Source organism: Lepidochelys kempii, chromosome 8, assembly GCF_965140285.1.
Source record: "Lepidochelys kempii isolate rLepKem1 chromosome 8, rLepKem1.hap1, whole genome shotgun sequence".
Lineage (NCBI taxonomy): Eukaryota > Metazoa > Chordata > Testudines > Cheloniidae > Lepidochelys > Lepidochelys kempii.
In genome coordinates, this window is record NC_136387.1 from 81,503,213 (window position 1) to 81,647,391 (window position 144,179).

Here is a 144,179-nt window from a genome sequence, read left to right on the forward strand (position 1 = left end):
AGATTCTTAGTGTAATGCTATAAAAAGTAAGTTCTTTCTGTTAGATTGCTTAATTTTATTATTGTGTGTTTTTTTTAAAAAAAGCATCACAATAAACCTCTGAAGGCTTTCGTATGTGGAGTATGCCAAATATTTGATACACATTTATTAATTTTATGAGGCATGATAATCTCCAATGGCACAGGAAACCTAAAATTTGCAATATGACTGTGGAGCCAAAGAAATTTCCACTTGTGACAGCAGTCTTAAAGATCCATTTTGGCAATAATTGAGTTTCTATGCTTTTCTTTTAATTTCACTACCTGATGATACCTGAGAGCAGTAGACTTTATTTCAGAATCCCATTAGGTACCATTATGAGATCCTATTTCCTAGGTTTTTAAAATTTAATTGTCAGTCAATGTGTTACAGTAAGCCCAGCTTTCTTTTGACCCTCATGGCTATACACTGTGGGGAAGAAAACAAAAGAAGTATGCTTCATCATCCTGTCAAGGAGGTTTCTTAACAAATTACCTTTACCCTCAAAAGAAAACACAGAGAGACTTGTTTGTAGCTTTAACAATTCTCATACTTCATATCTTCTTTTCTCAGTTATTCAAGGGAACAAAAATACAATCCCATAGAGCACACAGATAGTGAAATCAATATCTTTAAAGATTTATGGAGAAATCTGGGTGTTTAATAAAAGCAAGTCATATTTCTTACAGTTCCTTATTTAAACTCTGTTTAAATGTTTATCTTTTACATCTGTGTATTGAAAACACGTCACTTCAATTCAGATAATTTCTTTGCAGGAAAATGCATGATAAGTGTATCTTCCTTTTATTGTATGAAGGACTCTGTGTCCAGATTCTAAGGCCATGTCTACACTACCACTTTTCTCTGTATAACTTATGTCACTCAGGGGTGAGGTTCTCCTGCTGGCATAGAGCGGGTACACGAGCGATCTTACGGCAGAGCAGCAGCATCACTACAGTTGTGCCGTTGTAAGCTCGCTAGTGTAGACTTGATCTAAAGCTTGGATTATTCCAAGTAGGGGTAACTATTAAAAAGGATAGTCTTCTGCAGTGGGTGATTTCTATCATAAAGCCTATGTCCTACTTAAACCCTCTTTTGAGAGGCTTGAATGGGGCATAGGCCTTATGCTGGCTTTCTACCCAAGGGTGAATTTCAGCCTAGGAGCCTGATCTAACTCCCACTAAAGTCAATGGGAGTCTTTGCACTGAATTCAGGCAGAGTTGGAACTGGTCCTTTGGACCAAACTTTTGTCTGAGGTCTGCATGTAGAGTGGATGCACTGGAGTCCTGGGAATAGGAATCTTTCTTCACAGGCTATGGACTGTCTGTACTTGCAGCCCCTCTTCCTTCATATCAGGAGAATGAATAGGTCGAGAGATCCCAATATCAAATGCACTGGTGTATAGGGAGCCCCCTTGAAGCTGTTCTCTGGAGTGTACAGGGGGTGCAAGCTCCCCCACACTCTCTGCATCCCTTCCTCCCTATATTAGTTCTGCTGTATTCAGGACCCTCTATCTCTATGTGGGGAACTATCAAAGCCTGCCAGATGTGAAGCACCTTGGCTCACACACACCCCTTGCTAGTCCAGTAACAGGTAATTGATATTTAGCTAGAAAATGTCCACCTGGGCTTTTAAACTCCACAACAAAAATAAACAGTTCACCCCATGGTATAACTGAAGGTGCAGACCCTTACCCTATCCTGGGCATTTTGGATTAAGACCAGGGATTTCCTCTCCTGTCTTAGCTTCACCCAGCACAGCACTCCCCCTTGGGGGAAGCAGACAAGCCTTCTTATCTCACCTGTTGGGTCCTGATAGGTTATTGACTCCTCCTGGACCTTCTAGCCACTGGAGGTCCAAGTCTTATTGATTTTGCTGTTACTAGAACCTGAGTGTCTTCTCGAGGCACTGCCGAGAGGTCTCAACTAATTGCCCGTTTCTCAGGTGACACTTTTCTTTCGGGAGGACATGTCAGGGTGACAATACAGCCATCAATGGGGCAGAGCAGGCCTGGTACGCTCCATCACAGAAACAAAGGGTTTGCGTTTGGTAGAATTAAGCTTGTGATAAAATACATGAGATACAAAAAGGAGCAAATCAATTAAAATTACTATAAGGTTTCTATAAATCACTGAGACAACAACCATGTGATTTGTCCATACCTAAGAATGAATTAAATTAAAAAGAGAAAGTTGCCTGGGATTTTTTCTGGTAACAGACGTGGACGTACTTAAAATAGAACTAAATAACTTCAGAATAGCTATTGTTTTAATAGCACTTTTTCTGTATCTAAAGCACAGCAGAAATGGGAGATTTAATATTGCTTCTTTTCTTCATGTAAGAATAATTTAGGAATTATTAACTATATGGATTTCATAAATCAAACACTATCCATTCAATTAAAAAAATAAAGTGTTACCTCTTCTAGCACATCACCACATATTGTTAGGTGACACATTGTTATGTATTTCCTCCAAAACTTTGTAACTTAGATAAATTAAATATTAGGCACACAGACATACACATTCTATCTTTCAGTGAGGTGTAATGTGGAAGTGTCCATTTCCTCATTCCTACACAGCTCTGTTTAAGCACCTCAGAGCTAATTTACAGTCAGATACTCATCAAAGCATGTCTCTTTCCTTCTGCTACAACCTTAGCTAGCTGCCAATGACTTCTTAGGTGTTTAGGAGCCCAGAAGGTCAGGTGATCATGAGCTCAGCTCAGCTCACCTCGCCCAGTCATTCACAACATATGCACCACATCAGCAGGAATGATTGATAACTTAATGAATAACAACTCACAGGCTTGTTCCCTCCTCCAAATCTCAGAGATACACTCAGCATACAGTATATATTTGCTCCTGAAACAACAGGCAATGCTTTGGTTTTAGGAAACGTCCTTGCCTATCTTTTCTTTGATTCTCAGGATCATATCCACTATCCAATGCATGTGTACAACTAGTTCCTGTTCAGTTTTTAATTGTCATTCTCTTGTAATAATTCAGCCAAATTTTCAAATACATCCTCTAACAATTTGCAAGCATTTTTGCAAGTACGGATGTTTACACCTGCAATTTTTCATGCCCAGTCATTTGAACATGCAATACCTTGGATTTTTGTGTGAATTTGTGCAGGCAAATCTGGTTAACCTACCCAGTGTACAACCCCAGTTGGAAAAAAACTGAATGCACATTTTTAGAAGCCTGTTTAAGATCCCATTGATAATGTGGCCTATAATGGGCCAGATACAAAGCCCATTGAATTTAGAGGAGGGTGTTTCCATTGACTCCAGTGGGCTTTGGCTCAGTTCACAGCAGTATTCTGTGCTTGTAAAAATAGCTCTTCAGCAAAGCTGGCCTTCATAATGGTGGAATGGCATGTGTCTCTGGAGGAGCTTTCAAGGTTTCCAAGAGTCCCAGGCGAACAAAGACTTTTGTGCCTTGTTTCTTAAAATTTACTGTTGTGAAATTAAAACCAAACAAAACAAAAACAAAACCCTAGTTCCGTTTAGCTACTCTTTTTTTCAACTGCAAACTACGGATTCCTTTAAAATATTTATTTTTGCCACCTGATGTTCCTGCATCTGAAAAATGTGGCCAATAGAATTTACCTAAATAAGTTCCCTTCGCATCTGGGTGAGAGTGGCAGAGTCTCACCTGTTCTCTCTTAGCTAGGATTTAACAAATATAGAGTGAAGATCTTGTTCACTTCCCTTTCTCAACAGAGCTAAAGAACCATATCCTGATCCCTGTTTTGAGCCATAGAATCATAGGACTGGAAGAGACCTTGAGAGGTCATCTAGTCCAGTGCCCTGCACGCAAGGCAGGACTAAGTATTATCTATGCTTAATTCTAAGGTTAAAAATTCAGAAGTCTTACTTCATCATCTTTCTTTCAACTTTAGATTTTCAACCCTATAAAATAAGAACTTTTTTTCTGGCCTTGTGGCTTAGGATCAGGCTATGGATCCGCAACAATTTCTGCCTGTGAAGAATCTCCTTACTCACTTACTGTGGCTCTTTAAGGGCAAAATCATTCTGTTAGATTTGTGCACTGATCTAAACAGATGGGCAGAGCCAATGGCACTGAGGCAGACTGCATCTCAGTGGAATCCCCAAGGTCATCAAGAGCTGAGCCAAGATCAGACCAATAGACTGAAACTGCGTCAGGGTCAGGTTTAAAGGTATTCCCACCGCAGGCAGCTCTTCTGTAAGCTTGAGAAGTGGACAGAGCCAGTAGGGGATGATGCCTGGGGAGTCGGGAAAAAGAAGGCACATCAGGAGGAGAGGAAGGACACCTTCATCGAGCTGCAGGTTGGAGAACTATGTAACTTTTCTGTTTGTGTTAAAAAACATGAGGAAGAATGCTCATTAGATAATGGAATTTTTCCCCTGTGATTGTATTATGATTTTTGAAGATATGTTATAATATTTTAAAGTTTCTTTTTGCATGTGAAAATAGCGTGATTATATTTTAGATGATATTGTTTAGCTCATTGGCTATATTTTACATCTGTACATCTATATTGTATTTTATTAAGTTTAGATTTTCTCTCTCCCTGTCTGTATCCCTCTCGATACATACATGCACACACACACACAATTTTAGGGTCCCATTCTGCTCCCATTGGAGTGACTGGGATTTGGGGGTTGGACTAGATGACCTTCTGGGGTCCCTTCCAACCCTGATATTCTATGATTCTATGATTCTATGAATGGGAAATGTCCCATTAACTTTAATGGGCACAGGATGAGGACTTATATTGTAGTAATGATATGGCTACAATGTTTCTGGAAAGGGAGGGTAATTCTTTTCTCTGCTTCCATACATATGTACTGAAACATAACAGTAAATAAAAATGAAGCACCAGAACCTCAGCTGGGGTCTATTGGCATAGCTGTTTTGACTTAATTGGTGGTTTGCCAATTTATACCAATTGAAAATCTGGCCCACAAGTCTTAAACAGTGCATAACATTGAATAAAATATAAAATGCAGGCAAAATAAATTGATTTAGTCTGCAAGTAGTTTTGTAAACTTTAAGAACTGTAATCAGACACAAGAGACAATGTCTTCCTTCATTTCTAATGTGTTGCTCCTCATGTTTTGTGATAGGTTAGCTTGCAAATTACAATTTTGTTAATGAAAAACAGTTTAACTTAAACCAATGGAAATTAAAATGGCTTAACTTTGAATACATTCAAACCTTTTTTAAAAATTAAAAGTACCCTACTTCACCAATTTCTTTACCTCCCTATGCCTAAAGCTTAGAAACGGCTCTCTACTATAATTTCATTGTGGTTACAAAGCGTGGAGCAAATAGGGACCACCTTTTAAATGTGACATACAAGGCCCCTGTGTGCTAGTTGTTTCATGCAACCTGTGCATTGGGGCAACTCACAGGCCCAGGGATCCACCCTTGCAGAGCAGCTTTCAGGGTCAGGGTATGAAATTGCAATCACAGTAGTGAATTTCCATTGCTATATTTTTGTGTATGCAAAACTTTGGATTTGAGCATATAAACTAAGTTGTTCACAGACTAAAAATGTGGCGACAATAAAATATGCCCATAATAGTACAGGTGGGATTGTGGTCTCTTTGAAAATTCTGAGTTCACTTACAGTTGTTTAATCCCCATACAAACCCGATTCTCATTTAGAATAAGGACTCATTTCCACTCTGATAGTATAAAAAGGTTTTAAAGGGATGTAAATGTAACATGCCAGTGAGGTATGAAGAAACCTTTGACTACATGAGTAGTAGGTTTGCACAGACGTAACTAAAAGCAGAAGTGGGGCCACTGTGCCTTTGGTGTACATGATAATTTATCTGCTATCCTTTCAGGCTGCTCAGCAAATCTCTGCATGGTTCTGTAATCCACATGTAACCTTTTGGCAGGTGGTTAATGGAAGCAAAAAGGGTTCGATATATCTAGGCTCCCTCTTGACAAGTAACTAAATTGGCTCAAGCTCCTTCCCAGAAATCTAGGAAAACTAAACACACCCTCCCTGAGTACCTTTAATGGCCAGAATTTCCCACACTGAGACTGTGTCCAAACAGAGGGATACTTATCAGGGGAAAGGGAATGTAGTCACAAACGTTGGAAACCAGCGCTGGAGTCCTAAGAAAAGAAGTGCCCTGAGGCAGGGTGTGGGAGGCTCAGGTAGGAAGCAGGTGGAGTTAGGAGGAAAATAGGGGCAGTGTGAGAGCTAGGGGTGGCCCAGGATAGCAGGGGAAACTCCCAGCGGAACCCAGCCTGTCCCTGCCTCTCTCTTATCCATGCCCAGCTCCTGCTCCCCACATGGAGCTCTTCTGTTTGGGTGCCCCTGTTACCCAGCTCCTAACATTTCTTGGCTCTCGCTCCATCCCAGGATCCCAGTGTCTTTCCTGCCCTGCTGGGTCCCAGCTGCAGGGTCTCCAACTCCCTCCACATTAACTCCCTCCTCCCTCCTGAGCACCTGCCTGATTGGGCCCAGAAATGGCATGTAGTGGCTCTGAGGAGACTGTGCAGGCGGGGGGGAGGGGGAAGGAGCTACCTGGCTTAAGACAAGTAGAAGTACCGGAATGTCATTCTGTCTCCTAAAAAAAGTGCCAGAGCAATATTTCAGAGCATTTCAGCATGACTTAAGTACTATGGGAAACCCAGCAACAGTACAGATATAGAAACACAAAGTAAAATACCCATCTCCTTCCAGTAACTTTGACACTATCCCATCTAACTCCCTTCCCACCGCTGGTGAGAATGTCCAACATATAGTGGAACTAGAAAAGGTTCAGAAAAGGGCAACAAAAATCATTAGGGGTATGGAACGGCTTCCGTATAAAGAAAGATTAATAAGACTGGGACTTTTCAGCTTGGAAAAGACAAGGTTAAGGGGAGATATGATTGAGGTCTATAAAATCATGACTAGTATAGAGAAAGTAGAAAAGGAAGTGTTCTTTACTACTTCTCATAAAACAAGAACTAAGGGTCACCTAATGAAATTAATAGGCAGCAGGTTTAAAACAAATAAAAGGAAGTATTTCTTCACACAATGCACAGTCAAACTGTGGAACTCCTTGTCAGAGGATGTTGTGAAGGCCAAGACTATAACAGGATTAAAAAAAGAACTAGATAAATTCATGGAGGATTGATCCATCAATGGCTATTAGCCAGGATGGGCAGGAATGGAGTCCCTAGCCTCTGTTTGCTAGAAGCTGGGAATGGGTGGCCAGGGATGGATCACTTGATGATTACCTGTTCTGTTCATTCCTTCTGGGGCACCTGGCCCTGGCCACTGTTGGAAGACAGGATACTGGGCTAGATGGACCTTTGGTCTGACCCAGTAGGGCCATTCTTATGTAACAGTCTCTTGACCATACCCCCTCACCCATCCACCAAACCCCACTCACAGTTGAGTTGCCATAGTTCAAGTGTCTCTTTACAGATTTGTCTCCAATCTAGCTGGTTGCCTGGTCCTGCTTGAAGGCTCTACTACCCAACCGAGCTAAGTGTTTCAGCTTTATTAAGGTGTCTGTAGGTGGAGCTCACCAGACCTGTCTCTGCAAACATTAGCTTTTCCAGAGAAGTCTTTAGTCTGTATCATCTACCATAGCAAAGTACCCACAGAGGAAGAGACAGGAGTTCCTCAGGACTACTGAGCAGATCTTAGTTGCTTGAAAAATGAGACATATACATTCTCTCTCCTCCTTTTCCCCTAAGCCCTACCCTCAAAGTCCATGTATGTATGGTTATGGTGACTTCCCAAGTGTCACTATAGGAATTGTGGGTAGCAGCCTATGCAAATGAAGTTTTCTATGGAAATAATTTCCCCTTTTTACCAATAGAGATAGAATGATTTTTCTCCTCTGGAGCTTCTGGCCATAGGGCTTACATACATGTGTATTTCTTTAATACTCGAGTACTGAATTCACGTCTTGATTGTACAGGCTGAGTTTTTGAATCTTGACCTTTCACATTATTTCTCATCAGGGCAGAGTAAATCCTGCAAAGGGTATAAAGGGGGAAGCAGCTGCTGAACTTATCAGTGGCTTGCTGTATGAATTTAGCAGCAGTGAAAGCTGTATTTGATCAGCTTCACTGTCATCAGTGGAAGTCATTGTAGCCATTACTAACTAATGAATTGTTTAAGGGGACATAATGGCTAGTTTGTCTAGTCAAAATGCTATAAACACAACCTTTGAAAACAGTGTTCTATTAACTCACAAGAAAATGGACTCCATTGTTCTTTAATTTTTTAAATGGGATGTATTCCAAATCAATTAAGGAGCTAAGACAAATTTCCTGGTGTATTTGTGGTATCTAACTGTTCTTTTGAGTTGCTGATGAAAAAAGATAGCTGCAGTGTAACAGTCAATGGACCAATGAATCAGGTAAAGGAACCAGAAAGGAGATTTATGTAATCTTAATATGAATAAATTGGCTCCCAAAGGGCCATTAAATAAGACATGTTTGCCTTCTTCCTAAGACTCCCAGTGGTTTTTAATAATGAACACTTATATTTAAAGGCTTCTGATGTTTCTATATTCCTTTGAGTGGCCAGAAAATATTCATGCCTCTTTATTGTTAGTGTGTTTTCATTAAGGGCATTTCCTCCTGCCTATTTTGGTGTTCACAAAAGATCAGATAATAGATCTGAATATAAGAGATCCCCTCCTTATGCATAATAAAACTAAGTGCATTTCTCTTTTGATATATTGAATTAGTCCAACCTTTCTGCCTGGATCAATTGACTTGTATTCTGATTTATCCACATATATTGTGGCCCAATAAATCAAACAAAGAGGTTTATAGTTTTAATATCAGAGTTTAATGTACTTTTTCCAGAGTGCAGAGGCCCCTACCTAAATACCAGCAGGCCTGCAGTTAACTCCCTGCTCAAATCTCCTGGTAGCATAAAGGATGTGGTAATGGAGCAGGGATATTTGGCAGATGGATTAGGAGGTAGGCCGGAGAAAGCTATAAAAACACGGGGTGGGATCCCTGGAGGTACTTAGGCCCTAGAGCCCCTTGGCACCTAAGTATTCAGGGTACAAGTTCCCTCTGTGCCTATGTTTCAACCTTTGGGCCTGCACACAGCTGCCTCCGTCTAGACATCCAGATGCCGTCTGCTGCCTAAGCCCCAGAGTGATTCATGAGTCAGGGAAAGACAGGGGTTTGGCCACCTAAGTCACATGTGGGGCCTGATCTGGGGGGCATGCTCAGAGGTTACCTACTGGCTTGGGATCCATTCAAAATCCAGCTAGAGGAGCAGGTGGTGGTGCTGCCCACCTTATAACTTTAAGCCCAGGTTCAATTCCCCCCCCTCTGTCAGAAGGGGAGAAGAGGGGGTTTCCCACCTCTCAGGAGAGTGCTCTAATCACTGAGCTATGGGATATTAACATTGAGTGCCCTCAGTCTCTTCTCGTGAAGCTGTTGCACTCTGGATAAATAATGAAGAGTGGTTGGATCAGGGGGACTGGACACTGGGATCTCCCAACTCCCAGGTGGGTGCCATAACCACTGGACTACACAACCTCACTCTCTGTCTGGTCCAATAACTATTTAAATATTTATCTACAGTGGAACAGTTTGATCCATGATTGGTTATGCATCTAACCATTAGGCTAAATGTTATAAAGTGGGCACCTCCTCCTCCTCCTGCCATTTTTGGGTGGAACAAAGCAGGCACCTAACTCAAACCCTCAAGAGATTCCTTGAGTACCTAAGCCATCTGACTCTAGGCAGCAGGTTCCTGTTTGTGGCTCCCTGCAGCTTGGAGTTAGGTCCTTATCTCCAAGAGAGGAGCGGGGCTCGGACACAGCAGCATTTCCCACTGAAGCAACTCCCCACCTTATCTGCTGGCTATTGTGGATCACATTCTTAGGGGCCTCTCTCTCACCCTTCATTGTGTAGGGTGTTAAGAACCTAACTTGGCTTTGTGAATCGCTGTCGTTCCTTTGGTTTTCTAGGTGCCTAACTTTTGCTTAGGATTGCAATGCCTAAGGGTATATCTACACAGCCATGGCAGTGCTTTAACATGGCTGTGTAGTCACGGCTCCAGTGCTGGGAGAGAGCTTTCCCAACGCTGTCATAAAACTACCTCCGCAAGAGGAATAGCTACCAGCGCTGTAGCACTGTCTACACTGTTTTTTCACACCCCTGAGTGAAGAAAGTTTCAGTGCTGTAAGTGGCAGTGTAGACAAGGCCAAGTCCCTTCCTAGATCCTATCTTTGCTCCCTGCTAAGTCCAAGGGAAGAACTTGGGAAGTGGAAGACCTCCACCCCTGCTCCTGGGCTGCAGTGTGAGCAGGGACTGTTTAATTTGCTTTTCAGTTTGTGGAAACTTCTGCTCTCTCTTGTGGTGGTACTGTTTTTGAATGCTAAATCTCGCAAACACAATCTTGGTGAGACCTTTTTTCTGGGTGAGAGACCCTGTGTACTCCTGTTACATTAGATAGCCAATACGGAAAAAACGGCATCATATTCATCAGGCACTAATCATTATACTGCCATTGAACCAGGGGCTGGTGTTTTTAGACTGAACATCTGCCTTGGGATCCCCTTTTCTAAATACTCTATCAACATAAGAAGATAGCCAGAAAAGGACATTCAACTATTTTGTTTCCCAGGGTTCTGAAATGGATGCAACTTGACCAACCATTTTATTAAAAACGCATTCCTTTGAATGTTTCTCAAGTAGTGAACCTGACACAAGTAATTCTCACTTTTCTAGCTAGTCAGTCAGGCTGCAGACAGAAGGGCTGGAAGTCGGGGTGCTGCTCCACCCCCTGGCTTGACGTGGATTTCATTATAGACAGGGTTTACAGTTTGGTTCAATGGCTCTCAGCACCCCTACTATACAAATTGTTCCAGCACCCCTGGCTGCAGAGGGAGGTCCAAAAAGCAACAAGGAGAGGAAAAATATTCAGGCAAGCAGCAAGGAAAAAGACTTAGGATCCGAGGACCACATCATCAGCTGGTGTTAATCAGCCTGCTGCCCATGGAGCTATGCCACTTTACTGCAGCCGAGAATATAGCTCTCAGAGCATGTGTGTAGATCAGGAAGGGGAGTGTACTGACAGAAAGGGGCGGCGGAGGACATAGAGAGGGCTGTAAAAGTAGGGATGTTAAAAAAGAAAAAAATTGAGTCTGCACTGAAGAAAGTGGAAGGACGAGTGTACATGTCTGTTTTCTGAAAGGAGGCATGACCTGAACCCACATGCACTGGGCTGCACTTCTACCCCTGTATGTTTAAGGTTAATAATTTATTTACAAATCAAAGAAGGGCAGAATTTTTTTTATACAATTCAGCACACAGTTTACTGCAATAAACAAAAGAAAGACTAAATATAGCACAGTATGAAAATCTTCTAAATAGTCATAATGTTGTAGATGCTGCACTTATTTTTGACAGTCAATGGGTCACCTACTTCTCAAGTGAGCTATATTTCACTTCTCAATTATAGACTGTTGTGTCAGTTTCAGAAATTCAATGAAAAATGCCAAATGAATGAATAAGTCAAAATATTTGAAAAACTAGATTTTCTTAGTGAGAGTTTGCAGTGCATTCTTTTTACATTGCGTTAGACATTCTAGGTAAATTAATAACCTTTTTGTACATGAAAATGTAATGTTATTCAAGATACTTATGTTGCAAAGCAACCATGGCCCAAGCTTTGGTTGTGTCACATGTGGTAAGCATTCCTAGTCGGACTGATTTTGCATCGGTGGTGTTTTAATAATAATAATGGAAAGAAAAAAAAAAGTCAGGCTGAGCCTTCTGGTTTTTATTTTAGCAATGGAAATATCAGAAAGGAAATAGCATGTAGTCCCCCACATGTTGTATAACATGAGTTATGCACAATGGGGCACATAGTGGAATGGAATTTTTTTCCCCATTACTGCATAGCAGCCCCCACATTTTTTAAAGAGCGGGGGAGCGTGATGGTGATGCACATTGGGCCTTTTAATACAGATAGGAAAAATGTTCCCCAACCGAGGAAATTCTATTAAATGAAGAACCTCTCTGGAGTTAGAAAGGCCCTTCTGGCCTGGTTTGGAAAGTTGTGATAAATTACATGCTATTGTAGTTGTTGAGCTGTTTTTTTGTTTAAATACCTCAGTATTTAGCAATATTGTTTATAAGCTAAATACATATTTTATTTATCAGGGGACAACTTTTTAGTTAGGGTGTGAGATGTGAGAAAAAGAAAGGTTTAAAAAAGGTTTGCCAAGACAATCTCGTATATTAGAGTGGGGTGGGTTCCTCTTGGGCCTGGGGCTTGTGCACGTTAGGGAGGAGGGAAGAAGTGTGCTAGGATCTTTCCTTCCTTCCCCTTGTGCTCTCTGCACTCAAGGGAGCATGGGGCCTGATCCAGCACTCCTCCATACAGTTTTATAGGGCTCAGAAGAAAGTAGGATCTTAGCTTGGTTCTCCTCAGTGCTAGCCCATGGAGTGGAACCCATACAATATGGGGAGTAGGTCGTCTACCATACAGCAATATCTGCGCTGTTTCTGAATAATGGAGATCTCCAGGAAGCATCCTTGAGTTTCATTCTACCACTTACCAGATGCTGAAACTAAAGGGATAGGTAAATTTTTCAAAAGTGCCCAGGTCCCATATACAAAAGAGACATAGGAGCCACAGTCTCATTTTGTGCTTCTAAGTTTCCAAGTCACTTTTGAAAATACAACTTAAGCTCTTAAGTCACTTGGGTGCTTTTGAAAATTATACTTTGTCTTATTGATAATTGTCAAGGTTCCTCCCCCACTCTGAACTCTAGGGTACAGAGGTGGGGACCTGCATGAAAAACCTCCTAAGCTTATCTTTACCAGCTTAGGTCAAAACTTCCCCAAGGTACAAAATATTCCACCTGTTGTCCTTGGATTGGCCGCTACCACCACCAAACTAATACTGGTTACTGGGGAAGAGCTGTTTGGACACGTCTTTCCCCCAAAAATACTTCCCAAAACCTTGCACCCCACTTCCTGGACAAGGTTTGGTAAAAAGCCTCACCAATTTGCCTAGGTGACTACAGACCCAGACCCTTGGATCTTAAGAACAATGAACAATCCTCCCAACACTTGCACCCCCCCTTTCTTGGGAAATGTTGGATAAAAAGCCTCACCAATTTGCATAGGTGACCACAGACCCAAACCCTTGGATCTGAGAACAATGAAAAAGCATTCAGTTTTCTTACAAGAAGACTTTTAATAAAAATAGAAGTAAACAGAAATAAAGAAATCCCCCCTGTAAAATCAGGATGGTAGATATCTTACAGGGTAATTAGATTCAAAAACATAGAGAACCCCTCTAGGCAAAACCTTAAGTTACAAAAAAGATACACAGACAGAAATAGTTATTCTATTCAGCACAGTTCTTTTCTCAGCCATTTAAAGAAATCATAATCTAACACGTACCTAGCTAGATTACTTACTAAAAGTTCTAAGACTCCATTCCTGGTCTATCCCCAGCCAAGACAGAATATAGACAGACACACAGACCCTTTGTTTCTCTCCCTCCTCCCAGCTTTTGAAAGTATCTTGTCTCCTCATTGGTCATTTTGGTCAGGTGCCAGCGAGGTTACCTTTAGCTTCTTAACCCTTTACAGGTGAGAGGAGCTTTCCCCTGGCCAGGAGGGATTTCAAAGGGGTTTACCCTTCCCTTTATATTTATGACAATAATCAATAAGGCTCTAAAAGTCACATTTGAAAATGGGATTTAGGCTTCTAAATCTTAGACATATTTTTATTCTTAAAGTGTTGATGAAGCACACCAGATCTTCTAAGAGAACTTTACATTTAACTATTAAATGCTATGTTTTAATCAAAATATAATGAAAAAAATCATTTTTAGAACTTAGAATATATGAATTCTTACACCATACTACCATTATATGCTGTAGCAATATCATATGCATTAAGATTTTCATATTGATCTCCATGGATCTATTTAAAACAACTAACATGCTAATGCTAATTTGATGAGAACACATCATGATAATGATCATCATGTCACCTGTATTAACCTCCCACAAGTGGACATTATTCATTTCAATCCACTGTGGTCCTAGTCAGTATGCAGACAGGGATAACAGTAGATAGATATATTGCCACTTTGAAGTAGCTAGCTTGGTGGGCTAATATCCATTACCCTCTAATGTGCCTTCTCATGGAGTTTGTGGTAGCCCAGGAACAAAAGAATTGCTGTGGAGGCAATGCAACAGTGTGTAGAATACAGTAACAAGGTGGGCACATGATATTGTAAAGTGTAAATCTCCAAAATTAAATTACAGTTAATTTTCACTGCAGAAGACATCTTTAGGCCTGCCCTCTATCTCCCATTATATAGCACCAGACATTCATTTCCCTGTAGCTGTCCATACTAACACAACTGTGCATTTACGTAAGTAACTGTGCACACTTCAATATGGCTTTGCCCAATCTGCAGATTTCAAGAAAGATCAGATTATTAACACTCTCCATTGCCTTTTCATTTTTTCCTGCTCGGCAAGCAGTTATGGAGCAGCATCGACTTTATTACTCTATCATTGAAAAAAGATCTTAAGTTAATACAGTATTACTGTTACTCATGACATCCTCAGAGCAAAATGGGTTTTAGTATTCAGAGTTATTCTCACAGTCTACTTCTTTGATCTTAATAGAAATCTGTTCTCACTTGTTTTTCCTCAATAACGCTACCTATGCCTACATAAATGTAATCATGCACATATTATTACTGCACTCAAAATATGCTAGACTCTTTACTCTAAGCACCTTACATTGGCAATAATAAGTCTGCCAACATTCATTTTATTTTTTGACATGACACAAGAGGATGACAAACAATGGGGAGTAGAGATGGACAAGAATTACAATAATGTTTCCTAGCTTTGGCTCACGTGCTTCTTAGTGGTTCTATTAAATTAATTCTTGATATTAAAAATTGGTGAATTAACTCACTTTTCAACAATTCACATATTTGGTCTGCCTATGGATAGAGCTGGAAAAACAATGGAAAATTATTTTCATAGCATCATAGGATTGGAGGGGACCTTGTGACTGGGTGTGCATACCCAGCACTAGCCAAGACGGGGTTAAACCCACATTATGGACAGCGGAAGTCCCACCCCGAAGGCTTGACTGACATGCTCCAGATGCTGCAGCAGTATAAAGGGAGGAAGCTGGATGCTGGAGAGGAAGGACCTGTGCTGGGAGTTCCCGGTGAGGACTGGCTTAGCCTCTGCCTGCAGAGATCGGAGGCCCCAAGGGTCATCTTGGACTCCTGCAACCAACGGAGCCCCAGGAAGTGACTGGTGCTGCAGAGCCTGGAGATCCCGAAGCCTCATGGGCAGTAGGAAGTAAGCCAGGGAAGGTGACGGAGTGGTATATCCCACCCAGGTAAGCTCATCGTCTTTCAGTGGGATTCCCTGCTGAGCCAGTGACAGGACCGCTCCGCCATTGCCAGGGCCCTGGGTTGGGACCTGGGAGAGTTGGGTAGGGCTGGACCCCCCCCTACCTGGGCCACCAGCCATCCTTGCTGGTGGCCCCGCAAGTGCTGGCTACTAGCCTGTACTATTGACTCTGGCTACTAGGCCTTGCTGCCCTGCAGCAAAGGGCCACACTATTGACTCTGGCTACTAGGCCACACTGCCCTGCACCACAGGGCCACACTATTGACTCTGGCTACTAGGTCACGCTGCCCTGTATCAAAGGGTAGCTCTATTGCCTCTAGCCATTAAGCCATGCTACCCCGGCCCCAGGGCTATTAACTTTTTGCTGGTCCTTAGACCCCAGGGTGGTAAGGTCAGAAACGGACAAGTGGACTTAACAGCTGTGTCCGTGTACCCCCTGGCACCCGCCTTTCTGGCCAGGGTGTGCATACACCATCACACATGGTGGAGAATGTGGGCAATGAGCAGGAGTTGCTGAGAAGTCCAGAAGAAGGGAACTAGACAGCGAGACCCCCCCACACCAGTCAGAAATGGATACCGAGAAACTCCTGAAGTGGATGTTAGAAAGTCAGCAGCAGCAGGCAGCCCAGCAGCAGCAACAGCAGGCCCAGCTGATGCAGCAGATGGCAAGTCAACACCAGCTCCAGATGACCCAGCCTCAGGAGCAACAACAGCAGCTGCTTTGTGAGTTGGCTGCCCAGCACCAGACTCAACAGGAGTGTCTGATCCAGCAGGTGGCAATGCTATTATACCTGGTCGGACCATCATGGCCCATCCCTGAGTTGTTTCTAGTCACCTTTGAATGGGTCGCTACAGCTGACCGTTGGCCCCCAGAGCACTGGGCCACATTATTGGCCCCCCTATTTAACTAGCCAGGCATAGCCCACCTACCACAGCCTCAATCCTTGTGAAGCCTTGTAGTATCCCCGAGTGAAATCCGCCATATTGGATCACACTGGAAGTAGCCCGGAGACCTACCACCAGCAGCTCTGCAAAGAATGAAACCCCCCTGGAGCTCGACCACAGCCTGTGGCCTAGCACATGTGGGACTATTGGTGGAGATGATTGAACCTGCAGAACTTAACTGGGCCCCAGGTGGCAGAGACAGTGGCCCTAGAACAATTCATGCAGATACTGCCAGCAGGTGGGAAGGAATGGGTAAAATGCCGGTGATGCTGGCGGAAGCCATGGACCTAATGGAGGGCTGCCTGGTGGCTGATGGGATCGAGGCCTGACCCCGGAGGTCTGGGAGCCCAAAAAGGAGAGAGAGGCCGGCGGGGGGAACCCACAGAGGATGGAGCAGGGAGAATCCCAATGCCTATCCTGACTACCATTCACCAAACCCCCCAGTCCCAAACTCCAATGACATGCCAGCCAAACCCAGGCTAGAAGTGAAGGGCACCCACACAAGGGATGAGGCCCACCACAGGAAGACACTGGGCCCACGGAGACCCGAGACCACTGCTGGGAGTACACCCAAGAAGGGCACTTTCAGCGGGAGTGCCCATATATGGATTGTAACTACGGCCAAGTTTGGGTTGCTGGCCAAAGAGCACAGAAACGGGACTCAGAGAAGCTCCTGGTCCCTATATGAGTAAAAAAGATCCACACAACCGCACTAGTTGACTCCGGATGTACCCAGACTCTCATCTGGGAGGGGTTAGTCCCCGGCCTTAAACTCTCTGCGATGCAGATGCATCTGCAATGTATCCATGGTGACATTCGCCCTTATCCCACTGCCAGGGTGAGGATCAAGATCTGCCACCAGGAGGAAGTCCTCCATGTAGGTGTGACCCCCCAGGCTAGCCTACCCAGTACTGCTGGGGCAGGACTGGCCTGAATTCAGGGAGATCCTCCAGAAATACAAACAGCCAGCCCTGCAAGCTGTACACCATATAATCTTAAAGACAAGACAAGGCTTTTGCAGACATTGTCATAATTAGTTTGCAAAGACATGAAACCAATCTTGTTTGCAATGAAAATATGTTTCCCACCTTCCCAAGAACATCATCCTCTATTCTAAATATTGCTAACCAAAGTGTTAGCAAACATTCATATTCTAAATACATTCTAATCAAGGGTGTCAGCATGAGAATATCTGCATCACCTCATGACATGACAATGTTTTAGGACCAAATTCTGTGTGCCTTATTCTTGATAGTGCTGCTGAGATCAGTAGTGGAAGCAATCATGTTTTAGCCTTTAATCTGGTTTTCCAACGAGTTTTTAAGAAGAGCTTTAATTACATTGTGCTGGATTATTTGTAGTGCTGAGAAATATAAATACAATTATTCTACTGTTAAAGATCCTCATTCATGTAAATGTCTACCAGTTTTTGCTCTATGCAATCCTATTCGAGCCCCCAAATATCACTTTAGTGAGAGGAGATCAGGTTCGGGTATTAACTACAAAGTCTGGTGAACTGCAACATATTACAACAACATTTATGCACAACATCATCATGTTATGACTTGATCTCTGCAAATACTGGATTTTTCAGGTTGCTAGCAATTCTGAAAAAAGTAGTTTGCAGTCAAACCAAAATCTTTATTTAATTTTTTCAAAGAAAAACAAAATGTGTTCCAGGTTGAATGAAATGTTGATTTCAATATATTTTTAATTTAAAAATAAATATATTAAAATATTGAAATAAACTTCAAAGGAAAAGGTGTTGCAAACTGAAGAATTGAAACATTATTTTGAATATGTTGAAATGAATTATTCCAAATTTTTTGGAATTTTCTGGGATTTTTTGCCTGACACAAACAATTTGGAAAAACCAACATGGATTCATAACATGTTGCATTTTGTAAAAATATGCATTTTTCACAAAAAAAGTAGCTTGAAAAATGTTGCCCCGCTCTAATCATGCCTATGTCAGCTGAAATTCTGAGACCTTAATTTGGCAGGCTTGAGAACGGCCGTTTTGGATGGGTTTGGATTTCAACATGATCTGGTCCCTATAGTCACATGATGGAAAGAAGAGGGTTGAGAGAGAAGCTTGATGGAATTTGGATCAGCTCTGCAATACAGGAAACTCAGCTGGCATAACTCCAAACTGTAATTTGCCCTTTCTCCTCATCGTCGTACACAGTTGACACAAGGGCCCATCACAGTTTCAGTACTGGTACTCAAGGGAGTATAAGGATGCTTTGGTGCACACAGGATCCACCAGAGGGTAGAGAAGAGGAGGAGTCATGCCCCTGCTGTCCTACTTTGACCCTGCTTATAGAATAGACTGGATCACAGGCAGAGACTCTTTTTTTTCTTTTTTTTGCTGGTGGGTGCTGCCTCCCCCACTCTGCCCCAAGACCCCACCCCCACGCTGCCTCTTTCCACCCCATCTCTGCCCCCTCCCCCGAGGCCTCCCTGCCTGTCATTCACTCTTCTTCACCACCACCCCTGAGAGCCTCCCTCTTGCTCCTTTCTGCCCCCTCCTACTTTAAGGGCAAACGACGGGGAGAGGGGGCAGAGAGAAGTGAGCGACAGAGGTTTTGGGGAAGAGGTAGAGCGTGGATGCGATTATCAAGGGCCTTAGGGCACAGCACGGGTAAGGCCACAGGCTGTGGGTACTGAGCATCCCCCTATTTTTTTCTTTGGATGCTTGAGCCCTGGGGCCTATGGGCTGGGCGCACCAAAGGAAGCGGACGGCACTGGCCTAAAGGCACAATCCCTCCCCATTTTCCCATGGGCAAGCAGCTGTGCACTAATCCTTGCTTGGGCCAGTGGGTAAATGCCACAGTATGGCATAACAGAGCAGCAATCTGCAAAAGTAAGAGAGAAAAGGATTTAAGATAGTTAGCAATAAATCATAGCAGATCAATTAACATTTGTAGAAAAAAATCACATTCAATGAGATCTGACCCATGCCCTTTATTTACAAATTTCATGGTGTTATCTCCTTATAATAATTATTGTGGTATCTTCATATTGTTGTACTTGATTGTGCTCAGTTATGCATGGCTGTATTTTACTTGATATTTGCATGGGCTTCCTTTAAACATCTTGACTTGTACACTTCAGTAAATAAAGCAAGCATAACACACCTGGAATGATAATTAACCAATATATCATAATGTTGCTTTAGCACGCCTAGAGTTAAAGCAGAATTGGTCTATCTCGTAAGCCCTGATTTGGGAGGCTTAAATATCTCCGATCTTTCTCTCTAGGCATAGTCAGCACCTATTTCATTTTATTACATCTCCAACAAGCTACTTCTTTAACCAAAGCACTATTGCTCAACAACAGCAAACTATCAACATAACCTTGTCATTTCAATTTTTCACACATTTTCTCAGCCCATGTGTTCTATATCTTAGTGAATTCTTATCTCCCCGCTCCACTGCCAAAGGCATGTATGTAACAAAGCTTCATCTCTGAAATGTCAAAAATAATGGGGAAAAAAACCAAACCCTCACAAGAGAAATTGGCCACAGCCACTCCTGTGGATCCAAAACTCTTAGACTTCAGTTCATTAGCAGACCCTAAGTTGGATGGCTGTGCTATCACCTGCATGCTGCTGTGCTGTCTGTTTGCCAAAGGGCAGCAACAAATACCTCTTGAAGAATTGCTTAGTGTCAGAACTGGCTGCCAACTAGAATGGGAAACAAAATCCCATTGCACTACAAGTGAGCTTCCTTCCTTTTCTTCTTCCACTACCAGATGGTCTTTTCAAATGCCCAGACACACGTTACAGAGAGAAGAACTAAAGACACATAGTGGCTGCAAAATAGATGTTACAAACAACACTGAGACTAAGGATATTTTACTCAATTTCAAGATTTTCTGAAAAACATTTTGTGTTATTGAATTGTCTGAATGTGACATTGATTAATGCACTTTGCATCATTTGGCTGAAATCACAACATTTTTTGCAAATGGTTGGCTTGCAGCATGGTGGCGGGGCATACAACTCTACTCTGGGACGTACCGAAGAGCAACATTGCAGCTGATAGTAGGCAGGAAATCTTCAGTACCTCTTGAAATAAATCCAAATCAGTGCTAGTAGAATAAACCGGTAGCAGAGAAACCGAAGGCTTCCATCTTGCTCTTATGGATCAAGCTGGTTTAATTTTTAAAAGCCAGAGAGAGAAGGGTAGTGACAAGTAGGGGCCAAGACAAATAGCACAGCCTGTCCCCTGATGAAAATGGACAACAATTACCGCTGAATATCAACATTTATCCAGACAATGGTGATAGAGATACCACAGCTATTGTAACCACAAGACAGAACTACAGATACAAATGGGGGTAAGTGCTGACTTTATAAGCGACCTCTCCGCATTGTTGCGCCACCATTGATGCAACAGTTTTACAACTGTTCAACTTGTTCAAAAAGAATTAGTAACATTCGGAATAGGACCTGACATTTACATGAGCAACAAGAATATCCAGAGTGACAATAGTAAATATTAAAAATCAAACGAGTTTAGGAAGGGCTATAAACACTCACGTTTCAGGACATAAGATGACCACTATCTATGGGAGCACGTTATCCCATAATTACCTTTCTTGAACCTTGAGAGCAGCTGGTACTGGCCACTGTTGAACACAGGTTACTGGATGAGATAAACCACTGGTCTGATCTGAAATGACAATTGCTAAGTTCCTGTGTAACTCAGAAAATGTTAATTATAGCTCACAACTGAGATTGGATTATCAAGGTTCCTCTTCTGAGTAAGTTCTGTCAGGAGCCATTGGCAAAATTACGAAATATACTAGAACAATAATATACACAGTTAAAGAACAGGGAGTCACCACTCCATCATCTAAGAATTTACTTCTAAGTGGTTGAAGCCAGGTCTTGCCGTTTAATGCACATCCAGAAAGTCTTTTTTAAAAAATTGAATTTCTATGTTGTTCATGTTGTTTCCAAAGGAGGCTAATAAGAAACATTTCAGTCATTGCCATAAGAGTAATGGGTGATCTAATGCAAACACAGTGGGTCATTGTAACATTATCACAGCTTTGTGGACCAGTACCCAAATGTTATAGCATGTCAGTCACAAAAAATTTGGCAATGTTTCACTCTGGCTGCTCTGTGCCTTTCCCAGTTCCACGTCACATGTCATCAGCATTCATTACTGGGTTTGAAATAGATCACACACACAAAGTGGGCAACATGAGACTTGAGCTACTGCACCATGTGGTATGTGGATTACCCCCAAGTCTCTGAACCAAGGATTTGCTACATCAGACATTACTTTAGGACAGTATGAAAAGTCAGGTTTTCAGTCCACAATATTTTGTGCCAGAACTGAGCAATGCAATGGATTTTTTATCTTCCTTTTTAGTGCCATAGGAAAGCAATGAAGCTGAAGAACATAGCCATTGACACCACCTCTAAAAACAACAACATCATTGAACCGTAGTACTCAGAATCTGGGCACAGAGGGTATCAACCTTCTGATAAAGCCAGGAGACACATGACAAAAAGGGAAAAGTTACTCTTTGAAAAGCAAATTGTATAACGATCAAGTGAATGACACCAAATCAGACTGCCATCTGGCACTGAAATTGGTCTAAACTCTGCAATTTTGCTGCATGACATTTCATGGAAGAATAGATGGGAAAATATCTGTGCTTTAGTCAAACACAAAGTGTCCATTTGCTCGGGTTTATCTTGCCTTTTTTTTTTTTTATGTCCCACAGTAGGTGTTCCATGGCATTCTTCAGTCACTGGTTTGTCCTTGGTGGAGAAACAAATATATTTTAAGAAAAGATTTAACACTGGTGGCTTATGATAGGGCCTCTAACAAGCAGTTGTTTTTCTCATTGCTCTTATGCAATGTACGGTTACTTCTCTTCATGCAATGGCAGCAGTACTGAATACAATTCTTCAGGTAAAAATACACCTGAACTGATCTTTCTGTGGAGGTGGAAGTTCACTTGGTACTTGAAAACCATGTGTCTGGTGTCATCTGTAGGTAGCAGGTTGGGCATTACAATCTTGGATCATACCTACCGTGCTAAGAAATACTTGTTAGATGTTTGGTACACAATCCCATCTGCACTTCTTTTTACAGTCTCCGTTTTGCTCTTATGTCCAAGCATTTGATTAAAAAAAACACTCACAGACACAACCAAAGACCTCAAATTCCAATTAGAACAAATTCTGGACATGACTCCTGAGCTTGGAACAATCAGTTAGCAATATTTGTTACTCATTTGCATTGGAAACCTAAGGGACAAACTACATGCTAGCTGCCAGCATGGATTGCTTTGCTTGCCAAATTTGGACTCTCTGGCGAACAACTCATTGCTTTTCTAATTAACTCACTATAGCCACCATTTGCATAAATAAATTTCCTAATTGAAGCTTCCTGCATGGCATAACTTTGCACAAATACTGGGAGGACACATCCTGTGAGTAAATTGTAACCTACACATAAACATGTTCTTCTATTCATGGATTCCATACTGAAACTATTCACAAGAGCTGTATCTCCAGTATGTGAGATGGGTTGCTTTGGGTTGTGTTAACTGATCTTTTGCTTATGAATTTTATAAATGGGATAAAGGAGTCACAACCTTCCGGATCAGACTTTGTAATTAACAGGTCACTGTTCTAGGGGTTCAGCTAAGAAATCATAGGATCTGAGGGTTGGAAGGGACCGCAGGAGGTCATCTAGTCTAACCCCTTGCTCAAAGCAATCCCCAATTTTTGGCTCAGATCCCTAAATGACCCCCTCAAGGATTGAACTGACAACCCTGGGTTTAGTAGGCCAATGCTCAAACCACTGAGCTATCCCTCCCAGCCCTGGCAAGCATAGGTCATTAGTGAATATCTTACTAAGAATTTATAGGAACCTTTAAAAAACTTAAAGGACTATAAATAGAGCCATCTGAATTTTTGCATGAGAAAAAAAGACATGGTAGTTGTCAAGGGTACAGAAACATTAGGAGTTTATTTTTGGTTGATAAAATAAAATTTGAGAAGAACATAACTTGGAAAGGAAAGTCTCAGTTGTGAAAAATATTGCAAGCAGCTTGTTAAAATCACTAGTAAAAGAACATGCAGCATGAGAAGAGCATAAAGATATTGAGACGGAGTTTGCTTTTGGAAATGTACTGGGCATGGCCTGCCTCTTTAATGTTTGTTGTTGTTGTAGGGTATTTGGGTAGCATTCCCTGAAATAATTAGAATTAATGGAAAAGAAGCAGTTGGTGGGAGGGATTCTCTGGTCAGAGTAGGAAACAAGATGAATAAATAAAATAAAAGATTCCCACATCTGAAAATTGGAGACTATAAATGCTGGAGCAATGTGGAGCTGAAGCTGACCTTCCATGCTAACCAGTTCATAGGCAAGTTAGCTGCATAAAAACTATATCTGCAAGATCAGACCAGAATGTTTTTCCCCCCAGGAATCAGATAAACAGATCATAATAACTTATAGGGTTCCATTAAGGTAGAAATGTGCCCTGGACTGTAATGCCTGTAGATGGATTTGAACTGAAGTAAGCTGTGCTAGATTTCTCCAAAGCTAAATGTCGTCAAACTTTTGAGTGGCAGAATTGCTGAGACTGCCACTGCTTGCTGAGTGGAGTGAAACAGTACAACTTTATGAAGTTTCTTCTGCTGGGGCCATATCCTACTGAGCAGAACACTTTGCCATGCCACTTGATCTTGCTACAAAAATTCTTCCGAGTGCGTTCCTCATGGGGAAGTGGAGAATTGTAGATTTAAAGCAAGTAATGAATCGACTTCAGCATCCCATGTAAACCTTCATCAACTAGCTTCCATTTTAGGGACTGCTCTCTCCTACCTTTAACGTGATGCTCCTTCACATACTAATCACAATGTACTTTTTAGGAACTATTTCATGTGCTGGAAGTCTTAAAACAAAAAGTAAGACTTAAATCAAGAAGACTGACTCAGCAGACTTGCCAATATCTCCTGAGGCAGTTTAAAATGGGGCAAAGATCATACACAATTGCTGTGACAAACTCCACACAGAGCAGCAGTTGGTTACAGTCTATGTATCAGTATGCTGGAGAGACCAGCCCCAGGCAGAACCCCAGCATGCAGTTCTTAAGAGTAATAATCTGCATGGGAACTGTGCATAGAGGCTATTATCAGTCTGAAAATAAACACACACAAATAAAAGGACTGTACACTGAAAGTAGAATTGCAATATTTACAGTTAATCACTGCTTCCCAGTAAACTAAAGAAGGTTGTTTCTTGCATGAAAAGGGCTTAAAATATTTGAACATTTCACATACATTACATGTTACAAACTGTAACTATAGGAGAAGCAATATGTCACAAGTGTGAAAAGAATCTTGTTACAAGCAACAAACACAGAAAGCTCTGTAACACTGAAGACTTAACTGCCCAAAAGTTTAGTTAAACTAGTGTCAAACTTTAGTTAACCTAGTCTCCAAGGACACTAATAAATCAGTTCAGAAAAGGCGTACGCTGATTTAGTTTAAGTTGATATTCTGCTGACTTAAGCTATATCAATATCACCCTTTTCTAAACTGATTTAAGAGCATCCACACAGCGGCTTGCACTGGCTAGCTGAACTAAAGTGGTGCAAGTTAGGGCTTGGCTACACGTGCGAGTTACAGCGCAATAAAGGAGCCCCGGGCGCACTAGCTCACTACCCGTCCACACTGGCAAGACATGTAGAGCGCTCTGACTCCGCGGCTACAGTGCTCCTGGTGCTCCACTTCAGCGAGTGGAATAAACGTTTGCTGCACCCCTGCTGGAGCGCTGCGGTGCCGGTGTGGACGCCCTAGTCTGAAGTGTCCCACAATGTCTGTTCTAGCCACTCTGGTCATCACTTTGAACTCTCCTGCCCTGCCCTCAACTTTCCCCAACATCCGGGTTCTTACCGCCACCAGCTGCCTCCAACACCTGTAGCTTCACCACCCAGCCCTGAAAACTACAACCCTTACCCACTGCACTCAACCCCCATCACCATGCAGTATAGCCATCCTGAAGTGCAGCACTCACTGCACAGCACTCCAAACAGGAAGGCTAAGTATGATAACAGGAAGAAAAGGAGTACTTGTGGCACCTTAAAGACTAACAAATTTATTTGAGCATAAGCTTTCGTGAGCTACAGCTCACTTCATCGGATGCATCCAGTGAAAAATACAGTGAGGAGATTTATATACATAGAGAATAAATTAATTTTCTTTTCAATAAATAGATTTTTTGGCTTTGAACCCTATTCTTTATTATTGCATAAAATAAAAGATACTTTAGCCCAGGAAAGAAACAGGCACTGCAAGTCAGCATAGCAAACACAGATTCCTTCTGACATTGGAACCACTGCACTTCACTCCCATGCAGGGCACCAGACATTACTGGTGGCTTTCAGCCTCAAATTTCTCCCTCAAGGCATTCCTAATCCTTGCAGCCCCGCACTGGACCCCTCTAATAGCCCTGCTCTCTAGCTGTTCAAATTCAACCTCCAGGTGTTGAACCTCCAAGTTCCATGCCTAAAAGTGAATCTTTCACTCTTCCCTTCACAAATGTTATGGAGGGTACAGCATGCAGATATAACCGTGGGGATGCTGTTATTGGCCAGGTCCAGCTTCCCATACAGAAAGTGCCAGCAGCCCTTTAAATGGCCAAAAGCACACTCCACAGTCATTCTACACCAGCTGAGCCAGTTGTTGAACCGCTCCTTGCTGCTGTCAAGGCTCCCTGTGTAGGGTTTCATGAGCCACGGCATTAAAGGGTAAGTGGGGTCTTGAAGGATCACAATGGGCATTTCAACTTCCCCTACAGTGCTCTTCTGGTCTGGGAAAAAAGTCCTGGCTTGCAACTTCCTGAACAGGCCAGTGTTCCGAAAGATGCGTGGATCATGCACCTTTCCGGGCCAGCCTGTGTTAATGTCAATGAAATGCCCAGGGTGATCCACAAGCACCTGGAGAACCATAGAGAAATATCCCTTCTGATTAATGTACTTGGAGGCTAGGGAGGCTGGTGCTAGAATTGGCATGTGTGTGCCATCTATCGCCCCTCCGCAGTTAGGGAAACCCATTTGTGCAAAGCCATTCACAATGTCATGCATGTTACCCAGAGTCATGGTTCTTCTGAGCAGGATGGGATTAATGGCCCTGAAAACTTGCATCAACACGATTCCAACGGTCGACTTTCCCACTCCAAACTGGTTAGCGACCGATCGGTAGTGGGCTGGAGTTGCCAGCTTCCAGATTGCAATAGCCACCTGCTTCTCCACCATCAGGGCAGCTCTCAATCTTGTGTTCTTGCACTGCAGGGTGGGGCTCATCACACAGTCCCATGAAAGTGGCTTTTCTCATCCGAAAGTTCTGCAGTCACTACTCATCATCCCAGACTTGCATGACTATGTGATCCCACCACTCAGTGCTTGCGTTCCACAGCGGTGAGCATGTCCGTGAATGCCACAAGCAAACTCATGTCATAGGCATTACTCGAGTCGATATCGTCGGAGCCCTCACTGCCACTTTGGATCATAAGGGTAATTCGACTGCCAAATGTGACGTGCTGGCGAGACTCATCAGCGTACTTCTCAGCAGTTTGGGCTCCATTCCCGCAGACCGAAAGGGAAGACAGAGCGCACAGTTCAGAAAACGTTGAAAGATGGCGCCAAATGTGGATGGAAGCGCAGGGATTGCTGGGACGCGAACTGATGCATCATAGGGCATTGGGACAGGACCCAGAATGCCCTGCCCCCCCCTGCCCTCTTCCCACAAGCCACAGGACTAGAATCTGAAGGGGTGCTCTGTGGGATAGCTGCCCATAATGCACCGCTCCCAATGCCGCTGCAAGTGCCGCAAATGTGGCCAAACCAGTGTGCTTGCAGCTGTCAGTGTGGACAGACTGTAGCACTTTCCCTACTGCGCTCTCCAAAGGCGGGTTTAACTCAAAGCGCTCTATATCTGTAAGTGTGGCCATGCCCTTAGTGTGTTGACAGAGCCCAGCATTTGAACAAGGAGGCTGCGATTGGTATTGGTTTTTAGTTTGTTCAGTTTTCACAAAGCAGATGCTTTGTAAGTGGGTTAGATTGGACAAATAACCACAAAAGAGAAAAGAAATTTAAGCCCCGATCTTCATGTCTGGTTTAATATGCTTGGTAGGTAGCCAATGGGGAGGCAAAAGGTGGTTGTATTCCAACTTACTGCTCCTTCAAGTCCAAGGGTTGCCAGGGGCCAGATCAGTCCTTAGCATGAGTTAAAGTAGCCTTGAGGCCGCTCTAATTTGTAATGGTTCCTGTTATATTTTGCATTCTGTAGCAGCATCCCTCTGAAGATATCAAAGCTTTTTACCTACATTAGGCAATTTAGCTTTGCAACACTTTTGTGAATTCTGTACTATTTCAACAATTTCCATTTTAGGTGGCCATCAACAACAGGGGTTTAAGATTTGCAACTTTATATTTATAGTCTATGGGGTAAATAATGTATTTTTAAAGTTTACACATAATATATTTATGTATTTTTAAAATGTGTTTTGCCACTCAGAGTAGATGCTTTTCCCCCACATCAAAACATTTTGTAAAAGAAGCATTTAACACAATATTTTTGCATTTCTAAAATAATGTTTTTGGTTATGCTAATAGTCTAAAGCAAAATAGAAAGTGCTTTAAGGCTAAAGCTCCATAGGGAAAATGGCTGGTTAGAAATGTTAAAAATGGAAATATCTTGAGGAATAGTCGTATCTGGATTTGAACTGTGAAGAGAGCACAAAGTATCATCTGAAAAAAAATTCAGGAGTTGTGGTTGTGGAGAAGCCTCTTCATAGACCATATACATAACTGGGTTTTTATTCTTCATGAAACATTATACAGAAAAATAATCAGTGATGCCTCTAGATAGTGTGCTTGCCTACCTGGCAAATGAGAAAATGTGCATTCCTCCCATTTCATGGTCACCAAATAAGATTGCTAAATATATTGTTGTCCCAATATTGTACTGTCCCTGGGAACACCTGTTCTGAAGTGTGATAGCATTGATTCTGGCAATTGCTGCTTACTCTACCAGAAAAGGCAATATTTCTTGTCAAGCACTAATTAATAGAAATGACTGAAAGTCCATGATTGTTAGTTTGCACTGTGGAAGTAGAGAAGAGCGTTTTCAGATGTCTATTATGAACTATTTAAAAATGGGAGCAGGAAGTCAGGTAGGAGGCAGCTGGGGCAGGTATTATGCAGGAGTACTCTTTAGGGGTTGGTGTGTACTAAGAAATACTCTCTCAGCCACTATAACTGTTACATAAATAATAATTCTTGTTTAAAGATAATCTATCCAGAACAAGAGGAGGGGAGATGTAAATAACTGCCTTTTATTTCTTTAACTAAGCAGCAGAAAGCCAGGCAAGAGGGGCTGTGACTGTTTTAAGTAGAAATGACAATGGAGAGAGAGACCAAAGCTTTAGGGATGATACTGTTTTCCTTAAATCATGAGATTGGCTTAAAAGCATGAGATTTTAAAAAAGAATAAATACTGGGTTCTTTTCATTTACCTTCTGGTTTCTGAATTTTTAGAATGCATTTGGGTAAAATCTGAAAGCTTTTCTTCGCAACCATGAAACATAGTTTTTCATTTAGTTTCAATAAACGTAAACCGAGACTAATATAATTGCAAGACTCCAGGAGCTGGGGCTTTGAGAAAAAAACACCAGTTTTACAAGACTCGTGATAAAAACATGAAAGTTGGCAAAACTACTTCCTGCAATGTTTCATCATCATCATCATGTGACATATTCTAAGGGGGAATTGTCTTGGAGTGATTAGATGACGGGGCACAGAACAGGGATCCTGCTTTCTATTCCCAGGTCTGTGCCTTAGATGACTCATCTATAAAATAGGTGTAATACCACCTGCTTACTTCAGAGCCTTAATGGATTAATTGTTTGCAAGCCACTTTGAGACTAATGGATGAAAGATTTTGTAGAAGTGCAAAGAAAATCTTTATTAGAACCCAGGAAAAAAATACCATTGGATGCTCATGCTGACAACTTGACTCCACAACTTCATGCATTCTGGATGGCTTGGCCATTATGGTACATTACAAACAAATATTAAAATATATTAGTTGGTGAGGGAATGCAAACATAAATGCCAGCGGGCTAAGAATGTTTCCTGTGCTGGGAACCGTTCTTCAGATGAATTTGCATGAATTAATTGCTTCTCAATCGGAATAGGCAAATCTATGCCCCTTCTTTGTTGTGGTTGAAGACCCCTAATAACAGAGCCAGTGTTGTTCTGCCATATGGAGTGGGTAAGGATTTAAGTACTGTAAACCCCAAACATTCAAAAATCATGGTTTTCTCTTAAATAATAATTTGCAGAGGGGCGGGGTGTCTTTTTCTTTGCTTATAGGTTTTGTAGCCTTTGTGGTGCACTCTGTTCACAGTTTCAAGCTTTTCTCTGCAAGCATAAGTGCTAAAATCTTACTTGTTTAATGGAAAACCGCAATCTGTTTTTCACAGAGTCTGGGGCTTTAAAACAACAAAGTTAATAAGGCTCATGCTGACTTTGTGAACGTTGGCAAAACTGGGATTCGAGGGGAGCACACCAAGTGGAGATCTGTGGGGCTCCATGTGGAACAACATGAAAGATAGGACAGTAGTGAGGCCAGAAGGTTTTCCATTCTATAGATCCTCTAGTACTCACACCACAATAGGGCACATTGATGTTATGGAGGTCTACCGGGAATGAGTCTGCAGAGAGGTTCCTCATATGTTCTGGAGGCTGCCTTCTCTCATCCTCCCACATATCACCCAGTGCCTGGTGCTTGTGAGAGGTGTTCCCAATTATAAAAGCACATTATGTGACTAGTTAGTAAAGCCATAAGCCCAAATTCATTGAAATCAGTGGAAAGATTCCCATTGATCCAAAGCCCATTTAAGACAGGTCTTAAATGAAGATATTAATTACATTTGTTAAATCTATTTGTTGAAGTTCAGATTAAGTTACCAGAGCTGCAAAATTCGCTCAGTTTAATGTGCATAGCTGTCCCAGGAATCTCCCCCAGCTACTCTGATCTCACCCACTATAGACAGTTGATGACTCTCTGCTCTCTCTTCTTTTTTTTATAATGGGTTTAATAAAGGAAGTGCTGACACCACTTTAGCTAGAGCAAAATAAATAATTCCCTGCAATAAGGGGCAAAGTACAAATATAAAAATGGCTCTTTGTTCAACATGGAACAAACCAGATGGTATCACAGACTATAGTACCTAAAAACTCTTTCACTGATTCCAGTGTGTACAGTATAATAAAAGTGCTCAGGGACCTCTAACTTCTTATAGGATATTTTATTGTCCTTATTCACCAGTCTGGATATTTGCCATGACAATAATTGAACCATGAAAAGCACAAATTTCTTTAAAGTATGTTAAAAGGTACTTTAAGGAAACACCAGTAAAGGCTAATGGGAACTATTTTCATTACTTTATGTATAGGGCAATTAGTGCATTTGAATGAAAATATTTGATACATTCATAATGCATGTGCATAGTATTCGGCCCAATCACTTTGCACATGAATATCACATTTAACAAACAAGGTCTAAGATAAGGGTACATTACAGCTATCTACTGTCAGTATTTACTTGTTTGTACTATAAAAAATGTACATGAGTGTCCAAAAACACACACTAGCAGCTGGGAAAACAATTGTTTACACTTATAATACATATGAATGTAGACTAACTCAAAATATTTTGAGAGCCCCAGTACCAGCAAGATGCTGATAAGTCAAAGGATATTGAGAGGAGCACAATAACTAAAGAGCAAGAAAACCTTAATTTTGAGGAAAGTTTAAAGGAACTAGGGGTAAGTCTGCAAATTCTTACTCATGTGGGTAGTCCCACTGAAATTGCTCAAGAAAGAAAGTTTCTTTTGCAAACATTTGCTGAATTGGGCCCCAAATATGGATTTTGTCTCCAAACAATGATTGGGAAGGACATGATAACCACCTATGAACATCTGAATGGGAGGGAGAGGAAATTTTTAAAGTGGCCCTAAGTGTGCATACATCGGTAGACTGTATGAGTAATAGGAGGATATTGAGAAAAAGAAAATTTTGAATGACTATGAGGAAAAATCTCTCAACACCGAAGTCTATTATAGTGCAGATAGTCTCCTAAAGAAAGTGATGGGAGCCCCATCTCCTGGGTCTGTTTACACTAGACTAGTCAAAGCATAAGAATACTTTAGGGGTTAGGAACAGTCTTGCATGGGCTGAGGGATTTACAAAATAACCTCTGTGGGTTTTTGTTTTATTTTTGCATTTCTAATTTCTATGAGGTGGGAAAGTACAAAAAGGCAGTGTTATATAATTTAGCAACTGGATTAAATATTTCCTCACTTGTCTTGTGGCCATCTTATCCCCAGTGACCCCGCTTCAAGAAGATCAGATACTGAAATCCAGGTAAAGACAGGGATTGTAGTATGTACTAATGTGCCTCAAGAAGTTCTGTCATGACAATGTCAGATCTTAGTTTCTCCAGTGGAAACAAAGAAAAATTCAGCTTTAAAGCCAACATAGCAAGATAGCCCACTGTGGAATTGTGTTTGAAGATCTAAACAGGAAAGTGAACATATATTTCATACTGGACAGGATATTTCAAGCATGAATGTCTTTATGACATTTATGTTAGAGCTTGAGTAAACAAAACTCTGGTAAACAAGCCCCCTCCTCCACAACCTTTCCCCTAACTCACAGCTTTTCATCCATTGTGCTCATGTACAATATGGAGCCAGATAAGTTACCAAGTGGGACTATGTTAAGGCACTGTGGGGGATCAGAGTCTTGCCTCATAGAATGTTAAATTTATTAATTGCTTATTTTCCCAGCTTTATTCTGTTATTCCCCCCTCCACCCCCTTAATGAAGTTCTTGATTTTGACCCTTGTACTCAGTGTTTGTAAGTGGGGATATATTGTCCCTCAGGAATGCCCCTAGGTGGTAGATGATTTCCCAGGTTTCTGGGTGGGGGCTCAAGCTAGTGATAGTTAAAACTTTAAGGAACCCGCTAGAAGATTGACCTGGCCCTTTTTTGCTGCACTTCACACCTGGCAGAAGGGATACATAACAATTAGTTAATCAGTTGGGATTCTGCAGCTGAATCTAAAAGGAAGAGAAGGGGGACAACTTTAGGCTCTTAGAAATAGGCTACAGTGTAAAATAAAGTCACAGAAACTCACAGAAAGTCAGTCTTGAACTAACTCATTGACTCACACAGGTGTTACAAGTCTTAATAATGAATGCAAGTATGTTTCAAATTCTTTTTAAAAAGTCCTCCAGAATTCACTAAAATAACTTTTCTATAGGTGTTTTAACTATCTTATAGATTTAAAGGAATATTGTAACAATTTTGGCGTTCTTAAAGTCGGGTGGAATTTCTTTGCAGGTCCAGATTTTGTTGAGCAGTTGGCAAAGTTTGTATTGGAATACTGTTCCACCAGCTTTAAAAATCTCAGCTGGGATGCCGCCTGGGCCTGGTGTCTTCTGATTTTTTTTGTCAAGAAAGGGGACAAATCTTTGTGCAAGAACTACAGAGGTATTGCCCTCCTCTCCATTGCAGGGAAGATCCTTGCCTGGATCCTACTAAACCGCCTTCTCTCCCTTGCCAAAGAAATCTCCCCGAATCACAGTGTGGCTTCAGGTCATCACGAAGCACAACTGACATGATCTTCATGGCAAGACAGATTCAGGAGAAGTGCAGAGAGCAACACCAGGAACTTTTCATGGCATTCATTGACTTAACCGAGGCCTTTGACTCTATCAATCATGATACCCTATGGAAGGTGCTGTGTAGGTTTGGCTGTCCACAGAAATTCATTTCCATCAAACTACTCCATGATGGGATGACTGTCAAGGAACTATGATGTGACTGGAATAATAGAGACTTGGTGAGGAAATTCACATGACCGGAGCACTGTCATGGATGGGTATAAACTGTTCAGGAAGGACAGGCAGGGGAGAAAAGGTGGAGGAGTTGTACTGTATGTAAGAGAGCAGTAGGATTGCTCAGAGCTCCAGTATGAAACTGGAGAAAAGCCTGTTGAGAGTCTTTGGGTTAATTTTAAAGATGAAAACAAGGGTGAGCGTCTGCTGTAGACCACTAGACCAGGAGGATGATGTAGATGAAACTTTCTTCGGACAACTAACAGAAGTTTCCAGATGACAGACCCTGGTTCACACTGACATCAGCTGGGAGAGCAATACAACAGTGCACAGACAATCCAGGAAGAGATGTTGGAGGCAACTTGCTGGTGCAAGTGCTGGAGGAACCAACTAGGCGCTATTCTCCTCTTGACCTGCTGTTCACAAACAGGGAAGAATTGGTAGGGGAAGTAGAAGTGGGTGACAACCTGGGCAGCAGTGATCATGAGATGGTTGAGTTCTGGATTCTGACAAAAGGAAAAAAGGAGAATAGCAGAATACAGACCTGGACTTCAGAAAAGTAGATTTGACTCCCTCAGGGAACTGGTGGGCAGGATCTCCTGAGAGACAAATATGAGTGGGAAGGGAGTCTAGGAAAGCTGGCTGTATTTTAAAGAAGCCTTATTGAGGGCACAAGAACAAACCATCCCAGTGTGCAGAAAGAATAGCAAATACGGCAGGCGACCAACTTGGGTTAACAGGGAAAACTTTGGTGAGCTTAAACACAAAAAGGAAGCTTACAAGAAGCGCAAACTTGGACAGAAGACTAGGGAGGAGTATAAAAATATTGCTCGAGCATGCCAATATTGAGTAATGAGGAAGGCCAAAGCACAATTGGCGTTGCAGCTAGCAAGGGATGTGAAGGGTAACAAGAAGGGTTTCAGAGATTCGTTAGCAACAAGAAGGTGGTCAGGGAAAGTGTGAGCCCCTTACTGAATGGGGAGGCAACCTAGTGACAGATGATGTGGAAAAATTTGATGTACTCAATGCTTTTATTGCCTCGGTCTTCACGGACAAGGTCAGCTCCCAGACTGCTGCACAGGGCACCACAGTATGAGGGCTGCTCACATCCTCCCCAGTGGTGAAAAAACAGGTTAAGGACTATTTAGAAAAGCTGGACTTGCACAAGTAAATGGGGCTGGATGCAATGGATCCGAGGGTGCTGAGGGACTTGGCTGATGTAATTGCAGAGCCATTGGCCATTATCTTTGAAAACTTGTGGCGATTGGGGGAGGTCCCGGACAATTGGAAAAAGGCAAATATAGTGCCCATCTTTAAAAAAAGGGAAGAAGGGTAATCCAGAGAACTGCATACCTGTTAGCCTCACCTCAGTCCCTGGAAAAATCATGGAGCAGGTCCTCAAGGAATCCATTTTGAAGCATTTGGAAGAGAGGAAGGTGATCAGGACAGTCAACATGGATTCACCAAGGGCAAGCCATGCCTAACCAACCAGATTGCCTTCTATGATGAGATAATTGGCTCTGTGGATATGGGGAAAGCAGTGGACATGACATACCTTGACTTTAGCAAAGCTTTTGATACAATCTCCCACAGTATTCTTGCCTGCAAGTTAAAGTAGTATGGATTGGATGAATAGACTATCAGGTGGATAGAAAGCTGGGATCGTTGGGCTCAACGGGTAGTGATCAATGACTCAATGTCTAGTTGGCAGCCAGTATCAAGCGGAGTGCCCCGGGGTCTGTCCTGGGGCCAGTTTTGTTCAAAAACTTCATTAATGATCTAGACGATGGGATGGATTGCACCCTCAACAAGTTTCAGATGACACTAAGTTGGGAGGAGAGGTAGATACACTGGGGGGTAGGGATAGTGTCCAGAGTGACCTAGACAAGTTGGAGGATTGGGCCAAAAGAAATCTGATGAGGTTCAACAAGGACAAGTGCAGAGTCCTGCACTTAGGATGGAAGAATTCCATGCACCGCTACAGGCTGACTAAGGGGACTGACTGACTAAGCGGCAGTTTTGAAGAAAAGGACCTGGGGATTACAGTGGATGAGAAGCTGGATATAAGTCAGCAGTGTGCCCTTGTTGCCAAGAAGACCAACGGCATATTGGGCTGCATTAGTAGGAGCATTGCCAGCAGATCGAGGGAAGTGATTATTCCCCTCTATTCAGCACTGGTGAGGCCACATCTGGAGTATTTTGTCCAGTTTTGGTCCCCCCCAGTACAGAAAGGATGTGGACGAATTGGAGAGAATCCAGCAGAGGGCAACAAAAATGATTAGGGGGCACATGACTTATGAACAGAGGCTGAGGAAACTGGGATTATTTAGTCTGCAGAAGAGAAGATTGAGGGGGGATTTGATAGCAGCCTTCAACTACCTGAAGCGGGGTTCCAAAGAGGATGGAGCTCAGCTGTTCTCAGAGGTGGCAGATGACAGAACAAGGAGCAATGGTCTCAAGTTGCAGTGCGGGAGGTCTACTTTGGATGTTAGCAAAAACTATTTCACTAGGAGGGTGGTGAATCACTGTTTAAAAAAAGCAACAAATTACTGTTATGAATGAAGACAGGAAAGACTTTAAGAACAGGCAATATCTCAAGGTACCGCTCTAAGGTCTGTCTCAGGTGGATTTATTCTTGGGAGTTTTTATGGACTGTAGGCAGCACAGATCTATAATACTGGTGAGATTTTCCCATGAGGTGCTTCCATATCGCTCTGGAGTATACAGACCACTGTAATGGGTTACCTAGGGAGGTGGTGGAATCTCCATCCATAGAGGTTTTTAACGTTAGGCTTGTCAAAGCCCTGGCTAGGATGATTTAGTTGGTGTTGGTCCTGCTTTGAGTGGGGGGTTGGACTTTGTTGCACACTATTAAAAATAAGCTTTCACTTGCTACTACCATTCATCTTTGTAGCAAAAGGTCATAGTTTGTTTGAATGAAGAGGAAAATGTAGTTATTTATATAGTACAAATGAGAGCACAGCTAGCAGGGGGCATGAGTGACAATAAGCAAGTAGGCGTTGATCACTTGTAAAAACTGTGTTAAAAGCCTGATACTAGATGGCAGACACAATCCGGGCCACCCAGTTAAGTGGGTGATCGCATCAAAACATTCTTTGTTTTTGTTTGCATGATGTGATCCTATTACATTTTTTTCTGTATGGGAGAGTCTGGGTGTCTTTATACCTAGTTGCATTTTTTTAAATGTACTTTTTAGCCCAACATGTTTCTTTAAACCGCATGTACAGCTGGTGTAAATAGTTTCTGTAAATGAGTGTAGTCTCAGTTATCTTGAGTTTAAAGACTATCTGTGGAAACTGGTGTGACGTTATTGACATAAGCTGGGACCGTATAGAACATTGTTGCAACCAAAGTCCTGTAGTGGCACCAAATCTTGTATAAAGGGGGTCAAATGAGATGTCTAAGATAAGGTTATGGTTTGCTGGTTATGATTATGCTGTCTATATATGTGTATCATTTTATAGTTAAAGTTATGAATATTGGCTTTTTGGTTATACTGTTTGTATTTCAAACTTGTGCTATGCTTCTGGCGAACTCTCCAGACAAGTTGGTGTCAGCTCTGCCTAGCCTGCTTGATGGCCCATTAAGGACCATCAGCTATACAACTGACCCACTGAGAGAAGGCAGACTCGCCTTATGACTCAGCAAGGTGTGCAGGGACATGCCTATGGACAGAACTCTGAGGTTTTTCCAGGCTATGTGATGGACAGCTTGTCTTTGGAACAAGCCTGAACCAAGAACTTTGCCATTACTGTATGTAATTGATTCCATTTAACCAATTCTAGCTCTCATCTATATTTCTTTCCTTTTATGAATAAACCTTTAGATTTTAGATTCTAAAGGATTGGCAACAGCATGATTTGTGGGTAAGATCTGATTTGTATATTGACCTGGGTCTGGGGCTTGATCCTTTGGGATCGAGAGAACCTTTTTTCTTTTACTGGGGTATTGGCTTTCATAACCATTTATCCCCATAATGAGTGGCACTGGTGGAGATACTGGGAAACTGGAGTGTCTAAAGGAATTGCTTGTGTGACTTGTGGTTAGCCAGTGGGGTGTGACCAAAGTCTGCTCTGTTTGGCTGGTTTGGTTTTCCTTAGAGGTGGAAAAACACCAGCCTTCGGCTGTAACTGCCCTGCTTGAAGCAATTGTCCTGAATTGGCACTCTCAGTTGGGTCCCACCAGAACCAGCATCATTACAACTGGTTTGCACTGAAATGAGCTGAATGAAACCACCTTCTGCAATTGCATATGATTCTTGGCTTGAAAGGAAACCCTGCACAGTGAGGGCCAGATGCTCTGAGGTGCTGGACTTCAGTAGGGTTTCAAGGCACTCAGCACTGTGTAGGGTTAGACACGAAAGGCTGGATTTACAAATGTATTTAAGTACCTAAAAATGCGGACAGGCATTTACTGGCATTAACAAAAGTGCCTGAGTGGATGGTTAGATGCTTAATTCTGATTGAAGTCAATGGGACTTTGTGAATCATAGTTGGTACCCATCTGTATCTCATGGCACCTAAATACCTTTGTAAATTTGGCCCCAAGTCTCTATTTCTCACCCTCATCATGTGTCAACCGGTATTAACAATTAAATGGCATCTTCTTTGCATATAAATGTTTAGCATTATGGTCAGTATAATTCATATTATGAGGTCTTACATTCTAAAAATGGCATTTTTCCAAAGAGGTGTTTTGGACCACAACACAGAGTACTGAGACACAAGATGGAAAAAATCACCACAATAAATATTCAAGTTAGTAAATGTAACCATTTAAGTAGAAAACAGCACTTGTCTTAAATATCAGAATTTTAGCATCAATATCAGAATACAAGGTACTTCAGTAACCACATATTTTTATTTTATAACAAACTTTTCTGACTCAAAGCATTCACCTAGAAGGCCTGAAACTCCATGGAATTATATGAAGTAGGATACTAGTCATCCTATTGTCAGTTTTAACTGACATATTAATCCATCTCTCCCTTGGCTACACTATAGTAAGGCAACTGAACTGTATTAATCAGGTGGATAGAATTGGATATCATTTTTTTTAAAGAACAGAGTGTGGGAAAATGCTCTTTCAAATTTAGGATGAAGAAATAGTGATGTTTTAATTCAGGCAGCGTGATTTAAGGTTTGTTTACCTTCCGCGTCTGCAGGTTCAGCCGATCGCAGTTCCCAGTGGCCACGGTTCGCTGCTCCAGGCCAATGGGAGCTGCTGGAAGCTGGCGACCACTTGATAATATGATAATACTTGGATTAGAACTGAGTGTATCTAAAACCTTATCTAGACAGCAGGTTCTCATTCTTTAACCCTTTAAAACCTTGAAATATTTTCTGCTACATTTTAGGCATATGACTGAATACTTAGATTTCAGAGGAACAGCCGTGTTAGTCTGTATTCGCAAAAAGAAAAGGAGTACTTGTGGCACCTTAGAGACTAACCAATTTATTTGAGCATGAGCTTTCGTGAGCTACAGCTCACTTCATCAGATGTTTACCGTGGAAACTGCAGCAGACTTTATATACACACAGAAATCATGAAACAATACCTCCTCCCACCCCACTGTCCTGCTGGTAATAGCTTATCTAAAGTGATCAACAGGTGGGCCATTTCCAGCACAAATCCAGGTTTTCTCACCCTCCACCCCCCCACACAAATTCACTCTCCTGCTGGTGCTAGCCCATCCAAAGTGACAACTCTTTACATAATCAAGTCGGGCTATTTCCTGCCCGACTTGATTATGTAAAGAGTTGTCACTTTGGATGGGCTAGCACCAGCAGGAGAGTGAATTTGTGTGGGGGGGTGGAGGGTGAGAAAACCTGGATTTGTGCTGGAAATGGCCCACCTGTTGATCACTTTAGATAAGCTATTACCAGCAGGACAGTGGGGTGGGAGGAGGTATTGTTTCATGATTTCTGTGTGTATATAAAGTCTGCTGCAGTTTCCACGGTAAACATCTGATGAAGTGAGCTGTAGCTCACGAAAGCTCATGCTCAAATAAATTGGTTAGTCTCTAAGGTGCCACAAGTACTCCTTTTCTGAATACTTAGAGTTACTCACTTTTCCCTCCACCGATGCTGATGGCCCTTTCTCTCTGTTGACCCTCCTAAAGAACACAATGCATCCATAAGACAAAAATTGTCCAGATATGTGATTATGAATTTTTTAGAATGCGATTTGGACACACTAGGGCTGGACTAACCCATCACCAACTCATGTCATGTAGGGCACCTCTATTCATTAACTACTGAGCTCAGCAAATGTCCTGGAGTTGAACGTGTCCTATTATGGGCCATAGGTCCTCAAGTTGAAATGGTCCATACTTGGTTAACAATCCCCTCGATTTCCCTACAATTTGTTTTTCATTCTTCATTGCTGCTTTTACCGTTCTCACCATTCGTTCAATCACTGCCATTTTCAGAATAATTTCAAACCTCATAGTTTCTAACAGCCTCAAACTCACAGTTCTCTAATCCCTATATGTAGGACTGGGATCTCACCAGTGATAATCAATAAAATCTCTAAATTTTTGTTTTATTTTATTTTTTATCTGGAAGTCTAAGTCAAACATTGCTCTCAGAGTCAAACATTGCTCTTCACTGACACCATCAAAAGAAAATGGAGAGGCCCCTTCCTCAGAGTTCTTTGTGGACTATGCATAGAGGAATGAATTGGGAATAGTGACTCAATGAGTGACCTTAGAAAAGTCACTTCAGTCAGTCCACTTTGATATTTCAGTCAGTCCTGTTGCAAATTAGATTCTTGATAAATAGATACTGACTCCAAACTAAACTTCCCTATATTAAAAAAATAAATGCATAAAAGAGAATGTGTGTCTTTGGCCAGCATCTTGCTATGCTAGAGTTCAGTTTAACCCTTTGAAATAAACAAATACTTGTTTTTTTCATGTTTGCAAATGACTAACATTATGTTTACCAAATACAATTTACTTTTGCTGGTATAAGCAGACATTAGAATATTCCATTTCCTCAGTGACCTGTAAGCCCCTTTATTGTAAAAAACAATTTGTTCATCTCTGCTTCATTCTCAGATGGCATTTTCAATTTCTAAAGTTTGTAAGTTGTTAATAACCACATGGCAGGATTTAAGGAAATACTTAAAGAAAAGTTTTAATACTGTTATTAAAATCTGCATACTCACTGAAATGTATATCACACAACATTCTCAGAGTGACGATCTAAACTCTACCATATTCTGTGGTCCACTAAGTTTAGAGATCTGGAATAAAATACCACTAAAATAAACCTGTAACATCTGATGAGCTCTAGGCTGCAGATGTAGGTTCATACTACACAGTACCAACAGCAATAGGATCAGGTGATAATGAAGAATGCATGAAAGGGGGGAAAGTATTTATGTACTATATAGCTAGTTTCTAGTTCTACATTGGTTTCTTTGCAACCAAACATTAGTTTGGGGGTTCAAGTCCCATACGAGGACTTGGGCTCATATACAATGCAGATACAACAGTGCCAACAGAAGGGTGCCATACTTCATTTGAAATGTCTTGTCTATCTCTGCCTTAGGGACTTATATGGTCCCCATGTCCATAACCTTTAATGTATTTAACCTCACAACACCTCTCTGAGGTAGGGTAGTAATTTATGCTCATTTTACAGATAGGAAATGAAGTCATATAGACTCCTCTTAGTGACTTGCAAACAGGAAGTCAATGGCAGAGTTAGGAATTGAACTTGGGTTTCCCAAGGGTCAGGTGAACATTCTAATCACTGGATCATCTTTATTCTCATGCTCCCAACTACACCTGGGCAAATATGGCAGAAACAGTGTTCAGAAATTCCAAATAGTTCTTTAGTTCAACTATGTTTGTACTTACTATGCTTATCATCCATTTTTGATAAACATTCACCATAACGGATTTTTGTTCACACAAATACTCAGGGAATTACTGTTCCTTGTACAAAGATCCATATTCAATTGTAAAATAAATTCCTTGTTCACTGACACCATCCATTTTTAATTGATTCTTGGTTATTTGCTTTTTTTTATTTAAAAACCATTGGTTGATTAATACTTTCAAGTGTCATGAACTATGGGCTTGAGTTCCCTGAGCTGAGCCTGGAGCTAGCCAGCTCAGCTCAGTTAATGATTCCAGCTGAGCTGTGGCAAAATCACCTGATTGGCTGGCCTGCCTGATTGGTTGCAAGGAGCCAACAGGTCTGCATTTAATTTCAGCAGCAGTGCCAGGTTGCTAATTGCTCAAAGCTTATGCCTGCAGCTGTGATCTCTCTTGTACCTGCCTTGTTCCCACCCTTGTTCCCTTGCCTGGTTTCTGACTCCAGCTCTGACTCTTGGCTTGCCTCCTGGTTTCTGTTCCTAGCTCTAACCACTAGGAAAGATTTCCCACATCCTGTTCCCTCACACCAAGGAACAACTATGTTCACAGAAATCCAGACTGGCTTGTGAGAAATCAAACAGAGAAAAGGGTAAAATTCACTAAATAATGCATTCACAATCAATCATTTGATCAATTCTAGAACACTTTTCAAAAAGCGATGGGGAATACCCTAATAGTAGTAACCAATAGCCGTTAATAAAGTAGCTTTCAATGTCTAATCTAATGTTCTACATGAGCTATCACTAATCAGACAATGATCGTTGATTTTCCCACATAATTTTTGCATTACCAGTTTCTTGTTCACTATTATAAAGCACTTTTGGGGATGTTAAGTATGAGAAAAGAAATATAAACTATAAAGCCAAATTTTCATTCAGTCTCTATTCCCTTAAATACACATTCTAGACTATTCCCTGGAACATACTTACAGAAAATGCTTTGAAGGTTAATTTCAAACTTGGCAGATTTCAGAAGCAAATTGAATTGCTGAACCACGTTTGCCATACATACTGCTGGAACATGCATGTGTTCTGAAAACAGTCTTCAATAGTATATTCATTGCTATAAATAGAATGTCAGGACATCCTCTGTGTACTCAATAGCATTCCAACTCCAATTTTGCAAAGACATGTTACATTATTCCTTCTACAAATGGTTAACCAAAATTAAGCAAGTCAGTAAGTGAGGGATATTAGGAAGACAAAATGCTAAGGACTAATATGAAATGCTTTTATTTTGATAAATGAATACATTTTACTGACTGAAGATTCCATAGATTCTCAAGTATTATTTCCGATGTAGCAAAGCACTTAAATATGTGCTTAACTTTAAACATGTAAATATTCCCACTGACTTAATCTTAAAGTTAAACATATGATTAAGTGCTTCACTGGATTGAAGCCTAAGACCCTAACTAGAATAGAATTGAATTTGTTAACCAAAAAGGCTTGAAAAGAGTGTTCCAGTGGTGGAAAAAACTCAGGGGCATAGAGGCCACTGAGTACTTTGAGCACTGCAAGTTTTCCAGTGGACCATCTTGTTGGAAAAATAAATAGGCAAACACCAATCCCTATTCTTTGCTGGGATTTCCCCCAATTCTAAGGCCCTCTGATATTTGTTGGGATTTTCCTGGCAGCTTTTTCCTTTGTTACTTCTCAGGATGTGAGCTGTATCAGCAGCAAACCTGATTTATAAGTGAACTCAGTAGGTGCTAAAGTATTAAATAAAGGACTTTTAATGATTCCTCAAAAGCTTAATCCAAACCAGGTAATTCAGGGTTTACAAAACCTGAGCTTAAATCTAATTTATATTAGTGCACAAAAGAGGTTTTAAGGAGTTTATGTTTCAGGTATCTTAACACAGCAATTAAAATACCTAGTTTGAAAAAAAGACAAAAAACAAAACAAAACAACGCACCAATAATCATGCTTTAAAAATAGCTTCTTTTATGTTGAATCAAACTAGATTCTATTAATTTTCCTTCTCTTTATATATACTGTAGGCATATAGTCAAATCTAGGCTTCTGAATCCATTACTTATTTATAAATATATATTGTACAGGTAACCTTTCTGCAAAGTATAACTAAAATAACCTAAAAAAATAATGTATACTGTGACTAAATTGACTAACTAAGGGATGGAATAGGTATGGCTGATTCAGCTAAATAAAGCCTAAAGCATAGCAAGCATTTAAAATTACACAAGAACTGTGTTTTTCTTGAAAGATGTCAGTTTTTTGTTTTTGTAAGTGATTTGGTGTGTCAGCTAATCTAGGCTGGACAAAGGAACTGTGTACAGTGCAAAATAACTTGTACACACTAGTTTTTATATTTTAAAATCATATATAGATTTTTGAGTAGGAACAAAGCTGCAGGAACAGAGTTAAAGCAAACAGTACCCTTGATTTTTAATGGATTGCACAGAGACCAAGGACCACTAGTATTTCGCAGAATGAGCTAATACTAAAGTTCTCTCATACAAACTATTCCGGGACATAAACTAAGAAACAGAGCTTTAAAATGTTGTCAAATATTGTAAAACACAGAAGGATTTTACATCAGACCTACCATTTGAACCCATTTTATTGCTAAATCATATTGCAAAATCATGTGTTTAGGAAATTCTATAGTGATGTTTTGTTCAACGTCCTGTCCCACTAACCCCTCCAACTAAAAAAAAAAAAAAAAAAAAATCCATGAAATCATGAGCAAAAGACCTGGGAAAGTATTCACACCCAGTGGTAAGGAAACATCAGCTAGGGGGTCCACTGAAATCCATATTTGCCTCCTTTGGTACCACTGAAATTAGACAAAATTACTGCAGGACGCTCTAATACCTACAAAAATAGCGCTGCAGCAATCTAATGTGTGATCCTGTAATATTCAGAGCCTTATAAACAAAACAGGGGTAGATAAGTTTGAAGCAGCACCAGATCAATGTAAAATAATTAGGCATGGAGCAAGGAACCAGTAATTCAGCACAGTGAACAGGAAAGGGAAAATCATCCAAACCACCAGCCAAGTGCATACCAGCAATATAAAAGGCAAATAGGGCATAGGACTGCTAGCTGAGGGACAGAATACAAAACAAGAGGTTTTTACTCTGCATGGGTGTTTGGAATACAGCATATATTTACTTTGACTTAGACTGGAGGCATCATAAAGCAGCACAGGTGTTATCAGGTGTGAGAAATATAGATTTTATGAGGGAAGGCCGAAAGAAATTGTGTTATTTGAAGCAGGGACCAACTTTTTATTCTGTGTTTGTACAGCACCTAGCACAATGGACCATGACTGGGGCTTCTATGCTTTGCCACAATGGAAATAATAAAATTATAAAATTCAGTGGCAAAAAGGACATTGGGAGATGACAAAAAAGGGAGTTTTTAAAATTATGTAAGCTCCATAGTTTTGTTTGGGAAATATTTATTTATTTATTTAGCATAAATAACATAACATTGAAAAGATAGGGGCAATCTGCAAATTAGGGGGAAATCCTGGCCCCACTGAAGTTATTGGGAGTTTTGCCTTTCAATTCAATGGATTTAGGATTTCGCCTTATGAAACTGGCACTGCTCCAACAGAACAAAAAGGTCACCACCAAAACCCCCTCTAAATCCCTCAGTGAGATGACAACCCAAAGAATGATGGATGTTCCATTTATTTCCCATCTTCAATGCAGTTAGGAGAAAAGGACCAATGATTTTCGATAGCAAAAAGAGTGGTGATGGCAGAGAAAAAGGATACAAGGATAGGATTTTACCACAAAGATGGGCGAGAGTACAAGGCACTTGACTGGACAGCAAGCATAATAAGGAGGAAGGTGAGTTGGTGAGATTTCATGAGTTGGAGAATATATTTTAATCAGCCACTCACATTACTATCGTCTAAGTTGTACTGAATCCCCTGCACGTGTTTTCAACAGATGTGGTGTATGTAGTTTTTTCCATCCCTAGGAGGAGTCCACATGTAAATTTTACACAGGTAGGGGCCTTTTACTATTTATATCTAGTTTTGTTAACATACAGTTGAAAATGTTGAGTTTGGGTCTTACGCCATCACATTTTAAAGGTCTTGGAGGTGCAACGCTTACATTGGTGAGCACTAACCTCGTGTGAGGAATTAAAGTTAAGGGACCTCTCACTTAAGTGCTCACGAATATGCAAAATTGGGCTCACACTATATAACTTAATGGTACAGTTTTATTTTACCTCTGACATTTCATTTTGCTCCACTCAATTTTAAATCCTCCATTGACTCTTATCATTTTTAACATACTGTAGTTACAACTGACCTCAGCATTACTTTGGGCCTTTCGGTCCCAGCTTTAGTGAGTCATGAAGGAATAGGTGTTCTATTAGCTTGCTTTTCATCTGTTATTTTAGGCTTCATGCCAATTTATTAACCCAGGGTATCTTTGCCAGTCTATCTTCTGGAGACCATCTCTCTTTCCAGCAGTCAATTATCCTTTTTTTGATTGCCAATCCAAATGGGCCCTTGGTAACAATGTAGCAAGTAATGACTGGGTAATGACTTAAAGACCTAAATTCTAATATAACTGATTAGTTTGCATTTACCCACAACTCTTCATAAATAAAAACAGCATCAGCAGTTGAATCTTATGTGCTGTTGTGAATTTTTAACATTGCAGCTTCAGTATTGTTCTAGTAAAAATGAAGTGCAGTACCTCTATCCAAATGACAAAAGATAATGGCTATAGAATCAGTGCAAACAAGTGGGTATTTTGCAGTTTTTGGTTACTGTAGCTCTCCATAAGTTGAATTTGATATAGTGTGCCAATGAAAACTGAGGTTCCATGTTTTCTGCAGGAAATTTGGTTTGAAATTGAGCTGCTAACAGCAGGACATACTGCTGTATTTTCCCCACCTTTGAAATACAGAACTCTCAGGTATTTAATATGAACTGTGCAGTTATCTAAATTAAATACAAAAGATTTAAAAAAACCCTAACACCACTCTATTTGTCTCCCAGATTGTCTTGTCCAATACTACAAGTAGAGCCAATTAGTGCAGACATTCATTTACTCACTGAGAGCCATGGGGAAATGTGGGTGCTCACGCTTTTCGGATTTTGGCTATAAGCAGTCAGAGTATCAACCAAGGAGTTTGATTAAAATAAATTAAACTGTTCATCTCTTCTTATGGGGAGTGAAAGGTGATTTGACATTTTATGTAATGTTTCAAATCAGTATATTACCCAAATTAGAAGCTGTTATTACTGGAAGAAACAGGATTGGAAGAAAAATATCTCATTAGTATTAACAAAGACTTTTGGAATCTTTGTTGATCTGTAGTTGGACAGGTTGGATATCTAGGTTAGTCTTCAAGAAACACCAAAACAAGATCACTTCCTTAACCAAGAGATGCTTATGGCCTTCTTTTCTTGGGAAATTCTTTAGCCATTTAGTATGTATACAGTGTGAGGTACGGTTTTCAATATTTTTGAACAATTTCTGGGTGTAAGCTCTCGCTATACTCAAATACTGTAAAATCATTGAATATGCAGTCTAATAGTAATGTTGTTGGTCTTAGATACGGAAGGAGAACAGTCCTAAGTTCAAATGAGAGGGTGCATTGGAAAATTCTCCAAAACCTGTCTCATACGTTACCATAGGAAAGCGTTTAAGACTCTATGGGGAAAATAATAGAGTATGTTAGATGCACTCTGTTCAGATCTAATATCACAGGAAAAAAATACCTCCAAAATGTTTGTCAAGCCTCTCAAAAAACAACAACAGTGACAACAAAAATAAAATTTCATTGATCTGAGATAAGAAAAAAAATCATATCATAGGGGAAAGAAAATTTGACCAAAAATGCACTCTTAATGAGTGTTTTTTTTAAAAAGATTTTCTGTCATGCAAATTCAAATAGAAACAGCCTAGAATATCATTTGAGGATTTTAAGAACAGAGATGCACATTGAAGGGTGAATAATGTTTCTGGCCTAAAAATGAAAAGTCATTCACAGTTCACTATGGATAAGAAACACCACAAAATGGTTATTTGAATACATTAAACAGGCTAGTAAATTGATATAACTGCCTTATGAATTATTGTTATTTTACATCAGCCATAAGTATGCTAGGTGCTTCTCAGAAGACAGTTCCATATTTAATATCTATGGCCAGATTGTTCTTAGCTCTTACACTGTTTCAGTGTTGGTGGAAGGAAAGGTTATAAGGAGCCTTTCTCCATTTGTCTGGCCTGTGTAAGGGCCAGGCAAAACCGCAGTCTCTGAGCACAGGATCTACTCTGTATCTGCAACCCTGGGGTCTCCTACTATCCTAAAGACGGTGAGGAGGGTCAAGGAGAAGACTGGGCCACATCTTTATGTACTGGGCAGTGAAGCTGATCCCATGAAGGGGTTTAGTAGCAGTTAATCTCTTTTCTGTCCTTTGTTATCAAGGGCCAGCTATTTCATTGCTCTGTTCCACCCTAAGTTCATTCATGGCTCTTACTTCCAAGTCAGTATTTCTTCTACTCTGGTTCTTTGTGGAATGTTGTGGTGCAGGGCATGACCTGTGAAAATGGTGAGGGTATGACCCCCTTTGACCTCTGATGATGATTGGAGCTAGTTCTGGCCATTTGAAAGAACTGGTGTCCATAGTGGAGCAGAGCTCATGTTTCACCGAGTCAAGAGAGCTTGGTTCAAATCCATTACCCTGAGAGGAAGGGACAAGCATTTTTTGGACACCAACTCAAACTAGTGAGGAGGTCTTAAAAGTAGGTTTAAAGGGCTGGGTGACAAAAGCCCACAAGTAGGTATAGAAGATTACAATAGGGTCATGGGAGGAACAAGAGGGAAAACAGGAGAAGGGAGAATTTGCTCAGCAACTTAGATCTCTCTACACAAACGTAAGGAGTATGGGAAATAAAAAGGAAGTGCTGAAAGTATTAGTACCTCAGCTAAATTTAGACCCAATTGACATCTGTTGGAAAAGTAGTGCAGCAAAACAAAAAATATCCAATTAGTTCTTGGAACGTAATGGGGACAACTTCTTGTTTCACAAGGTGGAGGAAGCAACCATGGGCACAACCATTTTAGACTTGATTAACAAGGAGGATTTGAATCTAAATTTGAATGTGGAAAACAATTTGGGTGAAAGTGATTGTGAGCTAAGAGTTCATCATTCTAAGGAGAGGAAGGAATGAGACCAGCAGAACAAGAACAAAAACAGATTTTAACAAACTCAGAGAACTGGTAGGTAAGGACCTATGGGAAGATAATCTAAGGGAAAAGGAGTTCAGGACAGGTAGCATTTCTCAAAGAGATGATATTTCATGCACAACAGCGATCTATCCCAAAGAAAAGATAGGAAAAATAGTAAAGTCTAATATGGCTGTATTAGGAGCTCTTTAATCATCTGAAAAATCAAAAATGAACTCTTCAAAAAGGGGGAATATGGACAAATTTCTAAAGAGGAGTACAAAACAAGGATGAGCACATACACATAGGTTCTATAAATACATTATGGCAAGAGAAAGGCAAAAGAAAGCATGGGGGGAAGAAAAGCTAATAGTGCTTGACATCAAGAAAGCAAAGGTATTTAATGGCTATTTTGTTTCAGTCTTCACTAAAAAGGTTATTTACCAGCTACTTAACACAATTAATATTAACAGCAATGGAAAGGAACACAAGCCAGAATAGGAAAAGAACAGGTTAAAGAATATTTAGAGAAGTTAGAAATATTCAAGTCAGCAGAACCTGATGAAATTAACCCTAGAATACTTAAGGAACTAGCTAAAGCAATCTCGGAACCACTAGTGAGACTCATGGAGTACAGGTCAGGTCCCAAAGAACTGGACAATGGCAAACATAGTACCTGTCTTTAAAAATTGGAAGGAGACCCAGGGAATTATAGACCAGACAGCTTAACTTTGATATCTGGAAAAATACTGAAAAAAATATTTAACAGTCATTAGTAAGCACCCAGAGGATAACAAGATTCTAAGGAATAGCCAGAATGGAATTATCAAGAACAAATCTTGCCAAACGAACTCTATCCCCTTGTTTACAGCATTACTGGCCTAGTGGATGGGGGAAGCTGTAGATGTGATATATTTTCATTTTAATAAGGCTTTCAACATAGTCCCATGTGAGATTAACATAAGCAAACTAGGGAAATGTAGTCGAGATTAAATTACTAGAAGGTGGGTGCATAAATGGTTGAAATACCATCCTCAAAGAGTAGTTATCAGTGTTTTGCTGTCAAGCTAAGAGGACATATGCAGGGGGTCCCATGGGGTCTGGTACTAGTCAATATTTTCATTAATGACCTGGATAAATGTTATACAATTTTCAGATGATAAAAAGATCAGAGGGGTTTCTGGCACTTTGGAGAACAGATTAGAATTCAAAACAAACTTGAGAGTTGGTCTGAATTCAGTAAAATGCAAGACAAAAAAGACAAGTGCAAAGTACTTGTGACAGGGATCCACTCACCGTGCTGGCATCTCCTGCTGGTCACCTTGGGGATTAGCTCCACAGGTGGGTATGCCCACTCCCAATGGGGCCTTTCCTGCCATCACTTCTGCTCCCATACCCATGTTACTCCAAGGAAGACAGCATGTCCTTCATGATAGCCCTACCATGATCTGTGCTTCCCTTTCTGGGGGGAAAGTGTTGTAGTCCAAATGTCCCACCACTTCCCCAGTGGCAACTGCAGTCAATTGTCTGGTCACTTCCCCATTGCCCCCCAGCACCCTCTTTGCCCTTACCTCAAGGCCTCAGCCTGCAGATCCAGCAGCCAACCAGGACCTCTTCTCTAGCTTCCCTGGTCCCTGCTAGCAGCACTACTCTGACCAAGATGCTAGTTTCCTTCTGCCTGCCAGGCACCCTCCTTGAGCTCCAGGGAGCAACTGACACTGCTCTGCCCTGCAGCTCTTCCTATATAGGCCGGCTGAGCCCTGATTGGCTGTTCCTTGCAGACCCTCTCCTATTGGCTGCTTTCTGCACAGCCTCCTTAGTGCCCTATTAACCCCTTGCATGCCAGTGTGGGGCAAACACCCCATCACAGTACTATGCTTAGGATGGAAAAATCAAATGCATAAGTATAAAATGGTGAATAACTGGAAAGGTGGTAGTACTACTGAAAAAGATCTGATGGTGATAGTGGATCATAAATTGAATATGAGTAACCAGTGTGATGTAATTGCAAAAAGGGCCAGTGGTACAAGTAGGGCGGTCTGGTCAGGTCTGCTGTATGAGTGAGCTCTTTAAAGCCAGTACGGCATACTGGAAAGACACAGGAGGAGCAGAATGTGGGGCTGCCCGTTGGCCCCATGCAGGCAGCTCCTCTGGCATGGCTGTACCGCCCCCAGCCCTTCCATGCAGCTGTGTGCCTGTATCTCCTGTCTGGGGTCTGTACAGCAGCCGCACCAGAGGATAGGGCTGAAAATAGTGCAGCCACGCTGGAGGAGCTGCCGTTGGCCCCACGTTCTGCTCCTTTCGCCACTGTGGCTCCCGGGAGAGCTCTGAAATGCCTGGCTCTTCTGGGAACAACAGTGACAAAAGGAGCAGGACCCCACGTCAGCAGCTCCTCCTGCTCAGCTGTACCACCCCCAGCCTCGCCCCACCAGCCCTGTCCTCTGTACATACCCCAGACAGGACTCAGGAGATGCAGCTGCGTGGAAGGGCTGGGGGCCATACAGCCATGCCAGAGGAGCTACCAGTGTGGGGCTCAGTTGCCAGAGTGTCTGAAAAAATATTCTCTGTTCTCAGAGAGAGCTGGTTTGAAGCTCTTCTGCTGGCAATTCCCAAAGCAGGTGTGACTCTGAGCTGGCTATTGTTCCAGAGAGAAAGCCCTCCTCTCCTCTTAGCATCCCACACAGCAGCTGTGCCAGGTCCACCCACTGGGAGTGCTCCCTGCAGGTAATGTGGGATGGATAATGGATAGGGGAAGAAGAGAGCATGGGGCCCTGGACTGGGTCATGTGAAGAGTCACATGGGGAGGTCATATGTCCCCCCACCTTTTTAGCTGGTGCAGCGTACTGGTAAGAAATGAATTCTACTTGCACCACTGAAAAAGGCTAATATTATTCAGGGGTGGATTAAAAGATGCGTTATATGCAGGACAGCGGACGTAACTGCCCCACTCTACTTGGCATTGGTGAAGCCTTAGCTGGAATACTTTGTCCAGTTCTGGGCACCACACTTCAGGAAAAATGTGGACAAATTGGAGAACAACAACAACAACAACAAAAGATTTAGGAAACCAGACCAATGAGGAAAGATTAAAAAAATCTGGCGAGTTTAGTCTTGAGAAAAAAATGACTCGGGGGGATCTAATAACTGTCTTTAAATACATTAAGAACTTTAAATACATTAAATACATTTAAATACATAAAAAGGGCAGTGATCAATTGTTCTCCATGTCCAGTGAAGGTAGGGCAAAAAGTAATTGACTTAACTGCAGCAAGGGAGTTTTAGGTTTGATATAAGGAACACTTTATAACTATGGGGCTAGTTAAGCTCTGGAATAGGCTTCCAAGGGAAGTTGTGGAATCCCTATAACTGGAAATTTTTAAGAACAGGTTAGGCAAGCATCTGTTTGATGTTCTACATATACTTGATCCTCCCTCATCCTAGGGGGTTGAATTAAATGATCTTTGAGGCCCCTTCTAGCTATACATTTCTGTGATTCTTGAGTAACCCTCAGCAGCACTTTTGCAATTTAATCCCTACTCTACTCAAAACTACCTATTCACAGTGAGGACATTCCGGTATATTGAGTAAACTACAAGCTTCCAGTGTACACATTAATTCTAATGAATACTCAATACATTTTGAAGGCAATCTAATGGCATTACATCTCTGATTATGTTAATATAACCCCCGGAGATTGAGGACAAGACAGAAACTTTTAAACAAGTAGATTTTTTAAAAAACCCACTTCTTTATGACAACCACAATGCAACCTAAATTTATGTTGTACAAATTGTAGGGATGGAAAATTTTCTGTTTTTAAATATACATTAATAATTTGCAACATTTTGGACTATAAAAATAACATGACAAGGAAGTATCCTGAAATATATTCAGTTTTATTTTATTAAATTAGTAAAATCCTTAGAAAGAAAAGGAGTACTTGTGGCACCTTAGAGACTAACCAATTTATTTGAGCATGAGCTTTCGTGAGCCACAGCTCACTTCATCGGATGCATGAAGTGAGCTGTGGCTCACGAAAGCTCATGCTCAAATAAATTGGTTAGTCTCTAAGGTGCCACAAGTACTCCTTTTCTTTTTGCGAATACAGACTAACACGGCTGTTACTCTAAAATCCTTAGGTGCATATTACTCTGTAAATAGAGGACATAAGCAGTTACGGCAAAGATCAGAACACATTTTATCTCGGCAATCAGTAAAACTCACAGCACTCAGAACTGTAAAATGCTTAGTTTCCATGAAATGTGTTTGACAATAAGGTTTAAAAAAGATCTGAGTGTTTGACTTTTTAAAATTAGTAGAGTATATCAAATGAGCACATCTGGTTTATGTTCCTAAACCTCTGGTCTTTAAGCAGTTCTGTTCTCAATTCACACAAAATACCATTCAGGATTGCGTGACACAGTGACCCTTCCCTGTAGGTGGTAGGCTGAATAAACCGATTAAATAGATTCCGGAATTTAGCATACATACAGCGAGTTAACACTTGCATCCTGAAGCCATTAGTAAACATTTTCGTTTCTCTACATTTTATAATATATGGATGACCTAGAACTCAGCCATTCAAAAACAAAACAAAAACCCCTGTGCATCTACCTGTCTGATGGTACAAAAATACAGAGACAGTTTATTAATCCTTTTCATCAGAGGTTTCATCATATTGTCAGATATTTAGATGCAAAAGGTGATAAATCAGAAAAAAAACCACTAGCATATTGAGTTTGTATTTAAGTTCAAGTAATTACAACATGAAGTTTTGTTATGGTTTCCAGCAATTTATTATTCTGTCACTCGTTAAAAAGCATTGAAGAGGTGGGCAGGTTAGGTACATAAATTCAAAAGACCAGTAAATATTTAAGAAACTCTTTTGTACTCAATTGAGTTAAAAATTAAATAGTGCTTTGGCTAGGAAGATTTCATTTTTACCATAACCATGAATAGAACATTCACTGTTATTTGTGTAGAGTGTAATTCTTTTTGACTTTGCCTTCCATTTGCCTTGAGGACAAGCCAGTTTAAAACTGTTCAGCACACTACACCATGCATAACAGGTAATCTGTCTAATTAAGGCCTGTAAGGATGTTCAAAGTAAAATATTGAAGAGCTTCCATAACCTCACTTTCACCCTCCCTATGTACCACAGCTTCTGAGACTCAGAGATACCCAAGCCATTAACTCAAGTATTTACTCTCTAAGCTCAAATTCTACTTTGCCAGAATGGTTCATTTCACATTTTACAAGTCTGTTTTCTCATTTACAGGCAGAAAGTAATTTATCAACTTTTTATATTACATTTCTCAGCTTGTTCCGATATTGGATGATATAATATATGCCTGGAAATTCAAAATGCAAAAGCACACTGACTTTACCCAGGGACCTAATAAGATTTATATCCACATTCTTTGTGTGTGTGTTCATTTGGTGCATTTCAATGAATTATTAATTATGACCAACAATAAAATATTATTTTGCTCTGATGCACAGCAAGAGGGAAGATGCCCAAGAGAAATCCATCTGACAGCTCAAAGCAGAGATGGCCAAACTACACTCACAAGTTTCTCATCAAGTATTGCATGACATGCATCTGCCCATCAAATGAACCAAACTGACTGAGTTATTCTGAAGATACAGATGTAATCTCTGGGGAGGGAAAGTCAAGATTTATTACACATTGGGAAGCATTGATTTGATTTATTTACAAACAGCAAAAGCTATGACAGTGTAACATCAAAAGAACTCATTCTATTTTTCAGCCTTATTTTTAAAGGTTGACATATGGAGTGGAAATGTATGGCAGGATGCATGTTTTGAACTTGTAAGTAGTCAGACACAAAGTGGCATATGATAGTATTTTGCTCAACTGCTTTAAATCATAGTTAAACTCACCATTATATAACTACCATGAATAGGTTAATTGAAAATAAATTTATTTTCTTTTTACCTTTACTGTAGTTTCCTAATTTAGTTTGCCTCTTTCTAACACAATCTTTAAGAATACTGTGAACACATATTAATGCATCCTTATACCATTTACATTACAACAATCTAGTTTTTTCAACGTCATGTAGAAAGTATCATTCATGTTTTATGTGCATAGAATTACATTCTTGAGGCATAACTTACTAATGAATCTTCTGTCAAAAACATACTTTACTTTCAAAGCCTGTTGTAAGAAGTGTTTTTGAAACTACAATCTACAAATATTAAAAAAAAACCCTTAAATTTGTTTTTCTTTACAGCTATCCAGAGACACAGAGTACACAGTGCAAAGTATTAAGGCAAAATGTCAAGCAAAAGCACTTTGCGTCTAAGCAGAGGCAAAATGGGACGAACTATATTTCTGTTTTTCTTTTAAATATCAACTTTCACTTTACTAAAACAGAGAATTTTGATTTATTTTGGTCTTTGTCATGATATAAATAAACAATTGATAAAACCATGTGCCAAGTATTTGATAGCACCGTGTACCAAACATAAAAATGTATTTTTAAAAACACTACTTATTATCTCTAAGGTCTTCAGTTAAACTTGAAAGCTATCAGAAATATATGGAGAGTATTAAATAGTCTTAATTGAAGTGACTATATCATAGATTTTATAAATTAATGAAAAATCACTTTTTGTCATAAGTAATGAAACATTTTTCATACTTATAAAGGATTACTAGGGATGATAGGAAATCTGTTTAAAAAAATCATACCAAAAGCTAGTTTAATGTTGATTTGAGTGCTAATGGATTTTGACAGACAGATCATGTCTATAATAGTATCGAGCATGCCAAATTCTTTTTCGCACCACACAGTCCCCAAGGGAATCATCAACCTATAGGCTAAAAGCCCAACCTTTGACCTCCATACAGTCAACTATCTGTCGACTGATGACTGGCCAGGCCAATGGATATGAATCCCCAATCTGTTATTCTATATTCACTCTAATTCTCGTTTTCAAGGATATTTCAGGATATTGAGTCTCAAAGGATTGAAGCTACCTTTATAAGCTTATCATCAATTGCTAAGGTCCATTAGAAATTGATTGGTTGATTTGAAATACAATCTAATGTCTCAGATGACATATCTTCCCACGTTCTTCATTACAGATTAGGCTCCTTAACAAAGCCATGTCACACCATCCTGTTTCTTCCTAGACCTTTGATCAGTACACAGGGAAGTAGCTGGTTTTCTGTGAAATATACCAGTCACTCCAATTTTCCAAACTATAATTTTTATTTTAAAAGAATGTTGTCACAATGATATATTGAAGTGCTGGTTTGAGTTGATTTAGTGCTCATCACTAACCTTCTTGTTCTTCTCTGCACAATCTAAATTCCAAAGTTAATAAACACTTACAAACATTGTCTTCTTTTTCCTTTATATCACTTTTCCTGGTGCAGTTCACAGTGGAAGCATGGAGAATAGGAAGAACTAGACTTCCCTTTCCTTCGCAACAGGTTCCAGGTCCTGCTGGGGGATTCCCCAGTGTTCCCAGGCCAGCCGGGAGATATAATCCCTCCAGCATGTCCTGGGTCAGCCTCGGGACCTCCTCCCATTGGGATGTGACCAGTAGAATTCCAAAGGAAGCCTCCCGGGGGCATCCTTATCAGGTGCCCGAATCATCTCAGCTGGCTCCTCTCGATCTGGAGGAGTAACAGCTACTTACAAATTCATGGATTTGAAATATTATGATTTATGAGCATTTGTAATGGATTTCATTATTTTAAATTTATAACTTTTTTTGAGGGGAGGTGGTAACAAAAAACCTTGCAATTTAATCTAGACATCTCAGCAATTGGAACCTTACAAATACCTAGATAGACAGGGCTCAGTGCTGTTGGGTATGGTGTTGAACCACAATTGCTCCAAGGGAAGTGCCAGAAGGCATTCTGCATTAGGAGACAGAATGTCACCCAGAGCTTCCCAGTATGTAAGGAAGTGTTCACCTCTACATGCAATGTACTCCCTGTCCCTCTCCCCAAGGCTAGCCAACACTAGTGCACTGAGGGAAACAGAGCCATGACTACACTATACCTCATATATTGGTAGTGGGGAGCCAGCAGTCCCTGTGGTCTACAGTCTGTAGGGACTACAACCCTGCCTGGTCCTCAGGCAGGCTACACAAGGCTATAGGAGGGCATGGGAAGGTCCTTATGCCGACATAAGACCTGTGAAAGGAACAATCTGTTAGCTATCTAGATTAGATATATTTTTAGTTGACTGTATTGAGATTTAAAAAACCAAAAAACTTTGAATATATTAAGCATTACATATCATTCCCAAACCATGGTAAGGTAATAAGCTTTAATAAAAATTGTAAGCATTCTCCATATTGGATATTCAGAAGCCAAGCTCCACTTTTCTATCCACTGACTATCAAAGGCTCAATAGTTTCCACTTTCCTGTGTTTCTTCCCTCTCCCAAGGGACAAAAGACACAGCTGAAATGACCTTCTATTATGGTAAATTGAGATCTAGCGACTATTGGCTAATTGTTATTGCAATTCGTCACCTAATCTGTAGTGCTGGAAATCAAATCTAAGTCTCTTGAGTGTAACCAGATCTTACAGGCAGCCCCAGAGTTTATGCAGGGAGTGTATTAACAATTGAGCAACTTCAAAATTGTTAACTTAATTAACAGTATCTGATCTAATAAATTTGGATGCTAAAATTAGATGAACACACAACCCTTTTCATTTGCACTGACAGAACTGAAAATTAGACATTTCTCTTCTATTAGTATGTTCTGAGTGAAGAAAAATATTAGGAAAATAGAAGAAACCTCCCCCTTACTTTATTTTTTTCAACAGCTTCAAGCTGTTAACAGTTACATTGTCCCTAGGTATGGGGTGGTGCATGTTATGGTTAAATGATTAGTTTAGAGCCTCTTGACATACAGACTTTTTCTGTTCGCCAGTATCAGCTGTGAAAATGTATTTCCAAGCAATTAAACCTCAACTCCTGCTGGTTTGGGAGCCATGAACCTTCAAATTCCAATTCAAATTTTTCAACACTTACCAAGGGTGGAAAAAATACAGCTATGTTCGTGAAAAATCACAAAGAAAGCTATTGATACATGTTCAAGTGTCTTTTATGTAGGACCAGAGGGGTTGGGGGGAGCGTTCATATGGTAAATAAGGCTCAGGGCAAAAAAGGTCCTATTTTAGTTTTGGTGTTTTCAGAGCCTGCAGCACAGACTGTATTTGCTCTCAGACTTACCAACATGCAGGTTTTAAGAGTGAGTAGTACAGAACAATAAGGAAGGGCGAATAAAAACCTCCCCTGTCAAAAAAAGGGAGCTGCTTCTATTTCTAATATGACTTTGGGCCTGATCTTACATGTTTCAAAGTAGGAAAGAGCCGGTAGGGAATTCAATCTACACTGCAATCTATGAATCTGTAATGCTCTGTCTGAGGTAAGCACATGTGGTACAGTGCCCTGGAAGCGTTCTGTGTGGATGCACAGATCACCTATATGGCAGTGTGCTTTTTACACAAAGAACAACCGCCCACTCTGAAGACTTCCATAGCCTCTTCCCAAAGGTTCCAGCTGCCAGCAGAGGGAAGGGAGAGCACAGAACCCTCTTCCTAAAGACTGCCAGCTACTAAGCCAACAACTTGACTACATTGTCTATGCAGTTGCTAGCTGTTGTTATATTTTGAAGTTAATCTCTTAATTACATTCCATTAAGGTTGCTGGCCCATTGTTGGGAGCCACGGTATAGGAATGTCAGAGGATAGGATTATGCCAGTAATATGCATTTATATAATTTTCCCTGTTTCTTAATGGATATTTTCAATGTGTGCTTTGCTGTGGGTGTTTTTATTCTACTATGTGTTTCAGAGTGTATTATATTGGATAAATGGGAAAGAAAGAGGAACTATGATTATGTACTTGAGAAGCAATGGGCAGAAGCTCTGAGTTGGACACTGTTATAGCGAGCATAAAGTGTTTGGTTTGGGCAGAGGCAGCCACTGCCTGCAGTATTCCCTTTATTGTTGTTGGCAACATGTCACCATGGTCTTAAACCTGCATGAAGTGTATTCAGAATGACACTGACCAAAATTCAACTTTAGCATGATATAATTGAGGACAGTTTGATGTGAAGCAAGTTAATAATTTATATGCTAAAGTACAGTCTACTTGAATGAGGCACATAAAAATCAGCAATGCAGTTTCACTGGAAGGGCTGATGCATATTATATTTACCAAGAGATGGATTGTGTCCAGCCCATAGACTGGTGTGCTCTGTGTGTGGGAGAGGGTAAAAGGAGTCTCCCACATTCCCTCTTAAATGGCCTACATAAAGGTCCAAGTGAAATTTCAGACTGTTCTCTTGCGGGTACGTGGTGCCCTGATGAGGAGGAGGTAAGATCATGACTCTACTCCCATAGCTCTAACCAAGTGGAGACTATTCTTCATCTTGAGACAAGAATATTAACCATATTAATCTTCAATGTGATCAGGTGAGTGAAGCCATCAGATACTGATTGTGGATCACACAGTCCCCTTTTAACACTGGCTAACAGAGGAATCAAGCTATGCCCGAGGAAGGGGTGCATTTGTGGGAGTTCAGCATCAGTATACCCAGGTGCTCTGGGAACTATTCTACTTCATGAAAGCAGAATGGCTCTCTTGGGGGAGATGCAGTCCCACCACTGCCCTTACCTCTTACTAGGGCTGACTCTAACTAGCACAAACGAACCCCAAGAGATCTCAGTTATGGAGATGCAAGGTGAGCAATCTATCTTAACACAACCAGCAAATTACCATAAACTATCAGACAGACTAAGGTTGTTTTGTACCACTCTGGCATAAAGGTGCCTTAAAGTGAGCAGAAAAGGACCCCTGAGAATATCCTTGCACAGAGGACCTCTCCAGCTGGTGTAGAACTGGAATAAGAACTCTACACTGCTCCCAGGGGTGCCTTGCCAAAGGGGTCAACTACTGCTATACACAGGGCTTATAGGGGGCCTTTGGAAATAAAACATGAATTAGGGCGGCCTAAGGGCTGTTCTAACTTATGCTGTGGTTAGACATGAGCATGAACAACCCAAGAATGCAGAGAACACAAAGTGGCTTAAAGCTACCTTTACCACTACACCACTTACATCATGCCCTGTGTCCTTGCCCAGGGATGAAGTATCAAACTCAGCATTTAGCTTTTCAATGATTTTAATAGCTCTATATTCCCATCTTTTACATTGTCTGTTTTCTATCAAGTACTCTTACCTGTATAAATTAATGACTTTTAAAGAGTGATGGGGTAGGATGAATGCAGAAAAATATAAATATTTTCCCTCTGTTCTTTTTAGGTTCTCATATTTCGCTCATCATCATATCTGAACTTTTTATAGTAGTGCATTAAGCAACATGACTAACAATTATTTTATTCCATTTAAAGCATTTCCCATACTTTTTCTCTATGACAAAAATGTTAGGAATCTGTCCTTTCCAAAACCAATCCATTACACACCTGGCTATTAGTAATAATTGAGTTATCATAGAATCATAGAATATCAGGGTTGGAAGGGAACTCAGGAGGTCATCTAGTCCAATCCCTGCTCAAAGCAGGACCAATCCCCAACTAAATCATCCCAGCCAGGGCTTTGTTATGGGTACTTTCCTGAGTCAATAACCTCCTTTGGAATGTAACCTTAATAGAACTCCTAGGGGTCTGTGCATAGTCCAACTTCAGTTATCTTGAAAATTCTATTTGTTAATTTCCTCCAAAATCCTACAGTCTTAGGGCATTTACACCATATATGCAAAAAGTTCCCTATTTTTTCACATCCTCTTCAGCATTTATGACTACCTTTTTAATATATTCTCCTTAGCTCAAAGGAGTGACATACCTGATAAAATATTTTGTCATTTTCCTTAATGGTTACACAAATAGGTAAGATTTTGGACTTCCTCCAGATATTTTCCCATTGTTCCAAGGTGATATCTGTAAGGTCCATTTCCTGTTTTTCCCTAAAGGTAAATCCATTAGTATCTTTTAGATTCATCAGTAACAATTGGTTATATCATGTGGCGATCAAGACTTTGAGGTGGCCTTTCTTATAATTACTGTTTCTATCCTCATTAACGGTCCCCTGAAACTTGGGCTTCCTACATGGGATTTTGTATAATAGTTTAATCACAAAGAAGCCCAAACTAGTATACTTAATACCATAAAAAAAACCTCATGGGGAATATTAAGTTCCATTATTTTATCATTACAGAAGAGCTTGCCAATGGTTATGGTACCCTCTTTCCTCCCATACATTATGTACTGGATTAGAGAACACTGGCTGAAATTTTGGTTTGGTTCTGATGGGTGTAATCCAATAAAATTCTACTCTCAAATTAATGGAAGAATGTTAATCATATTCCGTCGGACTCACTTTTACTACTTCATCTGATTTCCATATATGCCCAAAGTAAGTAATCATTAGAGGATGGTGAATCCTACAAGCAAATTTCCATGATTATGACTTGGATTTTTAAAGGAATTCACTTCACCTGTGTTTGTATCACTTTTGTTTTTTCTTTTCACAAACATTCTAGTTAATGAGTTTATGGGAAAGAATATTCAAGAAACCAGTGGATAATGCAGAAAGCAAACTTTCAATCTGAAAGTGTATTTACCCTAAGAAATCTGATTCTAAACATTATATGCATACAGAACAGGAACATATTATAAGACCTAAAGAACAATCATAACGTCAACATCAATTGAATAATTACAATGAACTGCCAGCATACACTCCACAGGCCAAGAATTCTTCTCTGAAATATTTGCTAAATAATTGTAAATAATATATATGTGAGAAAATTGTAATCTGTTTGTTGATAATTCAAGAACAGACAGGGAAATATTGTTAAGATGCACTAAAAAAATAGTGTACCCAGCTTTGGGTAACAAAGGTCAGAGTTTGCATCTTTGTTTAAGCTGCCACGATTATGGGCTCAGCCACTCTGGTCTGATATTAGTAAAGGGGCGATTCTTTGAAACTCGGGGGAAGAGGAATGCAGAAAAGACAGGGACGGAGAGAAGATTTCAGAGAGCAAGTATGAAAAAATTATATTTTTAATTCACATGAATATTTTTTGATAGACGCTGGGATGTGGCACATTGATCTAGATGGTGAAGAGGCTTTGTAGGCTCAATATTTGTGCTTATTGGAAGATAACCAAATGGGTTGAAAGCTTCTTCAGCAATAGGTCATTGCTTTCAGTCAAGCCATATTGTAAGAGAAAATTCATCTCTTATTTGTCTGACCCAAACTGGTGTTTAATGCCTACTTGCTTGTATATGCATCATTCAGCGTGAAGTGACCCATACACCAGACAGCTGAACTAAAGTAGACGTTCAGATTTATGTTGTCAGCATGAATCTGAATAGCTACTATACTTAGGATTTGCTCATATACCTTTATGTGGGTCACCCCAACACTGAATAAGGACCAGCACATTATGATACTCTGGCTAGCATACACACACTGCCTTTTCCAAAAGGAATGTCAGCTCCATTCAAGCCCTATTATTGCTGCAACTAAGGAAAATTTAGCTCAAGAGGTAGTACCCTTTCTTCTTGAAGCAAAAGTACCTCATTCTCAAGAAAATAAAATGGCATCTTTCACAGAGAGGGCTGACCACCCTCCAGAGTTATAGAGATAGCAGAGAGGTATTTCTACGAAATATTTTGATTTTTTAAAACTATATTTGTACTACAATTAAATATAGCTACCCAGGGGCTCAGTTGTTGTGCCCCGACTCACATGGATTACTACATTACTCTGTGAGGTTTCACTGGAATCAGTGGGTTTGTTTCTGCTGACATTGCACATGCTAAGCATGTGCAACTTACTCTAAGTTGAAATAAGGGTAAAGTACTACTCAATATGAATTAGGGTAGCAGAATCAGCCTCAGGTATTATTACTGCATGCAAACTGGGCGGTTAGCAAATCCCTGGCGCTCCTTTAAGGCTCAGCCCCTTTTTCTTTTTTCCCCCATCTAACATTTTACAATAATGGCCTAATCATTCTTAACTCCTTTGATATTTATTGCAAGAACATTAATTCTGATGGACTTGCTCAGTATTAATGTGGATGTGATAAGTACTTCAGTAGGATTTCAGCTGGAATTCAATATTAATTAGCTGGGCCATTACATTGAAGCATTATTCATTTAGAGCTGCTCTCTCTTTACCTTCTCCTCCCTTGGGGCCTGATCCTTCAGCTCTTGCCTGTCTCAGACTTCCCTGACTTCACTGAAGTCAATGGGCCAGATTCTGCCACTGTTGCTCATGCTGAACACAAAGATGCAGGTAGGTACTAGAATGGTAAAAACTGGCCCTCTGAGAGTTTTGCGCACATGAGAGCTGCAGGATTAAACTTCTGGCAAGTAGTGCTCTTGTGTGTGAGGATTGAGACCAGATACTGATTCATTTGTTACTAAGCTCAAGAAGTGGGATAAAGTATGGTCCAGATGGAGTAATTCATCTCATAGAGAGACATTTTTAATTGAGCTGCTGTAGTCCTCTTTTCTACACAAAGGAAACTCGATTGAACTTCAAATTCCACAGCAGCAAAAAGATGCACTGTTATTTAATAAACAGTTAAAATAAGTTCTTCAAGTCTGCATGGGAAGAAAAAAATAACCTACAAATCATTGCACGTGATCTACTTATTCAGGGCCTGTCTGCTGACCTTCTTAACAGACTAGAAATGCACATATTGATTACTGGACGGTTTTTTTAATATTACCTTAGAAATCCTTTTTTGTTTTGGAGTTTTTATTGTCCTGGTCTGGAAGAAAATATTATGAATAGATAAAAGAAAAGGAGGACTTGTGGCACCTTAGAGACTAACCAATTTATTAGAGCATAAGCTTTCGTGAGCTACAGCTCACTTCCTCAGATGCATATCGTGGAAACTGCAGCAGGCTTTATATATACACAGAGAATATGAAACAATACCTATTCCCACCCCACTGTCCTGCTGGTAATAGCTTATCTAAAGTGATCATCAGGTGGGCCATTTCCAGCACAAATCCAGGTTTTCTCACCCTCCACCCCCCGACACAAATTCACTCTCCTGCTGGTGATAGCCCATCCAAAGTGACAACTCTTTACACAATGTGCATGACAATCTTACAATCAAGCTGGGATTGTCATGCACATTGTGTAAAGAGTTGTCACTTTGGATGGGCTATCACCAGCAGGAGAGTGAATTTGTGTCGGGGGGTGGAGGGTGAGAAAACCTGGATTTGTGCTGGAAATGGCCCACCTGATGATCACTTTAGATAAGCTATTACCAGCAGGACAGTGGGGTGGGAATAGGTATTGTTTCATATTCTCTGTGTATATATAAAGCCTGCTGCAGTTTCCACGATATGCATCTGAGGAAGTGAGCTGTAGCTCACGAAAGCTTATGCTCTAATAAATTGGTTAGTCTCTAAGGTGCCACAAGTCCTCCTTTTCTTTTTGCGAATACAGACTAACACGGCTGTTACTCTGAAACCTATGAATAGATAGTATTCCATGCAGGAATGCGACTTTTCATTGCATTATACTGACATAGCTTTTAGCTTCTTAACAGTTATTTTAACTTGCATATATAGTGCCAAGGTCAGGCCATTACTCAGTAAAATAGGCAGGGATTAAAAGTGACTTAGTCATATTACCAGGATCTGTACTACACCATAGATCTTTATAAAGAGGTTTGACCCAATAAAATGTTAAATTATTTTTGGGTTCACATCTAATGGAGGGTGAACTTTTTTTCGTTTTTTTCTCCAACAACCTCTTAGCATTCAGTAACTCATCCTCTAGAGATGTACACTGGAGCAAGCAAAAGACTTTTTTATTTCAAATAAGGCCTGACATTAAGGCCCTATTTTACTTCCCACTGACATGGACATTTTAGATGTCATTGTAAGACTTGGCCTGAAGAAGAAAAAATGCTGAGGTTTTCTGAATGTAATCTGAAATGCACAGATATAGAATTTCCCCATCCCCTGAAGACAGTAGAACTATTCTAATCATTTCTAACATGCACACGTCTGCCTTCAAGTACAGACAAGTTTTCAGTGCCAGTGCAGCTGCCCCAGCCAAACAGACCTTTGCTCCTAGAAAATCAATAGGACTCTGCCCAGAGAGGCAGGTAGGGATCTGCCAGCATAATTGGGGCCTATAAAACCAATCAAGAACGGCCCACATCTCATAGAGATGTAGTCCAGCTGAGCAGCCTGGTCAATAGAGGAGAAATATGAGGCAACCAAATTATAGCACCACAGAAACATTGCCAAATCAAAATATTTCAGTGTTTGGCTGAAATGTTTCGAGTTTTACAAAAACTTCGGAGATTTTTTTGCAGAAAAAGCCAGACACTTTTTTTTTTTTGGACAGAAAACCTAATTTTCTGTCAAAAAACAGTCTTGATGGAAAATTTTCAACCAGCCCTGGCAGAAATACCTTTATATTATGAAGAAATAATATGCTGTCAACTATATCTCATATTCTCCATCCCTGATTATGCTCAATGGGCATTTACACTGTAAACTCTGAAGGGTAGAAGAAGTATCTTACCTCTCTTCCACAAAGCACTGACACATTACCTGGCCAGGTACATTTATTGTTATAAAGTAATGCTTTGTTATGGAAAATGTTTTCCAGCGAACAGCAGAAACTCTGGGCCCCATACTACACTTTCTTACTTAAGTATCAAATCAGGAGTAACCCACTAAAGTTAATGGAGTTATACTAGAGTAAAACAAATATGAGATCAGAATCTGGGTATTTGGCTTTGCGGTTTCTTGTTGCCAAGATTGTATCTGAAACCACTGTGTAAATTAATAATGTAAATTGATTCTGCATAGATTAATCTAGTTTCTCATGTCAGATTTTCATGTAAACTATTTATTAGCAAGAGATCTATTGTGTCCTTAACTGCATCACATGGCAGTGCTGAATTTCTAAAATATGGAGCTTCCTCTTTGAAGAAATATTCCACCCCATGTCCAAATCCTGCTTAAGTTACTCAAGTGAACAGTGCCACTGAAGGAAGTGGAACTACACCTTCTGTAGAGGTAAAAAGAGCAAGTTTTGGCTCACATGTGATGGTATGCTCACAGGTAAGTAGGTTATGTAGAAGATGCTTGCTGGTAGAAGAGTGTGTATATATGTCAGCATAAGGTGCAACAAAAAGTCCAGTAGGTAGCACGTGGGACTTGAACGAAGGGAAGACTATTTTATTGCTGCTTCATTGACTATGCTTGAGCAAGGCACTGATCCACTGTCAGTTTCCCTATCTGTAAAATAGGTATAATAATACTGAAAAGTTTTATTAAGTACTTTGAAACCTATGGATGAAAAGCACTTTTTGAGCGCTGGGTATTATTAAGTGCTAAGTCAGTCCCAGCCCTGGCTGCATTTTTTAATGTAAGTTTATAAGTTTGCAAAATCTTAGTGTTGAAATAAATGTTTGTTTTACCAGAAGAAATTCATCATATTATATTAATAAATCAAGTAGTATGTTTAGCTTTACTAAAAGCACCGGTTAATTGAGGACAGAATTTGTGTGTTCTGCAGATGTATACGATCATAATATTTACTGGTGATATAAGCTTGGCTTTAATTCTCTGCATTAACTTTATCAATGTAAGATAACAAATGATTAAATGTACCTAACTCAAAACATTGCTGGAGAGTCAACATTTTTGTATGCATTTTGATTGACCTCATAAACAAATCAGCATTTCTCCCTGGCTAGAGCATGAGCACATTTCCCTTCATTTGGAGGCTGTTGATCACCACCAAAATATTATACTTTCATTGTTTACTCAATCAGTGAATTAAAATGCAACTGATTCCCAGATGAACAGTACATGCTGTAGAAGTTTGAGGGACAACATTCATTTAAAAATGTTCCTAATGGGTGACAGATCACCCTGAGGGGCACATATCATGTCCCCACCATCCCAAGGGAAATCTACTCAGAAGTTAATACAGATTATAATCATAGAACCATAGGGTTAGAAGGGACCCCAAGGATCATCTAGTCTAACCCCCATTACTTTCTGAGAGGAACTGTGAAATCCCCTATCCCCTTCCCTTTCCCTTTTAACAGGGAGTTCCAGGGGCAAGTCTGGGAGGAGATACTGTCAGCCCAGCTGCCATTGGAGCATTGGTGGAGTAGCAAGGAGGCCTGGAGGTAGTATGGAGGCCCTATGCTTTCAGTGGGGTTGTCAGATAAATGCAGCTTGGATGATGGACTCACTTTGGAGTATGTAGATGGCTACAGCCTCTTCTCCTATGTCCCTGCCTGAGGGGATGATCTGGGAAAAACTCCCCAAGAAAGGAGAACCTCCTGGGATTTTCCTCTCTCTGATGCCACCTCTGGACATAACTCCATCCCATAGGTTCTCTCTGGATCAGAGCAGAGAGATCTGCTGTATAGATTATATTTACTGTACAGCATATCCATTCTTATATGCAAAAAAACAACAGTACATTGATGTTGCACAGATTTTAAATATACCTCACCCTTTCAATAATCAATCAGGGTAAATTTAAACAAGAAGTAACGTATAAAGGAGTTAATCAAAGAAGAAGCATTGCCAAGATTTTTACTTCTATTCATATGTAATTAAAATCAAACAATAGTTCAAGAATAATTTTACAATATCATACAGTGTTACTCTGGAAAATCCCTGGGGGAAGTTATAAATATTTCCAGCAAAACAGAATAAAGAGAAACATTAGTCAGTTTCAAGCCTCATTTACTCAATGATGGGAGGTAACAATGCCATAAATCACTAGTTACCTTAAGTCATATGATCTTTTATGCCATGGGCTTTTCAATAATCTTTACATTTACCATCATGGGCATATTTGATGAATAAATATTTAGCAGCCCAAACACACTTTTTGTAGGATAGGCCATTTTTGCAAACAGCCTTGAAAAATTACCTGAGCACATAAGAGACCCTCAGTGAAATAACTTTATTATGGGAATATTTATCCAATAATTGTTACATATACTTGATGTATGAGTTGACGTGTTTATCTTATAAGTGTACAAGATGTTTACTACAATGACTTACAGCTCATGTCAATATTTTGAAAGTGAAGTGCACCTGTTGTTTGGATAAGGAATGTTTTCTAATGCAATTGATTAAGACCATACACCCAGTTTACTCTTTAGGAATGACATCTTCTGACCCTGTACAAAGCCCAAGTGTTGTGGATGGAGGACTCTAGAGGGACTGGAGCATGGAATTTATCCTGCCCAGCTGTGGGCAAGCAGCTGGGTTCAAGCAAAAGTCTGTCTTAGTGGCCTAAGACTCCACCCTAAACAATTCACAAAGAGAAACAGGAAATCTTTTCTTAATATTCCCAAATATTTGCATAGCAGGATGTGTCATTGTAATTCTCAGGTCATTTTGGTGCACAGCACAGTTCAGGAGATCCGATTATAAGCTCTTTACTCAGGCAAAAGTGCCACTAAAGTGCTCTCAGGTTTTTGCCTTAATAAGGAATGGTAGATCAGACTCTCAGTAATAATTACCAGCATTTTAAAATATTTCTCTTATGCCAGATATTGCAAGTTGTGCTGTATATCCAGGTGCTAGTGCAAAAAGAAATGGGACATTCCTTAGATGGAAAGACTGTTCATCCTATGAAAAATGGCTGTCATAGCCATGTGAAAAGCTAAAACAGATAGTCAAATATTTTGTTATTCTTGTCTTTCTGTGAAGCTGGCCCTTAAAATGGGATTAGGAGTTTTGCTGGTCATTGGAATTTTTCACCATTTAGCTCGGCAGTTAGCACATTAACTACAATTGCTGTTGCCAGTTAGATTCTGAGAAACCAGAACAAGAAGGCTGCTAGTCTCTTGGGCAGTGAAGAATGCAAAGATCTAGACACCATATAGACACCTTGCATAACAGGGCAAATGATGCTCTCTTCCCAGCAGGTGTGCAGGGCCCTCTGGTGGCAGGAGCAGTGTTAGTGCACCACACAAGGGGACAGGATTTGTGTGGCTCCCTGCCTAGCAATATTCAGGGACAGTTGGTAGCCTCTTAGTATGGGCTCTGCAGCTCCTCTTGTCCTTCCACACACAATTAGGCCCACAGCTGAGTGTGTAACACACTTGGTTAGCATGGTTGGTTGTTATCGAAGAGGCTTGTGGTCATGGATGGTAAGTATCAAAGGCAGGGGAAGGCTAAACTGACCCAAACTGCTTGCGTGGCTGCACCCACACTCCCGCCTCAGGCCACTTCCTACTTCCCACCATGGTCTGCTGTGGCTTTTCCTTCCCATGTGGCCCTTCCTCTTCCCCCGTGGCCCCACCTCCCACCAGGCCAGCATGGACCCTGGCTGGGGAGCCCAGTCAGCTGTGAGTTGCCACAGCAGACCCTCCACCTGCCCGGGGTGCATGAGGGGCTTAGAGCAGCCCCTTGCCTGTGTCCTGCCCTGGCCGCCCGTGGTGGTGGAGGGTCTGCAACTCCATGCTGGCTCCCCACAGCTGCCCAGGCTGGGGCTACTGGGGGCCGGCCTGCAGCCCGGGACTCTGGTCAGCTGGAGCTGGTGCTCATGCTGCCTGCCCACCCAGCGCTCCGGGCCATTCTGCCTGCCTCCTGTGCTGGGGGACACGCTCAACTGCCTGCCTGCCCACCGCTCTCGGGCTTGGGGCCGCACTACCTGCCTGCCTGCCTGCCCACCTACCTGACACTCTGGTGCTGGGGGGGGAGGGGAGCCTCCGGGCTCTGGCAGGGAAATGGAGCGGGGCCCCAGTTAGATGGGGCAGGTTGGCCAGGGGCTAGCCTCCCCCAGCCCATGGTTCACCTGCCACCTATGCTTGTGGTTGAAAATTACCCAAGGACATGCCAATTTATACATACTGTAGTGAGGCGGGTGTTTAAATGCTTTAATAGGTAGGGGATCAGCTGCAGCCATGTCCTCCAAGTGGCTCTGTTAGCTAGATAGGAGGTTTCTTTACCCAGGCCATGTATGGAGATGTCTAATGCACAGCCCAGAGTTTGTTATTTGATGGATAGAAAGATTTGGGTCTCAGTGCTTAATTTGGTTTAGTTGGATGAGAGGACATTGTCTAGACTCCATGTTTCAGACATTCGGTGTATATTTGGTTCTGACTTGGAAATGTCATCCTATGTGGGAGAAGTTATGACATTTTGTAGCTCTATAGGGTTTACAGGTGCATTACAAATGACATCAGCAACAGTATAGCAACTGGGTTTCAGGAATTGTAAACCAGTTTCTATTTTTCTGTGATGCTGGTTTGCAATCAGGACAGAAAAACTGATGTTTAACAAAGAAATATTCTATTTATACATATGTGCTAGTAAACTCCAGGTGAAACTTATGGACTGCAAAGCAGCAAGGACTAAAACCAAATCAACCATTTGCCAAACCACCTGAGAACTGAAATAGCTCAAGTTTTTCCTACTCTAGTTATCAGCAAAAGGTAAGTGCATGATATTCATGTAATTGAAGAATATCTGAAGATGGTACTAGGACTAAAAGACAACAGAAACCTGAGCCCAGTGAAACTGGGGATGAGCATCAATGGAAAAAGTTAACAATCTGCTAGTTAACAATCTGACAGGGACTAGATAAAATCTGAGATTAAAACAGACACAAAGATGAAATACCAGATTGCCCATGGCATATTCATGGAACAGACTTGTTCATATGGAAGGGGAATACAGCATGATGACATGGCAGGCTGTGTTTTACTGGCCCATTAATACATGCCTCGGGTGCATTCTGAGGCATAAGACAACAGGCTATTACTGGAGATACTTGAAATAAAACAGCTCTGGAACACCAAAAGCAATTCTGTGATCAGTCACCAAAAAAAATAAATAAAATAAAATAAAAATTCATCCTAGCATGTGAAAGAGGATCTCAATTTTAAATGGGGAATTCCAAAGGTTTGTACAAGGTGTACAATTATGCTCCATAATTCTCCAGAGCTGATATACTAGTAAGCAATCCTCTCCTTCCAAGGTACAACTTCTGTGTGTTTTGTGATGAATGACCTGAACTACCCAACACACATAGATATATTCATTTATAGTAAATACTAGTTCCCTTTAAAAATATTGTGAAATATTCTTTCCACCTTCTGTTTGTTATTTGTACAGAAGGGACAAATATAAGAAAAGCAGTCACTTCTGGACAAAAGCATTGTGTGATTAACTAAAGGACCCATTAGCCATAATTCACCCCCTCAAATAGTCCTTTTGCTTAGCACAGAGAAGATGAAACCATGGACTAGTTCTCAGTCCTAGATCATGCAGTCTAATTTATGTGTGGGACCTGTGGGAAATTTCTGCAGATTTTTTAAAACAGAGTTACAGTATATTTTAAGCAAATTCACTCAAAACTGATTAAAAAATGAAAATACACTATGCTCACAGACACTTACACACATACTTAACTGGGACTACTTTTAGGATTTAAGCATGCGTTCTGAAAAGTAGGATAAGTTAAAGTAGCTTGTCTAGAGGTGGGGTGAAGAGTAGCATAGGAGCTGCTATACCAGTTCTGTCCATCCATGGATAACCCTAACACAAGCAGAATTGTCCTGGGGCCAAATCGTGCAGCTTTGCAGCTATTTGTGTCACTGGAACATGCTAAAAAACATAGGGAAGTGCTGTCCTACATATACAGTGTTTTATTTAAATCTCCAGTTCCTGGAAACAAGCAATTAAGTGAGAACCTCCTCAACTTTCATTAAAGGTGGGAGGAGAGGAAATATGTTTCCGGCCCCCCATAGTTGCAGAGAAAAGGTTGAGAACTAGTATGATTTAAGCATTACATCATATGAAAGATGGTCTTGCCTGTAATGGTTTCATTTTTATCAGACTTCTGCTGTAGTCTTCCAAGTTCCCCCCTGGATCTTTGGATTCTTCAAAGGCTCCCTGCTGTCCTAGTTCTCAGAAGACCCTCATGAGTGATATGCTGGGCACATGAGGGTGGCCTAAATCTCTCTGCTGCATGTTTTCTGTCTATAAAACAATGAATATAGGTTACACCAAGATTTTTTTCCCTCCAAAAAATAACCAGCAGATACCCTCTGTCAGATGATTAATACAAGGCTAAAACCTTTGCTAAAATGCTTTTACAGGAGTTTAATTTATAGGATTGGGTGCATGGGCCTCCCCCAGAGGTTTGAAAGAAGTTGAAATTCTCCTCCTACCTGAGGAAAGGACCACAGCTGCATACCCTACAGGCAAGGATTGTCCATGAGGAAAGGCTGGCTAGGCCCAGGTGTTGTGAATTAAGTAATTCTTCCAGCATGCTCTTAGAAGGTTGTGTATTTGCAGAGTAAAGACTAGTCAGTCGTAGATATTGAAACTTCCTTCTGAGATGAAGGAAATGCTAGCTGAAAAGGCTCATTTTATGGGATCTATAGAGTTACCCTTATAATTAGGACAGATTAGGAAAACAGGCTTTAAAGAACCCTTTAGGACTCTCCATTCAGACTCTGATATAGTTTTGACCAGGCAATAAAAGGCCCATTTATGAAAGTTGCTGAACTTCATAATGTGGTATAGGTCCCAGAACAACAGAGCCTGGTTAACCTGAGCTGTCCCAACTTTTCCCCCTAGTTTTGCTGAGATTCACTGAAAGCAAACAATCTCTGTTACAGCGTAGAACAAATAGCTTGATTTATAACAAAGCTCTACAGCCAGTGATGTTTTTTCCAAAATTCTGCCTCTGACAAGAAAAAAACAAACACATTTCACTCATGCTCATGGACTCAAGCTTTCTCCTGAAAGCAGAAAAAAATCATCTTCTGTATGCAGCTGGATATGGAACTAAAAGCCTCATTTGATGAGTTTTATATCTTATCACATTAGGCTTAGTCCATCAACAAAGAAAATCAGACCAGGATTAACAAATCTCAGCACATTTCTTCATGGATATGTTACAAATCTTAAGGACACTATCAGCTCTTGACTCAATCTGTGCTTTTAGACCTAAAAGACAGGACCAGAGAGTCACTCTTTTAACCTTCTCTATTTCTGTTTTAGTAACTATGGCCAATTTGACGAATGCTGTCCCCATAATTTATGCAAAAGTTAATCATGATATAATTTGAACAACAAGGAGACAAAGTAGAACCCCATGTGTGCTTTGCTTGAATGTTTAATTGGAAAAGTAACAGTCAGAGATCAAGACTTTGTGCACAAGTCCTACCTCACAAAGTCCGGGCTGCGTCAACATATCATTTACCACAGGTATTGTTCTGCTGCTGATGCTCACTCAGATTTGGGTCACTGTGTGTGTAAGTGATAGGAGATGACCTGGTGGTGGTTTCTCACTTTGTTTTCCCTGTTCTGTGGAAATCTCCCAGCCTGAAACATTCCATTTTAACCATTTAGATTAGTTTGGGTTCAGAGATATGGTTTTCCTCCCAATGAGTGGGAAGTTAATGTATTTCCTCCTCACAGATGGTCACTGTTAACTTCAAATGACATTGTTTCCTTTGTGCTCAGACTTCATGCCTTAGGAACTATCCAAAGAACCCACATAGGAATCATCTATACAATGTGAAACCCTTTCAAGTTGGCTTTTGGGGAGGGAAGGAAGTATGAGGAGAGGGGCTTATGAGTTCAAGTTGAAGGGACTGGGCAGGAGGGGGAAGTGTAACTGGCAGAGGCAAACTAAATTAGGGAACAAAGTTAGAGGGATAGGTAGTGAGCAGGGATTGATTTTAAGAAAAGGCAAGGAACAGTGGATGGGAGAACCTTGGATGAATGAAGTATATGAATAGACAAAAGTGAAGGGAAAATGGGATGAGATCTTCAGGAAGATAAAATAACTAAAACTCAACACTATGGCTTCTAGGAATAGACAGTTCCATGGAGGTGACCCAGAGCCCTGTGTCCAGACAGCTTACCTTTGGACATTTCAAAGTCCTAGGCCTGATGTGGTGGGGCTGCGAAGGATGGGAACAAAAGAAACATTTGAAAAAAAAAGCTATGGAAACCATGACCATTACCTTTACCCAGACATAATCTCAGGGTATGTCTACACTACAAAATTAGTTCAATTTTATAGAAGTTGGTTTTTAGAAATCGATTTTATACAGTTGATTGTGTATGTCCCCACTAAGCGCATTAAGTCAGTGGAGTGCGCCCTCACTACCGTGGCTAGCATCTACTCATGGAGCAGTGCACTGTGGGAAGATATCCCACAGTTCCCGTAGTCTCCACTGCCCATTGGAATTCTGGGTTAAGCTCCCAATGCCTGATGGGGCAAAAACATTGTCGCAGGTGGTTTTGGGTACATGTTGTCAGTCTCCCTCCATGAAAGCAACTTCAGACAATCATTTCGCACCTTTGTTCCTGGGTTACCCGTGCAGACGCCATAGCACGGCAAGCATGGAGCCCACTCAGCTCACCACTGCTGTTGCGAGCATTGTAAACACCTTGCATATATACTGCAGTATGTGCAGAACCTGGCTAAGAGACGGCAGCACAAGGACTATTGTGAGATGGACATGGACACATACGTTCCTGAAAGCATAGGATGTGGCAATTGGGACATCATGGCGGCAGTGGGGCTGGTTGATACAGTGGAATGCCAATTCTGGGCCAGGCAAACAAGCACAGACTGGTGGGGCTGCAGAGTCTTGCAGGTATGGGATGATTCCCAGTGGTTGCAAAACTTTCGCATGTGTAAGGCCACTTTTCTGGAACTCTACGAGGTCCTTTCCCCCACCCTGAAGTGCAGGAATACCAAGCTGAGAGCTGCCCTGACAGTTGAGAAGCGAGTGGCGATAGCCCTGTGGAAGTTTGCAACGCCTGACTGCTACCAGTCAGGGAATCAATTTGGAGTGAGCAAATCCACTGTGGGGACTGCTGTGATTCAAGTAGCCCATGCAATCACTGACATTCTGCTATCAAGGGTAGTGACTCTGGGAAATGTGCAGGTCACAGTGAATGGTTTGCTGCAATGAATATCCCTATCTTGACACAGGACCACCTTGCCAACCAGCACGTAAACCGCAAGGGGTATTCTCAATGGTACTGCAAGCACTGGTGGATCACAAGGGACGTTTCACCAACATCAACATGGGATGGCCGGGAAAGATGCATGTGCCGCTCACATCTTTAGGAACTCTGGGCTGTTTGACCAGCTGCAAGAAGGGACTTACTTCCCAGACCAGAAAATTACTGTTGGGGATGTTGAAATGCCAATAGTTATCCTTGGAGACCCAGCCTACCCCTTGCTCCCATGGCTCATGCAGCCATACATAGGCAGCCTGGACAGTAGTAAGGAGCAGTTCAACTATAAGCTGAGCAAGTGCAGAATGGTGGTAGAATGTGCCTTTGGATGTTTAAAAGCTTGCTGGCGCTGTTTGCTGACTAGGTTAGACCTCAGTGCAGCCAAAGTTCCCATTGTTATTACTGCTTGCTGTGTGCTCCATAGTATCTGTGAGAGTAAGGGGGAGATGTTTATGGCAGGGTGGAAGGTTGAGGCAAATCGTCTGGCTGCCAATTTTGAACAGCCAGACACCAAGGCAATTAGAAGAGCACAGGTAGGCGTGCTGCACATCAGAGAGGCTTTGAAAACCAGTTTCATGACTGGCCAGGCTACAGTGTGACAGTTGTGTGTGTTTCTCCTTGAAGCAAACCCACCCCCTTTGTTGATTTTAATGTAAGCCAACCACCCTCCCCCCTTTGATCACAGCTGGCAAAGGAAATAAAGTCATTATTATTTTGAAACCATGCATTCTTTCTTTATCAATTAAAAAAAAGGGAGATAATTGATAAGATAACCTGAGTGGGGTAGGATGGAGTGGGGGAGGAGGGAAGTACAAGGGCACATTGCTTATTGTAGCCACACTACAAATCAAAACTGTTTGAATGACAGCCTTCTGTTGCGTGGGCCAACCTCTGGAGTGGAGTGGGTGGGTGCCCGGAGCCTCCCCGCACATTCTTAGGCATTTGGGTGAGGAGGATATGGAACTTGGGGAGGAGGGCAGGCAGTTGTACAGTGGATGCAGCAGTAGTCTTTGCTCTTGTTGGCTTTCCTGCAGCTCCACCAGACACCTGAGCATGTCCATTTGCTCCCCCATTAGCCTCAGCATCACCTCCTGCCTCTTCTCATCATGCTCACTTAATGCTTTCCTGGACTCTGCCACTGAATGCTTCCATGCATTCAGCTGTGCCCTATCAGTGCGGGAGGACTGCATGAGCTCGGAAAAAATGTCATCACAAGTGCGATTTTTTCACCCTCTAATCTGCGAAAACCTCAGGGACAAAGATGATAGGGGGAGCATAGAAACATTTGCACCTGCAGGGGGATAAAAAGGGAGAGTAAAATTTAAGATGATACATTTCTGAGAACAAAAGAATCAAGCAATTCACAGCAGACAGCACATGTGCTTTAGGAATAAGGTCACATTTTGCTTTAGGAATAAGGTCAACTTTTAGATTGAGCACCTGCCAGTATGGTGACACATCACACGTGGCTGGGCAACAGAATTCGGTTTCCAGGCAACCATGGTAAGCCAAAGGGTACGCGGGTTTGGCTTCTAACGTCTTCATGTCATGTGGGAATGTTTTCAAACTGCAGCATCCTCCTTTCCCATAGCAAGCAATGCCGGTTGGGTTTGCCATTTAAAAGGAGAGGCTGCGGTTTTCGGATGGATGTGCAGCACACACCTCCTCCAACCCCTCCGCGTGGCTATTCTCGGGGATGATCCCTTTTAGCCAAACGCAAACAGCCCAGCATGAACAGGGTCCTTTTACTGTTTCCTTACAAAAATTCCCCTATTTCAACCAGGTGACCATGAATGATATCACTCTCCTGAGGCTGACACTGAAAGATATAGACTGAATGTTGCTTGAATGCGACCAAAACCCAGGACCATTCACTGCCATGCTTTGTGCTGCAATGATTCCAGACTACTTGCTACTGGCTCGGTGTGGTAAAGTGTCCTACCATGGAGGACAAAATAAGGCAGCCCTCCCCAGAAACCTTCTGCAAAGGCTTTCAGAGTACCTCCAGGAGATCTTCATGGAGATGTCCCTGGAGGATTACCGCTCCATCCCCAGACATGTTAACAGACTTTTCAGGTAGCTGTACTGGCTGTAAATGCCTCCCAATTCTTCAGGGCAAATCAAACATTAAACACAATTGCTTTTAACCCCTGTAGTTTAGTTACAAATGTGCACTCACCAAGGGTGCCTTCTCAACCTTCAGGGTCAGGGATCCTGCCTTGGGAGGGTATTAGCTCCAGGGTGATGAAAAGGTCCTGGCTGCTGGGGAGAATGGATTCACCACTTGTCTGCTGTGCATTCTCCTCCTTCTCCTCCACAAAATCCTCCTTCATGTTGCGTGAGACTCCCCCCTTGCAGGTGTCCACGGACAGTGGTGGGGTAGTGGTAGGGTCCCCCCCTAGAATGCCATGCAGCTGATCATAGAAGTGACTTGTATGGGGCTCTGACCCACAGCGACCATTTGCCTCCTTTGTCTTTTGGTAGGCTTGCCTGAGCTCCTTGACTTTCATGCGGCACTGCTGTGTGTCCCTGTTGTAGCCTCTGTCCATCATGCCCTGTGCGATTTTGGCATATATATTAGCGTTTATTCTTTTTGATCGGAGTTCTGCCTGCACAGATTCTTCTGCCCATAGAGCAATCAGATCCAGTGTCTCCCATTCGCTCCATGCTGGAGCTCATTTGAGATTCTGGGGTGACTGCATGGTGACCTGTGCTGTTGAGCTCACCACACTGACCAAACAGGAAATGAAATTCAAAAGTTCCTGGGCTTTTCCTGTGTACCTGGCTAGTGCATCGGAGTTGAAAGTGCTGTCCAGAGCGGTCACATTGGAGCACTCTGGGGTAGCTCCCGGAGGCCAATACCGTCAAATTGCATCTGCACTACCCCAAATTCGACCCAGCAAGGTCGATTTTAGCGGTACTCCCCTCGCTGGGGAGGAGCACAGAAGTCGATTTTAAGAGCCCTTTAGGTCGACAGAACAGGGTTGCTTGTGTAGATGCATTCATTATAAAATCGACCTAACGCGGTTAAATTCAACCTAACCCTGTAGTATAGACCAGGGCTTAGACACATATTTTGTATGGTGCTTCCCTCCCATGCACACTCACACCATATCAGGTGACATCTATCAACCTAGATCTTTTTCAGCTCTACTGCTTTCTAGTTTTCCCCATTCCATTTACTAATCATAGTTTAAATTACTTTCCCCCCAAATGTATTGCATTTTATATTTTCCTCTAGTTAAATCTCATTTTGTTGATTTCTGTCCATTTGTCAAATGTTTCCTCCATGTCCCTGTGTATTACTTCTCTTCCCTTATTCATGTTTGTAACACCATGCAATTTAGCATCATGTACAAATCTCATTAATATGCTATGTATCCTTCTTTCAGATAATTAAAGATGATGTTAATTAAGATTGGAACTAGCACCCATTCCCAACTAGGCACTTCCTTCCAGCTCAACATCTTAGTCTTTATTAAACCCTTTACTTAGTTTTCCAGCCAGTTTTCAGTTCATGTGAACCTTGCTATCCAAGTCAATTTGAATTACTTTTGAGTGTAAGGTTTTGTGACACTGTATTAAATGATATACTGTACTTCTGAAATCTTTCCTTCACCCACTAATTTGAGAATTTTATCTACAAAAGCAAGATCTGATCTTTATGAACCCATGCACCTTATTACTTACAGCTAGAATAGACTCATTGTGCCTTCTTGCTGTCCTTATTTTGCTTCACAAGCCTTAGTTGACTTTGTATTCTTGACTAGTTCCTTCCCTCTGGTTAGATTATGCACTTTCTGGCTTTTTAAGATGTAACCTAGCATTTTTAAGATGTAAGTTAGGAATTTCTTTGATAAAGCATATTAGATGCATGTTACCCAATGCATATATGACTTGTTAATTTTCCCCATTGGTACAGTATTCTGCAGTATGTTTTCAACAATCTGAGAGTTGATGCAGAAACTTCGCATCCTCTTCTCCTTTGGCTATGTAGTAGCTATACTGCTTTGCAATTTCCTTCAGTTTTCAGTTCTTGTATCCCAAACCAAAATAATTTGCCACCATACTTTTCATTGCTGAATAGCAGCTCTATGGTATTGTAAATACTTTTGATTTACATTACCACTCAATTATAAGTAGACCTGTTTAAACCTTTAGGACTGGGAACTTTTCATATAGAATAACGGGGTTTTGTTGAAATCTACAATTTGTTCAATGAACATTTCAATTTTTACAAAAGATATTATTTTTATAGGAAATTTCAAAACAAAATGAACTGAAACATTTCATTTAGTTATGAATTGCATTTTTCATTTTGGTTCAGTTTTCAAAAACCAAAACAATATTTTTGATATGATTTTAAAGTTTTATTCTAAGTTTGTTGTGAAGATATTTTTAAACAGTCTCTACTTATATCCAAATAGGATCATATTCACAACCATTTAGTAAAGTGTGATTCCTATATTCCTTTTATTTGTAAAGACACTTCAGAACCTTAATTCTCCTCTTATTCTGATTTAGAATAATTCCAACTATTGTTTTATTTTATATGTTAGAAGAGCATATTTGAGATTTGAAGTACTAACTTAAATGAACACCTGTTGTTTCTAGTGCAGTTGCCAATGTTCTCTATATACAGTGATATAAGATGTATGTTTTCCTGCTTAAAAGTTTATGAAACAGCACTGAGCAAAGCGGGGGTAAAGCAGTTTTTATATCCAAATATCTCATCTTCACTTTCTCAGTGAAGCCTTATGTTGGCCTTGTGACATGAATCACTTTGACGACTGCAATTTGGAACTATTTGTCAACAATGAAATTCACTTTTAGCACATTATTATTTTCCATTGCAGTCTTCAAAATGTTATTTCTGTGGAGAATGTTCATTTCCTTGAATGTTAACTTTGTTAGATATTTTCCTTATAATTTTCAAATAATAAAAACAGGGATTAAGAGGATTTGGATGTGCTTATTTTAGAAAATACATAAAAAATAATCAGAAAAAGGAGTTATCTCTGAAAAATGACAAAATAAAATTATTATTAGACATCTATTTGCCTTGTTTCCATAGTTCATTGTGGTCCTGAAACAAAGAAAGTCTTTCCATTGACTTCACTGGGCCTTAGATTGAGATTTATATGGTGAAAGATAGTAATATGCTCTTTCTGTCAGCAAGAGGGACTATGTATCCTCTGTAATATGTCAAAGACATAAATACAATATATGTATGGTTCTCACTAGACAATAGGTTTTATACATCTTAAAGTGGAATTGCTCAAGGTATCCTCTGAATTAGTGAGCTGCATTGCAAAGGCATGAAATAAGCATAGAACAAGGCAAATTTATGGATTTTTTTGGGGAGCAAGGAAATTTACTAGCCCACCATTTGGGCATGAATTATATTGATGTGGTGGACAGATAACTCAAGTCTTGGTGCTATTGTATGATTTTGCACTGGCTCCTGTCACCATAGTATTTTAATTTTAGTCTTGTTTATTACTATTTTAACATATATTTGAATGGATCCGTTAGAAAAGTTATCAGCACAGATGTACTTTTTAAATATAAGAAGTACAGTAGATTCGTTAAACTGTTTTTAAGGGCTTGATCTGGACAAACCGAACTTCCACAGCAGCTGGGCTCCAGATGCTCCACACATTTCCCGCACTTCATATCTGAAGGCGGCTTCCCATTCCAGGTGGGAAGCACCAGCTTCCTAGCAAGTGGTTGAATGCTGCAACAGGTATTATCCCTTCCCAGTTAAGTACAAGGACACATTCTGGAGCAAATTACACTATCCAGAAAATCTAATTAAGGGTAACTTGGCAACAGTTCACCACCAGGAAGGCATTGGAAACCAGGTTAGATTAAACAATATCAGTACTGTAGAATCCCTGAAGATTAGGGATTCCAGATTTATTATAATCATTTATGGACAATTTGATTACATCCTTTTTCTGTCTACATTATGTGGGTATAAGGGATCCTTGAGGCTTATACTCCTCTGCTCTGCACCTTGTGCAGTTATTTACACCAATGCAAAGTGAGCATAAAATGCTACCAAATTAGAATAAAGTAAATTTGCACTGAAGTAATAACTATACAAGGTGCAGAGAATCTTTTTATGTTGTGTTATGAACCTAATGAGTGCTTCACTCTATCAAAGCTAAAGACCTTTATAAAGAAACGGCTATGTTTTTCTGATTTTTAGCCTTGCTACCCAGGAAAAACATGGAGATGGCTTTGACTAAAAGTACTTTTTCTATTGTCCTATGACTGAAAAGGTGATAATTGCCCAGTTCATTTTAAATGGTCTCCCGTAACATGTCTGAACCCTGTATGCTTAACAATGTGCCCCACCTTGTATTTAGCATGGACACTCTTGTTTCTTTCTTCAGACATGAAGAAGACCTCTGTGAAGCTTGAAAGCTTTTACCTTCCACAAACAGAAGTTGGTCCAATAAAAGATATTAACTCATCCATCTTATCTCCCTTAGAAAAGACTACACCACTTTTACAGCACGGGAACAAAACTTTTTTCTCTATTGAGTTGTTTCTCTACAAAGATAGACATGACATAGCTGTTTTATCCCATAATCACAGAATCATAGAAAGGTAGGACTAGAAGGAACCTTGAGAAGTCATCAAGTGTAGCCCCCTGTGCTGCAGCGAGACCAAATGTACCTAAACCATCCATGACAGATGTTTGTTCAATATGTTCTTAAAACCCTCCAATGATGGGGATTCCACAGTCTCTATCGGAAACCTATTCCAGAGCTAAACTACCATTATAATGAGAAAGTTTTCGCTAATATCTAAACTAAATCTCCCTGGCTTCAGATTAAGCCCATTACTTCTTGTTCTACCTTCCGTGGACATGGAGAACAATTGATCACTCTTTGTAACAGCCCTTAATATGTTTGAAGACTGTTATCAGGTTTTCCCGTACTCCTGGGTCTTCTTTTCTCATGCCCCATTGTAGGTCAGATTTTGTAAATCTTTTGTCATTTTTGTTGCTCTCCTCTGGACTCTCCAGTTGATCCACGTATCCTAAAGTGTGATGCCTAGACACAGTACTGCAACAGAGGCTTCACCAGTGCCAAGTAGAGAGGGTCAATTACCTCCCATGTCTTACATGTTGCACTCCTGTTAATATACCCCAGAATGATATTAGCCATGTTTACAACTGCTTCACATTGTTGACTCATATTCAATTTGTGATCCAATATAACTTCAGATCCTTTGCATCAGTACTACCACCTTGCCAGTTATTCCCTATTTTGCATTTGATTTTTCCTTCCAAAGTAAAGTACTTCACGCTTGTTTTTAATTGAATTTCATCTTGCTGATTTCAGACCAATTCTCTAAGTTGTCAAGGTCATTTTGAATTCTAATCCTGTCCTCCACAGTGCTTGTAACCCCTCCCATCTTGTTGTCATATCCACATTTTATAAGCATACTGTCCACTCCATTATCCAAGTCATTAATGAAATTACTGACTAGTACCGGCTCCAAGATTGAGCGCACTAGATATGTCTTCATTGATAACTACTCTTTAAGTATGGTCTTTCAACCAGTTGTGCACTCATCTTACAGTAATTTCATGTAGACCACATGTTCCTAATTTCCTTATGAAAATGTCACATAGAACTGTGTTGAAAGTCTTACTAAAATCAAGATATATCATGTCTATGGCTTCTCCCCATCCTCCAGATCAGTAACCTAGTCAAAGAAAGGAATAAAATTGGTTAGGCATGATTTGTTCTTGATAAATCCATACTGGCTATTCCTTAGAGTCCTATAATCCTAAATGGGGTATCAAATTATTATTTAATAATTTGTTCCAATATCTTTCCAGGTATCGGAGTTAGCCTGATTGGTTCTACAATTATCTGGGTCATCTTTAAAAAGGGTAACAAAGAGAAGTACTATGTTTGTCTTTCTCCATCCCTCTGGGTCCTCACCCATTCTCCATGAGTTCTCAAAGATAATACCTAATGGTTCTGAGATTGTTTCAGCTAGTTCCTTAAATAGCCTAGGATTAATTTAATTAATCCATGCTGACTTGAATACTTCCAATGTCTCTAAATATTCTTTAATCTATTCTTTCCCCATTTAGACTTGTGTTCCTTCCCTCTTGTTGTTAATATTAATTGTGTTTTATATGTGGTCACCATTAACCTTTTCAGTAAAGACTGAATCAAAATTCATGGGTAGTTACAAAATAGACTGCTCATTCTATGCGAAGCCAAACAGGATTCCAATACATAACATACTCCTCCCTTGACACGACTATTATTAACTAGGAAATTAGGACAGATTATTTAGATTTCTGGTTAAGCTCTAAACATTGCCACTAAATCCAATTCATATGGATGTCTTCTGTTTCTAGTCAAATGTAATCAAGTTGTATGGATTGCTAGAAAACAAGGGGGCAGGTGCCTTAAAAGTATCTCGAACAGGTATACAGAACTTTCATTCTATCACAGTATGCAAAACAGATCTAATGGAATCAGCTGCTTGATGGAAGCAAAAGTTGACATATGATCTGTTGACACCAATAAAGGAGGTGACTCAGGAATGGAACTGGTTTGACACAAAAGTGCTTCATTCATATATTCTTAGTCTGAAACACTTGAAATGATTAATCCAGTGGAGATGTCATACCTGCTGCTAAAAGCTGAGTAACATGTCTCTGCCATGTGAAACCACTTACCACACCAATAACCCTTTTAGCTCTTTCAGCAGACTTAAGCTAATATCACTTTCCTGGATGTAAAAATTCTTTTGTTGACTCATATCCCTTATCATTTTATCTGTGTCTATAAATTCTATTTTATGTATCTATGTATTTTAATTTCTAAAACAAATACTGAAGCTCCATCCCCAGCTCTATACAATACTTACAACTCACTATAATCAAAAATTACATTATGCTGCCTTAAATTCACTGCTAGTTGTCCATACAGCCATAATCCAATCCAACCCTACAATTTAATTATAACTAATTAAGAAATTCCCTTCCAACTCTGGTACTGTTCAAGGTACCACAAGTATCATCACTGAGGGTTTCAGTAATTCCAAACAGGTATGCACCTATCTTCTGACCATAAGACTGCATGATATAGAAGCACAAGCTGTTTTTCAAGTAATTAAGTATATGTATATTATCTTCTGGGTGAAGAATATCAGGCATGTTCCATTGCTTCACAGAAATCTTTCTGCCAAATCACTGATGAGCAACATGGTACAATGATGATTTAATATGACACAAAGCACTCAACTTCTAATGAATGAGGTCCATCCTCACTTACTACCACTTCTGTCAGATTCTGATGGATTAAAATTTTGTGCAATTGCTGGAACGTATGTTCAAGTAGATCTGGAGGTCAACACACAGCTCTCCAGCCACTTAGAGTAAACATAAATTACCTCCAAGGGTACATACACGTCCTTCAGAGGTACCAAAAAAATCCATATGGATGCCTTGACAAGGATTGTGAAGCAATGATCATGGAAGCACAGATGTCAATACAGATATATTCCTTATACTCAGCCACAAGGACAGGGTATATAACTTAAAATATAACTGATAAGTTAAATCAGTTCAATACTAAATAATTATTTAACTTTGAAAAAAAAATCCTGTCAGCCCACCATATACCAAAGTTATAGGCAATAATATCTCTCAAACTTTTTGTGTTTGTCTACACATATTTTTGTACTGTTTTATGTATATTGGTTTGAAATTGGTATAGTTAAAGCAGAACAACTTCACAGTGTAAATGAAGTTATATTGGCATAAAGGTGCTTGTACTATTATAGTTCAGGAGTTGCACTAATTTAACTCTTTCAGTAAAAATTTACTCCCCAAACTATACAGTTAAACATTTACAAAACCCGTGTGTAGATCAGGCCTTTTATTTTGGTTGTCAGCTGAAGTATCTAACCAAATACACATGACTAAAGTGTGTGGTTGATTACAAGCATGCCGGCTCTTTGTTTTCCTGTCATTAACCTTCCTCCTCAAAACCATCTATTTATGAATAAAGAAAATCATAATTATTGCTCAACAGAATTTTGAAAGCATATAAACCAAAGAAGAATTTCTTTGAAGAAGACAGTTTTGAAGTTTTTGGTTCCTTCTTATATTGTTAGCACTAAAGCAATTTAATAGTTTTAAATGGCTCAATTTGCTAGTTTTAACTCTTCTACTGATAATGTGTCAGAGTAATTACAATGAATACAACTACAGTAATTTAAGCAACAGATTGTGGCATTAGCAGAGTATCAATAATTTCAGCCACAACTATTATATCCAAGAAAAAAAACCAGGTGTTTCTCCAGACATCTGATTATTTCAAACAAACTATGCATATGCAGTAGTATTAACTTTACTAATGAACACCTTGGAATGGAGCTCAATGAATGTTTGAATACAAACAAAGCCATTCCAAAAGTATTATATAACCACATTAAACACCTCATCCAGGCTGGATATGCAAAATTAATTTAAACTAAGGAATATAAAGCACCTGTAAATATCTAAATGAGAGAATTGATCAGGAGACACAAACATATCTCACATTTATCAATAACATATTGCTTTCTGAGGATGAATGTGTCGGAAAAGGAAGAGTCGTTTTATGAGTTATAGTCTAGTTCCTCTTCATTGTCATTGATTGTCCTTTGCATAGAAGCAGCATTATGTAGTTTCGAAAGAAATGAGTCATGCAAATATTTCAACTTTATAAATAATCAATTAATCTGCCTTCTTTTTCATGGAGACCACCTACTTAATCTTTTTTCTTATGTTGTTTTTAGCATTGTGCCTTGTTCTCAGATACTGCATGATCAGATTTCAGTATATATTTACAAACAAAGCTTTCTTTAATCATTATTAATCATTTTTTTCATTAGCCGGGTCCTCAGAAGATATATACAATAATAAATAATGTACTACCGGTAAGATTAGCCTTGTTCAGTATATAATAAACTGGGTTTACTATACACATGAAAGTAGTTTAACCAGGATTTTCATCATGGCTATCTTCTCTCATTCATCAAACTCTTGTCAACAAAAGAAGAAGAAAAAACAGCATACAATTTTTTGACGCACCTTCACTCTCACACATTTCTGCCAGTCAAGGTAATCCTGAAGATAAATGTAACAGTAAGAAGGGACCCAATTTCTTTATTCACTACTAATTCATCACAATTTATCAGCAGGATCTCAAGAGAGATGACACTGTATTGACCTTTAAATCCTGGCTGGACTACATTTGATACTAGCTCTCACAGGTATATCCAGTGTTTCTCCTTACCCTTTTCCCATAATTTGACTTTGATTTATCTTTTAAGTCAGCAGTCAACATTAGCACACTGAGCTGTGGGTGTGAAAATCAAATATAGAACATTATCAGTCCTGTAATCATTTATATCTATTCAATGCAGCTTTATTAACGTTGAAGCAAAATTCAAACTGATTTCATTGATTTAACAGTAGAATACATTTGCACAGTTAGTTATCTCTTGTTGTTACAATTATCTCTGCCTTGGGATTTCTGTACTGCCATAGTATTAAACACATGTGTACGCACCCCAATAGTTCAGCATAACAGATAGCACTGTTTTTATAAAGCCTGTATTCCATTTACACCAGCGCTCTCACCGTGGCTACTGTTGATGGAGCTTACTTTAGACAAAGTCTTAAACCAGGTCTACACTACAAGATTAGGTCAAATTTAGCCATGTTAGGTTGATTTTATAATGAATGTCTACACACAACCAAGCCCTTTCCGCCGATCTAACACGCTTAGTGGGGACATGCACAATTGACTGTATAAAATAGGTTGCGAAAGATTGACTTCTATAAAATCAACCTAATTTTGTAGTGTAGACATGCCCTTAGTGAACAAGTTATAGACAGGAAATAGCTGCTCTCTAATATTACATATGCAACAGGAAAGTCTCTTCTATACCAGTGCGAACACTCCTGAAATCCCAGTGCAAATGGTGTATTTTATGTTTTCATTAGCCCTTTAATTGAGGGCTCCAAATATGTTAAAACGTGGATCTTCAAAAGAGCTCAGTGTTTTTTAATAAGCCAAAACCACTATAAAAATGGCCAGTTTTTAAATCTTTTATTTTAGAGGCATTATTCTTGGTAATGTAAACAATTCAATTTTCACTTAACCCAAGCCAACTGAATATGTGCTGCACTGAATATAGCAACAATTGTGATGCTTTGTGCTTAGAGGATATAACACCTCCCATCTGAGGATGTCAAAGTGCATTTCTGACAATGATGAATCTTGCCTTGCAACACTCCTCTGAGGCAGGAAAGAATTATCATCACTATTGACAGATGGGAAAACTGAGAAATAAAGAGATAACGATGATCCCAGCCCTGCATGTTCTAACTCATATCAGGGTCCTTGCCCTGTGCTGAGATCAATAGGATTACTCCTATGCTTAAACTTAAGCACTACATGAATCTTTGCAAAATCAGGGCACTAGTTTGTTTCAGAATCGTGATAAGGAACCAACCCTTCTGTCCTGACTCCTAGTCCTATGCCTTAATCACAAGACAACCTTTTCTATAACTGAATGAGATCAATAAGGTTTAATTAATGCCTTTACCAAATCTTATAATTTTTGTATTACACATAATAGGTGTTTGTTTTAATAATGATATTTACAGGGAAATATTGAGTTTGATGTGTTAGGGATCGACGTAAATAATTTTACAATGGTTCTTAATATTTATGATACTGAGAGACTGCAATGGGCCAAACTGTGAGCAGAAAGTAAAAAAAAAATTGATCTTGTATGTACAGCAAGAGGATTGGATGGATCAGAGGATTGGTAATGGGTAAATAGAACCTTTAGATACAGCTCCAGATCCTCAGATGGAGTAAATCAGTTGACATCAATATAGCTGTGCTGATTGATCTTGCCAAGGATCTGTCCCACAGAATTTATTTATTTATGCAGCCTTAACAATGGGGTGTTGTTTTACAAAGGTTAAAACAATAGTCTGGTTTAGGTACAGTGGGATGCATAAAATGACCACTTCTGCTCTCAAGAATACACTAAAAGATAAGCTCTGAGAATCAAGCAAATAAAGAATGGAATCTATGAAGAGGTGCTATTCAAACTATTGTGCCTTTCTCCTCTAGGTCATCTTTTTTAGTGGAGTCCATGTAACTCGGATCATCCAGCAATCTGATAGCATTTTGGTGCCCCTTTATGAAATTAAATGGTCTCAGTCCATTTCATAGTTGGCAAATATCCACAAACCAAAATTTAAAATCACATTTGGCATTAATTGTCATTCTTGTTACCAGTCCCAGCAGAGAGGCCAAGGAATTAATGGCTGCAAAGATTGACCTGTCTTACAGGTATTCCTTCCATGTCAGAAAGAAAACAGTGGTGAGGTGATATAGTGAAGTTTACACTACCAGGGCCCATGCTGCACAGGTTTTATGGCAAAACAGAAGAGATCTTTCCCTGAGTTTATCAATCCAGTGTCATTCAGGAGTACTGCATTTATTTCTAAAATAGTATATTAAAAGTAAGCTACATATCAGATGAGGAATCAAGTGTTTTAATTACAATAATTTATACTTATAATGCACATTTTAGCCAGTAGGATCGCAAAGCATCCTAAAAATGTTAAAAAAAATTAGTTCAAGTTTTGTCTATTGACTTGCGATTAAAGCAGGAATTCAGTCTCTTTATTAATCATATGTGTATCTTCTCTGAAATTACTACACTTTTATTCTTAGAATATAGAATGGATTTTCCATGAATTTTCAGCTAAATCTGTTAACTACTTAATGTTTATTTGAAATGGGTCCTTTAGGAAAAATTTTTGTGCAGCTCACCTTTTGTTTCATGCCTCTAGGTAACAAAGCTCTTCGACAAAACTAGATACCAGTTTACTTTGAAAGAATTTAGTTGTAATTAAGCAAAGTTATTAATGAATGGTGCTAAATCTCAGGGCAAGGTCAATAGTTGAAATCATTCTTAAGTAGTGTCATTGTGACATTAGAGGTCACACCTTCCTCTCCAGTTAATTTGCATTTTGAAAGTCTTTTGATTGGCAGGACTCAATGGATGAACTGGGATTCTTTGGTAATTTACCAACCAAGAGTTCTCATTAATAGATTACTTGGTCATCTAGACATATACCCAAAAGATTGGCTCCTTGCTTCTGTTTGTTTTGGCGAGGCATTTGTGTATGTGTATGATGTACATTGGCTAAACGTACCATGAAAAATCTACCACCTATACACTTGTTTCAGAGTAGCAGCCATATTAGTCTGTATCTGCAAAAAGAAAAGGAGGACTTGTGGCACCTTAGAGACTAACAAATTTATTTGAGCATAAGCTTTCACTTATTGTTATTCACTTGTTTTTGAGTAGTGTGTTTGGCTTAATTTAACTGTCGATGTCCTAATTTTCAAATCTTTGGGAGGGTGGTGTCTGTACTTGAATAATCTTAACTGCTACACAATGTAGTATTTTTGTTTTGGAATACATATATATGTAAGTTTTATATGTATGCATATATAAGAATTATTAACCTTTCACCCCTCCAGGAAAAACAAGACAGCTTCTTCAAAAAAGCAAATCGATACAACATAGCAATTTAGGACCGGAAGTGAAGAATACTTAATCCAACTCATAATGTTTGTGGGAGCTTTTAGTATGGAGAGTGTTAAACCTAAAGTGACACTGATGAGTTATTGTATCTCTGTTCTTTCTCTATACCTGTCATGTTTATTTATGCTTTATGACATACTCCCTTCAAACTCAACCTGTGCACCTGCAACATGTATTATTGTCTCATGGGAGAATATAGACAGATGGAGCAATAAAGTAACCTCTGAATTACAGAGGGAGGCCTGCTGTGTGTTTGAAAATTCTGTAGGAAAGGTAAGAGCCTTCTTAATCAGTAGATTCATGCCATTAGTAATACAAAATACAGGGAAAAAAAGAAGAAGAAGATAAACATTTTACTGTGTGCCAAAATGAATCAATTACCTGTACACACATACCACCCAGTTTGCTATGAAGAAACATTGGCTTTGAGGATACAAGTCGAATAAGGATTAGCATTGATTACTGGGAAAATAATTGCCTGTCATCCACAAAGGCAAATTTTTAGCTCAGTTAATATTATTTGAACTTGAACCAATGATACAATGATTTTGTTTGGTTTTCAGTACAGACATTCCCTTTGACTGTCTTTTGTGTTGCATAATTCATTGTATATGACATTTCAATTAGTAAACAATAAATTCAGTACAGAACAGAAAAGTAAATTACATTTTCTGTACCATTCACTTCTCTTTACAAACAGGCAATAAGTCATCACACAAGACATTATTTTGGAAAAGATGGTACAGGATGATGGATCACATAGTTAATTTGAATAAGCAAAATCTGGGCTGCTTCTTTTTCTTGTAGAATCTAATTTTTTTTAAAATAATTTTTTGAATTAACAACTGTCAAAATAAAATACAAATAGTTAGTTCAATAAAGAGCTTTTTTGAATTCCAGGCAAATACTAATGCTGCTATTGTTTATCGTACTCCACTAGAAACCTTAAACAGCTTGAAAACATGTAAAAATTACAGCTAGCAAGTTAGCTCAATAATTGGACCAGAAACCCAAAGATGTCTAATGTTTTAAATTACTTTAGAACCTTTCCAAGCTGTTCTGGACATTTTGCAAAACATTTTCTAGCTGCAAGATGAGATTATTTCCACTTCCCCTATAGCAGTGGATCTCCAAATTTTTATGATCATGCACCACTTTTTTATCAGAGGAAATTAACTCAGGCCCCACTTTCATATGTATTAGTGGTCAGTAAATGGGATAAAGTTTTCACAAATATTGTCTGGATTTTTCATCAGAATTGTGAATTATGCAAATTTCCAGTGGTTCCATTAATGAAATTAGAACAGCAGCCCTATCTGATACATAACAGTGATATGGAGGAGCTTGTTATTGTGCACATAGTGGAAAAAATTTATCCACCTGGAAACTGGTGTGTTACATGGACATCACCCTAAGGGAGACAGACTGAAGAGACAGAACAGGACAGGAGAGGGACAGAGATCCAAAGGGAACCCTTTCTCTCATAGAACTAACTGCTGCTTTGTCTTTGCTCTCTCCTCTTGAGTAGCTCCACGGTGTCTGAGCGCTAGCACAGATGGCATTGAGAGCACAGGACAAGGGACAATCCCCCTCAGTTTGAGCATGCCTGCCCCAAAGCGTCAGCCATAAGCCCTGATAGGAGAGATGATGCTGAACTAGTTGAACCATTGATGTCTGAGAGTATGGAAGACTGTCATAAATAATATTTTGTTTGGTTCACTGAGAGAAATTATCCACCAAAAATTTGGAGGGTCATTGTTGTTTTTGTGTGTGTGTGTATATATATTTTTTACAATTATTTCTTCTTTTTATCTGTGTGTCTCTTTATTCCTGGACCTTTGTGAGCAGATTTATCATTGTATTTAACTTTTGGCCTGAGATCACATATATGGTGAGGAGCTGTATCTATGTAAATAAATTAAAAATTTAGGTGTGGCCAAAAATGAAAAAAAAAAAAAAAGGTAAAGAAGGGGTCTTGTGGTTAAGGCCCTGAGCTAAACCCTAATAGATACAGGTCCAATTCCAGGTTGTATCTAGACGTTGGTTCTGCCTGTGTCACCTTGGACATGTTACTTTATCTCTGTGTCTGAGTTCCCCATCAGTACACTGGTGATAACAGTACGTGCTTTCTCCTTTTGTCTTGTCTATTTAAACAGTAAGCTTTTCATTGTGAAGATTGTCTCTTACTATGTGTTTGTACAGCACTTAGCACCCTAATCTCAGCTAGTGCCTTGGGTGCTTCCACAATATAATTTTAATATGATATAAAATAATAATAATATATTTGAGGTCTTTAACAGAATACAGCTGTACATTTAGACTGGAGAAGTACATATATTTAAAAAGTGAACTACAAAGCTTTTTAACTTATCCCTACCCAAGTAGAATCACTCAGGTTTGTGAATTTCTGTTTCCATAATTCTTGATATCACCAACACTCAAACTCACAGCAGCAACAAAAACGGGTGATTAAAAAATCAAGATGATAATAAAACAGGATGAAGAACTTCATTTCTTACACCAGTTCTTACATCATCTTTTAGCAGAGTATGAGGTTAAACTCAATGCTGACAGGTAAGTGAAGCAGAAGTATATTTTTGGTCTTTTTAAATTTCCTTGTGAGATGCTGCACACATAGTTCCCACTGAAGACAATGAAAGCTGATGGTGCCAACTACTCTCAAAGATCCAGGTCCTTGGTCCATAGTTTATGGCCTAACTTAATAATAATAATCTCACTGCTGCAAACTCCAATCCACTGATTCCTCTCTTTCTTTGTTACAATTCTCTCTACTTCACCATTCCCTTTTTGCTTATATCACCCTCTCCATCTAGAGTTCCGTTCTCCTCTCAGCTTTTCTTCCCCTATACACCAGATTTTATTGCTCCATTCTGATTGTTCCTATTGCTCCACTGTGTTATTTCTAGGAGAGAGGATCCAAAGGAGGCCTTCACACTTCCTTGATCCTCAGCCATCTGTGTGGCAGACTAGTTCCCCTGGATAAAGTAGACCTGTTTTAAATCATGCCAGCTACCAATGGCCGCTATGGATGGAACCATCATGGAGTCATGAGGATCCTCTTGGTATATGCCATTTTCCACAACCACAATAGCAGTCGGCTGGGGTAGAAGGTGTGTAGGAGCTGCTGTGCTTCCCCTGTACTGGGGAGTTCCTTCCATGGCCAGCTTACCAGCCTCAGGTCTGCTTTGCATTGGCACAGCAGCACAAAATCTTGGCCATTTGGGGAGTAGATCAATGGAGCCTCGCATTTAAACATGTCCAGCTCACAACATTTAAATGAGTTCTCACCTAATATTGTCTCAAATATATTTTTTTTCAGAGGACATTCTCACCAATAGTGCCTACGTATTTGGCTGATTGCCATTCCTGGCCTAGATACCTACAATGGATACATAGCTCTCTTTATTCTGTATCACAGGTTTGGTAACATCCCTGCTTGATGGACTGCACTTCTTGTTTTCATATTTTCCAAATTCTATAGAGTATGCTGCATTCCTCACTAACCAAAGAAAAGCAAAACCAAGTTAAAAAGACAGGAATTAAGCAGGTTCAGATAAATGTAAGCTATGTGCATGCCTTCATGACTAAACGAGGCTGGATGTGATAGTTGTATTACCTTCCTTTATAATACTACCTTATGAAAAGGCAGAAAAATGATTTAAGATCAGTGTCTCACCTCTTCCCACACCAATGTTTTTCCATTTTATTTAATTCTAGCTGAATATTCTGCAAGCTTTATGAACCTAGGACCATAAAAAAAACACAGTATCTTTCCAGAAACTGGCAACTCAAACTTACACTGCATTGAGTCAGAGATAATGGGCAGATGGTACCACTCAATGTGGCTGAAAGAAACGACATTTTTACCATCGATGCCAAGTTTTCTCTGTCCAGCTTGGCACCAATCGAGAAAATGACATCTTACTGTAATGCCATCTTTTATTAAATGACTCACTTCTGTGGAGCTCTAGCTAAAACATCAAGTTACCTAAAATCAATTGCTGCAAGTTCTAAGTTGCTAAATCCCAAAATAGATTTCCATTCCACTAACAATAGAGAAAGAAAACATTTAGAATGTTGAAACTGGAATTAATAGGATACATTATCTGATACAATGCAACTAAGGCGTGCACTCTTTACATTCCCATATCCTCTCCTGTGGTTATTTCTTACATAAACTGTCTGTAACTATAATGTTAGTAAAATATAATACAGGGAATAAGTACAAATTGATGGTATCTTTATTTAAACTTTATATGAAGTAATTGTATTTAAGAGTTGCCTTTTCATGTGTTTTTTCACTTCATTTATTTGGGCATTTTAGAAAAAAATGGTTGCAATTTACAGGAAAAAATGCTTCCTACATTTACATTAAATCACTTGGCTCTGCTACTATTCAGTCATGATTTTTTCCTGTTAAAATGTGCCCTGAAACAGTATATTATTGCTTAATTATCCCATACTGTCTTTTTATTGGACAATCAAAACTTCAGAACTGCTGACATTAACTTACTAGTAAACACAAAGCCTTGTGTGTCTATTATGGACTGAACAAAAGCTAAATCATGAAGGCAATAATTACAGGATACTGTAATCATATTTCATTACTCAGAGCCATGAACAATTTAAAATGTTTTATAATGGTACAATATTCAATCTCATTTGTTCATTTTCCTAACCTTGAAAAAAAGTCCTTTTTCCTTTGGCACATATTAATTTGTAGAGACTTTTCTCTAAGTATTGCACTGCACCTATTCAGAGGTTGTACTCCTTATATTGTAAAAGTTACTTGCATCCTCTTTATGTATTTTTCCATTTAAAACACATCAGAAATGTAAGTTACATATGTTAGCCATGGTTCTGCAAAAGCCTATGCTTACAAGTAACTTTGAGCCTAACTCACATACATGAAATTATTCAAATGGGTAAATATTTGTAAAATCAAACCCAAAAGCATAACTCCAATCCTTTCAATCTTTAACCATTATTGTTTATTAATTAAGGATTGGAAGGCTCAGACCCACAGTATTCCTGTTAAAGAAGTATGGGCTGGATGAATGTACTATAAGGTGGATAGAAAGCTGGCTAGATCATCAGGCTCAATGGGTAGTGGTCAATGGCTCCATGTCTAGTTGGCAGCCGGTATCAAGCGGAGTGCCCCAAGGGTCAGTTTTGTTCAATATCTTCATTAATGATCTGGAGGATGGTGTGGATTGCACCCTTAGGAAGTTTGCAGATGACACTAAACTGGGAGGAGTGATAGATATGCTGGAGGATGGGGACAGGATACAGAGGATTGGACCAAAAAAAATCTGATGAGGTTCAGCAAGGACAAGTGCAGAGTTCTGCACTTAGGATGGAAGAATCCCATGCACTGCTACAGACTAGGGACCGAGTGGCTAGGTAGCAGTTCTGCAGAAAAGGACCTAGGGTTTACAGTGGATGAGAAGCTGGATATGAGTCAACAGTGTGCCCTGTTTTTTGGGCTGTATAAGTAGGATCATTGCCAGCAGATCGAGGTACATGATCATTCCCCTCTATTCAGCATTGGTGAGTCCTCATCTGGAGTACTGTGTCCAGTTTTGGGCCCCACACTACAAGAAGAATGTGGAAAAATTGGAAAGAATCCAGCGGAGGGCAACAAAAATGATTAGGGGACTGGAGCACATGACTTATGAGGAGATGCTGAGGGAACTGGGATTATTTAGTCTTCAGAAGAGAAAAATGAGGGTGGATTTAAAAGCTGCTTTCAACTACCTGAAAGGGGGTTCCAAAGAGCACAGATCTAGACTGTTCTCAGTGGTGGCAAATGACAGAACAAGGAGTAATGATCTCAAGTTGCAGTGGGGAAGGTTTAGGTTGGATATTAGGAAAAACTTTTTCACTAGGAGGGTGGTGAAGCACTGGAATGCGTTACCTAGGGAGGTGGTGGAATCCCTTCCTTAGAGGTTTTTAAGGTCAGGCTTGACAAAGCCTTGGCTGAAATGATTTGGTTGTTGTTGGTCCTGCTTTGAGCAGGGGGTTGGACTAGATGACTTCCTGAGGTCCCTTCCAACCCTAATAATCTATGATTCTATAACTGCAATCTTCTTTTATAAAAACATGACTTTTTATTTGTTTATATCGTACCTATAATCATTTCTGAAAACAGTAAAGTGAACCTTTAAATTGTATCTCTTTATTTCAATAAATATGTCCTCTTTCAGTCTTTAATCCACAGCTATTAATAAATTAATATCATGATGAGCTGGGATGGGTCGGAAAAATATTACCATTGACCTCACTTGAAAGAATTATTTTCCTGTCAGTTGAAAAAAACTCCTGCAGTTTCCAATTCAGAGGAGTTTTGGTTGAAGCTCAACTTCCCAAAATTGTCCCCTTAAAGGATTGAAGATTAAATTCCATGAGACTATGTATATTGTTTTTGAGTAACAAAGAGATGTATTAGCAACGTGTCACTAAGACTGTCACTGTATTAATCATTATGTGAACGACTGCTTTACAATAATCCTACAACACACAAAAAGTTGTGCATTCATATTAATGTTGATGTTTCATTGCTGTATTCTATCATCCATATCCTATAGATCATTCTATTTCAATAACAGCACAGTCATATAGTAACAAAACCAGGAATTTTACTGTGAATTAATGTAGCAATAAAATGCCAGTTATACAGGAGATTGGACCATAATGCTTTCCCTCCTGCCCCAAATTAAGTCTTATAATAATTTGGTTAATGGGTTAATCTTTTTAAATCTGTGGCAGTCTAATAGGGTTGATGCATGATGACCACTAGCATTAACGATACACTTCACTCTAGTTAATATTAGAAAAAACATTTAGGGATCAGAAGTTGAAACATACTGTGTAGTAATGTTGTACAGTCTGTATGAATTAATCCTTTGCAAACTTTTTTAAATGAAGCTCTGCAAACACTGCCCTGGCAATAGAGTAATTTTGAAGTGATAGATTTTTTGTCATTGAGGTTCTTTTGCCATTTGCACCAAATTAATTAGTAATAAATGAAGAAGCAGTATTCTGACCTAATTATAAATCTCTTTTGGGGATATGTGTATTTATAAAATGCTTCTTTGGGCTAGATCATGAGAGAGTGTGCAATAAACTAATATAAAATGATTTAGCTGTGGTGGGTTTTGTCAGGTTTCACATACACCTCCAATGAGCCGAAAAAATTATAATATTATCACCAAAATGCTCAAAAGTACCATCCCTGAACAAGTCCTGGCTTTAAATTTTACACACCTTATTGACATTTTGATCTTGCAACTCAATATCCTAGTGAATGAACTTTTACTTGTGATGAGACTCTTATTGATCCAAGTAACATCTAAAGCTATTCTGATCTTTAAAAAGTCTTTTTTATTTATTTTTCCCTATTTTATTTACTTTTTCCTAACTGTAATACCAGTCTTAGGGTGGATAATGCTTTTCTGCTAGACTAAACTGTCTAAATTTATGAGCACAGCTGGTGTCCCTCCCAATTGCTTTATAGTGCTTTCTTGTGGATTTCTCTGTGATAATATCTCAGCCTTACATATCAGAAGGAAATCTGAACATTAATCACAGGAATGTAGAGAACTGTGCTTCTGTGTTAAAGCCCTAAGAGTTTTTAAGGTAATTCTTTTTGGTTGAATTGTGTATGTGCATATATATCTATACAGTATTCTCCTGTGAACACCTGTGAACAGCTGAATTTAATTAAACTGCAGCTGGTGCTGATTATAAGTAGAGATTTACTGAATAATTTGCTGTCTTTACATTTTGTTTCACTGTAGTGTTGTTGGGTTTTTTTACATTCCCTTTTAGTATTTGTTGTTGTTGTTTTAAATGGTTAAGGTAGTCTGTACAGTAACTATAAAATTGAAGACTTACAAATCAGTGTGGTATCCAGTACTATTTGTGCACAGTGCAAGTTACGATGCTTTTCAGATGAAGACCTCAGAGTATTGCATATGCAAATTATGTCAGCTTATTGAGCACCTTGAGAGCAAAATTGTTGATTATGAGACAACTGGGAAAATAGAGAGTATTCATAGATAAATGAATTCATGCCCCAGAGTTATGAGCTATCCTACCAGGGAATAAACTATCAAGTCGGCCATTTCCTAGTACGAAAAAAAAGCAGAAGTAGTAGAAAAGTTTCAAATATAAATGTAGAGAATAAAAGGAAATTACACAGCAGGGTGAGAAAAAGTATGGAAGCAACTGAAGGAGACATTATTAAATGTTCTTTAGTTCCAGTACTAATACAACTGGAATCATAGTTACTTGCTTTATTCTGTAAATTAATGAAAATTGAATTACATTACTCTTGTCTGAATTAAGCGTTTACTGGATGAGAAAAAGGGAAACAAAAACTTCACTTAAAAAAAAAAGCACAGAATGAGATTGAACACCCTGCTGCCATAATGTTTGCTTTGTATGTTGTATAATGGTCAGAGACAATACAAATGTTAGACACAAAATATTGCAGGAATTATTTCATAATTCTGTCATTTCAGTGCAGGGTCATGTGCTGTGCAAATTACAAACGAATATCAAGCAATCGGGCATTAGCTGTCAAGGACCACTTGCAGAAGAATGAATCTGAACGTGCTTCTGTCCTTAGTTGGTCCATAGTCTCTTCTATATAACTCTTTGGAATGCCTCTTGCTCCTATAAATTAAGCAAAAAGTTAATTTTCTGTCAGATATTTCTTTCAATGGAAATAATCAAACTCAGTCTTAGAACCTGCTTCCTTGAATCGTCTCACTCTGGAATCACAATAGAGTTTCTGTTAAATGAAAAATAATATCTAACTACTTGAACCCTGTTTTTTAAATTGATTTTTAACAGTTTTGTCTTTTAGTACCTAAAGCAGTAAAATAGCGGGTTACATCATGTCCAAATAGCAAATACTGTCTGCCATTAAAAGTTAACATACTTGCCACACAGGTGCATTTGTGATGTTGCAATATTTCCTTATATTTATCATTTGTTGTTAATAACAATAATAAAAGATTAAAGCCTTTCATTTTTATTTTAACTAAATATTTCATTTCCATTTGTGAGGTTGTTTTGGTTCCTATCCCATATATTCAGAACGTGCCATATTGCTCAAAATATTCTCATTTTCCTTCAGATACTGTAATATACCCTGTGGGATTTAAGCATAAAGGCATACAATCGGCCATATGTCTATTAGTTGAGACTCCAATTCAGCAAATGCTGAATTGCACATAGTTAACTTTAAGCACGTGCTTAAGTTCATCCCTAATCAGCAAACCACTTACAGCACACGCTTAGGTCCCTCTGAAGTCAATGGATGTTAAGCACATGCTTAAGTGCTTTGCTCAATTAGACACTCAGAAAACATTTATTGCCCCAAAATTTATTGCAGTGTCAAAATCACAGCATGTACTGTGCTTGCAGGGCTGAAAAATTTGTACCTCTACAAGTATTCATCCTTTGAAGTTTTCTTTTGTGCTTGCCATTAATTTAGTTTTATATAGCATGCAGCAGTGTTAGTATATTCAGCTATTCTGACTAGAGTCCCCTTTCCTCCTCTTATCTCAGGGACTAACTCTCAAAAGGAAGATGTGTTTTACCACATGGACCAATCAGGATTCTCTACTTTGTTTAACCTTGATTTGACCAGCAAAGAAAGAACTGAATCATTTCCCTAGATTAAGGGAAAATCTACATAATGAGCATGTTCTGTAGCATATTGAACCATCACACTGAGTACTATTTTTAATATAATAACCCAGCACACTTTTTAGATGAAGTAATCTTTTATTTGAAAATTGTATTAACTAAAAGCTTGAATAAAGTTACACCATTAAATGACAGTAGAAAATAAATTGGCTGGTCACTCTCAGCTTTTGACACCTGGTTTTGCCCTTTTGTCTTTTGATCTATTATAATTTATCTAATGAGCCAAGCTCACATTCCATTTTTTGTGAAACACTAGACATTTCAAATTTTACATATTTTACATCTAGCTTTTGCTAGCTAGGGAGCTCATTAGCAGTTACTTCTTGTGGTGAATAAAATGCCACCTGAGAGTATGAGAACTGCCTAATTCACAAGTTCACATTCTTCTAAGAGGTCACTTAACCTTTAAGTCAACTGTAGTATACTAACACAAAGCTGTTTTCAGCAGATAACGGGTTATACAGTTGTATTGGAATTCCCAGGTTATACCGTTGCATTGGAATGTAACTATTTAAAACAGTACCAGACATGAAGTTTGTACAATTAAAGTCTGTGCAACCTTTGAAAATGTAGGGTTAAATATGTTTTGAATGAGATGCAATCTTTGAGAGGAAATATGTCCCAGTTATTTTGACTACTGTAACACAAATTATCAGCCTAATATCTGGAACTAGTAATAGTATCCCAGACAGCAAATGAAATGAACATTTTAAAGGAATCACTTTTGTTTTTAATATTAAAAAAAGGAGTTTGTGCAAGGTGGCAAATGGACAACCTTGGGAACTGAAGCCCTCTCTTTAATAGCAGACAGCTGAGTGGAATTTCACATTTCCTCAAACCACTCACTAGAGCTCAGTGAACTGTTTTATTTGCATGATAAAAATACCAAAGTCTGAAGTGAGCCTCAGAGCCAGCAGTGATCGGGAAGAATGTTGTTAATGTTTGTGAACTATCCACAGAAGCATTTTGCAAACTTTCCCTTTTAATCTGTATATCTACCAGCTCTACCAGGCTACAACTCATAAATGGGCTTGTTGGGCACATGGGACCATATGGGTAGTTGTATTGAATTTCTTCTGTTTCCATGATTGCCCCCTCAAAGTACAAGTTCAAGAGAAGATGTTTGCACTTTATTTCTAGGTAGTAGGGTTATGTTAAGGAGCTCTCTGAATTTGCTAAAAAAAAAAAAAGTGTGGGGGGGAAGAAATATTATCTTTTCCTAGTCTGCATGTCCGGCTCTGGCAAATGACACAGGGCTCTGTTCTGTTTGGTAATTACTACAATACCTGGGAACTGTCTCCCTATTTTAAATGTTGGCTCACAAAACAATTGCTTGTTTTAGAAGGAGAAATTTGATTACTTGAAACCAGGGACGTATTGTTGGCTCACAGCGAGTTCCAGTCCTGAGCTAGATGAATCAGTGATTATGGTATGATCTCAGCTAAACGGGCATGAACCCATTAAACCCAGACCTTGCCAATGGGCTCACAATCAGTTGACCCTGAGAAAGCTTGATTTATTGAAACCTGAAACTTCTCCACTTCTAGGCCAGTGAAGCTTGGTGTTACTGGTGTAGTTGAGCTTCCCCTTGTGGATGCTTACAGAGCTGCTGTTTTGAACCCAGCCTTTGAATCCTATGGGCTTTAAATCTAATGAGTTTCAACAGCATTCAGTCCCTGTCTATATATCTGGCCTTTCAGGCATACTTCTAGCCTATTAACTCCAAATCTGGTAGCCCTTCTCAGGATATGGGACCCTACAGTCCAGCTGCCCTAATCCCCAAGATCACTGCTGACCCTCCCAAGTCTCACCAGTAGCTTACACATGCCCTCCACAGAGCTGCATCCTCTTGGGTGCAGGCTTATAGTTTAACTTTGTCAACTTTGTGACAATTAAAGCAAGTAACACCCAGACTCTGCATAGGAATCTGAAACCACACACATTTTCCTCAAAGCTCAAGAGATATACTTATCTATAGAGAAATAACAAACACCTGCATGCAAAACCTGACTCAGTTTTCTCCCCTCTCCTGAGAGCCCTCTCTGTGTTAGCGTCTTCCAGGGAGTCTGTTTTTGTACACCCCCTTATCTCCTGCCCAGTCTTGTCTTCTGGTTCTGGACTGCCTGCCTTGCTGCAAGGAATCTCCCTTTTATAAAGTTCTAGTCCTCACATCAGGTGACCCACCTGAGGGGCTTCAAGTCCCTCATTCGGTGATTTGTTGCTTAGTTCTAGCCCACCTGAGGTGCTGACTGGGAAAACTGTTTCCCCCAGGCTGAAGACAGCTGATAGTTCTAGGGTTGAATGGAAGACCATCCTGGCTGATAACTCCTGATTGCTCTTTAGTGTAAACTCTTTGCTAGGTGCAAGGGTTTCTCCTGACACCTGTTTTTTTGTTGTTGTTGTTTTTTCTGCTCAGGACGGAGGCTGCAGTGCCAAAATGGAAGCACAGCATGGTTTTACAGTCAAAATGGTGCTCACGAAACAGAAGATTGGTATAGACATATTAATATGTCACACTAGGCAAAATGGATTTTACACAAAGCTTCGTGCATAATGAATCCAAAAGAGTTTGCTGCCAAACTAGACTGTCAAACCAATGTGTTTTAAAACTGTTTTATAGGGATCACTTCAGAAAGAATATTGAGTCTGTATGCCAATTATATATTTTGTCCCATGGCCCAAGTCTGTGCCAACTGTGACGGTCATTTGTGATTAGAAATCTGTCTCCTAGATATTGGTCTCTGTAGATGACCCAAGATTTGCAGGCATAGTGTGCTGAAACATATCTTTCCTATGGGGAAAACATCATCCCTTCCTATTGAGAACATTGGGAAGAAACTCCATGAAATGAAACACACAGAGTGTCTGTCCCCAACATGTTCTCCCCCCAAAAGTGGTCTGGAATATCTAATCATATATTTAAAAATATTTTCTTTTTTCCCCCTCTCCACATGGTTTTCTTGCACCAGGCAGGTAAACGTTTTCCTGGCATTTTTTTCTTAAATGGGGATACTCCTGTATGAGTTGTGGTGAACCATTCTGCTCACTTACAGACTGTATTAAATTAATCACATTTCATAGTACTGGAAAGGCAATAGGAGGTGACCATACTGAGAATTTTTCAGTCATGTATGCTAAAGTTTCTCATGTCTATTTTAGAAATAAATCCTTAGTTAGTGACCATAACACTAAAATGTTCTTTCCATATTTAATTTCAGAATCAATTTCTACCTGTTTGCACTTCAGTAATACTTAAATTTAGTGTGTCAAATATCACACAAGCACAATGAGCCTGATTCTGATCTCACTGGTTTTACATTGGTATAATGTTATTGTTCCTGACTTGTATTTGTTCGAGATCAGAATTAGGCCCTTGATATTGAAACATATTGTTCTGACATTATTGAACCAATCTTCCAAAAATATATACATGATTAGCAATCTTTAGGAGGCGATTTTATTATAAAAAGTCATTGGCTTCCTTTTCCCCCCACTAAATCATTCATAAGACTGTAAGAACTGTTGTATTGGCTCAGATCAATGGTCCATCTAGTAGCGCCCTGGACAGGACTACTTTTTTTAATCCCACTTCCATCTTGCCCCACAATACCTTCTCCCACCCGCTCCCTCATTGTTTCTTGCATTTTTATCCCACTCCCCACCTGCAAAAACCTTAGATCCTACAAATCCTGCAACAGAGACAAATAAAAAAATAAAAACAACAACCCCTCAGTTAGTTAATATATTATAAATAGAATTCAGACACAATTTTACCTCTAAAAGAATAAAACAAATCTTGCTTAAACCATGTCAAAATACTTTGATAATAGACTTCTATCAAATCTCTTTCTATCCCTCACATAATTTTAAGTATTAAAACCTTTATTTAAAAAAAAAGATGTAGTGTTTTCCTGCAAATTACTGCAGTCTGGTTTGGGTTTTTTTTGCCCTCTCAACAAAGTACATTTTACCTGTTCCTGCTATTATGGCAGTGGGTCTTGTGGGACCAGTGGGATCCCAATCCCACTGCAGGGCTCTACTATCTAGCCCTGTATCCTGTCTCCACAGTGACCAGTTCCAGAGCTTCAGCAGGAGTATACAGAACAAGGCCATTTTGGAATGATCCACCCCATCTGCCACTCCCAGCTTCTGGCAGCCAGAGGCTTAGGGTCATTCTGAGCATGGGGTTGCATCTCTGACCTCTTTGGCTAATAGCCATTGATGGACCTATCCTTCAGGAACTTATCCAGTTATACTGAACCCAGTTATACTTTTGGGCAACAGAACATCCCTCGTAATGAGTTTCACAGGTTAATTGTGCAGTGTGTAAAAAGTACTTCCTCTTGTGTATATAAAACCTGCTGCCTATGACATTCATTGTGTGACCCCTGGTTTTTTTCGGTTGTGGGAAAGGGTAAATAACACTTCGCTATTCCATATCATTCATGATTTTGTAGACCTTGACTTGTCTGGTAAATGGCCTGTATTTTGGTCTGTGTGGGCAACATTGTTAACAATGGGATTTCACATTTGGTGTGGGTAGTTAGGAATTGAGACTGTACACAGGGCTGGGGGGCCAAATCTGCCATACCAAATATGAATTCCACAGCCTAGATGTCTAAAATGCTGGGCACCAAATCCCAAGGGACCCAAAAGTAGAGTCCACTTTTGTAGAAAGTGGGTATAAGTGACTTGTCTAAGGAAACAGAATAGATCACTGGCAGAGAAGGGATTAGAGCTCACGTGTTTCTGGTTTTCACTTCACTGCTAGGTTCACAAATACATGCTGTTTCCCCAAACATTAACTACCCTAACTCTTCCAGGTTTTCCAGTCCAGCTTGATCACAACAATATTACTGGAAAACTCTCACCATGTAGTCAGGAATGCAGGCATATTTTATAGAAATTATTCTGAAACAAATGTCTTTGTAGCAAGGTCGTTGTGAACTAGTAAGGAGACAGAGTGAATCAAATTACATGCCAACACAATTATAATTTTAACTATATCTGATTCTTTGAAAATTGTGTGTCCACAATTATTCAAAATGTCTAATAATTTTGTTTTTAAAATGTGGCTTTGTATGGAGTCTATTAAATGGAAGATACAGATTTGCCTTAATGTGACTCACCACAGTGCCTGCTTTTAGAGCAAGTCTGTGGAGTATAACCACAGTTCACAATAAGGGCCATGTGGAGCAGCTTCATCCCAGAGGAGTGTGTTAAAGGAGGCATGATGGTTGCCAGTAACATGAGGGGGAGGAAAAATCTGTGACATCTCTTTAAGGCGTGAGTGTGCATACTGTGCAGGCCACACAACGCTGTAGGACTATGAGTAGGACTGGAGAAAGAGGGTCAAAGTTTCAAGAAGGACCTAAAGTTCACCAATGCAAGCCCATGGCCACGCTGCTACCAACCAAACATAGGCCTCCCAGCTTTTAACACTAGGCTCCATGTGTGCTTAAAGATCTCTTTCCTACAACTCTGCCTGCCTGCGGAAGGTTGGGGCTTCTCTGAATCCCCACCAGAATCACTTCAAGTTGTTTATAATCCCCTCCCCTAGTCTGTAGCATATGAGGGGTTCTGCAAGCAAAACAAACAAAAGAACGGTCCTTTTCTCTCTCACTCACTTACGAGAGAGGGGATTCAGAGAGAAAGAAAGGACAGGCAAAGGTAGCCTGTCTCTTAGGCACTGCTTCTGGAGTCAGCCCCTTTGGGCTTGGCTTATCAGCTGGTCTATTGCCTTTAAATTCAGGTCTACCTCCAGCCACTCTTCTTGTGGCATCCCACTTTACAGGTGGTCCACACAGCTCCAGGGCAGCGAGACCTGAAATTGTCTCCCTCTTGGCTGATCTGCCTCTGAGATGTAGCAGTCCTCTTTCTCTTCCCCCACCTCCTCCTGTGTCAGGTTTTCCCTCTTTAAACTTCCCCTCCAGACAGAACAGGGCTTACAGGTGTGCCTCATTAGTGCTGAACCAGCCCAGAAAAGCTCATTATTCTCCTCTTCATCAGAATGAGGCCATGCTTCTTCACACTGACACATCAATTATCGGTAGCTAAAAAGATGGGCAGGCTCTTTTCTCTCTCACACTGTGCAGACATTTAAGGGCTTGTCCTCTGCACTCCTTTTATTATCATTTATTTATATTACGTTAGTGCAAACCAAGATTGAGGCTCACCTGTGCTAGGCACTGTACATACGGATGGTGAAAAACAGTCCTTGTCCCTAAAAGCCTACAATCTAAATAGACAAAACAGGAAACGGTGGGAGGGGAATCAGGCACAGAGTGGTGAAGTGTGTTACCCAACAGCCCCCAGCAGGTCAGTGGCAGAGGCAAGAATTGTACACTGGTCTCATGAGTTTCGTCCTATGCCCTATCTTCAGAACCATGCTTTTTGTATCACTATACATTCAACTAATTATTTTTTATTTTATTATTTTAACCAGGGAACCAGTCTTGTACCTCATTTTGAATCCAAATTAAGGCATTTGTTAAAAAAAGAAAAAGTAGAGGTACAAACAAAAGCAGATACAATATCAAAGCCATATAGTTTGTCACGCACTGAGAGATTATGCCTCTAACACACACAAATAAGTGGCAAGAGCCATCAATCAAGTAGTTTATCAGAATGGCAATCCACAGGCCAAAGTGTACATCAGTCTAAAAAACAAGAAAGTTTTAATAAAAGTTGGAACATGGTTAAAGTGTAGATTTTTTTAAAAAAAGACAGATCATGAAAAAGAAATATCAAAAGCTAAGATTTATGTCCGATCAATGTCCACATCTAATTGATCTTCACTGCGTTTGGATTCTGCATTGATCTTGTACAGCAAATACATTGCTGATTTTAAGTCCTCCAAATATGAGCCATTGGAGATACACTGGATATACAACCATGTGTCTGAGAGCAGAAGTTAGCCCTAAGTCTTTTTTTTGTATGTCAGAGATTTAACTGAACAAGGCAGAACAGTGTGGAAAGGACACTTTTCAGCGACAATCAGATGTGTCTGTTTGCTTGGGTATTTAAAGGGGGAAGAAATCAATTTGATTATTTTTTGACATGACCTTTGCTCCCTTTCCTCAGCGTTTATCTCAGAGGATCACCGTCTAGAATCTTCAGCCCCAAGTATACTCACAGTTCTCCTACTCCCTTTCAGAAGGTTTCATCTTTTAACGTCATGGATATAATTTGATTTCCCAACATTTTGATGGAGTTACAAAGTATTTTGTTATCTTTGACAGCAATGGGTGCAAGTGATAACACACATTCTAATTTGCTTTCTCAGAATTGCTTGGCAGGCTATCCATATGTTTGAAATGTCTTGCTACCTGCACATTTTTTTGCTCCATAGGCTGTCACTGACTGCATTTTTCATCCAAGGAGATAATAGCTGCCTGGACTCTGTCAGATTTAGCATTCAGTTCAAGAACAAGCAGTGAGAAGTTTACCATTTTGCTTCTGAGGGCCTGAGGAAATTGATGGATCTTCTATGTTGGCAGGTAATCCTGTGTATGGTCGTCTGTGGGTCTCTGAGGTCAGCAGTCTCTTAATTAGGCAAAGGTCTAGCAGAAGCACTTTATTTTTGGTTTTGGGCATCTCAGTTACCTTCAGTGACCTGAAAAATGAGCTATCCTATGCCAAGTCAGAAAACAAAATGATTGAATAGTGAGAAAAACAAAGATAAGGAAACCAGTTTGTGTAGCTGTATTCTCAACAATACCCACACAAAAAAGCATACTAGTACTAATGAATGACCTTTCCTGAATCAGGTAACATTCTCAATAACATAAGCTAGTCCTTAAAAATGTTGTGTGTGTTGTAACAAGCTGTAAAATATCTGGGCACCATATAGAATTAAATGTGTTCATTCTGTTCTTGTTTTAATAACTTAACCTGGATATAAAAACCAACATCAACGTTTACAGTTATAGGGCAGAAGTTAAATGCATTTGTGCACCCACAATCTTTACGTACAGTAATGTCAGATACTAAAAGTGCCATTTTAATGGAAACTTTTTTTTTATACACATTTCAAACCATCGTTATCAGGATTCCTATCTAGCATGGCTATTTATGCCACAAGTACCTCCCATTTCCATGTAACTTAGATAAAGAAACAATGTAATGAAGCTCTCTCATTCAAATACATAGAGAGGGCAAACCCCAGACCTCTCCATGAATGGGTGGGGAGCATTAGTAGTAGGTCAGGTCAGCTATCCCAGTGTGCAGTGAAGTTCCATGTGGAGTTCCATCTTTGGCAGTGGTGCAGAGGCTTTTTATGTGAGGAAGAAAAAAGGAGGGTAATGGTGTTAACCAATAACAGATCTGAAGGCATATTATCTGTGCTACTATAGCCCCAAGGCTTCAGGCATTGGCCACAGCGTGGCTTCACTATTGCTCCATTGCTTGAGAGAAGCATTCCTTCCTTCCTGGTCTCTACAGAGCCCCGCTGAAATAAACCAAGCCCTGATGAACAGCCTTGGGACTGTGACTGTAATTTGTCCCAGAGGACACACAAATAAGCTATGTCTTTACTGCAAAAAAGGTGTGTGTGTGGGGGTGGGGGGAGGAGGGTTTACAGTGGGATCACTAAGACATATTAGCTTTTCTGCTGTACAATCCTAGCAGAGACAAAGCCCATCTAGCTTTTGCCGCAAGGTAGCTAGGCATTGTCAACACTAGAGCTTAGCAGAAAGTGGAATATTCATTCATATTTCTTTGGAAATGAAAACTTTTCTGCAGAATGGATATTTTGAAAAAGTTCTGGCTTCCTGGCCAGCTCCCTGACTCCCCAACTGTGGCTGACCAGCTACCAGGGAGGCTGGTGGGAAGGCAGGAGCCTGAGGAACCAGACAAACTGCCTATCTTCCTGATGGCTGTTGGGTGGATAGTCTGGCAGGAAACCAGACAGGTAGGCTCGCTAGTCCTGGCCAGCCTACCTGGTTCCTGTCAAAAGTTTCAATGGAATCAAGATGTTCCCATCAGAAAACTGTTGACTAGCTTTAATCAACCCTCCACCCCTCTGCCCCCCTTGTTGTTAAACTTGCCTAGTTTATCTGATGGTCGTGCCTTATACCCAGTAGGACTTTACAGTGGCACAGCTAACTCATGTTGGTTATCCTGCAGAAAATACACACATTTTTTGGAACTGAAGAAAAAAATAATGTAACTACTAACTTTAGGGAACTTTTGGTTGCACAAGGTAAGTTGGGAAAGTTATTTGCACACTTCAGCTGTGCGAAGCTAATGAAACATTTTCCATTACATTTTGCACAAAATTCCTTACTGTTTGTGTTTCATTTGGGGCAATTTAACCCTCTTTATTTTGTTACACAATATTCAATGAAATGTCTATTTTCTAACTATAAATTGCCCTTGAATAACTTATTCAGTCACTTATTTTTTTTTGTATTTAACCAACTCTATAGCAGATGAAATACCATTAATAACGATATCTGTCACCCAGTATCTAATTTGGCACATTGTTTGCAAACCGGTTTTTACATTATTTTACTAACTTAAATCTTAACCCCTGTACAGCACTACATTGTTATTTTTGTTTTATTATAAATATAAAAAATAATTAAACTAGTTAACCCTCTAAAATCTTTCCCTCCAAAATGATGACCAAATAGATTTTTCATTTTTTCTCCCAGAAAAATGTTTCAGTGTTCTCAATACACAGAATTCATTAAGTTTAAGGCCTGAAGGGACTATTTATTAGACCATCTAAACTGATCTCCTGTATATCACAGACCAACTTATTTTATCCCATAACCCCTGTATTGAACCCAATAACCTGAATTTGACTAAAACATAATTTACTATTTGGCTAAATCATTTGTTTCAGCAAGGCATCCAGTCTTGATTTCAAGACATTAAGCAATGGATTGTCCACCTCTTCCCATGGTAGTTTGTTCCAGTGGATCATCACCCTCACTGTTAAAAATGTGTGCCTAATTTGAAATTGAAATTGTCTGTCTTCAGCTTCCAGCCATTATTCTGCTTTTTTTCTGCTGGATTAAGGAGTCCTTTAGCAGCCTTGTGAAAGTACTTGTACATTGTAATCGAATCACCTCTAAATCTTATTTTTTATAAACTAAACACATTGTGCTCCACTTCTCTCATTGTGAGACTTTTTACTCCAGCTCTCAAATAATTTCCGTGACACTTTTCTGCCCCCTCCTCAATTTTCCAACATCTTTTTCAAAAGTTGACTTTTTTTTTAATTAACACTTTTTCCACAGCATTGCATTGAGAGCACATGTTGAGTTGCCTGTCCACTAAATCCTTTTGAGAATTACTGCTTTTCCCATTCTAGTGATATGTCTATAGCCCTTCTTCTTCCTAGATGTATAAATGCACCTGCAATTACAGAACAGAACTTGGTATTGTACTTCCCACCCCCACTTCAACTCTGGTTTCAAATTGATTAATTACTGCCAATACTTCTGGTTATTGACAGCTGGTTTGGAAAATCTCATTATGCTAATCAGTATTATAGGTATGTTTGAAAGAATGATTTTTATTGGTAAATATCAATAAATGCCTTTCTTGGTATGCACACAAACTGTCAAACAGATAGTTCCATCCATATAGATAGTGACAGTTAGAAAAATGCTGCTTGAGAACTTATTAGAGTTTGATGTAGGGATATTTAACTTTGTATATTTTGACACATGATGTTGACAATTATTTTTAGTGGTTATAAAGTTTTCACTTTGAATCTCAACTTCTATTGTCATTAAATAATCATTGTCTGACTCTCTCCATTATCTGACCTCTCATAATTTCAGTTTGTGAACATTTAAATGAATAAATATTAAAAAAGCTTAAAGCCTATAATATAATGAAACTGTGAAGATTTAAATAGGTAAACATTTTAAAAAGCTTAAAAATAAACTTTGATATTATCTATCAATATTAGAATAGTAAATAAAATAAAAATTGAAGTCTGCCAAGCCTAATTATAGGTAACAAATGTTTGCTGGAGATAACTGTGGGGATATAGGGATACAGTTGCTGGTTCCTAGCGAAATCATTGGAGTTCTACAAACCAAATTCACTTCCAATTCTTTGTGCAATCAAATCTTGTAAGACTTCCAAGTTTGATTTATATATATATAAAAATATTTCAAGAGTGACTTTCATAATGGAAAAAACTATTTAATATAAACATTTATGCCCTCATTCTGAGTGGTGCTGTGCACCTGCAATGCCTAGCAAGTTCAAATGTGTGTTCAGATGTCATAGGGACATAAAGGGTCACAAGAAAAAACTTTACAAATACATCTGAAGCAAGAGGGATACCAAGGACAGGGTAGGCCAATTACTCAATGAGGAGGGAAAGACAATAACAGAAAATGTAGCAAATGCCTTTTTTGTTTCAGTTTTCACCATAAAGATTAACAATGATGTGACAACTAAGATAGTGAACATCAGTGTAAATGGGGTAGGATGTAAGGCTAAAATAGGTGTGTGTGTGGTGGGGGGAGTCAAGAATTATAGACAAGTTATATATCTCCAAATCAGCAGTTCCTGATTAAATACATCCTAGAATACTTAAGGAACTGTAAATACCTAGAAGATAATAAGATGATAAGTAACAGTCTACATGAATTTGTCAAGAACAAATCATGTCAAACCATACAGAAAGTCCAGAGAAGAGCAACAAAAATGATTGAAAGTCTAGATAATGTGACCTATGATGAAAGACTGAAAAAATTGGGTTTGTTTAGTCTGGAGAAGAGAAGACTGAGAGGGAATGTGATAAGTTAAAGTCTTCAAGTAAGTAAAAGGTTAGTATAAAGAGACAATGATAACTTGTTCTCTTTATCCATTGAGGACAGGTCAAGAAGTAGCGGGCTTAAACTGCAGCAAGGGAAATTTAGGTTAGACATTAAGAAAAACTTCCTAACTGTAAGGGTAGTTAAACCCTGAAAAATTACTGAGGGAGGTTGTGAAATCTCTGACAATGGAGGATTTTTAGAACAGGTTAGACAAGCACCCATCAGGGATGGTTTACATAATACTTAGTCCTACCTCCTTGCAGGGGACTAGATAACCTATCAAGGTCCCTTTAAGGCCTACATTTCTATGATTTTATGTCAGTAGGACACCTGCTCCTGGGACACTTGAGGAAGATCTTGAGAGGTGCCAAGTGCCCTCAACTCCCACCTTACAGAATCAGACTGTGCATACTCAACACCCCTACAATCAGGCCCTTAAATCATTTTACCTTTCAGATGTCCATAGATTTTCTTTACTAAGACTGCAAATCCCCATAGCTATTTGTGTTTAAATAGAGCTTCTTGCCTCATCATAGCCCACCACCCCATCCCACTTTTCTTTGAAATCCTGACTCAGCCAAGCATTGCCTTCAAGAAGCTTTACATTCATTTAACTGCTTTGCTGAATCTACAGCATATCTCCACTTAATTGAACCATTGCCATTACAATAAATGATGATGTCAGACATAAGATATGACTTCACTACAACGTTAAACAAAAGGAGAAGCTGGGCTACAGAGAAGGGAGCACTTACTAAAACATTATTTTTGACTTATGCCTAGTGCAGAGGACCTGTACAACTCTCTGTGCACTACAAAAGGCCTTAAATTCTGCTACTTGGGGCTTCTGCAGGGTATATGTGGTGCATAGGGGCTTATGTTATACAAATGTAGTTAATAGCACAATTCACTATTTACTCAACTTGCATATCATATATTGTCCATCTAGATAGTAAGTAATTGTCATTAGGGATTATTTATTTGCTTGGAGGTTGAACATATAGATGCTGAATGTTCAAAGAAATTCTGCACAAGGTCCTGCGCACCACTTCAGATGCACTTAAGTCAATCCCAAATCCTGCTCCTAGCACCTACAGTGAATATTGGGCTTGGCTGCTGCTGGGAATCTCTGTGGAAGGAAGGGGGATAAATCCAGCCCCACCTAGGGCAAAAAAAACAACAATAGGTCCATTTTGTAGTAACTCAGTAGCATCCATGGCACTTGCACTCCCTGTGCAAGGTAAATGACGAATGATAGTTCAGTCCTGCCTAAATAGTCTATCCCACAAATAGCTACTATACACCACTGTACAGATAGCCTTCACTATGGGCCTGATCCAAAGGCCATTGAAGTCAACAGGAAGACTCTAGTTGACTTAACTGGACTTTGGATCAAGCCTTTAGCTGGTGCACAGAAGGTACATAGTACCCTGCACAACCTCCCAGACCTGTGCACTCCTACTCTCACCAAACACACTGCAGAACAATACTGCCTATATGGACATTGTGTATGAACTTATATGAGCTCATACTGCAGTAGGGCCCTTTGCATAGCATAGAGTGGTTGGACAAGATTTGACCGTTCTTTGCTCACTGTCTATTGGCCTAATTGCTAAAGCAGAGAAATGGGACTCAGGAGAACATTATTCTGTTCCACGTCAGTGGCTGATTTTCTATATGATCTTGGTAAGTCCTTTAACATCTCTGTGCTTCAGTTTACTCACTTTCCTACCTTCTTGTGCCATTGATGTTTATAAAGCATTCCAAGATGCTCAGATAGAAGATTGTGTTGAAATGCAAAGTAACATGTAATGTATTAATCAGGGGAATTGTCAGCCAGGTAGTTACTCCAAAAGTCGGCAGTTTGTTTCTTCCCTCTTAAGACATTCTTCTTAGAGCTTTTAATATACACGTATTTTACATTCAAAGTACATTTTTCTCTGGCAGTGGCAGAAACTCTTCCTTAGCTCAGTGTTTAGTTTTAAAGGGCCATATTAGTGTAGAAACAGCAAAAAGTTACAATCCTACTTCCTCCCAAGGAAGCCACCAGTCAGGAAATTTGCACCCCCAACTAACCCAATGACCCAAGCACTCATTAAATGACCCAAGCACTCATTAATGACCCAAGCACTCATTAAAATTTCTTTTGGGCCAACAATAGCTTACCATTTTCAAAGACAAAAACCTCTAATTAAAAATTAATTTAAATGTATAATAATGTAGTTTAACACCCAGTAAACTTTCATTGTTTAAGGAATTAGTCTGTAAAAATCAGCAGAATAATAAATATTTAAACTCTTGAAACTTGAACTAAAGGTTTTCATTTGACCCATTTTATCTAATGTGCTTTGCATTTCACACAGTGGGCTAAACTCACCTTGCTGGGGAAGGAAGATACAAACTGTGCATTTCTTGGGACCCTGGCACTTCAAGAAGCCCCTGAACCTGCAGGGCTTTCACATCCATGGAAAGACAGGTTACATTTCCACTGCTCCCACTCTTGGAGGTTCTTCTGTGAAGGACAGCTCTCATTATCACTGGGCTCTCCATAGAAGCCTTGCTGGCATAAGTGGGACTGGGAATCCACTCTACCAGCTGCCCTGAAAACAGCCTCTCTCAGGCAGCACCACTTTTCTTTTCAGGATTTATTGGTGCCATATAGGATCTTTGGCAAAATGGAAGCTGCAGCCACCTTCCTCCGGAGAAATCTCTCATAAACTAGGAGTGAATCTGACCAATTGCTCTTTGAGGCATGTGGTAACTGCCATATTTGAAATCCTAGCACCTAGCAATCAAAGTCTGGCATCTGCAGCTAGAATATAAGTTTATCATCTTAAAATGTCATGAAAGTGGATTTAGATTATGATATTTGTGTTGTTGTAATAATCTTGACCATAGTAAGGGACTCAGAAGGTGCACTTTACTGTTATCCTTATGACCTTGGGCTCAAAAATGAGGCACCACAGTTAATGTCGGGAAATGCTATCAGTGTTAGTGTTCGTCTGGGGAATACTGTGCATTTTTAACCTATAGGGTAGGCTTAGAATCTCGCTTCCCAATATTCTGTATTTTTTTTTTACCGGACTGACGATTTCTTGTCTTGCAGGTTATTGAGGTTATATAAACATGCAAGATTGTGAATGGAGTCACAGACAGGGAACGAATCAGCCTGAACAGCTCTTGGGAGGTCAGAGGAGTTGCTGCTTGTCAGTCTCAAGGACACCCATCCCCTGCAGCGTCTCAGCACTGGTATAGTTTACAATTACCTTCCTCAGAATATCTGATGCAACAAAGTTCTCATGTCACATATTTCTAAAAAAGATGGTTACGAAGAGAAATGGCCTTAAATAATTGCGCTGTTGTGACGAGGAGGGTAAAAATTCTGGAAACCCTACAAACTCAGTCCTTTATCATTGTTAAAAGTGGAATATTGTAGTGGTCACTTTGAAAACAAGCATACTGACTTCTGCAGAATTCCAAGAAAAGATGGAGTTGGAGACAATGGAGGATAGTTGGAATTAAAACAATTATTTCTAAGAGAAGAAAGTAAAATGGAGGCTGGATCTGCTGTAGCTTCTTAAGAAATAGGAATACATGAGTAATGGTGGAAAACATGTGTGGATTTATTTTGTTTTCATTTTCTGAAAAAGTGTCAACATTTTGAAAATTCAAACAATTTCAACCAGCTCTGAGCCTATTCTTCAGGGTCAGTCAGGTGTTGGAAGGCTGCTTGGCTCTGGCTGGGAATTTCCATTACAGCTTATTGTCCTGTACAGCAGAAAGGAGAGACCCTATAAGCAAAGACAGAGAAAAAAGAGCTATATATGACTAAGTCTGCAGTGTATAAACCAGTAACTGATATAGTTTAATAAAAACTCCTTTGGATTCTAATGTACTAAGATTGGATTCCCATTCCCTAGGGGATTCCTCAAATTAAGCTTGAATTCTAGGGCAGAAGGCGATGGCAGTAGTGATGGGTATTTCATGGGCTATTATACAATTCAGGATGGTTGTTTTGTGGGACACTTTGATAGAGCTGCTGTCAGCTGTTCAGGAAAAGTTGTTTTTTAGCTGTGGAAAACAAACCCCTCCAAGCTTGCAAACTCCTTGTTGTCTGCCCCTTAGGCACATCTGGCAGAGAGACTGCTGCTGCTGACATGAACACTCAAGTCTGATCCCACTGATCCCAGGATGAAACAGTTAGGTGAAACTGATGTGAAAGAGCAGAAGACAGCTTGAAGCACAAGGAGAAATTATCTTTTTCTATGGAATATTTCTGTGAACTGAGGGAAAAAGGGGGATTGGATAATATTTTTTTACAGTAGGGACCAGTGAGCTGACTTTTCCCCCTTTTCATCCTCTATTTTTCTCTTTGATAAGGTCTGTAAATATGCCAAATAATATCAGGTTTCAGAGTAACAGCCGTGTTAGTCTGTATTCGCAAAAAGAAAAGGAGTACTTCTGGCACCTTAGAGACTAACCAATTTATTTGAGCATGAGCTTTCGTGAGCTACAGCTCACTTCATCGGATGCATACCGTGGAAACTGCAGCAGACTTTATATATACACAGAGAATATGAAACAATACCTCCTCCCACCCCACTGTCCTCCTGGTAATAGCTTATCTAAAGTGATCATCAGGTGGGCCATTTCCAGCACAAATCCAGGTTTTCTCACCCTCCACCCCCCCACACAAATTCACTCTCCTGCTGGTGATAGCCCATCCAAAGTGACAACTCTTTACACAATGTGCATGATAATCAAGTTGGGCTATTTCCTGCACAAATCCAGGTTTTCTCACATCCCCCCCACCCCCATACACACACAAACCCACTCTCCTGCTGGTAATAGCTCATTCAAACTGACCACTCTCCAAGTTTAAATCCAAGTTAAACCAGAACATCTGGTGGGGGGGGGTAGGAAAAAACAAGAGGAAACAGGCTACCTTGCATAATGACTTAGCCACTCCCAGTCTCTATTTAAGCCTAAATTAATAGTATCTAATTTGCAAATGAATTCCAATTCAGCAGTTTCTCGCTGGAGTCTGGATTTGAAGTTTTTTTGTTTTAAGATAGCGACCTTCATGTCTGTGATTGCGTGACCAGAGAGATTGAAGTGTTCTCCGACTGGTTTATGAATGTTATAATTCTTGACATCTGATTTGTGTCCATTTATTCTTTTACGTAGAGACTGTCCAGTTTGACCAATGTACATGGCAGAGGGGCATTGCTGGCACATGATGGCACATTGGTGGATGTGCAGGTGAACGAGCCTCTGATAGTGTGGCTGATGTTATTAGGCCCTGTGATGGTGTCCCCTGAATAGATATGTGGGCACAATTGGCAACGGGCTTTGTTGCTAGGATAAGTTCCTGGGTTAGTGGTTCTGTTGTGTGGTATGTGGTTGTTAGTGAGTATTTGCTTCAGGTTCCGGGGCTGTCTATAGGCAAGGACTGGCCTGTCTCCCAAGATTTGTGAGAGTGTTGGGTCATCCTTTAGGATAGGTTGTAGATCCTTAATAATGCGTTGGAGGGGTTTTAGTTGGGGACTGAAGGTGACGGCTAGTGGCGTTCTGTTATTTTCTTTGTTAGGCCTGTCCTGTAGTAGGTAACTTCTGGGAACTCTTCTGGCTCTATCAATCTGTTTCTTTACTTCTGCAGGTGGGTATTGTAGTTGTAAGAATGCTTGACAGAGATCTTGTAGGTGTTTGTCTCTGTCTGAGGGGTTGGAGCAAATGCGGTTGTATCGCAGAGCTTGGCTGTAGAAGATGGATCGTGTGGTGTGGTCAGGGTGAAAGCTGGAGGCATGCAGGTAGGAATAGCGGTCAGTAGGTTTCCGGTATAGGGTGGTGTTTATGTGACCATTGTTTATTAGCACTGTAGTGTCCAGGAAGTGGATCTCTTGTGTGGACTGGACCAGGCTGAGGTTGGTGGTGGGATGGAAATTGTTGAAATCATGGTGGAATTCCTCAAAGGCTTCTTTTCCATGGGTCCAGATGATGAAGATGTCATCAATATAGCGCAAGTAGAGTAGGGGCTTTAGGGGACGAGAGCTGAGGAAGCGTTGTTCTAAATCAGCCATAAAAATGTTGGCATACTGTGGGGCCATGCGGGTACCCATAACAGTGCCGCTGATCTGAAGGTATACATTGTCCCCAAATGTGAAATAGTTATGGGTAAGGACAAAGTCACAAAGTTCAGCCACCAGGTTAGCCGTGACATTATCGGGGATAGTGTTCTTGACGGCTTGTAGTCCATCTTTGTGTGGAATGTTGGTGTAGAGGGAATTCATTTGCAAATTGGATACTATTAATTTAGGCTTAAATAAAGACTGGGAGTGGCTAAGTCATTATGCAAGGTAGCCTGTTTCCTCTTGTTTTTTCCTACCCCCCCCCACCAGAATTTCTGGTTTAACTTGGATTTAAACTTGGAGAGTGGTCAGTTTGAATGAGCTATTACCAGCAGGAGAGTGAGTTTGTGTGTGTATGGGGGTGGGGGGGATGTGAGAAAACCTGGATTTGTGCAGGAAATAGCCCAACTTGATTATCATGCACATTGTGTAAAGAGTTGTCACTTTGGATGGGCTATCACCAGCAGGAGAGTGAATTTGTGTGGGGGGGTGGAGGGTGAGAAAACCTGGATTTGTGCTGGAAATGGCCCACCTGATGATCACTTTAGATAAGCTATTACCAGGAGGACAGTGGGGTGGGAGGAGGTATTGTTTCATATTCTCTGTGTATATATAAAGTCTGCTGCAGTTTCCACGGTATGCATCCGATGAAGTGAGCTGTAGCTCACGAAAGCTCATGCTCAAATAAATTGGTTAGTCTCTAAGGTGCCACAAGTACTCATTTTCTTTTTGCAAATAATATCAGTAAGTCATCCACAAAAGACTCATCCAAAAAAGGTCAAGGGGAAAAAGCTCTATACAACACTTTCATATTAATATCATTATTATTCTTCTGCTTCATTTTCTCTATTAGGCCTCATTTTATAAATCTTTACTTGTCTGAAACATTCTCTCTTCTGGTTCTTTCCCCAAGCAAAAGGATAATTCAAACAGTTTTTTAAATATGGAAACATGGAATTGCATCATTTATGCAATAAAAAATGGCTGTTGTTGAATGAAAAAGAGATATGTCCTACCCCAGATTAGACAGTCACCTCATTCACACAGGACGGAGAGGAAACATCTTTCAATAAATTGTATCAGGGGCGTGTCACTCAATATATAGTCATTATGAAAGAAAATTGACATATTCAACCTAAAATGAACCTATATAATATTTTATACAGATCTGTTTTATAGATATTGGACTAAAACCATCCCTGTCAAATTTGATTGACTTCAGGGGAATTACAAGAGCTATCGGTTTAACCATGTATTTTGAAGCCCCCTCCCCGCCAAAATTAAAAAAATAATAATAAAAAATCACGACACCCAGAGTTTGTACAATGCATGAGAAGTGGTGGAAGGGTGAATAACAGATTCTTTCATCAACACTGAGCAGGGATAGGAAAGAATTCACTTTATGTCATTATTTCCCTCCTCAGATATCACTTCAATCTCTTGCCTTTCAACACTGTATAGACACACACGCACGCATGCTCTCTCTCCTCCGCCCCTTCAGGGCAATACACAATTCCCCTACCTGTTCTGACAAGAAATTCACATTGCAGTCATAAGCCAGAGGCCATGGTTACAAAAATGTCACTGGTCAATAAAGATCACTTACACTTCCTATGAGCCTTTTCATCCTGTCTTCCTCCTGTGGGAGGCAGGGCCTCAGAAAGTAAAGAAATAAATGTCATGGTCCCCTTTGCTAAATGCTTAAAAGATCCCCCAGACTCACAATTGGATGCTCCCTAACCTTCTGTTACCTTGCCTTAAAGACAGTGGCCTTTTTCTCTTGGCCTCCTTCACACCCAATGAGTTCTTCATCCCTTGAAGATGTTGGTCACTGACTTCTCTCTTATGATTTACAAGAAAGTAGAAGAGATTAATCAGTACCCTTTTAAAATTGTCTCTTACAAGTAAGCCAATAAAATGATCTACATTGTATCACAGTTCAACATATCTGACATCTGTTCTGTAATAAAATTCACTTCATACATATGCTTCTTCAAGCTCATACATATGCTCCCCACAAGCATTCCCAGGCTGCTCTTCTGAGCCGTTTTGGTGACATATCCATACTATTATGATACTGGTATTTAAATGAAAAGGAGTAGTTGTGGCACTTTAGAGACTAACCAATTTAAAAGCTTATGCTCAAATAAATAGGTTAGTCTCTAAGGTGCCACAAGTACTCCTTTTCTTTTTGCGAATACAGACTAACACGGCTGTTACTCTGAAACCTGGTATTTAAATGGGCATCCTTTCCTGGCACCTCTGGCCTACTGACTTTTGTGAGCAACCATGCTTGGTGAAGATATTGCCATAAACTTCAATAGTAAAGCTGGGTGAATGCCACAAGCATTTGCTCATATTTAAAAATGAGTTTTCTGGGATCATGCTTGAATCCTTTTTTGGACGTGCTTTCCACAAACCTTTTTTGGACGTGCTTTTGGTGATTGGTCCTGCTTTGAGCAGGGGGTTGGACTAGATGACCTCCTGAGGTCCCTTCCAACCCTGATATTCTATGATTCTATGAAACCTTGGAGCAATCATATTTAGCTCTCACAATTGCCTGTGGCAAATGAATGATTGCTTGATACAGGAGGGGCAGGATTCCCCAAACACCTTCCCAGAGACCCAGCACAGCACAGTACAAATGACATGACAAGAATCTGACTGCACCCTTCACCACTAGTACCCATTGTGTTCCTGATACTGGACATTAAACTGCAGAATTTAAATTGCGGTAATACACCTCGTGTAATTTATATGGGATGGACACTGACTAACACAGTGGGGCTTCTCATATTCCTCCTGGCAAACACAGTCACCCTTAAAGCCACCTTTGTGCCTCTTTCCACATCCCCGCACATGAGTTGCACCAGGCACAAAAGGATCAGTCCTAAGGAGTTGGCCCTAAATTTGTTGAGTCAATTATTTGCTGTGAATTACATCCTTAGTTCTACTCATTGGATCTGTGCTAATGATGGTGATTTCAGTAATGTTTTCAACAACCATCCCATTTCCTCTTACACTAACTATGCAACATGAGGATAAGTAAGTACCTCTTAGGGTTGGAGGGTTCCTGGATTGGAGCTTCATATTCCAGCACTGCTGCTTCATTCCCTTTACTTTACAAAGAACATTAATTTCATAGAATTGATGCCAATCTTCTCTTCTATTATTCTGTTAATTAAATTCAGCACTCCTGGTTAGAGGTAAAACAAGTGCCGGCACACAGACAGGCAGGCATTAACATCCCAGACACCTGTCACCAAAAGTACCAGCAGGTAATTAATCACATTAATGGGGCATTTGGCAACTGAAAATACCCTATCACAGCAGATGCAGTTAATTCTGTCTCATATCAGCATTCAGATTGTGAATATGAACTCTGAAAGGTTGACCAAATGACTTGGATACATCACAGTGATGACACAGGACACTTATTGAGGTTGCTATCAAAATGTTGGCATCTGCCAACACTTACTACCCAGTGGTATGTTGGAATAGAAATGTGTGTCAGAACCATGTAGGATCTCTTAGCAAACCCTGCCTTCTGTTGGTCATCAGTGCAATTTTGGAAGCATCCACAACACTTTCATCCTTCTAGGGATGGAATGAAGGCATATTTCATAGGGGACACACATGGGTTTGGGCATGGAAGAAGGTGCTTCCTGAGGGGTATCTGAACAAGGGAAAGAATTATTTCTATGTTCCTTTCCAGGAAAGTTCTTGACAGATCCAGTAGAACTAGGGGACTATAACAGGCTAAGGAGGCACCCTTGTGAAGCCTGCTAAAGTATCCGTCCAGAAACATATTGATAGAACCTTTTCTTCCCAGAAAAGTCTCCTTCCTTTATAATGAGCATGTGTATTTTGCTGCCATTCCAGCCTATGATCTCATACTACAATGAAATCTATGGGTAATGTGCCAGATTTTTACAGAAATGTGTTAAAAAATGAAACAGGACTTGAGACCAGACAGAAGCCCTGGACAGCATGGAAACCATCAATAAATGAATAAACAAACTAAGACAAGCAGAACATGTGGTTATAACAGATTGGAGATCAGTTTCCTAGGGATTAGGAAAAAATAGGGATGAGTCAGGATTAATTTACCGGACTAGCCAGGATGCCTGTAGGTAGGACCCCTCTAGCCCTGGCTGAAAAAGTATGCCCTACGCTGGGAGATAGTGACTTTGATTTTAGTCCAGGATGTACAGTATAACTTTGATTATCCAAATCCCAATTATCTAAAACTCATTGTTATCCAAAACAGATCATGGCCCTCCATGTCTATTAATTACACTGTTAAATTCCCTCAATTATCTGAAGACTCAATTATGCAGAAGAAATGACACTGCATAATTCTTGAACGTAAATTACTAATGCTGGAAGATTTGTGCAAAAAGATGATGCATCGTGTTTTGGAAATAGAGTAAGTCTTAGGGTTGGTCTGAACAAACAACTTACGTCAGTATAACTACATCACATCTCTGAGCGACACAGTCATACTGATCTAATTCCCAGTGTAGATATCATTTTGTCAGTGGGAAGGCTTCTCCTGTTGACATAGCTACCAAGCCCTCCTGTTGACATAGGTAGTATATTCACTTAAGTGCTACAGCGGTGCAACTGCAGACTCTCAAGTGTAGACAAGCCATTATTTTGATGACTTGAGGAACCTCCACTAAGAAGGCAGTGCCCCCTGCCACTAGGACTTTATCCTGGACTCTGACCATTGCAACATTCCGACAGAGCACAGCTCTGGCAGAGGGTCACTAGGACAGCCTAGGATCTACCCCTTTAAGAGTTTTAGGGTTAAGACAAAGACCTTGAAACTTATCCCCAAATAAGTGGAGTAATTATGTGATGTGCCCTCCGTGGCCTTTTTGCTTAAAGACTTTTACGCTCACAAACTCACTTTGAATTTGTTGAGTCAATTTGAAAATTGAAAATATTATTTTCCCTATGTTACGGATGGGAAATTGAGACAACAAAAATATGATTTCTCCAAGGCTTCAGAAGTCAAGGCTTCAGAGACACAGAAGGACTTAAGCTCCAGAGTACGGTGCCCAGGCAATTACACCTGCCTCTGCTACGTATATTCTCAGTTACATTGTCATAAATTCAGAGTAACTCCATTGTAAACTGAGGTAACAGGTCAGAATCCAGCCCATAAGGGAACAGCCCCTTACTTGAGATGGAACGAAATAGCTTTTATAAAATGTTGTGACCCATCCCTAGATCAATTGACCAAAGCCATTTAATCATGTTTTCACCATGCTTGATCAAGAACAAAAGTTGAGAATGAGGAAACAGAGCTTGGACTGCATTATTCTTGGACTATGTCAGTATCCTGAAAGGTGTTTGCCTCAACAGAATATCTTGTAAGGACTATCAGCAGTAATGTACAAACAATACACCCTGTGGAACTGGTCTTCACACACATATTCAGTCTGATTGATTGTGTCATAACTGGCAATCCTTGCTTCTAGCAGGATTTTTATGGGGAAAACAACAATTTATTTCCAAGGCCTCCAACCACTGACCTATAAGTCATGTTTTGAGGGGTGTGGAAAATGGGATAGGAAGGTGGTGAGGGTAAGTGCACATTTTGAACATCTTATTTTCATCACTTTAGAGCTGCCACTGACATGCCAAAGTCTTCAACTTCATCTTTAAAATTATAAACTTTAAGACATCAGCATTACTTGCTAATTCATATAACAAACTTTAATGGAAACAGTTAAACCCAACATACATTTTGATAAGGGATTGAGATACAGAACTGGATTACTTATCTAAAATTGATATTCTAATTGCTCCCTAAGAGGTTTACCTGCAATGTTGCCCCTTCTCACTACTCTTAGTATTGGCTTCCGGGGTTTTGAATTAAGAGTGATCAGAATAGATAAACTCTGGTTAAGAACCCAAAGGGTTATGCATTGTTTTAAATCAGAAATGTGTCAAACACTAGTAATCTCCTGACCCTATTATTTTATACTTGATAAAGGATACCTCTTGAGAAAGGTTTATATGTCCCAACACATTTGGAAACATTCCTTGACAGAATAAATTCTTTGAGGAAATACATCAAAACTCTGTTTATCTCTACAGCTGCTCCCCTAAAACCTGTCAGTGCTAATAGCATCAGATCTTGGATTAAATAAGTTCTATGGAGAGACAGTGAGGCCATTTTTATATTCAAAACACACACATACTATCAGAGGAACCTCTACTACAAGAGTGGGGAACAGACAAGGAGAGATTATAACAATGTTCGTTCAGCATACAGGAGACTCTGACTCAGGAACTTTTCCAGAGTACTACTCAGCTCTTGTTGCATAGTCTGTATACACTCAGACATGTTTCTTCCAAAATTATAATTATAAAAAAACAATGTTTTTCATGAATACAACCTGGCTGTTATTTTATGTATGGATGGATGTACATTTCTACTTAATGCAAAAATTGTGATTTTTGGTATAACAAAGCAGAAAAAATTACCTTTAAAATGATGAATAGTAACTCTGGTTCTGTAGGTGATAATGAGTACAAATTTTGCTTCCCTCCTGCCTTCTGGTTTTGTATTTCCCAGATAAAGACATACTAAATTGCAGCTGTTTTTTATACTTTATTTTTGGAAGAAACATGGTTGAAGTCTGTATAGACAACCCTGAAAACTGAGACTAAATTCATCATCTGTAGTTTCATTTTAGAGCTGACTGCTACATTACTTTCAGCATGAATTGATTTTTCACCTATTTCTCAATACTGCTGGCATTTATATTAACACTGTTATTGATAACGAAAGTTTGCATTGTTCTCTACCTAGGGTTTTATTGACCATGTTGAACCCTGTATATAATGCAGACAAAGATTTTTGGACAGATTCTGCTCTCATTTATACTAATGTGAATATATGGCAGCAAAGTATTGCTGAGAAGCCATAGACATGCCCCCTATGCTGGCACCTTTACACCACTGAAAGATTCATCCTACCATGGGTGATCATACCATGGCCAGCTACTTCAGTTTTAGGGAGGCTTTGTGCCAGTGATCTGGGGCAAAGCACTGTAGTGAAGCCTAGGATTTGGGCCATGTTTTATTTTATACCATAAAGATTTTTGTAGTGGGGAAATAGCTTTCATCATTGATATTTAAAGAACCATGAAAACATTTCTATTTCTCTTAAGTTTAATAAGCTACTACTTTCCCCCCAATCATACATACTTTGTCTCATCCGATGAAGTGAGCTGTAGCTCACGAAAGCTTATGCTCAAATAAATTTGTTAGTCTCTAAGGTGCTGCAAGTCCTCCTTTTCTTTTTGCGGATACAGACTAACACGGCTTCTACTCTGAAACCTGTCTCAAATCAGTGATGCATTGTTTTAAATATGAGGATTAAAATTTCAGCAACCTCATACCAGAGGCCCCAATAATGAATATTTTGAAATACATATACACTTAGCATATAATTATACATTCCTTATTCTGCCAAGACAGGTACTCAGCAATCCTATTGCTGTGGAAAGGCCATGTGCTCCAGGAACATTGTTTGCCTCTCCATAGACCAGTGTCTTTTTACCTCTGTTTCTCTCTCCTCTTCCATATGCTGCTGCTATGGTGAAAAATAAAGAATAAGAAAAAAAGTAAATTTAATTAAAAGAGTCTCCTTCCTGGTTTAACCATGTGATGCTGCCATTTTTGTGTGGGGTACAGGAGTCAGCTGCCTGGAGGGGGAAAAGATGAATAAACACCATGGCAGGAGGGTGGGGGCTGGCACACAGGAAGTTTACACATTTCTGTGTCTTCATATTATTGTAAAATTGAACGGAGAGTTTGTTCAGTCTATAGCATGGCCTTTGCATTTAGCTAAGAAGCTTTGCATTTAGGGTGGGGGCTAACAGCACATGAGATAGAGAAAAGTTAAACCAACATGTACTCCCCACCCATATTATGTACTCCCCCACCCATATTTAAGCTGTATTTTGATATATCATTTAATAATTTCAAGAATTGGTACTGTCCACTGTATTGGTCTCCATTATGGTTCAGGTTTGGCCTCCAGCTTTGAACATAAGTGGTTCAGGACCTCAATGACTCTGTCTAAACCAGGGTTCACCAGGCTCACTGACTTGCCCAATTCTAGGGTGCATGGATCAGCCAGGGTGTCCACAACAATGTCTGGTACCGTGGTGTCACATCTAGCAAAGACATGGTCAAGCTTCTCAGAGTAGGAGCAGATAGTGGTGCCGCTTTGTAGAGTCAAATTATATTTTGCATGTCTATAGCCCTTTTGGCTTACCATGGCACTGGAGAGTATTCCGGTTGTGCCTCTTACAGAGCATTTGTCATGATACCATCTTGTATACCTGTGCTAAGGTACTGCTGGACAGATGGGAAAATAAAGCTCCTCTCCCCAGAGGTCTATATCCAGAATCTCAATATGGGACCATGATATAGCAACACGAGGCACGACTGGAGAGTTATCATGTGTATTACACACAAGTATGTGACGTCTCCAAGAGCTGGAATCATAAAGGATGGCATCTGACTGTGTGTGACTATTTAAACAACAAGGTGACATCCCGATCAGTAGAGCAGGCACACATATACATATACAGGCAATCCGGATAGTTAGCAAAGCAGGATACTGGAGAGAGGACTTGGCAGATGTGAGACACTCCCTACAGGATGTGGATGGATCCTACTTTGCTGCAAGTAAACTCATCCCACATCTAAGTAAATCCACTCCCAAAGTGGGTTTGATAATGTGTGTTAAAACACCTGGTGATTTGTGGATTCAAGGCTTTTTAACACAAAAGATCTCAAGTTGACCCACAACAAATTTGAAGTCTAGACAAGCCCTGGGTCTGATTCTACTCCTTACTCCCATGGTCTACTCATGGATGGATGTACTCATACATAAGGGTGATGAACTCTGGCCTCGTGATACTTTTCTATGAGTTGGGAGAGCAGAGCAGGTTCCTTAAGATAAAAACAAACACTGAACAAGCATTGCAAAAACATCCTTGATCTGTGTGCTATTTACAGCACAGGCAACTCCACCCTGAATTTTGGGATTGATTTTTTAAACAATAAAACTTTATTAAAAATAAAATATTACTTTCACCTTTATTTGTTTAGTATTTATCAGAATATACATATATAAATCACAGGGAGAAAACAAGTTAACTCTAGATATGATGTATGCTTTAGCCTCGGAATCAGTAGGTTGATAAGAGTAATTTTAATGCATGGACAATCTATATCCTACCTGATGCCTTCAGGGTCACAAACCAAACGTTCATTTGTTACCCAGATAGAGATTCATTATTCTGACTGAAACAAACAGGATTACCTGTTTATCAATTTAACATAATCTATTTTTTATTGACCAATATATTACATTGCTGAGAAGAAAGTTATCCTTGCTTTGTTTATGTGCTTGCCTATTTTAAATGCTTATTATTGTAGAAGAATCATTTTGCTTTAATTATGAAGAAGAGAACCACATCATTTTATTAATTTCAGGATTTAAGCCAAGCTGGAAACAGAATATAAAATGTGGAATCAATTGGTAGTTGACAGCAGCTTTGTTAACACTTCTATGATATTTTATTGGGAAATAAACTGGATGCAGAAATGGATATATTATTCTGATCAAAAATAGCTCATGCAGTTCTTATTCCTTTTATTAAAAGAATCTGAACACATTTCTGTATGGTATATATCTTAGGCCCAAGATGCAGACATTTGTGCTTGATTGTTCGGAGTCAACGGCAAAAAATATTTTAATAGGTTAATTAGTTGGGATCATGCTTTAGCCTGCACTCACGTGAGAGGAAGGGACAGGAATCCTGAAGATTACAACTAGGGTCATGCAATGGGTGAATGTCATGTGGGATTTAGGATCTGGAAGGGACAGGACAGCTGTATTGACCATACCAAACTTTCATGGGTAAATGATTCTGACTACACTGTGACTGGTTGGATCACAGAAACCCCCTTGGGGCTGCCAACTGATGCGCCAAGACTACTTCTGCCCCTGATTTCCTGCGATGGCAGCTTGGGACTTCAGTGCCCTGCCTGGTTTGAGCCAGACCCGCTAGCCTGCTGCAAACCCAGACCCAGGTCTGAACAATGTCCCCTAACATCTGTAGGCTTAATTGAAAGCAGTTTAAGAAGTGTTCCTGTCTCTAACACTCAGATGCCCAGCTCCCAGTGGGGTCCAAACCCCAAATAAATCAGTTTTGCCTTGTATAATGCTTATACAGGGTAAACTCCTAAATTGTTCACCCTCTATAACACTGATAGAGAGGTATGCACAGCTGTTTACTCCCCACCCCCACCCCAACAGGTATTAATACATACTCTGGGTTAATTAATAAGTAAAAAGTGATTTTATTAAATACATAAAGTAGGATTTAAGTGGTTCCAAGTAATAGCAGACCGAACAAAGTGAATCACCAAACAAAATAAAACAAAACATGCAAGTCTATGCCTAATACAGTAAGAAAACTGAATACAGATAAAACTTCACCCTCCGAGGTGTTCCACTAAGCTTCTTTTTACAGACAAGTCTCCTTCAGTGTGGGTCCAGCAATCACTCACACCCCCTGTAGTTACTGCCCTTTGTTCCAGTTTCTTTCAGGTATCCTTGGTGATGGAAAAGCTATCTCTTGAGCCAGTTGAAGACAAAATGGAAGGGTCTCCCAGGGGTTTAAACAGACTTTCTCTTGTGGGTGGATACCCCTCCCTCCACCTGTGTAGAATTCCAGCTACAAGATGGAGTTTTGGAGTCACATGGGCAAGTCACATGTCCATGCATAACTCAGAGCTTACAGGTAGCAGCCATGGTTCACATGCTACCTTGAACATGCTTATGTAGACCTCTTATGTGGATTGGAGCCTTCCAAGATCCATTGTCTGTTAAGTGCTTCTTGATTGGGCACTTAACTTGCAAATTCCTTTTAAAGAAGCTGACCAAATGCCTTACTAAGGTTATTTAAAATCAAACAAGCATACAGCCAATATTCATAACTTTGAATACAACAATGACACATGCATACAAATAGGATGAATATATTCAGTAGATCATAACCTTTACATAGATATGTTACATGGCATATGTAGCATAAAACATATTCCAGTTATGTCATATATACATTCATAAGCATATTTCCATAAAGCCTTATGGGGTGCACTGTCACATACACTATTTGACACTACGGTCAGTTACATAGAATATGCTTATTTTACTATTAACTCACCCTTATTTGTCTCTTTCATGTGCTACCTGTATCTTGTCATAAACCTAGGGTCTGGTGCTGTAACTCACTGTTCAGGCAGCCCACTGCGTCTGTGTGGAAACCCACTGATTTCAGTATATTTCTGTGCAGGTACAGGGCTTTGCTTGTGCAATTGATTTTAGGATCAGGCCCCTAGAATGTAAACTCTGCAGTCTTTTTAATTCATATTTGTACAGCTCTTAGCATGATGGAGCCCTGAACTTTGATTATTTTTCTGAGATGCTATGGTGACATATAACTTGTTATTACATATAATCAAGTTATTTGCACAGCTAATAAGCTCCCCATAATATTCTTCCAAGTATGAAAATAATGGTCTTGAAGCATTATAACCTTGAACATGACACGATCTCTTAATTTTCTCTCTTGGCCTCATTGTATATTTCACAAAGGTTGCCATCGGCTTCACTGAGAGTTTGGGGTGGGGTGGGGAATTCAAGATCTTGGCCCTCTCCAGGTGTTTTGTAAAATGGACATAATAAACCCTGCAGTAGACAGCATCATGACAGGCCATTAAACCCAAGCAGCACCATCTCTACTAAATCACTCTGAAATAGATGTGGCTAGGGCTGATGCTGCTCTTCAAAGGGAAAGGCATTTCAAAAATAAACATTTTGGTTTTCTATTCAGAGCCAAGTTCAGAAGAGAAGAAAAGAGGAAAACCCTTAGGAGAAAGAAGAAGAAGAAGAAAAGCTGGTTTCTTTTTGATTACCAGCTTCAGCCTAAACCATGTCAATTTCAAAGATTCGCTTAGCAGTGCAGGAGCACCTCAGGTTTAAAGGGCCAGTTTGCCACTAGTTGCTGCAGGCTTCCCTTCTTAAGCTTTATAGGCTCAAGACCACTAGTGTTATTTTCATATTCCTTTTAAATTAAGAACACAGACAGCAAATTTTTTCTGTATAAAAAGGAACTATTTTAAGAAGTTAATCTGTTGTGCAAAAACACATCTGGTGTTTGGCTGCTGAAATCACCAGACTTTCTAGCTCTTGTCCTAGGAAGAACCCAAGCTCGTGCTTTTAACTCAGTTCAGCCACAGACCCTGTTAGACGACAATGCATATTTAAAATGTTAAGGGTGTAACTTTAAATCCACAAAATGAGAAAATTACGAGTTAAAAGGTTACAGTCAAGCTATTGTTTCATACAAAATAGCTGTTCACCCTTCTTGCAGTTTATAAATAAACCATTGAGGGTTAAAACTGAAATCTTGTTTTCTCCATCCATTGCTCATTGATTTGTCATTATAGGGTTGCCTCTGACTGTTGACCTGCAGTCACGGATCTTTACATCTACATCTATCTGTCTATATATAAAGTTGAAGTATTTGCTTTGAAAAAACATACACATATTATGTGAACTTTTCGAACAGATATAGGAGCAAGAAATGAATCTAAATTCAGGGCCTGCTAAGTTTGATGGTATCATCTAAGGTTGCCTTAGTATTCTTGATTCAGTCCTCGATATTGACATGTTTGAGGACAGTCTGTTTAGTAATAATCATGCAGATGCAGACCCAGAGTATAATTGAAAGAGCTGAGCAAATAATTCACAGTGAATAATTTACTCAAGCCTTGTTTTCTGCTTGTGGCGTGTCAATGAGCAGATTGTGATTTCCTGGAATTTTATTTGTTGTTCAAATTAACACAACATATTTTATTTTACAAGTCATTTTATTTTTCACTCTACGGATTAATAGGAAACAGTTCACTAAAGTGTATCTTATTCTTGATATTCAAAATTAGAGACCTGTTGCGTAGCTTCCGCTGGGCACATAAGTTACATGGTATTCTATCTGATTCTTGGCTAGATCACTGTAATATCTGTAACTGAGAGGTGGACCTTTGAATTATTCAGGGAGAGGTAGCTGACGTGCAGGATTAGGGAATTTTAGAAAAAATTACCCCTTTTTCTCTTCAGGCGACACATACATACCATTCTTTGAAAAAACAGACAGTAGAAAGATTTAATACACAGGTGCGGAGTTTAAATTTAGTGTTCTCTGTCACTTTCATATTTTGTAATTGTCTATTCCTAGCCTTGTTTGGCTCATTTAAATGCTTCTGTGCCAGAGTCCTGCCAAGGGATGCAGTAGCACTATCCCCCTAATGCAGGGGTGGGCAAACTTTTTGGCCTGAGGGCCACATCGGGTTTCCAAAATTGTATGGAGGGCCGATTAGGGGAGGGTGTGTCTCCCGAAACAGCCAGGTATGGCCTGGCCCCCGCCTTCTATCTGACCCCCCCACACACTTCTCACCCCCTGATGCCCCCCCCCCAGGACTCCTGCCCCATCCACCACCCCCTGCCACCTGTCCCCTGACTGCCCCCAGAATCCCTGCCCCTGACTGCCCCCTGCCACCCCGTCCAATCCCCCCTCCTTCCTGATTGCCCCATCCGGGACCCCTGCCCTATCCAAACCCCCTGTTCCCCGCCCTCTGACTGCCTCGCCCCCTATCCACACCCCCTGACCATCACCCCAACTCCCCTGCCGGCGGCGCAGTGCACTGAGGCTGCAGGGGAGGAGGTACAGTGAGGGAGGGGCCAGGGGCAAGCCTCCTGGGCCAGGAGCTCAGGGGCCAGGCAGGAGGGTCCTGCAGGCCAGATGTAACCTGCGGGCTGTAGTTTGCCCACCTCTGCCCTAATGAATCAAACAGTTGGCATCCCATCCATATAAGATATAGCAGGTACATTATTGCATTCACTGGTCTGCAGTTTGATTCATATCATTCTCTGAAACAATGTAATTATGTTGGTTTGTAGTTGTGTAGGGTGTAATCATCAGGTCCTTGTTTTGCTTGTGTAATTGCTTCTATTGCAGGGCTTGGGTTGTGAGAACCATGACCAACTACTGTTTCCAGAAGTGTCCCCTCCATATAACAGCAGACAAGCTTCAAATTTGCTTTGTTGTAACTAGATTTATCATTTGAGATTTTCTATCATTTAGACAATTGGGACTCTGTTTCATATTCGTTAGGGTGGTGAAGCCATGACTCTCAAAGAATTTAAACAAGGCTCTAAAAAGGAATTACTCTAGAAATCTATAGGATTGAAGATTATTTCCCTGAAGTAGAATTCTAAGGGTAGGTTTTTAAAACAATCCATAGAAAGGGCATCTTTCTCTGAAGAAGTCTATAGGCCAGGTTGTTAGACTATGACAGTGGGCATGATATGAAAGAACATCCAAAGAAAAAAATTCAAACAAAGTCTAAGTTATTGAGATGTAGAGCCCAAATGTGCCTAGACTTCGGAGAATGTTAAAACAAAGAGATTCTCTTTTTTTCCATTCCACTTATTAAATTATAGATAAATGATTTTGCTGTCAGTGCAGCATCAGTGGAAGATATTGGCAAATCAGTGAGACGGTGCCAGCATATGCAACCCTAGACATGACAGAGCTTTGAAATAACACATACTAAAAATATTGTCTCATAACTATACTGTTAGCTCTGTGTAAAGAAATGGGTGATAGTGTCCAGCTGTCTGAAATACCAAGTTCTACATAGTGCAGAAATATAAGAAAATCACAATATAAAGTTTCTTTAGCTCCCTGTTAAGTTTTTGGAATTGTAGCAGCGTGTCCTAAATGATGTATGAAGTATAAAATACTGACCCACCCAAGCAGAAAATACAGAGAGGGCTTTACGATTACTTTGGTGCAATATTGGCTGTATTATTTACCTCAGAATCAACACAAACACTCCAAACAAAATAAGCACCAGCAATTCATCAGCTAAAAAGGTAAAAAAAAATCCATATATAATATTACTTAAGTTGGGGTGTGTAGAGATATGTTTGTGGAAGATTAGAGACACTCCTTCATAAGGGACAGTGATATGAATATAGGACTTTAGAGATGTGCGCTGGAAGCTGGTGTTGAGAATACAGTGTAACTGTGTTTCAGCAATTTACCACAGAAGTTCTCTAGTTTGTTTTATTAAAAGTTTTAGTCCTTTCTCATTGATTGGTTTGTTGTTCAATGAACTCCAAGAGCATTACAAGGTGGTTGAGATATGTTTCTTTTTATTCCCTTTCCCTTCATTTTTCCTGCCATATTTTACTCTGCTGGTCTTTCCCACCACCCCTCATCCCCCTTCGCCCCTCCCCCCCAGATATCTCTCTCTCTCTCACACACACACACACACACACATTAAAAAAAGTTCATTTCCAACAGGAAAAAAAAGGAGGTAAATTTCCAAAAGTGAACTTTAAAATTACATCCTCAATTTTGGAGGCCATGATTCGCCACAGCAACAATAGTATCGTTAAATGTTTAGAAATCCTACTGAGATTTCAGCCTGATCTCTCTGAGGGGAGGGATAGCCATGTGGTTGAAGCACAGGAATGAGAGTTACATGATCAGGGATCTATTTCCAGCTCTGTCACAGATTTTCTGTGTGAACGGGAGCAAGTCACTTATCCACTCAGGGCCCAGTTCCATGAGTGAGGGAGTACCTCTTAAGGGGCACTTAATGCCACACAGGAGAAGCCCTGTGAACACATCACAGTTCTGGGCTCTCAGTTTGCTCAGTAACACCCACCTGTTAATGTGTTGTGAGGTTATAAATTGTTTTAAGGGTCAAGGGTAGTAAATGCAGTAGAAGTTATTTTTAATATAAAATGCATGAAGAACTATTCCTTCTTCTTTTGGTCTTTAACTTCACGTTTAGAAAAGAAGTTGCCTGTTCATGAAAGCAAGAGGGGGAGCAAAAGAAAGAAATAGCTCCTGGCAGAGGCAGGAAGTCTCAGAAAAATCCATTTGACATGGATCAGGGAGCTGAGTTTGAGTTAATTAGAAAACTTTACAGTCTTCTTTCTGTTAGTCCTTCTACACCAATTTAGGCAGATAGTCCAATTTCCCAAATTTCATGAATAACGATACCCAACCTGTCAGTGCCCTGTAACTAGAGAGTAGGGAGTGAAATATTGCAGGTTCCTAACACCTTTTTATGCACCTTACTACCTTTAAAACAAACAAACAAACAAACAAACAAACAAACAAAACCCTGAGGGATTGTTCAATGGAAGTTGAGGATGCCCAGTGCCTTGCTGGATTGGGTTCTAAGGAGATATGGCAGAAAAATGTGCTTCTCCTTTCACTCCCCCCTGGAAAATTTAGATAAAAGACCAAAACAACTCCCCTCGCATAACCCGCCCTCCCCGCACCTTTTCATCATTTTTTTCCATGGAATATTTAGACTTGTCAGTGACAATAATATAAAAAAAATTCTGAAAACTAACAGGTGGATTCAGAAATCCTGCTGTGGTGCTTCATGGAAGTTGCAGTTTGGGTGCCTCGTGCTTCCATTCTCCGTTGGAGGCTAGAGTCTGTTGGACTGTGTCTCCCAAGATGCACAATGATATCCCCTCTTGGTGAGGAGAGACCCTAAGAGATGAAGTCTGGCCATATTCAAATTAATGAATGATGAAAAATAGAAGTTTTCCAAAGGAAGAAGGCACTTTTTGTGAAAAAATCATCAAAATCTCCACTGAAAAACAGTTTTGACGGAAAATTGTGAACCAGCCCTGGTTCTAACATGAATGTAGTGACAGTGAAAAAGACTTTAATGACAACCCTAGAGCCTGAGGTTCAGTATTCACACAACAGATACCACACGGACTATAGAAATGCAAGCTGTATTCCCTGCTCCCCCAACATACCTCACCTCTGACGGTCTTGGGAAACTACCACTAGAGGTATAAAGCAGAGCCACCTTCACCTCTATTCAGCCTTTGGCCTCTCTGCTGAGATTGCCAATAAGGGAGCCAGCTAGCACTAATTGTGAATCTGCCTTAAGGACACCTGTTTACAGAACAATAGGATCTGGAAAATGGAAAGACCTATTAGTTTGTTTAGCCCATCTCTCTTCCACTGGAAAATGTGTTGTACTTTTCCTAGTGATTTACCCAATCTAGTTGTAATTGTGCCAAGAAATGGGACTTCCATTTCTCTTCTTGGGAGAGTATTCCCCAATCTACTACATTTCCCTCTTAGGAAGTTTTTCCTGATATTCAGCCTAAATCTACCTTGGTTTTCCCCTAATAACTCCTACTTATGCAACCTTTTATAATAAATGCTTCTGTTCTTCTCGTTTATAAGCACCAGATAGATTATCTGAGTTAGACAATGGCTATCTTTGTACTCCTTTGATACGTAGCATAAAGATGACCTAACTAGACCCACTAACTTGTAACACATACAACACCAAGTGGTCATCATATGATGATAAATTTCGCTCACTAACAAATTAGGCTGGATCTGAACTGGTGCTTAACAGGTGACTTCAGTGGGACTTAATGTTAACATTAAGTACATGGTTAAAGTGTTTTCCTGAATTGGGGCCTTTGGCTATGACAAGTTTTAAGTCAACCCTTTAATTCTTGGTTCATTATTTTCTTATGCTGATTTTTTTAAAATTGTGTTTGTGTGTGTGTAAACCTTTCCATTGGCATATCATTGGGTTGGAAAGAAAGGCAATATATTTTAAGAGCTGAAGAGAGACCCTTAACAATATTTTAATCTTTTTTGTATTGAATAAAACTGACAGCTCCCCAGGCAAGGTTGAATTCTACAATACAATACAGTAGCTCCACAGCAGGGGTTCCTAGAGATTATAGTATATTCATGCATTCAGGGGAAAGTGGATAAAATAAAATATTGCTTCCAGCTCCAAAACAAACAAAAGGGATTTTTGAACTTTTTCTAGAGAAACATGCTCCATGGCAGTGTATTTAAAAAGCTTGAGTTATTATGCCAAAGTTGTCCTTGTAGGGCCTGAATAATTGAGGCATGTGCCACAGCTATTATACTGTGTATAAAGAGGACTTGAGAACCACAGAATCATGGAAAATATTTAATTTCCTCTTAGTTCTCCCTTAACCAGGGCTGGATTTAGGGGCAGGTGACCCAGGCAATGGCTTAGGGTGCCGGGCTGGGGGGCAGGTTGCCAGGTTCGGGGGGTGTTTTTGCTGTTAGCAACAAAAGGGAAAATAGAATGTTTGAAGAAAAATGTGTGAGGTGTTCTCTCTGTGGATTCATTTTTCACTAACCTCTTAGAATGTTTTGGAACTTTGTAGAATCTCATGGAAACTTCCAGACTTTCTGAGAACTACATTTTTCCTCAAACCTTAGAATGTTGTCAGCCATGCCTTCATAGACACATAAGGGGTGGGGAGTCACCAGTCAGTTAGTGAGATATAAGAACAAACTGAAGTGAAGTGACAGCCCAGCTGCGATATTGTGAACCTTGTTTTATAGTCTGTGAAAGTGTATTTATGTTTTAAGACTTGAAGAGTAACTATTAAAGAACATATTTAATGAGATGCCAGAGATATCTATTGAACCCCTATCTACACAATGATATAGAAGTAATGTTTGATGACTTTCTAAGGCCTGGTCTACACTGGGTGGGAGGATTGATTTAAGTTATGCAACTTCAGCTACATGAATAACGTCGCTGAAGTCGGCATACTTAGACCTACTCACCATGGTGTTTTCACTGCAGTGAGTCAACTGCTGCCACTCCCCCATCGACCCTGCCTGCGCCTCTTGCAGCAGTGGAGTACAGGAGTCAATGGGAGAGCACTCAGGGGTTGATTTATCGCTTCTAGACTAGACGTGATAAATTGACCCCCACTGGATCGATCGCTGCCCGCCGATCTGGCAGGTAGATACCCTAAGACTGGGGAACATAGACTTTTGCTCTCCCTAATACCGTGTGTTTTCAATACAAATGCAATAAAAATAAGGTATTCAGAAGTTTAACAAATGGGGAGAAGTGCCAAAGAAACTTCTCACTTGGGGAGCCATTTGGTCTAGGGCTGGCCCCTGCCCTTAACATTCAGTGGTCCTGATTCTCCACTCTGTTACACTGGCATAGCCGCAGTGTAACTCCTATGAAGTCAATTGAACTCTGTCAGCATAAAAAGGATGCAATGGAATAGAGAGTCAGACCCAGTGTTCTCAAGACATTTAGGGCTTGATCCTGCACCACAGAAGTCAATGAAAACTTCATCATTAACTTCAATGGGTGCAAGCTCAAGCAGTTAGGCTTCAACTATGGTAGGCCTTTTTTCCATTTCTAGGTTAAACAGCATTCCTGCCACCACCTCAGGGAGTAGGGAGCCCCCCTGGAGACTTGGTACTGCTAAATGTGGAGGGAGAATGAAGCAGAGACATGCAGGGCCCTTTCAGTTTAGCATTACATGGGAGGGTAACATGGGCTTTGAGAGAATGCTCAGGCTACCAGAACCAATTAAAAATCTCAGGGATTTCAGCTGTGTTGTGACTGTAGGGTGCCATAACTGTGATATTAGGGATGAGTCCTTTAGAAACAGACCACAAAGGTAACAGTTCTTTAGCCCAACTTTTGCAGGGATTCACTTAAAATAGGGCATATGTGTCACAACTGAGGCTTGGGCATCAGGGCCAGTGTCAAAGTCAGAGAGCCTAGGGTGGGATTCAAATACCAAAGTCAGGGGTCAAGGCCAGAGTCTGAGTTCAGCTTCCAAAGCTGGAGAAAAGGGGGTGTCAAAATGGAAGGCAAAGTTCAGCTACCAAAGCCAGGAATTGGCATTTGAGTTGGGCTTCACAGGCAGAAACTAGGAGTCCGAGTCAGGGAGTGAGCTCAGAGGCAGATCCATCACTACAGCTGGCTGGTAAGTCCAACTAATTGCACAGGCACTTTCTCAAACTTCTCTTTGACTTAAGCAGGGTGCCTGGGCCAATTAGAGGCCAGGAGGGAAGCTGTCAGTCTGGCCTTCAGAGGTGATATTTCCTCTGATGCTTAATCTCTGCAGGATCTATGTGATAATGCATATAGCCTTTCATGGCTGCCAGGTAGTGGTGTGGCAACATCAGCCATCCTGCAGACATGGGTTCTATTCCCTGCAGAACCTCACAATCTCTTGCTTTTTGAAGTTAAATATTTTAATGCCTTTTTTTGGTTTCGTTCAGAGAAAAACCCAGTTGAAAGATGGGAAGGGTGTGAGCTGAAAAAAAAATCTCAGGCTTTTCAATATTTCATTGTAGGCTGTTATGAGGGTGGTGGGAGTCGTGCAGAGGAAAGGGGGCTCCCTGGAGTGTTAGTGATGTTCAGAGCAGATGGGGGAGGAGGGATGAGAGAATAGAAGCAGATGGGAGGGGGAAGAGAGACCAGAGAAAGGGAGCAGATGGGGCGGGGGTGGGGGAGAAATAGTAAGATTAATTTTTGTTAAAGAAAAATATGAATTTAATTTGTAATTATCCACTTAGAAATTAGACATTTCAGGATACGCAGCTTTCATCTAGTATAATAAACCACCAATAGCATCTTTAAGAAAAGGCATGACAAAATATTACTGTTGTCACCAGGATCGAGAGTTTTGGAGCAGGAGGTTTCTAGGAAAGCATCTCTGCCATAAGATTTTGTCCCTAGTATATATATAAAAAAAAAAAGTTTGAGAACCCCCTGCCAAGTAGTAGTCCACTAGATGTGGCTAGCAACATATCACCACTAGACATGGAGACATCAGAGTATTCAGAGCTGGAGGTAATGGGAAAAAAAGAGATAAGCTCCATAAGTGGACAATTAATATGTTTTTGCATTTTGTCAGTTAGGGAGGACTGCTACATAAAATTTGAGACAAAGCAATGAAATCGCTGTACGAGGCCATCCCTAATGAGAGAAATAAAAAGCACAATTAATGTCCATATGTGGGGCATTTTTGTTTATACCAAACCATTCCATATTTTCTAGCTAAATCAGTATTTTAAAGTTACATTTCACTGCCATGCTTCCTGGCAGCAGGGTGTATAGGTTGCAAGAGGAGTCTGACTGAGAATTCCACAGCTGAAAATTAATTAGTGAGTTGGCAAGCTGTCAGCTACACTTTTGTCTGTTTGCTTTTTTATACAGAAATGAATGAGAGTATATTCCAGAGGTGTCTGAGTACAATTAAGTATCCTGCGCTATAAAATAAATATTTTATATTAGCGCACACTTTTAGGAATAGATCAGAACTTATTGGCTGACGTTATTTTCCACTGATGTCCTGTAAATGCAAATTTGTAGAAAGGAAGGAGAAAGACATGCAGTATGAGTGCTTTTGGTTCATGAAATTTAATGGACCAGATTCTGATCTCATTCGCACCTGTGTAAAACTAGGATACTTCTGAATCAATAGAGCTGCTCAAGATTTTAAAGGTGTAACTGAGATCAGATTCTGGCCCAATGTAATTGTCTCTAATTTGGTACCTGGTTATGCAGTGGCGGAGTCTGTATAACCAGTAAAAGGGAGTGTTATCTTCAGCTTTGTGTACAAAAACAGCTGAATGCTTGGACTATGAGTCATTCCATAATCATTAATAACTTGGGGAAGTACTATGGTACCCACTCTGGAACAGCAATTGCTCATGGTCATGTTGGCAGCAAATGGTGAAGGATACATGCAGCAAACAGGCATTTCCTGGATCTTGACCCCTAAGATACCAACGATTAATTACTGCATTACTCTTTTTTGGTGCCATCTTGCATTGCACACACATCACATTTGTTCTTTCTTGCCACTTTTCACTGATGTATCAATTTCCATTTCTCCTAGAAGAATCACATAGTGTTCTTTTCTGCCATTTTTCTGCTCATTGGAAGAAGTTGGTTTCTTTAAAATGACAAATTACGATCTTAAAAATGGTTCATCTTACTAAAAAGAATAACTTAGTAGTATGATAAACATATGATTTAACCATTGTGGTAAAGCTGGAAATATTCCTTTTTAGCATTAATTGAAGTTACTAAAATGCATGTGTGCATGTCTGGACATGCAGGCTGCACCATCCTTTAGAATTGTGCAACCCTCTCATGCTGTTATGCCCAACCTGAATTGTGGGCCAGTACACAAAAGCTAGGGTGACCAGACATTCCATTTTTAAAGGCACAGTCCCCTATTTATGCCCTCCTGCAGGTGTCCTGACTTTTTCTTAAAAAATGGGCAAATTGTCCCATATGTCTCCCGCACATCTTCTGCAGGCTGGATCCCTGCTCGCCAGTCCCCCACCCACCAGCAGTGAGTGAGTGGGTTAACTGGCTGACAATGCAGGTGGATGTGCAAGGCTGGTGGGAGGGTGAAGATGCAGCATATGAGGCCAGCTGCTCTCCCTACTGGTCCATCAACACAGTCCCTGCTGCGTGCTGGCTCTTGACCAGCTGGGCCCCACCCTGCATCCCATTTCCGGCCAGCACTGGCTGTGAGCTGTGGTGATTGGTGAGCGTGGGCAGGCGCCAGGCAGCAGCCAGTTATGTGTCACCTCTGCTGCCCACTCATCAGCCCTTTACGTGTTCCCCCTCTCGCTGTCCTCTCCCTGCTTTGACCCTTTGCTCCCGCCCCCAGCTCCTCCATATCCCCTCCAGCAGGGTGCGTCCCACTCCAAGCACTGTGCGGAGAACCAGCTCCTGGTCGGAGCGTTCAGATCACCAATAGCCTGGCCAGCAGGCTCCTTCCTTCCCCCTCTACCTCTGGCTGGGCTGGCACCCCGGGAAAGCCCAGGACCCTCCGGCCAGGGGTGCTGGCCAGGAGAACCTAAGCCCTGCATGTGCCAAAGTCCCTCACAGCATTGGCATGGAGAAGCCTCTCCGCCCCTCAGCTAAGCTGTAGAGTGGCGGGTCAGGAGAAGCAATTTCCAGCCTGTTCAACCTGCAGGCTCCACAGCAGCTCCTGGGGCAGGGGCTTAGCACCTTCTTCACCTGCATCCCTGAGGCACCTTCATCTGCTGAGCCACCCCTCTGGCCTGGTTCGCCAAATCCCCTGCAATCAGGTTCCCTAGGCCCTGGTGCACAATGCATCCTTAGGGCTTAACCCCTTCCTTTGCCTGCGCAGTAGCCAGAGGATAGGAGGTGGCTGAGTTATGTCGGTGGCCACCAGCAGCCTGGAGGTGTTAGCTGCCTTTCAACACTGTGTGTTGCAGGAAGGGACAAGCTTCTTCCAGCTATGGGGACGGGGGGAGAGAAGAGATGAGCTCTGCAAAGACACTGGCCAGGTCATCCCCGCCACCACCCTGCAGGTGGAAGCAGCTCCTGTCCCTTCCCTCCTGCACAGTGATGAAAGGCTGCTGCTAGCCACATTCTGATGTGAACCCTTGTAGAAATCTGGGGAGGGGGAGCATGTGACCCTGCGTGCCCCCTTCCCCCAACATGTTGTCTTGGGAAGAAGTGGTGCCAGGTACCTGGAGATGTGGGTCCATCCTGGGGGCCCAGCCAGGCATAGAGGGCAGAGAGCTCCAGACAGGGAAGGTAGGGTCAGTCGGTTACTACCTCTGTGTGAGAGAGGTGTACAGGAGTGTGTGTGTGTCACCCCTCCCCATGTGAACCCTAAAGCCTAAAAGATAAGAAGGTAAATAAAAAGAATCCAGCTTACTCAGTATTTCTTTTTAAAAGGGGCTCAGTCAACTTGATGTTAATTTGAATGTTTGTACGATTGATTGCTGTTGAACTTGCTTGAATATGAGTAATTTTACCAGGTGTCCTGTATTCAGCATAGGGAAATATGGTCACCCTAACAAAAGCTGAAGTCCTGGCACTGCTTCCATCTATCACTGCCCCTCCCTCTTAGATGTCAAGTGCATCCCAGAAGTGCCCAGAGGGAGCAGTCCCTATATTCCCCTAGGTGCATGGACTATGATTGTCCCTGGCCCTTGCATGGTAAGGGAAAACTGTTTTGTGCTGTGCTTACTGTACATCTGTGCTAGAGCCATGGACAATCTGCCCCTTTACTAGCCAGAAGTTTTATTTGAAAAAACGTAAATTAGTTGGGATATGAACGATTCCCAGAAATTCTTAAATAATCTATGAAGAAATTGGGCCAAATTCATCCCTGGCCCACTAATTCTGCAGCATTGTTCAGTGAAAGCCCACTATTCTCCAGACTATTGCACCTCTCAACCATGGAGTTCTTTCATGTCAGTGTATTCCAGCTGGTACTTAATTGTCCCTCTTCTATATATGTGTGTATTCCAGCTCATGCACTGGTACAAAATCTCTTTATGGCAAATTGATTTAAGGACTGTCCAACTCAAACCCTCATAATCCATCAGCATAAACCAAAGCATTTATATCCTGTCTATCACACAACAGTACTGTGGCAGTCATAACTTCCAAGATTTAGAATACACCACATAAATTAGTTAGGTTTTGTAAGCATGCTTTATGAGCGTGTAATTCAGAACAGTAAATTTCTAACAGCTTTGTATTAAACATGAAGATAAGCCATTAGAGTGCCACATCAACCCTCAAAATTCTGTCAATCTTTTCCTATCTGAGAGTAGAAAGTGGAAGCATTTTATATAAATGTGAATTGCTTAATTTTGTTTAGACATTTTCTTTTTTTAACAAATGATGCCCATTAAGGTAACTGTTGGTTAAAAATGACAGTCAGAGAGCTGCCTAGGCTAGCCTCAAGATACAAGCATCGAAGGACATGACTCAAAGTCCATTGGAATAAAGAAACCGACTAGAGCAAACTTCATTGATTTGTGGATCAGGCCCTGAATGGGGCCCATGCACCCAGCATAAAATGGAGAAATCTATATCAGTTTTAAGTCCTGTTTCTTTTGAAGGGCACCCTGGTTACCGGGGCAAAGAAGGGACAGTCCAGCAAGTTCCTAGATTCAACTCCTCTCAAGATACAGGCTGTGACAAATTTTCATCTGGGAGTACTCTGTTATTAAGGACATTTCACTGGAGGCCTTACGCCCACTAATCTCATGATGAAAAGGACATATAAAAACATGAAAACTGTCACTCAGATGGCATGAAATGCAGAGCCTAGCTGAGCTCTTGAAATGAAAAACATCACATGCTCATTCTGAATTAGAGCTGCAAAGATATGGATACACTTAGCCTGCTCAGTTGCTTGTGCTAGTTTTTTTTACCCAACTGCTGTCCCATTTCATCCTCCCTGATCAGCAAGTCAGCAGAAGCCACCAGGTCTTTTCCTCACTTGCGGAGATACTGTGCCACCCTACCACAGTATTTTCATGTTTGATGCCACAGCATTGTCTGGTGCTAGATCATTACTCCTCTAATTGATGCCCAGTGGCTGGTGGGAGGTGTTAGGGGGCTTATTCCTTCACCCACTTACTTCCCTGGTCCTTCTCACATGAACAGAGAGCAACAATACCCGAAGTCCAAAGGTGCAAACAATTCGATGTTTATTGGGGTGAACTTCCAGCAAGCATGATTCCAGTTTCCTTCCTTAGTATCCTCCTTCCCAGCTCTGACACCACAGAGCCTTACACCTGTGTCCCTGTTCCCATTCCTACCCTTAGCCAAACATGATTCCAACTTCCTTACTCCCATTCCCTGTTCCCATCTCCCCCTTTAGCAAAACATGATTCCAATTTTCTTACCCCCATTCCCTGTTCCCATCTCACACACCCACATGCCCATGCCCAGTCACTTCCTCATTGACTACAGATTATATAGTAAAACTTGAGTTCTGCTTAGCTATACCTTAACCAATCATTTTCCTGAAATTTAACTAACCAATCCTAACATATTGTAACATGATTATGTAACCAATTATATCCCACCACCTTAATTAGTTTACACCTAGCAAAATTAATTATACAGCAGACAGGAACAATCACAGAACCAGACAGAGATTATACAGACAAACAACAGCAAAGTGGGAACTATAATGACAAAACAATACAGAAGTGAGGATTTCACATCCCAGCTATTGATAAGTGAGTTCTTGCCAGACAGGATGCTATCAAACTAAGTTTCCTTTTACATTTTCTAGGCACTTCCCTTTCTCTGGAGGTGATAGGAATACAATCCTGTCCTGATAGTGCCTAACAGCCCAATAGCACCTTATTTCAATGTGACTAGTTTGGAATGTGAGGATGTGACCGTTCGCTTCCCAGCTTATGGCTGCCTCTGCTGCTTAGCCAAAGGCCTTAGCCTAAGAACAGGGCCTCAGACTGTCACAGTAAGAGAAGGCCCTTACACCAGCAGACAGTGATTTTGATTCTTTCTTTTATACCTCTATCACTAGCCAAGTGATAAGAATACACCTAAATTCTTAGAGTACAGGCCTTTGCAGACAGGCCTGAATATCTATATCCTAACAGAGGGCTGATGTCATGCAATTTATAACTCTATGCTGATCCAACAGATAGGCAGGTGTTATGAATCACACTAAGGGGGTTATTTACAAACATTGTAACTATCTGTCCATGCTAGCCAAGGAGAGCTGTGTGAAAGTGATCAAAATAGTTTGTTACATTTCATCTGCAAGGTTTCCCCTATTTCACTTCAGGGGATTTTTCTCCCCCAGACATCTGGCATTTCCATGAAATATCAAGGAAATGGTTATTTTTCTCTTCCAAACATGAAGGAACATGGAAATAAAAACACCTTTTACTCAAAATTCAGTGCTCACAGCAATTCAAGTGGAAGCAGGTGTTGTATCGAGACTGTTGAATGTTAATTTTTCTGTCCAGAGAGAAGACAGGCAAGAAAGTAGGAAAGAGAAAAGAAAAAAGAGAGAGATGTAAATGTTACTGAGTTCTGATGTTACTGGTCTCCTTCTCCCTGTTAATTTTTTTTTCTCCACACTGCCCCGGAGGGTGCTCCTACACACAGAGCCAGCGGTCTGATCATTGCTTCTTGTGTGTTGAGGCACATTATCTATATCACTCAGTTTCTCCCAGTCAACAAATGGAAGTAAGCCTAAAGCCAGCATTTTTGCCATCTTTGCATTAAGCAAGAGGAGACAAAAGTGTATATGATGTAGCTTTGGTCAGCCAGTCAGAAGGATACAGAGATCAGCATCACTCAGCACAATACACCAGCAGCAAAACTCCTGGAAGAGCTGCATGCACAGAGCATCCTATGCATAAACCAGTTTGTTCTCCAACAGAGTTCTCAAAGCCTCCCTGAACACAGCTAATCACAGGAGAGATGATGATGGTGCATAGAAAGTATAGTCAAATTAATTAAATTAATAAAGGGGCATAAACAGATAGAACAGATAAATCAGATAGAACTTCTAACCTGGTCACCAACCACGGTCTCTTCACTGAAGTAAATACATATCCAAATGATTAGTGAACACTGACTCCAAGAACATGTGGTGTGGGCAGC

General features: G+C 40.2%; 1 long non-coding RNA gene across 3 annotated transcripts; it reads left to right on the forward strand.

The window, feature by feature from the left end:
• The first annotated feature begins 4,182 nt into the window (after positions 1-4,182).
• LOC140916574 (uncharacterized) lies at positions 4,183-115,027 on the forward strand. 3 transcript variants are annotated; one of them, XR_012160555.1, is made up of 4 exons: positions 4,183-4,332; positions 44,897-45,037; positions 113,735-113,877; positions 114,754-115,027. It is a non-coding gene; the product is annotated as an uncharacterized LOC140916574 (long non-coding RNA). The 3 variants fall into 3 exon arrangements; XR_012160554.1 differs by lacking the exon at positions 44,897-45,037 and adding an exon at positions 106,191-106,338; XR_012160556.1 differs by lacking the exon at positions 44,897-45,037.
• The last annotated feature ends 29,152 nt before the right edge of the window (positions 115,028-144,179 follow it).